The sequence below is a fragment of the Eubalaena glacialis genome, chromosome X (assembly GCF_028564815.1).
Source record: "Eubalaena glacialis isolate mEubGla1 chromosome X, mEubGla1.1.hap2.+ XY, whole genome shotgun sequence".
Classification (NCBI taxonomy): domain Eukaryota; kingdom Metazoa; phylum Chordata; class Mammalia; order Artiodactyla; family Balaenidae; genus Eubalaena; species Eubalaena glacialis.
Window position 1 is genome coordinate 93551761 of NC_083736.1, and position 132046 is coordinate 93683806.

General features: G+C 39.3%; 3 protein-coding genes and 2 pseudogenes across 4 annotated transcripts in view; 1 reads left to right on the plus strand and 4 right to left on the minus strand.

Moving 5' to 3' along the window:
* Positions 1-18502: 18502 nt before the first annotated feature.
* Positions 18503-32885, minus strand: LOC133081846 (uncharacterized; annotated as a pseudogene).
* A 13488-nt stretch (positions 32886-46373) lies between these two features.
* On the minus strand, positions 46374-59827 carry LOC133081847 (tRNA wybutosine-synthesizing protein 2 homolog; annotated as a pseudogene).
* A 506-nt stretch (positions 59828-60333) lies between these two features.
* Positions 60334-84416, plus strand: CSTF2 (cleavage stimulation factor subunit 2). 2 transcript variants are annotated; one of them, XM_061177796.1, is made up of 14 exons: positions 60334-60406; positions 61557-61635; positions 61973-62142; positions 63194-63330; positions 63826-63945; positions 64039-64176; positions 66520-66643; positions 70691-70753; positions 74322-74463; positions 75252-75427; positions 75593-75870; positions 79322-79432; positions 80514-80639; positions 82806-84416. In XM_061177796.1, the coding sequence occupies exons 1-13, from the start codon at positions 60349-60351 to the stop codon at positions 80634-80636; spliced, it is 1719 nt and encodes a 572-aa protein (XP_061033779.1). In that variant the 5' UTR covers positions 60334-60348; the 3' UTR covers positions 80637-80639; positions 82806-84416. The 2 variants fall into 2 exon arrangements, with proteins under 2 accessions (XP_061033779.1, XP_061033780.1); XM_061177797.1 differs by lacking the exons at positions 74322-74463; positions 75252-75427.
* Positions 84417-86002: 1586 nt separating this feature from the next.
* On the minus strand, positions 86003-111965 carry NOX1 (NADPH oxidase 1). The gene is given in 16 exon segments (XM_061178575.1): positions 86003-86129; positions 90608-90732; positions 90928-91074; positions 91499-91661; positions 91877-92110; positions 92835-92929; positions 103833-103900; positions 103903-103964; positions 104051-104232; positions 104336-104481; positions 104820-104907; positions 105150-105206; positions 105208-105261; positions 108429-108460; positions 108463-108523; positions 111921-111965. Coding segments are annotated over 16 exon segments (1686 nt in total).
* Positions 111966-129319: 17354 nt separating this feature from the next.
* XKRX (XK related X-linked) overlaps positions 129320-132046 on the minus strand; it is a 12259-nt gene continuing 9532 nt past the window's right edge. Inside the window, exon 3 of the mRNA XM_061177813.1 lies at positions 129320-130934. Coding sequence (XP_061033796.1) covers positions 130189-130934 — 746 coding nt within the window. The 3' untranslated portion in view covers positions 129320-130188. The remainder of the gene's footprint in view (positions 130935-132046) is intronic.

Here is a 132046-nt window from a genome sequence, read left to right on the forward strand (position 1 = left end):
TTCCCCATCACCCACCTGGGTTTAATGGAAGCTTCCCTCCAGGAGGATGTGGCCAAGAAGACAGGTCTCTCTTACCCCTCAGCTCCAAACCAAGGGTTACCATATCTCATTGGGAGAGGCAAGCCACCAGCACTTCTCATTCCCTACCACTCCAAGTTGAAGAAGCCAAATTCCTGGTGAATATGGCCGAGAAGTTGGGACACCCTTCCTTACCCAGCTTCCACTCACAGGGCAGACATTCTACATCAAGCATGGCATGCCAGAACACTGGGGCCCCAATCACCCCTGCTCTAGCTCACTCTAAAAGTAAGGGCTCCATGTCAGGAAAAGCAAGCTGAGAAGACCAGAGGGTACTACACCCACACAATGCCCAAAGAATGACTCAGAGAATTTTCCCAAGGGAAGAGACCGTCCATAATAACTGAGAGTTCCAAAGTACTCCTTAAAGAAACTGATTTAATTTGAAAAAGTATGTGGAAAGACTAAGGGTGCTCCTAGAAACAATGGCCATTTTGGTAGCAAGCAATTAAGAAGAGACTGATAACTCCATGAGAGCAAGGTAAACCGTAGGCCAATAAATTTGCCAGAAAGAAGCAGGAAAAAAGAAGGCTAAGACTAACCTTCCAGGGATCAGAGCAGACCTCAAACATGTGCCTCAAAACTATCCCTACAAAAGAGCCCAAATTTATTTGGATTGAACTATAGAGCAATTTAAGCCCCACAGCTAACATCATACTTAATGATGAGAGACTGCATGCTTTCCCTCTAAAATCAGGAACAAGACAAGGATGTTGCTCTTGCCACTTCTACTCAACATTGTACTGGAAGTTCTAGCTGGGGCAATTAGGTTAGATGAAGAAACAAACGGTATACAGTTTGAAATGAAGAACTAAAACACTCTATTTGTAGATGGCATGATCTTGTATATAAAAAACTCTAAGGAATCCACACACCAAAAAAAACGTGTAAATGAGTTCAACAAAGTTTCAGGATACAAGAGCAATATACAAAATCAATTGTATTTCTGTAAATCCAAAAATCAATTATATTTCTGCAATAAATGGTTTGAAAATGAAACTAAGAAAACAATTCTGTTTACAAAAACAACCAGAAGAATAAACTATTTGGGGATAATTTTAACAAAAGAAGTGCAAAACCTAGTCTCTAAAAACTGTAAAACATTGTGAAAAGAAATTAAAGAAGATCTAAATAAATGGAAAGATATCTGTAGTAGGCAGAATAATGGCCCCCAAGGATGTCCACATCTTAATCCTCAAAACCTGTGAATATGTTACCTTACATGAAAAAAGGGGCTTTGCAGATGTGATTAACTTAAGGATTTTGAGATGGAAAGGTTATCCTGGATATCTGGTTGGGTCCAATGTGATTGAAAGTTTTCTTTATAAGATAAAGGCAAGAGTGTAAGAGTTAGAGAGAGGGACTAAAACATGCTACATTGCTGGCTTTCAAGATGGCGTAAGGGCCATAAGCCATGAGCCATGAGCAATGGAAGTAGCTTCTAGAAGCTAGAAAATGCAAGAAAATGTATCCCCCGCCCGCTCCATCTAACATCTTGAAACCCATTTCAAATTTCTGACCTGCAGAACTGTAAGATAATTAATTTGTGTTGTTTTATGTTACTAAATTTGTGGAAATTTGTTATACCAGCAATAGGAAACCAATGCAACAACCCATGTTCATGGATCAGAAGACTTAATATTGTTAATATGGCAACACTTCCCAAACTGATCTACAAATTCAATACAATTCCTGTCAAAATCTAAGCTGCCTTCTTGGAGGAAATTGACAAGCTGACTCTACAATTCATATGGAAATTCAAAGGACTCAGAATAGCCAAAATAATCTTGGAAAAGAAGAACAAAATTGAACGACTCATATTTACTGATTTTAAAACTCATTACAAGCCTACAGAATCAAGATGGTATTGTACTAGCATAAAGACAGACATATAGACCAATGGATGTCAAGAAAATGTAATGAAAAAAGAATAGTCTTTTTAACAAATGGTGCTGGTACAATTGGATATCCACATGCAAAACAATGAAGTCAGACCCCCCTACCTCACACCATTTATACAAATTAATTCAAAATGGGTCGAATATCTAAATGTAAGAACTAAAACTTTTAAGCTCTTAGAAGTCATAGTCATACATCTTCATGGCCTTGGATCATGTCATGGTCTCTTGGATATGACACCAAAAAGCAACAAAAAACAATAGATAAATAAGAATTCATCAAAATTTAAAAATTTGTGGTTCAAAGGACAATGTCAAGAAAGTGAAATGAAAATATACAGAACAGGAGAAAATATTTGCAAATCATATCTCTGATAAAAGACTTGCATCTAGAATATATAAAGAGCTATTACAACTCAACAACAAAAAGACAAATAACTGGGCTTCCCTGGTGGCGCAGTGGTTGAGAATCTGCCTGCCAATGCAGGGGACACAGGTTCGAGCCCTGGTCTGGGAAGATCCCACATGCGGCGGAGCAACTGGGCCCATGAGCCACAACTACTGAGCCTGCACATCTGGAGCCTGTGCTCCGCAACAAGAGAGGCCGCAATAGTGAGAGGCCTGTGCACCGCGATGAAGAGTGGCCCCCACTCGCCGCAACTAGAGAAAGCCCTCGCACAGAAACGAAGACCCAACATAGCCAAAAATAATAAATAAATAAATAAATAAATAAATAAATAAAAACAAAGACAAATAACTAAGAAATAATAGGTGAAAGATCTGAATAGGCATTTCTTCAAAAAGGTATACAAGTGGTCAATAAACACAAATAAATGCTCAATATCATTAGTCATTAAGGAAATTCCAATCAAAACCACAAAGAGATACTACTTCATACCCACTGAAGTATCTACAATAAAAAAGACAGATAATAACAAGTGCCAGTGAGGATATAGAGAAATTGGAACCCTCATACATTGCTGGTGGGTATATAAAATGGTGCAGCCACTTTGGAAGACAGTTCAACAGTTTCTCAAAAAGTTAAACATAGAGTTACCAGATGACCCAGCAATTGCACTCCTAGGTATATACATAAGAGATTTGGAAACATACATTCACACAAAAACTCATACATGAATGTTCATAGCACCATTATTCATAATAACTAAAAAGTGGAAAAAACACAAACGTTTATCAACTGTTGAATGGATAAAGTGTTGTATAGTCATACAAAGGAATATTACTCAGCAAAATAAAAACAAAAAAAAGGAATGAAGAATAAATTGAGCAATGTTATTGAAAATGTGGTATAGGAAACTCCAGGGCTCCATCCCTTCCACAAAAACAATTTATAAGCTGGCAAAAACTGTCAGAATCAATTTTGTAAAATTCTGGAATCTAGTGTAAAACTTACAAGAACCAGGAGAGTACTTAATGAAGAAAGGAGCTTTTGCATTGCAGTCAGAGAGCACTGCAGCTTTTTTTTGCCTACCTACCATCTCCCCACTCATCAGTTTGGTGGCTGTGAAGGCAGCAGCCCACACTCCTGGTGCAGGTTGCTAGTGCCAGAGAGAGCAGTATGAACCTTATTCACAAAGAATTATGGTTGTGTATTTCAGTCCATCTGATGGCTTCCTCAAGGACTGGTGCAAAGGTTTGCCTTTGTTTCTCTTGACTCAGAACATTCCCAGGCCTTGTGTGGCTTATAGGGTGGCTTTCATAGAAAGCATTTAATGGCAAAAGTATTGGACACAGCAGCCTGGGGCAAGGAAGAACAGTCAGGACAAGCAATAGACACTTGAAAAAGACTAGCAAAGAATGTGGAGGAGATATAATGGTGGGCTAGGTAGATGAGGCTTTTAAAAACTGCTGTGCATACTGTGGAATTGAGAAGTCCACAAGGATGACCAAGTGTAGACACAAGCTCAGAAAAGGGCCTAAGAAGACTCTAAGATTTCACCTCAGGGTGACCTTCAGTTTCCACAGAAGCAAGACATGAAGGCTAAGAAAGAGTTGTAAATGGTCCAGCTAAGCATTGAAGGAGTGCCCAAAAACAGTACCAATTTGCGAAGACTGGGAGAGTATTTTTTTCTTTTTCTTTTTTTTTCTTTTCTAGGCTCCAGACATTTAGTGAAACCCTGTCAAAACACCAGCTTACCACCTAACAAAACAAAGACTTCACTGGCAACACAGGACAAACAATACAGTCATTAAAAAAAATAGCTTAGAAAAGAATGTCAGCAAGACAGCAGAATAGGAGGTTCCAGCCATCAACCCCCCACAGAAACATTAATTTTAACAACCAACTACAGACGAAAACACCTTTATAGGAGTCTAGGAGGCCAGTGGAGAAGTTTCAGCACCATGGTGAAGCAAAAAATCAGAACAGATGCATTGAAGAGGGTAAGAACAGTTTCACTTTATTCACATCACCCTTCCCTCAGTGTGGCACAGCTCAGTGCCAAGAGAGACCTCCTTGGCCCTCGATTTTTCCCTCAAGGGAAAGTAAGGGAAAAATGAGTGCCCAATTTCCACAGCCTGTGGCACTATGCCCAGGAGGCCCACTTTTTCTCTTCCCACCAAGAACACTGAGGGGGATCAGCACAGCTGAAGCATCTGGGGGCAGCTAGGAGCAAGAAAAAGTGAGGGCTGTCAGCAGCCAGTGCAGAGAACTCAACAACTGACAGATCCTACTAGCCAGCTCATGGACTCCACCAGGAGCCCCATCCATGAGCCCCATGGGGTGTGTCACCTGCAGAACACCCCACTAGGTGACACATGCCCCCAGCACTCTGTGCACCACCACCACCACCCCGCACCCCATAGCTGGGAGAGAGAATAATGTACTAGGTGAGAGCCTTGTGATATGGGCCCCACAGTAAAATCCAAAGGCAGAAGTTCCCAGCGTAAAGTATTCATCAGAACCTCCCGCGAGAAACCCAGGCATTTGTACCCATTCATGGGCTATCTCTGCTATATGAGTCCTAGTGGTGTGGTTAAAGGCATCTGTGAGCCAAGAGCTGTTTGTCCCTGGGCACAGAATAACCAAGGTGGCCTTGAAGGCTACTCCAAAATCACTCCTTGAGGAGCAATTAGGGCAGAAATATGGGCGGGGCATCCAACTGAAGGGAAGCCCTGGGGCAAAGATGTTGTTGTTACCTGGAGTTGGCTGAAATTGAATATATCAGCAGAGTAAGCATTTAAGGTGGGGTACAGCAACGGAAGACCGTATGACAAGTCCAGCAATTTCTGATTCCCGGTGTGTGGGTAGCCCATTGAATAAAAATGTTGGTGGTCTTTGTGAAGCATTTCTCTGATGATTAATGATATTGGGCATCTTTTCATGTGCCTGTTGGCCTTCTGTATGTCTTTTTTGGAAAAATGTCTATTCAGATCTTCTGCCCAGTTTTTAACCAGGTTGTTTGATTTTTTGATGTTGCATTGTATGAGCTGTTTATACACTTTGGATATTAACCCCTTGTTGGTCATATTATTTGCAAATATTTTCTCCCATTCAGTAGGTTGTCTTTTCATTTTGTTGATGGTTTCCTTTGCTGTGCAAAAGCTTTTAAGTTTAATTAGGTCCCAATTGTTTATTTTTGCTTTTATTTCCTTTGCTTTAAGAGACAGATCCAAAAAAATATTGCTACAATTTACGTCTCTTTGGAAAGAGTGTTCTCTTTGGAAAGAGTGTTCCACCTATGTTTTCCCATTCTTTTTTCTTCATTCTCCTCTGAGTGGATAATTTCATATAACTTGCCTTTGACTTCACAGATTCTTGTTTTTGATCAAATCTGCTTTTAATGCTCTGTATTGCATTTTTCATTTCATTCACTGTATTCTTCAGCTCCATAATTTCTGTTTGGCTATTTTCTATGATTTCTCTCTGTGTGAAACTTATCATTTACCTCCTATATTTTTTTCCTGGTTTCTTTTGTCTTTCTGTGTTTTCTTATGGGTTATTAAGCTTCCTTAAAACAACTATTTTGAATTCCTTATTGGGCAAATCACAGATCTCCATTTTGGGGGGGGGGTCAGTTACTGGAAAATTATTGTGTCCCTTTGGTGGTGTCATTATTTCCTTGATTTTTCATGTTCCTTGAAGGCTTATGTTGCTGTCTTCATATTTGAAGAAGCAGTCACATCCTCCAGTCTTTACTGACTGGCTTCAGGTGACAAATACTATCTGTCATCTGTGCTAGTGATTCTGAGACTTTCTCAGACCTTTTCTGTAAATATGCCTACTCCACACTTCTTGTTCCCTGGTGCGGGGGAGGAAGGGTAATTATTAAGATTGTATGCCTTCCCTCAATCCTACAAAGCCAGGCTGGGTGCTGACAGCTTCCCATTTGCTTTCCCTATGGCAATGCCAAATGTTCAATTTTGTGTGCTTTCTCACAGTTCCACAGAGACAGGACAGATTTCTTTGTGTGTTCATTAACCATTTGCAAAACTCATGTGTTTCCCTTGGGGGTACATGCAGGGAGCCAGCCACACTGGGTGAGGGTGTGTGTGCATGAGGAGCATGGAACATTGAGGGTGACTGTGGACCAGTTGGGGAGATCCACAAGTGAGGCATCCCCAGCAGCTTGTGGGTGGGCTTCGTGATGGAATCAGTGGAAGTGTTAGTAGGATCTGTGTCCTTTTGATGCCCTCCAAGAACCCTGGCTGCTGTTCTGCCAGCCCTTCCCTACTGTCCAAACATGCAGCACACTTCAGTATTCTGGATGGGGTAAGAAAGAAGTGGGCTTCTTAGGCAGCATTCCACACAGCTGAGGAATCTTGTCTTTCACTCACTCTTACTTTCCCCATGGGAGAAATCACAGGTGGAGAGGGTCTTGGTACTAAGCTGTTCCACCTTAGGGAAAGGGTTATGCAAGTGAAGTGAAGCTTTTCCTCTTACCCTTTTCAATGTGTCCAATTTAGATTATTTTTGCTCCAGTGGTCTGCTGGAACTTCTCGCTGGACTCCTGGACTTCCACAAAGGCACTCTCATCTGTGGAAGATTGGAAAAATTGGTGTTCAGGGTTGGGGGGGAAGATGGTATAAAATGCTCATTCTATCATTTTGCTGATGTCATTCTGAATCCCTAAGTTCTGTTATTTTGTGGGTTTGTTTTCATTTGTCTCAGATACTTTCTAAATTCTTTTGTGATTTCTTTTGATTATTTGATTGTTTAAGAGTAGTTTAATTTCCACATATTTGTGGACTTTCCTGTTTTCATTCTGCTATTGATTTCTGGTTTCATTCCATTGTGGTCAGAGAAGATACTTTGTATGATTTCAGTCTTCTTAAATTTGTTTTGTGACCTGACATGAGAATGTTCTTGTGTGCTTGAGAAGAATGTGTATTATGCTGCTGTTAGATGGAATGTTCTGCATATGTCTGTGTATGGTTAGGCCATTCAAGATGGCTGCTCTCTTGCTCTCTGTACATCTCCTGCTTGACCAGTCCCTGCTTCACTCACATGACTATCCAATCCTCTTAATTATAAGGCTTAGTTAGCCCCTGGTAACCGATGAGCCAACCTGATGTCAATTCCCCCTATAAATGGTAGCCTCCTTCTCCCCTGAGTAGTGAAGACTGCTAGCACGTTCTGCCTGCAGTCTGCTGCACACAGTGGGTTGTCACTCCAGGACCCTCTGTGTAAGATCCCCTTGTCCAATAAACTGTTGATGTCTCTGTCGCAGTCTCTGGGCTGTTTCTTCAGTCTCGAGGCTGGGCAACTACAAGACTTTGTAGGCCTTCGGGGTGCAGCCCAACAGTCTGTTAGGTCCACTTGTTCTATAGTGGTGTTCAAGTCCTCTGTTTCCTTGATCTTCTCTCTGGTTCTTCTATCCATAACTGAAATTGAAGTATTGAAGACTTCTATTATTATTGTATTACTGTCTATTTCTCTCTTCAGCTCTCAGTGTTTCCTTCATATATTGGGGAGCTCAAATGTAGGTACATATATATTTATAATCATTACATCCTCCTGATGAACTGACCCTTTTATCATTATATAATATCTTTTTTGTCTCTTTTAACAATTTTTGTCTTAAAATATTTTGTCTAAGTATGGCCACCTGCATTCTCTTTATGTTCCTGTTTGCATGGAATATCCTTTCCATCCTTTCATTTTTAGTCTATGTGTGTCCTTAGACCTAACATGAGTGTCTTGTAAACAACATCTTGTTAGATCTTGTTTTTCACTCCATTCTGCCAATCCATGTCTTTTAATTGGTGTGTTTAATTTATTTACATTTAAAGTAATTACTGATAGTGAAAAACGGACTATGGCCATTTTGTTCATTGTTTTCTGTATGTCTTATAGTTTTTATCATTCTTTCATCCCTTGCTTCCTTCTTTTGTGTTTGTTGATTTTTTTGTACTAACATGTTTTGATTCCCTTCTTACTTCCGTTTGTGTATATTTTTTTTTTCTCACACAGAGTATGATTTATTACAAAAGATTCAGATTTTAATATTATCCTTTGGGATATATACATATAATATATATTTTTAAAATAAAATTTCTATATAATGATTGTAAAATAGTTTAATTTTGCTATTTCTCATCTTTTCATTTCAAAACACTTAAATGATTTTCAAAAACTTGCCTCTCAAATAATTGATTTCTCTGTGGGGTTTTTCATAGTTTTCAAGAGTTTGAATATTTCATTAATTTTTAAAACCATTTTGAGATATGGTTTCTCTTTTCATCATCAGAGGCCATTCCATCTGCAGGATAGAAAGATATTTTAAAAGAGCAGAAGATAATTATTTGAATTCCTATTATTTTGATTCTGTGAAGTAACAACTGGCAACCTTTTTTCTTTTCTAGGAGAGAAAAGCTCTCTATAAATATTATTTCACTCTATTTCAATGGATTCATGAGATGAGCCGTTTGTGTATATTCTATAGATACATTTTGTTTGTGATTACCATTGCATTTACATAAATCATAAAATTATAACAATGTATTTTAAACTGATAACAACTTAATTCCCAATCATACATAGAAACTCTAAATCTTAAGTCTCTGTCCCCCCCCAACTTCACATTATTGATGACACAAATGATCTATTTTTATACTGCACATCCATTAACATAGATTTATAATTACTTTTTATGCTTTTGTTTTTTAAATTGCATATTAGATTTAAAAATGATTTATGCATTTACATTACTATAAGATTCTATATTTACCTTTACCTGGGAGTTTTATATTTTCATATGGGTTTGTGTTACTGTTTATCATTTTTTCACCTCAACCTGAAGGGACTGCCTTCAGCATTTTTTTTTTTTTTTTTTTGGCCGCACCACACGGCTTGAGGGATCTCAGTTCCCTGACGAGGTATTGAATCCGGGCCCCGGCAGTGAAAGCGCCAAGTCCTAATCACTGGACAGCCAGGGAATTCCCTGTCTTCAGCATTTCCTGTAGGGCAGGTGTAGTGGTGATAAACTTCCTCAGCTTTTATCTGGGAAAGTCTTAATTTCTCCTTCATTTTTGAAGGACTGTTTGCTGGATATAGTATTCTTAGACGGAAGGGGTGTTTTTTTTTTCCTAGCACATTGAATATATCATCCCACTTCCTTCTAGCATGTAAGCTCTCTGCTAAGAAATCCACTGATAATTTAATAACAGCTCACTTTTACAGGCATACATTGGAGATATTGCAGATTTGGTTCCAGGCCACCACATGAAAGTGAATATCACAAGAGAGCAATTCACACAAATTTTTTTGTTTCCCAGTGCATATAAAAGTTATGTTTACACTATACTGTAGTCTATTAAGTGTGCAATAGCATCATGTCTAAGAAAACAATGTACATACCTTAATTTTAAAATACTTTATTGCTAAAAATTTCTAACCATCATCTGAGCCTTCAGCAACTCAATCGTTTTGCTGGTGGAAGATCTTGCCTTGATGTTGATGGCTGCTGACTGATCAGGGTGGTGCTTGCTGAAGGTTGGGGTGGCTGTGGCAAATTCTTAAAATAAGACAACAATGAAGTGTGCTACATCGATGGACTGTTCCTTTCATGAACGATTTCTCTGTAACATGCAATGCTGTTAGACAGCATTTTACCCACAGTGGAATTTCTTTCAAAATCGGAGTCAATCCTCTCAAACCCTGCTGCAGCTTTATCAACTAAGTTTTATGTAATATTCTAAATCCATTGTTGTCAATTCAATGATCCTCACAGCATCTTCACCAGGAGTAGATTCCATCTCAAGAAACCGCTTTCTTTGCTCATCCATAAGAAGCAACTCCTCATCTGTTCAAGTTTTATCATGAGATTGTAGCAATTCAGTCACATCTTCAGGCTCCATTTCTTTCTTTTTTTTTTTTTGTTTTGGTTGTGCCAGGTCTTAGTTGTGGCAGGTGGGCTCCTTAGTCGTGGCATGTGAACTCTTGGTTGTGGCAGGCATGTGGGATCTAGTTCCCTGACCAGGGATCGAAAATGCACCCCCTGCATTGGAAGATGGATTCTTAACCACTGCGCCAGCAGGGAAGTCCCCAGGCTCCATTTCTAATTCTAGTTCTCTTGCTATTTCCACCACATCTGCAAGGACTTCATCCACTGAAGTCTTGAACTTCTCCAAGTTATCCATGAGGGTTGGAATCAACCTCTTCCAAACTGCTAATGTTGGTATTTTGACCTCTTCCCATGAATCATAAATGTTCATAATGGCGTCTAGAATGGCAAATCCTTTCCAGAAGGTTTTCAATTTCATTTGCCCATCAGAGGAATCACTATTTATGGCAGCTATAACCTTACAAAATGTATTTCTTAAATAATAAAATCTGAAAGCCAAAATTACTTCTTGATCCATGGGCTGTAGAATGGATGCTGTATTAGCAGGCATGAAAATATGAATCTTGTTGTACATCTCCACCTGAGCTCTTGGGTGACCAGGTGTATAGTCAAATGAGCAGTATATTTTGAAAGGAATCTTTTGTTCTGAACAGTAGGTCTCAACAATGGGCTTAAAATATTCGGTAAATCATGCTGTAAACAGATGTGCTATCATCTAAGCTTTGTTGTTTCATTTATAGAGCACAGTCAGAGTCGATTTAACATAATTCTTAAGGGCCCTAGGATTTTTAGAATGGTAATGAGCATTGGCTTCAACCGAAAGTCACCAGCTGCATTAGTCCCTAACAAGAGAGTCAGCCTGTCCTTTGAAGTTTTGAAGCCAGGCATTGGCTTCTCCTCTCTAGCTATGAAAGTCCTAAATGGCATCTTCTTCCAATAGAAGTCTGTTTAGTCTACATTTAAAATCTGTTGTTTATCGTAGCTACCTTCATTAATGATCTTAGCTCGATCTTCTGGATAACTTGCTGCAGCTTCTATACCAGCACTTGCTGCTTTGCCTTGCATTTTTAAATTATGGAGGCAGATTCTTTTCCTAAACCTCATGAACCAACCTCTGCCAGCTTCAAACTTTTATTCTGCAGTTTCCTCACCTCTCTCAGGTTCATAGAATTAAAGAGAGTTAGGGCCTTGCTCTGGATTAGATTTTGGCTTAAGGGAATTTTGTGACTGGTTTGATCTTCTGTCCAGATCACTAAAACTTTCTCTATGTCAGCAATAAGTCTGTTTTGCCTTCACTGGAGTAGCACTTTTAATTTCCTTCAAGAACTTTTCCTTTGCATTCATAACTTGGTTAACTGTTTGGCACAAGAGGTCTAGCTTTTGGCCCCTCTTGGCTTTCAACATGCTTTCCTCATTAAGCTTAACCATTTCTAACTTTTGATTTAAAGTGAGAGACATGCAACTCTTCCTTTCACTTGAACACTTATTGTAGAGTTATTAGGCTTAAGTTAAATATTGTTGTGTCTCAGGGGATAGGGAGGCCTGAGCAGAGGGAGAGAGACTGGGGAACAGCTGGGCAATGGAACAATCGTAACACACACAACATTTATCAATTAAGTTTGCCATCTTATACAGGCATGGTTTATGGTGCCTGAAAACAATTATGATAGTAACATCAAAGATCACTGATCACAGATCACCATAATAAATAAAATAATAACGAAAAAGTTTGAAATATTGCGAGAATTACCAAAATGTGACACAGGGACACAAAGTAAGCAGATGCTGTTGGGAAAATGGTGGCAATAGACTTGCTCAACGCAGGGTTGCCACAAACCTTCAATTTGTAAAAAATGCAATTATCTGTGAAGCACAATAAAACAAAGTGCAATAAAACAAGGTAGGCCTGTATGTCATGAGCTGCTCTTCTCTTTCTTTCAAGATTCTCTCTTTGTGATTTTTGACAGTTCAGTTAGGTATGTCATGGTGTAGTTCTCTTTATATTTATCCTAGCTGTTGTTTTTTTGAGCTTCTTGAATTTGTATGTCCATTTCTCTTCAGACTGGGGAAGTTTTCGGCCATTAGCTCTTCAAATAGGCTCTCTGTCCCTTTTTCTTTTTCTTCTCTTTCTGTGACTCCCATAATGCATATGTTGTTCTACTTAATGGTGTCTCTTAGACTCTGTTCACGTTCTTCTTTTTCTTCCCCCTCCTTTGCCTGGGTAATTTTGAAGTCCTTCTTTAATTTCATTGATTCTTTCTTCTGACTGGTCAAATCTACTGCTTAATATCTCTGGTGAAGTTTTCAGTTAAGTAATTGTATTGTTTAGTTCCCCAATTTTATTTGTTGTTTCTTCATAGTTTCTAACTCTTTGTTGTTATTCTATTTACTTCGTGCATTTTTTTCCTGATTTTGTTTTAGCTATCTATCCATGCTCTCGTTTAATTTGTTGAGCATCCTTATGGCAGTTTTTTAAAAAATAAATTTATTTATTTTATTTATTTATTTTTGGCTGCATTGGGTCTTCGTTGCTGCACGCAGGCTTTCTCTAGTTGTGGCAAGTGGGGTCTACTCTTTGTTGCGGTGTGTGGGCTTCTCATTGCGGTGGCTTCTCTTGTTGCAGAGCACAGGCTCTAGGCACGTGGGCTTCAGTAGTTGTAGCACGCAGGCTCAGTAGTTGTGGTTCATGGGCTCTAGAGCGCAGGCTCAGTAGTTGTGGTGCATGGGCTTAGTTGCTCCGTCGCATGTGGGATCTTCCCTGGCCAGAGCTCGAACCCACCTCCCCTGCATTGGTAGGTGGATTCTTTACAACTGTGCCACCAGGGAAGCCTGTTATGGCAGCTTTTTAAAAAAAATATTTGTCTGGAAATTCATATATCTCTGTTTCTTTAGGGTTAATTTCAGGATGTTTAATTTGTTCTTTTGATTGGACCATGTTTCCCTGTTTCTTTGTATACCTTATTATGTCCCGTTAGGACTTCGGCATTTGAAAAATCAGCCACCTCTCCCAGTCTTTGTGATCTGGTTTTGTACATGGAAGACTTTCCTCAATCACCCAGGTAGAGATTCAGGAGACCTTCTAAAACTTTTTTGGGGATACATTTTCTCTGGGCTTGTGTGTGTAATCTCCTAATTGAAATTTGACGGGTTTTACTCACAAGCACCACCTGGTGTCTATATATGGTACTGCAGCCTCTTTGGTAGTATACTAAGCCACTGTGCTGGGGCGACATCTAGCGTCTGTTTGTGGTACTGCATGTTGATCCCTTGTTCTCAGAATCTCCCAACCTGGTACCCTTTTCTTGTCAGAGCTTAGATTCAGGCAAGATAAAAACCAGTCTCTTGATAGCCCCCTCAAAAGTCAGAACATTGGATATGTTCTACTCTTCTCTTTCTCTCCCCAGGGAGATGTAGGGAGTTGGGAGTTTTCTCCGAATAATGCCTACTGTGCTGGGAGGAGGGGCTCTAGTGAGTGTGCGCCATGAATTTCTCTACCAGTTTTTGATGCAGTTAGCTTCATGCTTGCCGAGCTGCAGGAACCTTCTAACTGATTTCTTCATTTCTTACAAAGGCAATTGGTCTGTGTATTGTTGTTAAGTTGGTGTTTCTGTGGAGGAAGCAGGTTCTGGGGCTTTCTATTCTGACATCTTGCTGATGACATTCCCCATGATTCTAGTCATTCTCTTTTTTAAATAGCTTTATTGGATTATAATTTACATACCATACAATTTACCCATATAAAGTGTACAACTCAATGGTTTTTAATATACTCATAGATATGTACAGTCACCATCACTATCAATTTTAGAACATTTTCATCACCTCAAAAAGAAACCCGGTACAATTTAGCTAGTACTGCCCCCCCTTACTGCCATCTTTTCAATCCCTAAGTAAACACCAATCTACTTGGTCTTTACAGCTTTCCTTATTCTGGACATTTCATATGAATAGACTCATATAATATGTGGTTTTTTAAGACTTGCTTGTTTCACTTACCATAATGTTTTCAAGCTTCATCCATGTTGTATCAGTACATCATAACTTTTTATGGCTGAATAATATTCCATTGTGTAGTTATACTACATACACAAAAAATGAAATCTACATACAAATATTTCTCATTTAATTAAAGTACTCAACAAAACAAATTGAACCCAGGAATATATAAAAATAATTATATACTAGGAGCAGTTTCTTCCAACTACGTAAGGTTTATTCAGTATTTGAATATCAATGTAATCCATTATATTAACAGGCTAAAGAGAACAACTCACATATCAATTCATGCTGAAAAAGCACTTGAGAAAATTCAACACCCATATGCAAATTTCAATAAAGCCATTTTTTTAGTCTTAGTAAACTAAGAATAGAAGGTGACTATTATTTTGTTAAGGATTTCCCCGTCTATATTCATAAGGAATGCTTCTCTCTAGTTTTACTTTTTGTGTGTGATGTGCTTGGAAACGTTTGGCATCAAGTTAATACTGGTACCATAAAATAAAGTTGGAACTGCTCCCTCCTATTTTTTGAAGAATTTATATAGAATTGATATTAATTCTTCTTTAAATGACTGGTAGGATTCATCAGTTAAGTGATGTGATCCTGGGCTTCTCATTATGGGGATAAATTTTATTGAGATATAATTCACATACCATAAAATCCAACCTTATAAAGCGTACAACTGTGAATTAGTATGTTTACAGAGTTGTGCAACCATCACCACAATTAATTTTAGAACATATTCATCTCCCTTAAAAGAAAGTCCATGCCAATTGGTATTCTCCTGCCCATCCCATCCCCTCATCCTTATGCAATCAATATTCTACTTTGTAGCTCTATGTTTTTGCCAATTATGGACATTTCATATAAATGGAATCATAAAATATTTGGTCCTTTGTGACTGGCTTCTTTCACATAGCATAATGTTGTTAAGGTTCATCCATGTTGTGTCATGTGCTGATATACTTCACTGCTTTTAACATTTGAATAATATTCCATTATATGGATATGTCACATTTTGTTTATATATTCATCAGTTGATGGACATTAGGTTGTTACCACTTTTGGGCTACTATCAGTAATGCTGCTACGAACATTCATGTACAAGTTTTTGTGTGAACACATGTTTTCAATTCTCTTGGGTATATACCTACAAGTGGAATTCCTCTATGTTAACTCTATGCTTAACCTTTTGAGGTTTTGTTTTATACAGAGGTTACACCATTTTCCACCCCTACCAGCAATGTATGAGGATTCTAATTTCTTCATATCCTCATCAACATTTCTTTTTTATTATAGCCATACTGATGTGTGTGAAGTGGAACCTCACTGTTGTTTTGATTTGTATTTCTCTAATGACTGAGGATGTTGAGCAATTTTCAAGTGCTTATTGGCCATTTATCTATCTTCTTTGGAGAAATGTCTACTCAAATCCGTTGTCCATTTTTAAATTGGCTCATATGTCTTTTTACTTTGAGTTGTAAGAACTCTTACACTCATGTAAGAGTTCATATATTCTGGATACTAGACTCATCAAATATATGACGCAAATATTTTCTCCCTTTTGTGAATTTATTTTTCACTTTATTGATAGTGTCATTTGAAGCAACTTTTTAAAATTTTTGATGAAGTACACTTTATCTCTATTTCCTTTTGTTGCTTTTAAGTATATTTTTTTAAATGGCCTAATCTGAGTACAGGAAGATGTACACCTATGCTTTCTTGTCATAATTTTATAGTTCTAGCTCTCACATATAGGTCTCTAATACACTTTGAGTTAATTTTTACATATGGTATGAGACAGGGGTCCAGTTGTTCCAGCAAGATTTGTTGACAAAACTGTTTTTTTCCATTGAATTGTCTTAGCACACTTATTGAAAGTCAAATGACCATAGGTGTACTGATTTATTTCTGTACTCTCAATTTTATTTCATTAATCTATATACCTATCTTCATGCCAGTATCACACTGCTCTAATTACTGTAGCTTTGTAGTACGTCATGAAATAGGGAAATGTGAGTCCTTCAACTTTGTTGCTCTTTTTCCAAGATTCTTTTGGCTATTCTGTGTCCCTTGTATTTTCATATGAATTTTAAGTTTAGATTATTAATGTTGGAGAAAAAAAAGCAGCTGGAATTTGGATTGGGATTGAATTGAATTTGTAGATTATTCTGGAAAGCATTATCATTTTAACAATATTAAGCCCTCTAATCCATAAACATGGAATGTCTTTCTATTTATTTAATTTCATTCAATGATATTTTGTAATTTTCAGTATACAAGACATGCATTTCTTTGGTTAAATTTATTGTTAAGTATTTTATTCTTTTTGATGTTATTCTAAGTAAAGTTATTAATTTATTTTTGGATTGTTAATTGCTAGCGTATAGAAATATAACTGACTTTTTACACTGATCATGTTTCCTGAAATGTTTCTGAATTCATTTATTAGTTCTAATTGTGTGTGGGGGTGTATATAAGAAATACAATATATATATATTTTTACTTCTTTCCATCCAATCTGGACATTTTTATTTCTGTTTGTTTCAGCTTTAATGAGGTATAATTCACAAATAAAAATTATATATATTTAAGGCATACAATTTGATGTTTATATATATATACACACACACACATTGTGAAATTATCACCACAATCAAGCTAATTAACATATCCATCATCTAATATAATTACTTTTTTATGTATGTGGTGAGAACACCTCTTAGCAAATTTCAAGTTTACAATACAGTATTGCTAACTACAGTCTTCATGCCGTACATTAGTTCTCTAAGACTTATTTATCTTGCATAACCGAAACTTTGTACCCTTTTCCCAGCTCCCTATTTCCCCCTTACCCTAGCCCCTGGCAACCACCATACTATTCTCTGCTTCTATGACTTTGACTATTTTAGATTCCATATTGCATTAGACAGGGTTCTTCAGAGAAACAGAATCAATAACATGGATATAGACATAGATATAAATAAGAGGAGACTTATAGGAATTGGCCAACATGATTAAGGAGGCCAAGAAATCCCGAGATCTGCCACTGCAAGCTGGAGAACCAGGAAAGGTCATGGTGTAATTCAGTCTGAGTCCAAAGGCCTGACATTTGGGGGACTGATGGTGTAAGTTCCAGTCTGAGTCTATAAAGGCCCAAGAACTAGGAATGCCTGTGTACAAGGGCAGGAGAAGATGGATGTCCAAGGTCAAGTAAAAAGAGTAAATTTGCCCTTCTCCTGCCTGGTTGTTCTATTCAGGCTTTCAATGGATTGGATGATGTCCACCCACATTAGTGAGGGTGATCCTCTTTACTCAATCTACCAATTCAAATGTTAATCTCTTCTGGGAACACCCTGTTAAAAAAGAAACAATAGGCCTCAAATGGAGTCACTTGTGCTAAGCCCCACATCAGCAAACCAAGACTTAATACCTAATCTAATTGCAATTTCAGCCTCTCCCAAGAATGTGACCTGTAACAAGTCAATCTGGAATTACCTGGTCAGCACTAGTGAGGTAATCCACTCGATAGACCATTTTTGTCCCCCATAGGAAGGTGATTTTGCCTGAGACAGTCCACTCTTGGCTAGAAACTTCCTTTTCCTGTCCCCTTCTGTCTATAAAAGCCTTCCATTTTGTGCAGCTCCTCAGAGCTCCTTTCTGTTTGCTAGATGAGATGCTGCTTGATTCATGAATCTCTGAAAAAGTACAATTAGATCTTCAGATTTACTCAGTTGAATTTTATTTTTTAACAACCCTCACAGACATACCCAGAAATAATGTTTTACCAGCTTTCTGGACAGCCCTTAGCCCAATCATGTTGACACATAAAATTAACCATCATAACTCCACCGCTTGTCAGCTTGGTACCCATACATATCTCCTTAAACCATACTGGATCTCCAAATAAAGACAATAACAAGGTCATAGTTCCAACTGACATGATACAGCTATCCTACAAACAACTGAAAATGCACTAATCCCTTCCCCAGAAGAGGAGGAAGAGTACTTGAGTGATGTTTACTCTTCTCCTGATATCCTATAACTTAAATACTATGATGTAAAATTAGCAATACTCAATTACTGATGTAAAGTCAATACAGCTTATCTTATATGATAAGAGAATAAGAAAGGAAATAAAACAAAGATATTTGCTTAGTTTATGTATATATATACACATACAAACACATGTATAACAAAATGAGGAAATACTCATGACAATTATAGTCCTCATTTCTGTAACTGGTGGTGTGATTGTAGCTGGTATTTATAATTACCTTCTTCTACTACACATCCTGTGTTCCCTTTGCCTTCAGCAAGCACCTCAGCTGGTCATTGTTCTTTAGCTGGCAGAGTAACCCTAACTTTCACTCCTGAAGGGTCTGGCCCATTAGTAGTCTTGCTTAGATTGGTTTGTTGTAGTTTTCCATTGACTTTGACCACAAGGCATGGTAATACTAAGAGATGCCCTAAGGCATCTCCTGTATTCCAGACACACTCTTCCTCACTTCCACCATGTAGTAGTAGTCCAATTTCTCCTTGATAATCAGGATCAATCACCCCAGATAACACCATAACTCCTTTTTTTGCCTGTTGATTCAGAGGCATGAAGAAGAGCCCAAAGTGGCAGGGTGGCAGTCTTAACTTCCAGTTCAACGGAATCATTGTTATGTCTACTGATAGAAGCTTTCCTCCCTCTGACACTAAGACCTCTAGGCCGCAGAAAATAAAGTCATGAAAACAGGAAGCTATTGGGTCACTATGGATAATAGTGACTGGTGCACTTTCATTTCCACCTGCTTGATTCCTGGACCTGTAAATCCTGGCTACTTGAGAAACAGCACCATATAGTGGATACTAATTAAGTGCATATACAGCTTTCTGGAGAAACTTGCCCCAGCCCTGCAAGGTATTGCCACCTAGCTGGTGCTGTAACTAAATCTTCAAAAGGTCATACCACTGTTCTATTAAGCAAGCTGCTTTAGGATGGTGGGAGACATGGTAAGACCAGTGAATTCCATGAGCTTGGGCCCACTGTCACACTTCTTTTATTGTAAAGGGTTGTTCTTGATCAGAAGCAATGCTCTGTGAAATATCATGACAGGGGAATAAGACATTCTATTAAGTCCACAGATGGTAGTTTTGGAAGAAGCATTGCATGCAGGGAAGGCAAATCTATATCCAGAGTAAGTGTCTATTCCAATAAGGACAAACACTGCCCCTTCCATGATGGGAGCAGTCCAATGCAATCAACCTGCCGCCAGCTAGCTAGCTGATCATGCTAGGGAATGGTGCCATATCAGGGGCTCAGTGTTGGTTTCCACTGCTGGCAGACTGGGCACTCAGCAGTGGCTGTAGCCAGGTCAGCCCTGGTGAATGGAAGTCCATGTTGCTGAGCCCAGGTATAACCACCATCCCTGCCACCATGGCCACTTTGTTCATGAACCCATTGGGCAATGACAGGGGTTGCTAGCCAAAGAGGCTGAATGGTACCGACAGAATGGGTCATCCTATCCACTTGATTATTAAAATCTTCCTCTTCTGAGGTCACCTTTTGGTGAGCATTCACATGGGACACAAATATTTTCACGTCTTTTTCCCATTAAGAGAAGTCTATCTACATACCTCTTTCCTAAATTTCTTTGTCACCAATTTTTAAATCATGTTCCTTCCAAGTCCCAGACCATCCATCCAAACCGTTGGCCACAGCCCATGAATTGGTATATGATCACACATCTGGTCATTTTTCCTTCCAAGCAAAGTGAACAACCAGGTGCACTGCCTGAAGTTCTGCCCACCAAGAGGACTCCCCTTCACCACTGTCCTTCAGGGATGTCCCAGAGAGGCGCTGTAATGCTGCAGCTGTCCACTTCCAGATGGTGCCTGCATATCTTGTAAAACCATCTGTAAACCAGGCCCAAGTCTTTTCTTTCTCTGTCAACTGATTGTAGGAACTCCCAATGAGGCCACAAGTACAGGCTGGGAAAGAGAAGGCAGTGTAGCAGGAGTGGGGACCATAGGCATTTGGGCCACTTCTTCAGGTAATTTACCTGTGCCTTTAGGGCCTACCCAGGCCTGATCATATATATACTACTTTCATTTGATGATGGAGTGTTGCTGTGCATGCCCAACTTTATGGCTTGGTGGGTCAGATAACACCCAGTTCATGAGGGGCAGCTCAGGTATGATGGTAACTTTGTTGCCCATGGTCAAGTGTTTAGTCTCTAAGGCCCAGCTGGAAGCCAAGAACTGATTCGCAAAAGGAGAGTAGTCATCTACAGATGAGGGCAGGGCGTTGCTCCAAAATCCTAAGGGTCTATGCTGTAATTCATCCCACAGGGGCTTGCCAAAGGCTCCAAACACTAACTCGATCTGACACTGCCACTTCAAGCACCACTGGATCTGCTGGATCATGTAGCCCAAGTGGCATAACAGCTTGCACAAAAGCCCAAACCTGTTTCAGAGCCTTCTCTTGTTCTGGATCTCACTCAAAACTATCAACTTTTCAGGTCACTCAGTAAATGGGCTAGAATAACACACCCAAATGAAGAATATGTTGCCACCAAATCCAAAGAGACCAGTTAAGCATTGTGCTTCTTTCTTGGTTGTAGGAGGGGTCAAATACAACAACCTATCCTTCATCTTAGAAGAGATGGTTCGACATGCCCCATACCACTGGATCCCTAGAAATTTCCCTGAGGTAGAAGGTCTCTGAATTTTCGTTGGGTTTATTTCCCACCCTCTGACATGCAACTGTTTCACCAATAAGTCTAGATTAGTTGCTACTTCTCACTCACTAGGTCCAATCAGAATAATGTCATCAATGTAATGGATCATTGTGATACCTCGTGAAAGGGAAAGGCAATCAAGATTTCTGTGAACTAAATTAAGACACGGAACTGGAGAGTTGATATACTTCCGATGTAGGACAGTGAAGGTATATTGCTGGCCTTTCCAGCTGAAAGCAAATTGCTTCTGGTGGGCCTTATGGACAGGTATGGAGAAAAAGATCATTTGCCAGATCAACAGCTGCATACCAGGTACCAGATGATGTGTTAATTTGCTCAAGCAATGAAACCACATTTGGTACAGCACCTGCAATTGGAATTACTACCTGGTTAAGCTTGTGATAATCCACTGTCATTCTCCAAGATCCATCTGTCTTCTACATTGGTCAAATAGAGTTGAAGGGGGATGTGGTGGAAATCACCACCCCTGCATCTTACAAGTCCTTGATGGTAGCACTAATCTCTGCAATCCCTCCAGGAATGTGGTATTATTTTTTATTATTACTTTTGTAGGTAGAGGAAGTTCTAATGGCTTCCATTTGGCCTTTCCCACCATAACAGCCCACACTCAACAGATCAGGGAAACAATGTGGGGATTCTTCCAGCTGCTATATGTATCTATTCCAATTATGCATTCTGGAATGAAGGAAATAACCACAGGATGGATTTGGGGAGCTACTACACTCACTGTGAGGTACACCTGAGCTAAAACTCCATTGATTACCTGACCTTAATAAGCCCCTACTCTGACTGGAGGGCCACAGTGGTGCTTCAGGTCTCCTAGAATCAGTGCTAGTTCAGATCCAGTGGCCAGTAGTCCCTGAAATATCTGATTATTTCCTTTTTCTCAATATACAGTTACTCTGGTAAAGTGCAGGTCCCTTTGGGAGAAATATTAACAGTATAAATTTTCACTAGTGTACTGGGATCCTTCTTCAAGGGGACCCAACCCCCCCTTCATTCAAGTGGTTCTAAGTCTACAAACTGTCTTAAGTCTTGGAATTGATCAAGGGGCTGTGACTCTCTGTTTTTATGATTTGAGTTAGATTTTTGTTCACTTGATCTAGAGCTTTTCTGCTTATACAGATCAAGTGAAAATCTAGTAGGCTTCCTATTTATTTCACTTTTTAGAACACTATAATTAACTAGCCAGCACCATAAGTCTGCATGAATCAGACTATTCTGACTGCTGCTTTGTCTCTGCTGTCCATTATGGTAACCACACCCACATTTCCTTTGGTGATTGAATGCTGCCACTTGGCCCCTGCCACGCCAGGATCAAATTACTCCTACTGCATTTAGGTTTTTCCATTGAGTGGCTGCAGTTCCCACGGTAACGTCTCACTTACAGAGATGAGCAATCATGGAGATCTTCAAGGATGCTAGGACTCCACTCACCAAGTTATTTCTCAAAGTATTGGTGAAAGGTATGTCTTCTAGACCAGCGGTCCCCAACCTTTTTGGCACCAGGGACCGGTTTTGTGGAAGACAAATTTTCCACGGATGGGGTTGGAGGGGGATGGTTCAGGCGGTAATGTGAGCGATGGAGAGCCGCAGATGAAGCTCTGTTTGCCCGCCTGCCGCTCACCTCCTGCTGTGTGGCCTGGTTCCTAATGGGCTGCGGACAGATACTGGTCCAAGGCCTGGGGGTTGGGGACCCCTGTTCTAGACACTCCCAGTGTGGATGAGTAGGTCTTAAATGACAAATCCACTCTAACATTCCTATCTTTCTAAATCTCTGAACCCCTTCCTCTACATTAAACCAGAGAAGGTCAGGCATTTCCAATTCAAATACTGTGGGAAATTTTTTGTCCACGTTTCAGTCAGATAACCAACCAAACAATTAGAGGCCTTTCTAACTTCCTCAGCTACATTAAATGCAGAATCTCTGCTTAGTGAGCTGTTAGAGGAGGTAATTGAGAGGATGTGAGCACTGGTTGACCCATGACCTGGCCCAGGAAATCAGAGGCTCCTTACCCCCCTCTGCTGACCTTGGGATGTACGTTCTGTTCATGTGTTGCTGAGACTATCTGGACTGTGTATGTGACTGACCCCCATTAAGGCAGGTTGATGTGGAGAACTACTCATCTTGCGACCACCCAAGACAAGCCTCATATATAGGTTCCTTTGTTTATTAAAACCACAATCTACCAATCTGGAGTGCTCTGCCTCTTTCTTTGGTCTCTCCTTGCCCTCTGTTAAATGGGGGCTAGTTTTGAATATCACCCAGGGAACTCCCAAGAATTGCAAACCAACAATTGGCAAGCCAGCCAGAAGACGGAATAAATGGGTCTTGGGAAAGAGGCATCCATAGGGGAAATCCTGAGTTGGCCATTAACCTCTTTGTGGGCAGGGGTGGTGCATAGTTAGATGTCTGTGGACTGTTGCATGACTACAGGGATATCCCAAAAACGCTGGCTGGTTTAATGTGTTTGAGGAACCACACACAGTGCACTGCAGCAAAGAAGGGAAACAAATGGCTGCAACAGTGGGTTGGTCTCTACTGTTGGCACTTCATCTGGCCACTGATGCCCAACTAGAAGCTGAAGCTCAAGTTAGACAGCTGGAAGAAGAGCTGAGGGTAGAGAAGGATGTGTGATTGTTCACTGCTCTGCTAGCTTTGGGGCAGAGCAGGATAATAAGTTGAAGACAATAGCACGCCCGTTTTGAAAAGCTAGGAGGGCACAAGCTGCTGCAGATTAAGGTGTGAGACAAAGCCTGAGACACTAAGACATGGAATCCCTGGGAAAGTGAGGAGAACAAAGGGGAGAGTGCTGTGGTTATTGACAATGAAACAGACGTAGCGCCATACACCATCTGACCCCTAATACAAATGAAAAATTTAAATCGTAATTACCAGATTTCTGATAATAGAGAAATATACCCCAAAACTCCTAAGAGAAAAACTTGCATTCTTTCTCTGCCCATTGAAGTTGTAAATCTTATAATGTCTTTGAAATGTAAATACCCCAGGAGCTAACTAAAACACTGCCCAGGATTGCTCGAGACTGGAGGGGGAAAAAGGCGGCAGAAGAGGCTTTTTAAAACACATACTGCTATAGAAGCTCCCTTGCCCAAAATCAGTCCACAGCCTCTATATGATTATAGGTCAAGGGCAAATACAAATCTTAAAAGTCTTCTCCACAAATATTAGTAAAAAGCTTTATCCATTTGAGTGGCTAATCTTAACTTGTTCTGTCTGCGAGTCACATTTGGATTCAACTATTATTTATAAACTAGTGAGTTTTGTATTGCTGTACCTGATTCATGGCTAAAATTTTGAAATGAAAGCTATATGGTCTCTGTGTCTGTCTGTATGCTTTTGTATGTCTATTTTTACCTGTTATATATATTTCTACATCCGAATGGTATTGTCAAAATTAATTTATAAAAGAGCTTTATTTAATTGGTAAAGAAAAAAAAAGCTTTAATATCAATAGTGTACTTAGGTAAAACTAAAATTAAATTTTCTTTCATCTTTGAGAAGAACAAAGTTTCCTTGAACTATTGGTTTGTTCTTGATAAGATTATGAAAAGTTTTTCTTTACCTTTTAAGTAATCTACCTAGAAAACAAAGATTCTGTGTTTTATCAAAATAATTTTCTGTGCTTCATGTTGTCTTTATCAGTTCTTTCATTACTTAAGAAAACTGAGTCTTCTCTGTTAAAAGAGCTAAGATTTTTTATGACTATGTAACTTTCTGATTTTGCCTTCAAAGTCCTTAATTGCCACTTTGGCTAAATAGATAACTAAATATTATTTCACAGTGACCTATAATCCTATATAAGCAAGTCTTTTAAAACCTTTTTTGATATTTTTGACAAACTTCCCCAAAATCAAATTCTAAATGAAGTCTTTTTGACTTCAAACTAAATTTGGGATTTTCCAGAGGGTCCCTGGAACATCTGAAAGATTTGTCCTCTCTCCTGATAAAAGAGAGATATCAGGGACTTCCCTGGTGGCGCAGTGGTTAATAATCTGCCTGCCAATGCAGGGGACAAGGGTTCAATCACTGGTCCGGGAAGATCCCACATGCTGCAGAGCAACTAAGCCCGTGTGCCACAACTACTGAGCCCGCACTCTAGAGCCCATGAGCCACAACTACTGAGCCCACGTGCCGCAACTACTGAAGCCCACGTGCCTAGAGCCTGTGTTCTGCAACAAGAGAAGCCACCGCAATGAGAAGCCTGCACACTGCAACAAAGAGCAGCCCCTGATCGCCGCAACTAGAGGAAGCCCGCGTGCAGCAACAAAGACCCAATGCACCCAAAAAGAAAAAGAGAGAGAGAGAGAGAGAGAGAGAGAGAGAGAGAGAGAGAGAGATTAAGCTAATTAGACTTATTTGATGTGTTAAATTTGATATGTTAAATTACTCTACTGACCACAGTAGAGACCAGCCCACTGCAGAAGCCATTTGTTTTCTTTGTTTGCCACAGTGCACTATGTGTAGTTTCCACACAAGCGTGTCAAACCAGCCAGCATTTTCAGGAGGTCCCTGTACTCAAGCAGTGATCCACAAGCATCTAACATATGGTCCACCCCTGGCCACACAGAAGTCGTGACCAACTCAAGATACCTCTTTTCCCCCACAGATGCCTCTTTACCAAGACCCATTTCTCAGGTCTCCTGGCCAGCTCAGCAACTGTTGGTTCAAAAACTGGCCCCCCATACACAGAGGGTAAGGAGACACTGAAGAAAGAGATAGAGCACTCCAAATTGGTAGGTAGCAGTTCTAATAAGCAACAAAACTTATATACAAGGCTTGTCTTGGGCAGCTGCAAGATGAGTAAATCTCTGCACCAGTCCACCAGAATCTTAAAAGTTTATATAGAGGCATTAACTAGGTTCAGTCACATACACAGTCCAGATGGCCTCAACAACACATTGCTCTTTCAAGGCTGCATCCTTGAAAACGGCTCCTAGTGTTGGAACAGTGAATAGAATGTACATTCCAAGGACAGGGGAAGAGGTGAGTAGCCTCTGATTGCCCAGGTCCAGCTCATGGGTCAACCAGTGGTCACGTCCTCTCAATGACCTCCATCAACAATAATTCTAGTTATTTTAAAAATGATGTTACAGAAATAACCAAATTCCCTTGTCAATTGCATTACAATGAACTCTCATCAGATGTTTAACCATGGCCATTTTAAAGTCTTTTGTCATTTATTTTTTTACTCTGATGCTTTTGCAAAAGTATTCCTGCAAAAGTGCTTCATATTCAAGGAGATTCATGGAAAAGACTGACACATACAGGCTTCTGATAAAGAAGATTATACCACTGAACCGAATAAGAATTCACAGAACTCTAAGGAAAAAAAGGATGAATTTATAAAACTGCTAACCAAAGATCAAGATCAACAAGAATTAATTATATTGGACTAAATGAACTGATGAGGATGATTATAATTTTTACACGTTTTTGTTTGAAACATTGTTGGTTCTTTTATGCTTTGTTTTTCCGTATTTAAGATAACCTTTATCTCTTTTCTCAAGTTATTAGCAATTTGCTAACATATACCTTTGTAAACAAAGATGAAACGTTTATCTTTTTCTCCCTACCTGATCCCTCCAGGATTCAGAAACTCTTGGTGAGTAGTCTTATTTTATGGCAACATACTTATTTGCATAAGTTCAATAAGAATCTGTTTTCATTGAAACAGGACACAATTGGAAACTTGGTTATATTACCAAGGCTTTGATTGGAATGTCCTATTTTAAAATGTGCATAGAATCAGATATGACCAGACAGCTTTAATGAACAGTATATTATGGTAAGAACTTCCCTTCCCATGAAGAGTTGGGTTGAGAATATGTTCTATCAACTCACCTCTGTTATTGCTCAAACTCCTATTTTGACTAAGTTTCATGCCTGTATGCAGCAGAGGAGCACCCTGTCCATCAGCCCACTGTCTCTGGAAATGCAGGTGCTACTAGGCCTGTGGAACATGTAGATCCTTCAAATGCCTCTGCCCTTATTCCTATCGCAGCCCCTGGGTCCTGTAGAGAGGTAATAGAAGATTTTCCCACTAATGCCTGGTGTACAGATGGATCTAGTCAGGGCAACCCGCCCACACGCATTTCAGTGGCTATTCAGCCCAAACTGACACCATCTGGATGGAAACAAGAATGAACCATAGCAGCCTATGTGCTGAACTCAACAATTTGGCTGGTGATCACTCATGAGCCCTGGTTATTAGCCCTTTGTACTGACAGTTGGGCTGTTCCAAAGGGTTTAACCTTATGTCTTGGACAATGGGAAACCAAGGGATGAATAATCACAAATAAGCCCTCATGGAGTCAGGATATGTAGAAAGACATTTAAGTTCATCTGCAAGAGACTGAGGCAGTCCTCACTGTCTTCCACAGCAGACTGGGTGCATAGAAAGAGTGGCCACTGTAGCACTCAGGTGTGATGGCGTATTACCAAGGATGCCAGATTGCCCTTGGAATACAGTGACTTGGCTAATGCAGCAACAACATGTCCTGTTTCTTCTAAACAACAGCCAAGGCAACTGCCAAAGGAGTCTGGGGCCATCCACAAGAGTTCCCAATCGGTGAGGCACTGGCACATTGATTATATTAGCCTCCTCTATCTCACTGAAGGTGCTAAATACACTTTGGTTTGTGTGGACACTGCATCTGGCCTAACCCAAGCTTTCCATTGTTGCCATGCAAACTAGGCTGCCACCATTAGGAGACTAGAGAAGCTGAGTACCATGTACAGACACCTTCATAGAATAGACAGTAACCGGGGGTTCACATTTCAAATGTCATGGTATGCAAGACTGGCAAAAGTACATGACATTCAGTGGAGGTTCCATCTTCCCTATAGCCCACAAGCAGCAGTGTTGGTAGAAAGGAAAAATGGAATATTAAACAGCAGATTAAATTACTAACAGGTAAAATGACCTTGGCTGAATGGACTGAAGTATGGGCCCAGGCTTTATTACATTTGACAGATCAAACAGTAGGACCTGTTTCCCCATATGCCAGACTGGTTGATACACCCAACACCATGAAGGTATGAAAAGGTATGGAAGTCATGGAAGACAACTATTGTTTCGACTCTCATCATGGATCAACATGCTATGCTGCTGAGAACACCAAGCCCCATCACGCCTAGGGAAAGTGTTATCTACTGAAATTTGCAATGTTCCAAATCCCAATCATCCCACCAGGATGGGTGAGTTACTTTGCACCTCTGGATGAAGGAGAACTACTCAATCTCCACTGGGATCCCACCGTCCTACTGCAAGTCAGACCTACTGAAGCACAACATACCTGGAATGGAACACACACCATTGAAAGAGGGGAGAAGGTGGAAGTCCTGGTCAGCATATCCCACCCCCCGTCTATCTCCTCATGCCTGACAGTGCTGCCTCCCCTGGCAACGTGTATGGTATGCACAACCAGGTCAGATTCCTAAAGCTGCAGTCATGTTAACATCTACATATCAGACAAGTGTTATTCTTATATGAGAAGACTTCCCCATACAAGTTCCTGCTAAGTATCTGTCTTTCCAACCTTAGACTTCTGCTGTCCCTGTCCTGTGGTGTCCAGTCACTGGATGGGCACAGTTTCCACTGCCAGGGTCATTTGGCCATTGTCTTTATTCCTAACATTAGCCTAGAGGACATTATAGCACACATAGAATCCCTTACTAGATTCACCAAACAAGACTTAAATGATAGCCAGCAAAGCCTTTCTTTACTGAACACTGACAAGTATCTAATGAGAAAAACCATCCTCTAAAATAGGATGGCCTTGGACAGTGTTACTGCCTCACAAGGAGGCACCTATGCCATTACCCAAACAGAATGTTGTATGTTCATACCTGATGAGTCTACTAATGTATCATCTTTATTAAATCACATGAGGACACAAGTGAATGCCCTGAGTGATGCAATCTCACTAGGGGACTTAGTAAATCAATGTTTTGGATCATGGGGTTCTTGGTGGGGAAAAAATTGTTACTTATATTGAGAATCATTATCTTTATCTGTGTTTTCTCTTGCATGTGCTTATACTGTTGCTGAGGCGTCTACCTCCAATGTAGCCAGAGAGCTACCAATCGAGCCACGTCCATGGTATTAAAACTCTTTGCTGATTACTTAGAGACACTGCAGAAGAGGGGGATGTATAAGATTGTAAGAGCTGGTCACCAGGGATGGAGTATTAGAGGAGGTTATTGAAAGGACTTGACCTCCAGTTGACCTGCAAGCTGGACCTGGGCAATCGATGGCTGCTTACCCGTTCCCCTGTCCTTGGAATGTACATTCTGCCCACCATTCCCACACTACGAGCTGTTTCAAGGATGCAGCCTTGAGAGAGTAACGTATTGTTGAGACAATCTGGACTGTGCACGTGACTAAACTTTTAAGATGCTGGCTGGTGGGTGCAGAGATCCGCTTGTCTTGTGACTACCCAAGATAAACCTCATATGTAAGTTCCCTTGCTTATTAAAACTGCCACCTACCAATCTGGAGTGGTCTCTTTCTTGAGTCTCTCCTTGTACTCCAAGTATGGGGGCCAGTTTCAAATTTCACCCAGGGACTCCCAAGGTTGCAAACTAACATGAGCCCGTATCAGTAAATTCGGCCTGATCCAACTTAATGTTCCTTCCACCATTACCCTACATTCTTAGTATACATTCGTACAATTTCCCCAGATTTCTGCTTATATAAATTAGAAAACTCAATTAGTTCATTTGGAGTGTAGTGCACTCCCTCATGGATCACACTTTGTACCTCATCTTTAGAGGCCTGCTGGGACCTGAGTATAGTTATAGGTCTAGAAGCAGAGAAGGGTGATGGGAGTGGATCCTGAGGGGTCTCACCATGATCTTGTATGGCAACTGCCTAAAGGGAGGCAATTACCATTTCCTCAAGCAATGCTATGTTAATCCCCATAGACAGGTGGAGAGGACCATACCACTGTGGGAGGGGAAACTGGGAGTGGAGATGCTGCTGCCGGTAGGGGTAAGGAGGCCACTTTTTCTATAGTTGGGGAAGACACTTTTCCTGGGGCTGAGGATACCAACTCAGCCGGGGGTAAGGAGGTCGATTCCACTGAAGATGGGGAGGCCGCTTCCACTGGGGGTGGGGAGACCTCTTCCACTGGCAAAGAAGATTTATCAGTATTTAGGGGCTCAATGTCTCCAGCTTCATCAGCATCTTCCCACACATTTCCATCCCAATTTGCAGGATCCCATTATTTCCTAATCAATGCCTTCACTTTAACAGTAGACACTCCGCAAGGCTGAGTTAAATTTGTGTTGTAACTCAGCCAATTACAAGGTGAAGTGCTGTGTTTGATTTTCAGCAATTTTAGCTCTGCTTCTACAGGAGATAAGACTCTTCTTCAAGGCACACAGAGAAGCTCTTAGGTCATTTACATGACACTCGAGCTAGGTATTCAAATCCCTGAGCTTATCCTTTTCTTACACCACTTTGTCCAGCACCATTAGAAGCAACCAACCACATCATTTAATTCATTAATCTTCAAAAAACGTTGAAAAGTATCATTCACTGAGTCACTTAGCCTCTTGCTTCTTATAAGTGGTTGATTAGGAGTATATATTTTGTGTATCTCTATAAACAGTTCCCATCATGGACTATTAATGTTCTCTTTACTACTGGAAATAGAGTCATCAGTGTCTTTAAATCTGATCACATTAGAAAGCCAATGCCAGAAACAACAGAACCAAATTATTTAGGTCTATTACCCATTTTGAGTTAATTTTTGTGAAGGGTGTAAGTTCTGTGTCTACATTCATTATTTTGATAATTCTCTTTAGTGGTATGCGTTCCTTTCTTTTTAGCTTTTGTGTATCTATTGTAGGTTTTTAATTTGTGGTTACCATGGGGTTCACATATATTGAATACTACTACATATACTTCTTTTAAACTGGTAGTCATTTAAGTTCAAACACATTCTAAAACATCTACATTTTTTACTCCCCTCCCCCACATTTTGTTTTTGATGTCATATTTTACATCTTCATGCTTATCCCTTTACTGTTTATTGTAGTTATAGTTGCTTTTACAACTTTTTGTCTTTTAATCTACATGCTGGCTTCTTTAAATGATCTTCAATTCTTACTGTATATTTGCTTTTCCTAGTGGGATTTTCCTTTTCCTATAGATTCTTCTTTTCCATTTAGAGAAGACCCTTCAACATTTCTTTTAGGGTATGTTTAGTATTGCTGAATTCTTTTAGCTTTCGCTTGTTTGAGAAGTTCTCCTTCTATTCTAAACAATGAGCTTGCTGAGTAGAGTATCCTAGGTTGCAGGTTTTTTCCCTCAGCCCTTTGAATATATCGTGCCACTTCCTTCTGGCCTGCAAAGTTTCTGCAGAGATATTAACTGATAGCTTTATGGGGATTCCCTTGTATATGACTCTTTTTCTCTTGCTGCCTTTAAAATTCTCTCTTTTGCCATTTTAATTGTGGTATGTCTTGGTGTGGGATCTGTCTGGGTTCACCTTGTTTGGGACCCTCTGTGCTTGCTATACCTCAATATCTATTTCTGTCTTCAGGTTTGGGAAGTTTTTAGCGATAATTTCCTCAAATACATTTTCGATCCCCTTCTTCCTCTCTCTTCTCCTTCTGGGACCCCAATAATGTGTTGGTATGCTTAATGTTATCTCAAAAGATCTCTTAAACTGTTCTCATTTTTTTAACTTGTTTTTCTGTTTGACGTTCTGGTTGGATGATTTCCATTATTCTAACTTTCAGATCACTTATGTGCTCTTCTGCTTCATTTAGTCTGCTATTCATTCCTTCTAGGGTGTTTTTTGTTATTGAATTCCTCATTTCTGATTGGGTCTTTTTTATATATTCTAGTTCCTTGTTAAAATTCTGTGTTCATCTTTCTCCTAATTCAATTAACATTCTTACTACAATTGCTATAAATTCTTTATCTGGTAAATTGTTTTTCATTATTTGCTTTTTCAGGGTTTTCTCTTGCTTTTTCAGTTGAAACCAGTTCCTCTGCCTTTTCCTTTTGCTTAACTTTCTCTGCCTCTATGAGTTTAGGTGAAACAGTTACCTATTGTGGTCTTAAAGCGGTGTCCTTATGTGGGAGCATCCTTATGCAGGCTACGTGTGCCCAATGCCTTTGGTAGGAGAGCTGGATTTGACGTGGATGCAAGTCACGTCTTTCCTCAGGGTGTGCTGGCAGCTATCGCCTTGGTAGGAGGTGGGGCTGGAGATGGAGGTGCTAGTGCTGGAGCCAGGTGTGAGGTAGGGTTTCTCCTCTGCTCAGTGGCCATCACTGCCCTATCAGGGACAGGGTCTGCTCCCAAGTTGCTGGAGCAGAAGTCCTGAGGGTCAGGCCCAAGCTGGCTCTGTTCCCTTAAGTGTGTGCTTTCCCCTCTCCCAGCATTGGGACCCTTGACCCAGAGGAGGAGGAGTGCTGAAGCAAGGGGGGCCCACTAGTGCTTTCAGCTCACGTCAGCCACAAACAATGGTCCAAGCTGTCTCTGATGCACTACCTGTGCAGGTATCCATTGTTTCCCTCACTCTGCTCACATGGAGTATTGGGTCCAAGTCCCCTTTGTCCCTCACAGCCAATCACTCCCCCTAGCCTTTGCCACCTCTGCCCTATTGTGGAGCCACACCACACGGCAGGGGGTCCCATTTGGACTCTCAGCATGTATCTGGGGGTGAGCTGTGGTGGACTGGCCACTGTCAGAGTTCTGGGCTGCTTCTGATGTGCTGCTTGAGTAAGCACCAACAATGGCCACTGCCATCCCACCCAAACGTTGCCCTGGGACTGAGTCACTTCTGCATCCTTCTGAGCTTTCTCCCAGACCATGGCAGTCCTAAATCCAGTCCCGTGCCACAATGTGGAGTAAGGGGGGGCTGGAGCATTCACATGGCTCAGGCTGGGGCACTTGCTGAGGCAGTCGCAGGAAACTGGCAGCCACTTGAGGAGTCCTTACTCTGGCCTCTCCGCCCTGCCTCAGGGGCAAGCCAGCACATATGCATGCCTCAGGAGTGGAGTCCAGGCTTCCCTAGCCCTCCTGTTAGTTCCAATGGTCCCAATCAGTCAAGGGTGCTCATCTCCCCTGCGTAGGACCCCAGGACTGGGGCATCCAATCTGTGACTTGACCCACTCACTTCCCAGGGTGAATCTCCACCCATGGAGTCTCCCTTTTCCTCTGAGTCCCCTGCCAGGGACACTGGTCCTGACCTGATCACTTCTCTTCCCTTCCTACCTGATTATGTGTGGATCTTTCTTACAGCCCTGGTTGTACATGAGTCTTTCTGGCAGTTTCTAGTTTTCAGTGAGAATTGTTCCACATATAAATGTATTTTTGATGTGTTTGCGTGGGGAGGCGAGCTCCATGTTCTCCTGCTCCGCCATCTTGATCAATCCCTCAATGTATTTTTTAAAATTTTTATTTATTTATTTATTTTTGGCTGTGTTGGGTCTGTGTTGCTGCGCACAGGCTTTCTTTAGTTGTGGCGAGCGGGGGCTACTCTTCCTTGTGGTGCGCGGGCTTCACATTGCGGTGGCTTCTCTTGTTGTGGAGCACGGGCTCTAGGCACGCCGGCTTCAGTAGTTGTGGTGACCGGGCCCAGCTGCTCCACAGCATGTGGGATCTTCCCAGACCAGGGCTCGAACCTGAGTCCCCTTTGTTGACAGGCGGACTCCCAACCACTGTGCCACCAGGGAAGCCCTCTCAATGTGGTTTTGATTTGCATTTCTTTAGGGACTGTTTATATTGACCATCTTTCCATATCCTTATTGGTCATTTGCAAATCTCCTTTGGCGAATATTAAATCTTTGCCCATTTTCAAATGGACTGTCTTTTAATTATTGAGTTGCAAGAATTTTTATATTTTTGATATAAATCCCTCATCAGATATATGATTTAAATATATTTTCTATTTTGTGGGTTGTCTTTTCACCTTATTCATAGTGTCCTTTGAATCCCAAAAGTTTTTAATTTTGAGAAGTCCAATTTATGTATTCTATTCTTTTGTCATTTATGCTTTTGGTGTCATGTGTAGGAAACCATTGCCTAATCCAGTCATGAAGACTTCTTTATACTTTTCATCCCTTATATTAAGGTCTATGATCCATTCTGAGTTAACATTTGTGCATTATCTGATGTAAGGATCCCAATTCATTCTTTTGCATGTGGATATACAGTAACTCCAGCACCATTAGTTGGAAAGACTGTTCCTTCCCCACTGAATTGTCTTGGCACTATTGATGAATTTCAATAGATCATAAATGTTAGGGGTTATTTTTCTGGACTCTCACTGAATTCCATTGATGTGTATGTCTATCCTTATATAAATACTGCAGTACCATACTATCTTGATTACTGTAGCTTTACAGTAAATTTTGAAATTGGAAAGTGTGAATTCTCCAACTTTGTTCTTTTTCAATATTGTTGGTCATTCTGGGTTCTTTGTATTTCCATATGAATTTTAACATTTGCTTTCCAGTTTATGCCATAAAACAGATGGGATTTTTATAGGAATTCCATTGAGTCTATAGATGAATTTGGGGAGCATAGCCATCTTAAAAATCTTAAATATTCCAATCTATGTACATGGGATGTCATTCATTGATGTAGATATTACCTAACTTCTTTCAAGTATGTCTTGTACTTTTTAATAGACTTTATTTTTCAAAGCAGTTTTAGGTTCAAATAAAATTGAGTAGAAGATACAGAGACTTCCTATATATACCCCTTGCCCCCGCACATGAATAGCCTTCCCAAATAAAAACATCCTCCATGAGAGTGGTACATTTGTTACAACTGATGAACCTACATGGACAAATTATTATCACCCAGAGTCCATAGTTTACATTAGAGTTCAATTTTGATGTACATTCCATGGGTTTAGACAAATGTATAATGTCATGTATCTACCATTATGGAATCATACAGAGTTGTTTCAATGCACTAAAAATCCTCTGTATTCTGCCCATTCACCCCTCTTCCTCCCTAATCCCTGACAACAACTGATCTTTTTACTGTTTTCATAGCTTTGCCTTTTCCAGAATGTCACAAAGTTGGAATCATATAGTATGTAACCTTTTCAGATGGACTTCATTCACATAGTAACACACATTTAAGTTTCCTCCATGACTTTTCATGGCTTGAGAGCTCTTTTTTTTTTTAAGCACTTTTTAGGAATATTTAGTGATATTCCATTGTCTGGATGTACCACATTTTATTTATCCATTCTCCTACAGAAGGACATCTTTGTTGTTTCCAAGTTTGGGCAATTAAGAATAAACCTGGGGGCTTCCCTGGTGGCGCAGTGGTTGAGAGTCTGCCTGCCAATGCAGGGGACATGGGTTCGAGCCCTGGTGTGGGAAGATCCCACATGCCGCGGAGCAACTAGGCCCGTGAGCCACAATTACTGAGCCTGCGCATCTGGAGCCTGTGCTCCGCAACAAGAGAGGCCGCGATAGTGAAAGGCCCGCGCACCGCGATGAAGAGTGGCCCCCACTTGCCGCAACTAGAGAAAGCCCTCGCACAGAAACGAAGACCCAACACAGCCAAAAATAAATAAATAAATAAATAAAATTAAAAAAAAAAAAAGGAATAAACCTGATATACAGCCAAGACATGGAAGCGACCTAAATGTCCATCAACAGATGAATGAATAAAGAAGATATGGTGTGTATGTATGTATGTATGTATGTGTATATATATATATATATATACACACACACACACACATGATAGTATATTACTCAGCCATAAAAGAGAATAAAATAATGCCATTTGCAGCAACATGGATGGACCTAGAGATTAACATGTTAAGTGAAGTCAGACAGAGAAAGGCAAATATCATATGATACCACTTATATGTGGAATCTCAAAAAAAATTATACAAATGAACTTATTTACAAAACAGAAATAGACTTGTGGACATAGAAACAAACTTATGGTTACCAAGGGGGAAAGGAGGGGGGAGGGACAAATTAGGAGTTTGGGATTAACAGATTAACACTACTATATATAAAATAGATAAACAACAAGGACCTACTGTATGGCACAGGGAACTAAAATCAGTATCTTTTAATAACCTATAATGGAAAGGAAACTGAAAAGAATACATATGTATGTGTATATATATATATGAATCACTTTGCTGTACACCTGACTAATACTACCTTGTAAATCAACTACCCTTCAATAAAAAGTTGTTTGTTTTGAAAAAAAAAGAATAAAGCTGATATAAACACCCAAGTGCAAGTTTTTGTGTGGACATAAGCTTTCAACTCCTTTAGATAAATACCAAGGAGCATGATTGCTGGATCATATGGTAAGAGTACGTTTACTTTTGTAAGAAACTGCCAAATTGTCTTCTAAAGTGGCTGTACCACTTTGCATTCCCACCAGCAATGAATGAGAGTTTTTGTTCCTCCACATCCTTGCTAGCATTTGGTGTTGTCAGTGTCCTGGATTTTGGTCATTCTAATAGGTGTATAGTGGTATCTCATTTTTGTTTCAGTTTTCATTTCCCTTATGATATATGATGTGGAATACTTTTTCATATGCTTAATTTCTACCTATATATCTTCTTTGGCAGGGGTCTGCTAAGGCCTCTTGGCCATGTTTTAATTGTGTTATTTTCTTATTGTTGAGTTTTAAGAGTTCTTTGCATATTTTGATAACAGTCCCTTTATTAGGTATGTCTTCTACAAATATTATCTCCCAGGCAGTGGTTTGTCTTTTCATTTTCTTGAAAGCCTTTTGTAGAGCAGAAAATTTTAAGTTTAATTAAGTTCAGTTTATCAATCCATTTTTTCATAGACTGTGCCTTTGGTGTTGCATCTAAAAAACCACTGCCAAACCCGAAGTCATCTAGATTTTCTCCGATGTTATATTCTCAAAGTTTTACACTTTTTTACATTTAGGTCTCTAATCTATTTTGAGTTGTTTTTGTAAAGGGTATAAAGTCTGCATCTAGATTTTTTTTTTCGCATATGGATGCTCAGTGATTTCAACACCATTTGTTGAAAAAACTATTTTTGGTCCATTGTGCTGTCTTTGCTCTTTTGTTAAACTGCATGGTACTGGCATAGAAATAGACACATAGACCAATGGAACAGAATAGAGAGCTCATAATTAAACCCTTGCATATACAGTCAACTAATATTTGATAAAGAAGCCAGAAACATCCAGTAGGGAAAGGATAGTCCCTTCAACAAATGCTGTCAGGAAAACTGGATAACCACATGCAGAAAAATGAAATTGGACCCCTATCTTACACCACTTACAAAAATTAACTTGAAATGGATCAAAGACTTAAACATAAGACCTAAAAACATAAGCGTCCTAGAAGAAAACACAGGGAAGAAGCTCCCTGACATTGGTCTTGGCAATGCTTTTTTTGATGTGGCACCAAAAGCACAAGCAACAAAAGTGAAAATCAACAAGTGGGACTACATTAAACTAAAAAGCTTCTGCACAGCAAAAGAAACTATCAACAAAATGAAAAGGCAACTTACAGAATGGGAAAAAATATTTGCAAACCATGTATCAGATAAGGGAGTAATATCAAAAATATATAAAGAACTTATACAATACATACAACTCAATGATTAAAAAAATCCATAAATGGGCATAAGGACTAAATAGACATTTTTTCAAAAAAGAAACCCATACGGCCAACAGGCACATGAAAAGGTGCTCAACATCACTAAGCATCAGAGAAAAGTAAGTCAAAGCTACAATGAGATATCACCTCACACCTGTAAGACTAGAAGTCATCAAGAAGACAAGAGATAACAAGTGTTGGCAAGGATGTGGAGAAAAGGGAACCCTTGTGCAATGCTGGTGGGATTTGTAAGCTGGTTCAGCCACTATGGAGAAAAGTATGGAGACTCCTCAGAAAATTAAAAATAGAACTAACATATTATCCAGCAATTCCACTTCTCAGTATATATCCAAAGGAATGAAAGCAGGTTAACAAGAGATATATGAACTCCTATGTTTACTGCATCATTATTTACAATAGCCAAGATATGGAAACAAACTGACTGTCCATTAATGGATGAAAGGATAAAGAAGATGTGATATATATAGATGCAATGGAATACTACTCAGCCATGAAAAAAGGATATTCTGCTCTTTGCAACAACATGGATGGACCTTAAGGACATCATGCTAAGTGAGATAAGTCAAACAGAGAAAGACAAATAATCTATGATATCTCTTATATGTGGAATCTAAAAAACCCAAACTCATAGTAGCAGAAAATAAAATGGTCTTTACCAGACGTTGGGGGGTGGGAGAATGGGAGAGATGTCATTTAAGAGTAAATACTTTCAAATAGATAAATAATTCCTAGAGACCTATACACAGTACAGTGATTATAGACAACAAAACTGTATTAAACATTAAATTTGCTAAGGAACTAATCTTAATTGTTCCCAATATTAGAAGAAATGATAACTATGTGATGCAATAGAGGTGTTAATGGTACAATGGCAATCATACTGCAAAATAAATGTATCAAATCAATATAATGTACACCTTAAACTTACACAGTGTTATATATCAAATACAACTCAATAAAAAAAATTAACAACAGAAAGTCATCAAACCACAAAAGAAGAGATAAAGAGAGGAAGGAACAAATGAACTACAAATAGCCAGAAACCAATTAACAATGTGATAAGACCATACATATCAATAATTACTCTAAATGTAAACTAAACTCTCCAATCAGAAGACCAAGAGTGGCTGCACAAATTAAAAAAACAAACAAACCAAGACCCAACTATATAATGCCTGCAAGAGACTGACTTCAACTTTAAGGACATATATCGATTAAAGAGAAGGCCTGGAATAAGATATTCCATGCAAATGGAAATCAAAAGCAAGCAAGGATAGCTATACAGTAGTCCCCCCTTACCCATGGAGGATATGTTCCAAGATCCCCAGTGGATGTCTGAAACTGCACAGTATAGAAGCATATATATATATACTATGTTTTTTCCTATGTATACATACCTATGATAAAATTTAATTCATAAATTAGACATAAAAAGACATTAACAACAATAACTCATAATAAAATAGAACAATTCTAACAATATACTGTAATAAAAATTATATGAATGTGCTTTCTCTCTCTCTCTCTCAAAATATCTTATTGTACTGTACTCACCCTTCTTCTTGTGATGATGTGAGGTAATATAATACCTACATGATGAGATGAAGAGAGGTCTGTGGTTGTGTGTCAGGAGCAGACTATGTCAATGATTGGGGATTCCAGGTGGAACAGAGTGGAATGGTGTGAGATTTCATCATTCAATTTAAAATTTATGAAATAAAAAGGATCATAAGAGACAACTATGAACAACTATGCCAATAAATTGGACAACCCAGAAGAAATGGGTAAATTCCTAGATACAACCTACGACAACTGAATCATGAAGAAACAGAAAATCTGAATAGACTGATTACAAGGTAAGGAGATTAAATCAGTATTCAAAAACCTTCCAACAAACAAAAGTCCAGGACCAGATGGCTTCACTGGTGAATGGTACCAAACATTTAAAGTAAAATTAACACCAATCCTTCCAAACTCTTCCAAAGAAAAACAGAAAAGAAGGAAACACTTTCAAACTCATTTTACGAGGCCAGTATTATCCTCATAACAAAACCTGGCAAGGACACCACAAAAAGAAAATGACAGGCCAATATCCCTGATGAACACAGATGCAAAAATCCTCAACAAAATATTAGCAAGATGAAATCAACCCTATAAAAGAATCACAGACCATGATTAAGTGGAATTTATTCCAGGGAAACAAGGATGGTTCAACATCTGCAAATTAATCAATGTGATATATACCACATTAACAAAATGAAGGGTAAAAATCATATGAACATCTCAATAGATGCAGCAAAAGCATATAACAAAATTCAACATCCATTTATGATTTTAAAAAATCTCAACAAAGTGTACATAGAGGGAACATACCTTAACATAATAGAGACCATATATGAAAAGCCCAAGCTAACACCACATTCAATGGAGAAAAACTGAAACCTTCCTCTAAGATTAGGAACAAGACAAGGATACCCACTCTCATCACTTTTATTCAACATAGTATTGGAAGTCCTAGCCACAGCAGTTAGGTAAGAAAAAGAAATAAAAGGCATTCCAATCAAAAATGAAATAATAAAACTGTTGCTATTTGCAGATGACATATTATATATGGAAAACCCTCAAGACTGCATCAATAAATTCTTAGAACTAATGAACAAACTCAGTAAAGTTGCAGGATACAAAATCAGAAAATGTTGCATTTCTATACATTAATAATGAACTATCATAAAGAGAAAATAAGAAAACAATCCCTTTTACGACTGCATCAAAAAAAATTCTTAAGAATAAATTTAACCAAGGAGGTGAAAGACCTGTACACTGAAAATTAGAAGACATTTATGAAAGAAGAACAAATAAATGGAAAGACATTCCATGTTCATGGACTAGAAGAATTAATGTTGTTAAAACGTCCAAACCACCCAAAGCAATCTACAGATTCAGTGCAATCCCTATCAAAATTCCAATGGCACTTTCCAAAGAAATACAACAAATAATCTTAAAATTTCTTTGGAACCACAAAATACCCCAAGTAGTCAAAGCAATCTTGAGAAAGAAGAACAAAGCTGGAGGCATCACACTTCCTGATTTCAAACTATATTACAAGGTCATAGTAATCAAAATAGTATGGTATTGGCATAAAAACAGACACATAGATCAATGGAACACAGTAGAGAGCCCAGAAACAAATCCATGCATATACGGTCAATTTATGACAAAGGAGCTAAGATATACAATTGGGAAAGGGCAGTCTCTTCAATAAATGGTACTGGGAAAACTGGACAGTCACATGCAAAAGAATGAAACTTGACAACTACCTTACACCATACACAAAAATTAACTCAAAATGACTTAAAAACGTGAACGTAAACCTGAAATCATTAAAAAGAACTCCTAGAAGAAAACATAGGCAGTAATCTCCTTGATATTGATATTGGTAAGAATTTTTTGGATTTGACACCAAAAGCAAAAGCAACAAAAGCAAAAATAACAAGTGGGCCTACATCAAACCAAAAAGCTTCTGCACAGTAAAGGAAACCATCACCAAAATGAAAAGGCAACCTACCAAATGGGAGAAAATATTTATAAATCATATATCTGATAAGGGGATAATATCCAAAATGTATAAAGATCTCATACAACTCAACAGCCAAAAAAATACAATTGAAAAATGGGCAGAGTATTGAAGTCCTAGCCACAACAATCAGATGAAAAAAAGGAATCCAAATTGGAAAAGAAGTAAAACTGTCACTGTTCGCAGATGACACGATACTATATAGAAAAAAATCCTAAAGACACCACCAAAAAACTACTAGAGCTCATCAATGAATTGAGTAAAGGTGCAGGATACAAAATTAACATACAGAAATCTGTTGCATTTCTGTACACTAACAATGAAGTATCAGAAAGAGAAATTAAGGAAACAATCCCATTTACTATCACATCAAAAAGAATAAAATACCTAGGAATAAACCTACCTAAGGAAGTAAAAGACCTGTACCCAGAAAACTGTAAGACACTGATGAAAGAAATTGAAGACAACACAAACAGATGGAAAGCTACACCGTGTTCATGAATTTGAAGAATCAGTATTGTTAAAATGACCATACTACCCAAGGCAATCTACAGATTCAATGCAATCCCTATCAAAATGCCAATGGCATTTTTCACAGAACTAGAACAAATAATTCTAAAATGTGTATGGATACGCAAAAGACCTCGAATAGCCAAAACAATCTTGAGAAACAAAAACAGAGCTGGAGGTACCATGCTCTCTGGCTTCAGACTATAGTACAAAGATAAAGTAATCAAAACAGCATGGTACTGTCACAAAAACAGACATATAGATCAATGGAACAGGATAGAAAGCCCAGAAATAAACCCACACACCTATGGTCAATTAATCTACGACAAAGGAGGCAAGAATATACAATGGAGAAAAGACAGTCTCTTCAATAAGTAGTGTTGGGAAAACTGGACAGCTACATGTAAAAGAAGAAAATTAGAATATTTTCTTACACCATATACAAAAATAAACTCAAAATAGATTAAAGACCTAAATGTAAGACCAGAAACCATAAAACTCCTAAAAGAAAACACAGGCAGAACACTGTGACATAAACTGCAGCAGTATTTTTTTGGATCTATCTCTTAAGGTAAAGGAAACAAAAGCAAAAATAAATAAATGGGACCTAATTAAATTTAAAAGCTTTTGCACAGCAAAGGAAACCATCAGCAAAACAAAAAGACAACCTACTGAATTAGACAAAATATTTGCAAATGATATGACCGATAAGGGATTAATATCCAAAATGTATGAACAGCTCATACAACTCAACATCAAAAAAACAAACAACTCAATTAAAAAGTGGGCAGAACACCTGAATAGACATTTTTCCAAAGAAGACATATAGATGGCCAACAGGCACATGTAAAGATGCTCAACATTGTTAATCATCAGAGAAAGGCAAATCAAAACCATTAGATATCACCTCATGCCTGTCAGATGGCTATCATAAAAAAAAAACCACAAATAAGAAATGTTGGAGAAGATGTGGAGAAAAGGGAACCCTTTTGGTATACTGTTGGTGAGAATGTATACTGATGCAGCCACTGTGGAAAACAGTAGGGAGGTTCCTCAAAAAACTAAAAATAGAACTACCATATGATCCGGCAATTCCACTCCTGGGCATATATCCAACAAAAACAAAAACATTAATTCGAAAAGATACATGCACCCCAATATTCATAGCAGCTACATGAATTGGCTATTTACAATAGCCAAGATGTGAAAGCAACCTAAATGTCTTTCAACAGACGAATGGAAAATGAAGATGTGGTATATATATACAATGGAATACTACTTGGCTATAAAAAAGAATGAAATTTTGCCAATTACAACAAAATGGATGGACTTGGAATACATTATTCTAAGTGAAATAAATCAAAGACAAATACTGTATGATATCATTTATATGTGGAATCTAAAACATAAAACAAACTAGTGAATATAACAAAAAAAAGGAGCAGACTCACAGATATAGAGAACAAACTAGTGGTTACCAGTGGGCAGAGGGAAGTGGGAAGGGGAAATATAGGGGTAGGGGATTAAAAGTTACAAACTACTATGTATAAAATAAATAAGCTACAAGGACATATTGCACAGCACAGGGAATATAGTCAATATTTTATAATAACTATAAATGAAGTATAACCTTTAAAAGTTGTGAATCACTATGTTGTACACCTGAAACTTATATATATTGTAAATTAACAATACCTTAATGAAAAATCATGTTAAAAGAGCCAATGCTTTTGTAACTGAGCTCTAATTATTAAAGAATGAATGACTAAAATAAAAACAAGAGAACAAGTACCTCGATTAAAAAATGGGCCTTACACCTTAACAGACACCTCACTGAAGAAGATATACAGATGGCAAATAAGCATATGAAAAGAAGCTCCACACCATATGTCATCAGGGAATTGCAAATTAAATAACAAGGAGATATCACTATACACCTATTAAAATGCCCTAAATCCAGAACACTGACAACACTAAATAGTGGCAAAGATGTTGAAGAGCAGAACTCCCATTCATTGCTAGTAGAAATATAAACTCGTACAGCCACTTTGAAAGACAGCTTGGTGGTTTCTTACAAAACTAAACATATTCTTCCAATACAATCCAGCAATCACATTCCTTGGTATTTACCTACAGGAAGTGAAAACTTATGTCCACATGAAAATGTGCACACAAGTATGTACAGTAGCTTTATTCACAATTGCCAAAACTTTTGAAAGCAAACAAGATGTCCTTCAGTAGGTAAATGGATAAATAAACTGTGGTATATCTAGACAATGGAATATTACTCAGTGCTAAAAAGAAATGAGCTATCAAGCCATGAAAAGACATAGAAGAACCTTAAATGCTGATTACTCAAAGAACACAAACTGAAAAGGCTACATACTGTATCATTCCAACTATATAACATTCTGGAAAAGGCAAAACTGTAGAAACAGTAAAAAAAGATCAGTGGTATCCAGGGGTTGTGGGGCGAGTGGTGGTACTGAGTACACAGGATTTTTTAAGGCAGTGGAATATTCTGTATGATACTACAATGACTGACATAAGTCATTATACATTTGCCCAAACCCACAGAATGTACAGCATCAAGAGTGAACACTAAGATAAACTATGAACTTTGGGTAATTACGATGTGTTGATACAGATTCATCAGTTGTAATAAAAGTACCACTCTGGTGGGGTATGTTGAAAATGGGGGAGGCTATGTATGTATAGAGGCAGGAGGTACATGGGAAATCTCTGTACCTTTCTCTTGAATTTTCTATGAACCTACAAACTGCTCCACACACACAAAAAAATTAAGCCTTAAAAAAAAAACCCACAGGGCTTCCCTGGTGGCGCAGTGGTTAAGAATCTGCCTGCCGATGCAGGGGACACGGGTTCGAGCCCTGGTCTGGGAAGATCCCACATGCCGCGGAGCAACTGGGCCCGTGAGCCACAACTACTGAGCCTGCGCGTCTGGAGCCTGTGCTCTGCAACAAGAGAGGCCGCAACAGTGAGAGGCCCGCGCACCGCGATGAAGAGTGGTCCCCGCTCACCGCAACTGGAGAAAGCCCTCGTACAGAAACGAAGACCCAACACAGCCAAAAATAAAATAAATTAATTAATTAATTAAAAAAAAAACCACCACAGAATGGAAGGAAATATTTGCAAATCAGGCATCTAATAAGGTTCTAATATCTTGAATATATAAAGAGCTCTTACAATTCAACAACACATTGACAGCCCAATTAAAAAGTGGACAAAAGACTTGAATAGACATTTTCCAAAGAAGTTATACAAATGGCCAGCAAGCAAATGAAAAAATGTTCAACAGCATTATTAGAGAAATGCAAAACAAAACCACAAGGAGATACCACTTCACACCAACTAGGCTGGTCATAAGCAAAAAAACAAAGTAACAAGTGTTGATAAGGATGTGGAGGGGGACTTCCTTGGTGGCGCAGTGGTTAAGAACCCGCCTGCCAGTGCAGGGGACACAGGTTCGAGCCCTGGTCCGGGAAGATCCCACATGCCGCGGAGCAACTAAGCCCGTGCGTCACAACTACTGAGCCTGCGCTCTAGAGCCCGTGAGCCACAACTATTGAGCCCACGTGCCGCAACTACTAAAGCCCACGCACCTAGAACCCGTGCTCTGCAACAAGAGAAGCCGCCGCAATGAGAAGCCCGCGCACCGCAACGAAGAGTAGCCCCCGCTCGCCACAACTAGAGAAAGCCTGCGCGCAGCAACGAAGACCCAATGCAGCCAAAAATAAATAAATAAATAAATAATTTTAACAAAACACAACAAAACAAAACAAAACAAAAAAAGGATGTGGAGGAAATGGAAACTTTGTACATTGCTTGTGGGACTATAAAATGGTACAGCCACCCTGGAAAGCTTGGCACTGTCTCAAAAAGTTAAACACAGAATTACCATATGACCTAGCAATTCCACTCCTAGGTACATGCCCCAAAAGAACTGAAAACAGGTGTTCTAAATTTACCTAAAATGACTGATATTTGCATACTTCTGTGATTATACTAAATACCACTGAATTGTTCACTTTAAATGTGTGAATTGTATGTTATATGAATAATGTCTCAATATAGCTGTTATGTGCGTGCATGCACGTGCACACACACACACTCTCTCTCTCACATACATATGGAATGAAGTACTAATATGTGCTACTACATGAATGAACCTTAAAACATTATGCTAAGTAAAAGGAGCCAGTCACAAAGGACCACATATTATATGATTCTATTTATATGAAATATCCAGAATAGGCAAACAGAGACAAAATATACATTAGTGATTGCCCAGCGCTTGAGGGAATAGGGGATTGGGGTGCTTATAGCTAAAGGTTATAGGGTTTCTTTTGAGGTGACAAAAATATTCTAAAATTGACTGTGGTGATGGTTCTAGAACTCTGTGAGTATACTAAAAACCACTGAATTGTATACTTTAAGTGTGAATTATAGTTCAATAAAGCTGTTTTTTCTTTAAAAAAAATTAAAACATATCACTAGGAGACAAGGGGATTACAACTTGAGTTGAACTAATAAATTAAGGGAATCAACTATGGAAGCTTACTCACAGATGGAACCCTTGTGCCCCTGGATTCACCTCCTCTAGTCAATTAGAGGACAGGGGTGGCGGTTCATATCCAGAACTCTGTGATCCACATGGGCACCACAGGATTTTACTAGTTGAATATGCAAGATCTGTGTCTTCCATGGTTTACTGTGCTCTTGTTGGTAGAGAATGGCAACGTGAGTTTCTACAGATTGAGCCCACCTTTGCCACTGTGGTTCGGTGACTACCACCAGCATTTCCCTCACAGACACCCTAGTAGCTTTATATTTCCGCTTGTCATTGATAATTTGCTGAGGATACTAACAGTGCTGCTTCTCTTCTATGTCCCTGCTTCCAGGAAGCTAGATTCTTCTTCAGGAAAGGTTCCACATTTCAGTGGACATGCAAAATGCCTCCAGTGTCCTGGTGTAACATTTGGCAGGCAATGAACCAGCCTTCTTCAGAGCTAAGGACCAGCCCAAGAACTACCCTGTCAGCAATGTGCAACAGTTTCAGCTACAAGAGGTGTAAAGAAAATGAAATGAGGAACAACAGCAATACTTTCAAATAGGACATAGCCATACCACAGCAAGAGGGAAAATGACTATGAAGATTTTCTGAATTCTCTTTTCCACTTGTGTATTTTGAAAAGACGAAAAACAAAGAAACAAATGCTTCTCCACTTTATTTCGTAGGAAATAAGGAAGACTCATTTTTCATGAGTTTTCACTCCAACTTAACATTTCTCCCATCATTTTCCTCTCCAATTTCTTTTAGAGCAGGCAATCCACATCTTTAAACAGCATTAAAAATCTAAAGTCCCATAGTTTTATTTCAACCATTTTATTATCTTTCTGTACTAGTTCCAGACCTTGGCTGCTTACCCATCTCCTCCTTTACCCAATTACATGCAACTAACTATCTACATGTATCATTCAAATTCTATGAGTGAAATCATTCAATATAAGAACAGTACTTTGTATAGTGAGATGATGAAGGTGAACAACACACTTGGTCTTACTTTGGATATTTTCTGAAGTCACTGCCTGGTAGTATATGTGGAAAGTCACTCAAAAGATATATTTCCCCTGCACTCACCTTCCCGTTATCCTCAAAGTATATTTGGCACCGATCTGCTACTCCATTTATCTCTAGATTTTTTTCTCAGAGCAGGTAGAGCATGAGGATTCCAATCACAGGCATGGATGAAGGCAGCATCAGCATAAACTAGGAATGGTAATGTAAAATAGTCAATCTCTACAGGAAGATTAGACACTGGTTGAGATTATGGGTCCCAAGTGGGCAACCATAAATATAGGTTCAAAGCTCTAAGACTCAGAAATAGCAATCTCCTTGAAGGAACACCCAGCTGTGGACTGAGTTGGGAGTTAATTTCCTATAATCACAGCCAAGGGACTTAAGAAGGCAGAGACACTGACTACCTCAGATGTAAGAAGTCCCCTTATTCAAATTTGTCGATGACTATACTCTAGACCTATCTTTATCTTCTTCCTCATTATCAATAAGCAGATACTTAGTACTATATTGACCAGGGTACTTACATACATGTTCTTTAGGGAGAAGACAACATTAATACAAATATTTAGAAGATACATAGAAACACAACCAAACGTTGAATACTTTGAGTATTTATACCATACACATACCAAAGGCCAGTGCATTCTAGGTAATAACTGAACAGTAGTGTTCAAAAGACAGTAGATAGGGAGGTATTAGCACTCTTTACATTACTCTGGGCAGAGTTTAAAAGGTTATTTGAATGACAGTCTAGTGAAGGAAATGATGAGAAAACGTGTCAGGCATGGGAGTCATGGGAGAAGGTTCACGGGTATAAAAAATGTGGCAATCTAATAGGGGGTGCTGACATTCAGGAGGAGGACTTTAGACTTCATCCACGGTGAAACAGGAAGAGCCTTTAGGAGGAGAATCGCATGATCAAAAGGAAGACAATTTCTTCTTACATTTTAAAGAGCTTACCTGACAAGGGGACATTAAATTTGCCGGGAAGGTAATAAAGAATTTTTATTCTATTAACAAAAACAGATTTGGAGTTCACTGCACTTTAATAGGAATATACCATATTTGAACAACACAATTTTCTCATGGCCTTGAAGAAAAACACTGATTCAAGAGTTTCAAGAGTAGGCTGGACCTGAATAGGGGTCTGGGGAATAGGCTGCTACTTCAAGCCCATGGTCCCTAGAATCATCACCTGCATAGAGACCCCCCCACACCAGTGCTTCTCCAGTACAGGGCAATGACATCACTCACAGCTTCTCGGTGATATCTCAAATGAGAAGATGCACTGCGTCCCACCAAAATCATTCCTAGGGAAAGAAATATAACAAGAAGGAAGTTGAATAACAAAGGCATCAAATTTAAAAAGTGAGAGCTCACAGTTGTTCGTGACATTACAGTAGCTAGTTCAGACAAGAACTGAAACTAAGAATAATAGCTAAGATGTGAATGCTTACCATGTGCAAGGCACTGTGCAAAAGCTTGTGTTCTAAATCACTTAATCATCAGGACTTCCCTGGTGGTCCAGTGGTTAAGATTCTGTGCTTCCACTGCAGGGGGCGCAGGTTCGATCCCTGGTCGGGGAACTAAAATCCCACATGCTGCAGAGTGTGGTAAGTACATAAATACATAAATAAATAAATCACTTCATCATCATCCCAACAACCTCATGAGGTTATTATATCCACATTACAGATGAGGAAACTGAGGTTCACAGACACACAGCTAGAAAGTGACAGAGCTGGCATCTGAACCCAAGGTATCTCTTAGTTTGTGCTCTTAAATTGCCTCCAAATGGATAGTAAACTATCATTCAAGAGAATTGGATTATGACCCTTCCAGATTTCCCTTTTTCTTTTGCTCCTGTTAACCACCTCCTACACACACATACCCCTCCAAATGGGTTTCCACTTGTTCTATTACAGTCATCTAGATCTTTCATATTCTGGAAGACATTCTGATTTACTAAAAGGAACCAGGTCTCCTTGGAGAAATGGCTGGTTCTCCCATGGCTGTGGCAGGGAATATATAAAATGAGCAACCTGTAGTGCCAGAAAGTAAGGAAGTGCTCAAAGAACAAAACAATGGGGACATGCCAAAGGGATATAGGGTCCAACGTGAAAGAGTTTCTAATGAACAAAGCTGGAACAATTTGAGAAACAAAATAAATAATTCTTCCTTATAGAAGAATGCTAAATAATTTATGTAGATTCTCACCCTCCAGGAAGTGGAGCTTAATCTTCCCCAACCCTTCTTGAAAGTGGGCTGGACTTAGTGACTAACTTCCAAAGAATAGAGTATAGAAAGTGGGGAAAATAACTTTATGGAGGAAAAAGCTGGCAAAGGCTGGTCAGCTCATCAAAGCCTTGTTATGATATGATGAGAATGGTATTTTACCTTTGTGGTCTTCCTCCCAAACACCCATAACACCATTCTCATCATGAGGAAAAAAATTAGACAAATCCCAATTGAGGCACAGTCTACAAAATACCTGAATAGTACTCCTCAATACTGTCAAGGTCATCAAAACAAAGAAATTCTGAGAAACTGTCACAATCAACAGGAACCAAAGGAGACATGAGAACAATCTAACGTGGTGTCCTGGATTGGATCCTAGAACAGAAAAAGACATTAAGTAAAAACTAAGGAGATCCGAAAAAAGCATGGACTTCAGTTCATCAGTATGGGTTCACTGATCGTAGCAAACGTACCATACTAATGTAACATGTTGATAAAAGGGGTAACTGTGTGCGGGGCAGGGAGTGGGTGGATATGGGAACTCTCTGTACTATTTTTGCAACTTTCTGGTAAATCTAAAACTATCCTAAAATACAAAGTTTATTTTTTAAAAAATCACAAAACCTGGAAAAAGAAATAGAATCAAAGCCCAGCTTTTGTCCTCATTAATTGTGAACCTTGTATAAGTCACTATCTAAACACTGGTATCTCTGTTTATAAAACAGATAGAATACTGTTTATTTCAGTGACATCTGCAAGTTGGTAAACTAGGAAACTCCAGGCTCTCCTTCCCCCCACCCACATTAACATTTTTAAAAAATCAACTAGAAATTAGCAATAAATAACTTTACAGGAGATCTGGAAAACAGTCTATAGCAACCAAGTGAAAGCTTAATCAAGAAAAAGCCACACAGGAAACGGAAGGAAATTCCATGGTATTTTTACTTACTTGTACCCCACCTCTCCCAGAAGCACAGTCTGGGAGATGCAGTGGCCTGGCTGTCAATTCCCTCCCTCAAACTGGAAAGAGGAAGGCAGACCTTTTTTGCAATGTTCTAATCTGTCTAGGGGCTGCCTGAGGTACTGGTCTCTTAGAGTTCAGAAAGAGAAAAGCGGTATAGCTCGGATCTCAGGCTAGGAAAAGACAGGAAATGGTGGACACCGCTCGAGAAAGATGCAGAGGGACTACAGTCTCGCAGCATCTGGGGCAAGAGATTAGAGGTGGAGGAACACAACAGAACATCAATGGCCCCCAGAAGAAGCAGTGGTGAGAGTCTTTCGGAAATTAAGACACTTAAAAACAGATGCGTATTTAAGGGAATTGAAAAAGCACACACAGTGGCCTAGGCGAGATGTACGCCTAGAAAAGGTCCAAGAAGACTTTAAGCCTTCACATGAGGCTGATTCCAAGGCCCAGAGCAAGCCTTGCTAATTAGTAAATGTCTTCCCCAGCACACAGCCTACCTGCAAGGCTGTTTTTTTCAAATACCCAATTTTCAATTTAAAAAATCACAAAGCATACAAAGAAATAGGAAAATATGCCACATTCAAAGGAAGAAAATAAAGTGGCAGAAACTGTCCCTGAAAAAGCACAGGCACCAGAAGTACCAGACAAAGACTAAAACAATTATCTTAAATATGCTCAGAGAACTAAAGGAAAACACAAAGAACCAAAAGAATGAGGAAAGGAATACATTTGTTAAATGAGAATACCAACAAAGAAACAAAAATTATAAAAAGGAACAAAAAAGAAATTCTAGAGCTGAAAATATAGTAACTCAACTAAAATATTCACTAGAGGGGTTCAACAATAGACTGAAACAAGAAGAAACAATCAGTGAAGCTGAAGTTATCATTTGAAATTATCAAGTCTGAGGAGCAAAAAAGAATGAAGTGGACAGAGATTAAAAGACTAATGGGACATAATCAAGCAACATATGCATTATGAGAGTCCCAGAGGTTGAAAGAAAGAAAAGAAGAGCAGAGAGGTTATTTGAAGAAATAATGGCTGAAAACTTCTCAAATTTGAGGAAAAACATGGATTCACAAGTCCAAGAATCTCAATGAACTCTAAGTAAGATAAACTGAAAGAGGCCTACGCCAAGATACATTATAATCAAACTGTCAACAGCTATAGTGAGAATCTTGAAAGGAGCATGAAAAAGCTACTCTTACGTGCAAGGGATCTTCAATAAGATGATCAGCAAATTTCTCAGTGGAAACCTCAGAGGCCAGAAGAAGTGAGATAATAATATTTATAGGGCTGAAAGAATAAATGTCAACTGAGAATTCTGTATCTGGCAAAACTGTCCTTCAGAAATGAGGGAGAAATTAAGACACTCTCAGATAAATAATATTCAACATGAAAAGGAAGTTTTAGCCATAGAAATTAGGCAAGAATATTAAATAAAAGGCATCCAAATTGGAAAGGAAGAACTAAAATTACCTGTTTGCATATGACATGATCTCATATGGAGAACAGCCTAAATATTCCTCCCCCTGAAAAAACTCATTAGAACTAATAAATGAACTCAGCAAACTTGCAGAGTACAAAATAACAAAAGTAAACAAATGGGACCTAATTAAACTTAAAAGTTTTTGCACACAAATGAAACCATAAACAAAACAAAAAGAAAACCCTCAGAATGGGAGAAAATATTTGCAAACGAAGCAACCGACAAGGGATTAGTCTCCAAAATATACAAACAACTCATGAAGCTCAATATCAAAAAAACAAACAATCCAATCAAAAAATGGGCAGAGGATCTAAACAGACATTTCCCCAAAGAAGACATACAGATGGTTAAAAAGCACATGAAAAGATTCTCAACATCACTAATTATTAGAGAAATGCAAATCAAAACTAAAATGAGGTATTACTTCACACCGGTCAGAATGGCCATCATCAAAAAACCTACAAACAATAAATGCTGGAGAGGGTGTGGAGAAAAGGGAACCCTCCTACACTGTTGGTGGGAATGCAAACTGGTACATCCACTATGGAGAATGGTATAGGTTCCTCAAGAAACTAAAAACAGAGCTATCATTTGATCCAGCAATCCCACTCCTGGGCATATATCCAGAGAAAACCATAATTTGAAAAGTTACTTGCACCGCAATATTCATTGCAGCACTACTCACAATAGCCAGGACATGGAAGCAACCTAAATGTCCATCAAAAGAGGAATGAATAAAAAAGATATGGTATATATATACAGTGGATATTACTCAGCCATAAAAAAGAACAAAATAATGCCACTTGGAGCAACATGGATGGACCTAGAGATTCTCATACTGAGTGAAGTAACTCAGACAGAGAGACAAATATCATATGATACTGCTTATATGTGGAATCTAAAAAAAGGCTACACAATTATACTCCAATAAAAATGTTTAAAAAATTAATTAATTAAAATTAAAATTAAAAAAGCCTACAAATGAACTTATATACAAAACCAAAATAGAGTTACAGATGTAGAAAATAAACTTATGGTTACTGGGGGTTAAGGGGGGAGAAGAGATAAATTGGAAGATTGGGATTGACACATACACACTATATATATAAAAGGTAACGAATGAGCATCTACTGTACAGCACAGGGATCTCTACTCAACACTCTGTAATGGCCTATATGGGAAAAGAATCTAAAAAAGCGTGGATATATGTATTTGTATAACAGATTCACTTTGCTGTACACCTGAAACTAACACAACATTGTAAATCAATTATACCCCAATAAAAATTAAAAACAAAAACAAACAAAAACAAACCAAAAACCCCAAAATACTGGAATTCTAAATTTCATCAGAATTACTAAAACATATTTATATTTTCCCAAATATTAGAATCATATTGAAGGACCCACTTACAAATAATAACTCAGTTCATTTCTGAACTTAGGTAATGTTTCTGTAGTAATGTTTTTACACATTTTTAATTAAAATATATATATATTTAAGGTATAAAAAAAATAACATACAAAAGCCAGTTGCATTTCTATACACTAAGAATGAACAATCTGTATAGGAAATTAAGAAAACAATTCCATTTATAATAGCATCAAAAAGAGTAAGTAAAGGAACAAAACCAAAAATAAACAAGTGGACTACATCAAACCAAAAAGCTTCTGTACAGCAAAGGAAATCATCAACAAAATGAAAAGGTAACCTACCGCATGGGAGAAAACATTTGCAGATCATATATCTGATAAGGGGTTAATATCCAAAATATATAAAGAACTCATAACAATCAAAAGGGAAAAAAGCAAACAATCCGACTAAAAAATGGGCAGAGGATCTGAACGGACTTTCTTCCAAAGAAGACATACACATGGTCAACATACATGAAAAGGTGCTCAACACAACTAGTCTTCTGGGAAATGCAAATCAAAAACCACAGTGAGATATCACCTCACATCTGTCGGAATGGCTATTATCAAAAAGACAAGAGATAACAAGTGTTGGTGAGGGTGTGGAGAAAAGGGAACTGTTGTGCACTGTTGATGGAAATGTAAATTGGTACAGCCACTATGGAAAACAGTATGGAGTTTCCTCAAAAAATTAAAAATAGAATTACTACATGATCTAGCAATTCCACTTTTGGGTATTTATCTGAAGGAAACAAAAACACTAACTTTAAAAAATATATGCACCCCAATATTCATTGCAGCATTATTTACAATAGCCAAGATATGGAAGCAACCTAAGTGTCCATGGATGGATGAATGGATAAAGAAAATGTAGTATACATATACAGTGGAATATTATTCAGCCATAAAAAGTAAATCTTGCCATTTGTGACAACACGGATGGACCTTGAAGGCACTACGCTAAGTGACGTAAGTCAGAGAAATACCATATGAGCTCTCTTACATGTGGAGTCCTAAAAAAAAAAACAACAAAACTCATAGTTAGAACAGACTGGTGGTTGCCAGAGGGTGAAGGTGGTCAAAAGATACAAACTTCCAGTTATAAAATAAATATGACCTGGGATGTAATGTAAAGCATGGTGAATATAGTTAGTAATACTGCATTGTGTACCTGAAAGTTGCTAAGAGAGTAGATATTAAAAGTTCTCATCACAAGACAAGAAAGTTGTAATTATGTGTGGTGATGACTGTTAACTAGACTTACTGTGGTGATCATTTTGCAATATATACAAATATTGAATCATTATGTTGTACACCTGAAAATAATATAACGTTACATGTCAAATATATATACATATATATATATATCGAACAATAAAATACTCAGGACTAAACTTAACCAAGAAGGTGAAAGACTTTTATGCTGAAAATTACAAAAGGTTACTGAAAGAAATTAAGGAATACACAAATAGAAAGACATTCATGTTCATGAGTTGGAAGATTCAATATTGTTATGATGTCAATACCACCAAAAGCAATCTACAAATTCAAAGCAATCCCTATTAAAATCGCAATGACATTTTGGAAGAAAGTTTTTTAAAAAATCTATCCTAGAATTCACATGGAATCCCAAGGGATTTTGAAGTTACAACAATCTTGAAAAAGAACAAAGTTGGAGGTCTCACACTTCCTGATTTCAAAACTTACTACAAATCTATTGTACGATAATCAAAACAGTGTGGCACTGGCAATAAGACAGACATATAGATCAATGGAATAGAATAGGGAGTCCAGAAATAAACGCTCACATATATGGTCAATGGTCAAATGATTTTCAACAAGGGTGTCAAGACCATTCAATGGGGAAAGGGCAGTCTTTTGAACAAATGGCCCTGGGAATACTGGATATCCACATGCTAAAGGATGAAGTTGGACCTTTACCTTAAACCATATACAAAAATTAACTCAAACTGGACCAAAGATCTAAACGTAAGAGCTAAACCTATAAAACTCTCAGAAGAAAACATAGGAGAAAAGTTTCATGACACTGGTTTTGGCAAAGATTTCTTGGAAATGATACCAAATGCACAGGCAACAAATAAAAAAATAGATAAGATGAACTCCATCAAAATTTAAAACTTTTGTGTATCCAAAGGACACTACCAACAGAGTAAAAAGACAACCCACAGAATGGGAAAAATATTTGGAAATCATGTATCTGATATGGGATTAGGATCTAGAATATATTTTTTTTTCTTTTTTTTTGGCCATGCTGCATGCGGGATCTTCCCCAACCAGGGATCAAACCCGTGCCCCCTGCAGTGGAAGTGCAGAGTCTTAACCACTGGACCGCCAGGGAAGTCCCCAGAATATATTTTTAAAAACTCCTACAACTCAACAACAACAAAAAAACCAAACAACCAGATTAAAAAATGAGGAAAGGACTTAAATAGATATTTCTCCAAAGATCTACAAATGGCCAATAAGCACATGAAAAGACATTCAACCTCATTAATCCTTAGGTGTTAGATAACAGAAAATATATATATTTGGTTATGTCCCTGGTTCCTGGCACAGAGCTCCTAAAACCTTTTCCTAAGAGCACTAGGAGCATCTCTTGTTCTAATATTTGTTCTTGGACCCCATCCCTTACACAGGACTCCTAAAAGCCTCATAAATTCCTAAATGATAAGAGCACTAGCAGCATCTTTTGTTCTAATGAGGCAACTCTGGGTGAGCTCCTGGATGGGGGCTGGTCACCAGAATAACCAAGCCATGATCAGAAGCTTGGAATTTTTGGCTCTGCCCCCTCCCCCTCCTCCAGAGAGGGGAGAGAAGCTGGAAATGGAGTAATAATTGATCATGCCTATGTGATAAAGCCTTCATAAAAATCCCCAAAGTAGGGGGTTCAAAGAGCTTCCAGGTGGATGAACACATCCACATACCAGGAGAATGATGCACCCCCAACTCTTCAGAGACAGAAGCTCCTGCACTTGGGACCCTTGAAGAACTCACCCTATATATCTCTTCAAATGGCTGTTCAACTGTATCCTTTGTCATATCCTTTAGTAAACTGATAAAAGTAACTGTTCTCCCGAGTTCTATGAGCCACTCTAGCAAATTAACTGAACCCAAGGAGGGAGTCGTTGGAACCTCTGATTTATAGCCAATTGGTCAAAAACACAGGTGATAACCTGGGCTTGCGACTGGCGTAAGTGGGGGTGGAAAGCAGTCTTGTGGGACTGAGCCCTTAACCTGTGAATTTGATGCTATCTCCAGGTAGATAGTGCCAGAATTGAGTTAAACTGTACGACACCCAGCTGGTGTCGCAGAGAATTGCTTGTTGTGGGGAAAATCCCCCACCACACATTTGGTGACCAGAATTGTCAAAAGTAAAGTGTTCTATGTGAAAGTAAAGGAGACACACAGGAGAGGAGAACAGTAGGTTTTTCCAGTATAGTACAGAAATGCAAATCAAAATCACAATGTAATACCACTTCATACTTTTTAGGGTGGTTATTATCAAAAAAACAAAAAACAAACCAGAAAATAACAAATGTTGGTGAGGATGAAATGGGAACCCCTGTGCATTCCTGGTGGGAATGTAAAATGGTGCAGCCACTGTGGAAAACAGTATGATGGTTTCTCAAAAAATTAAACATAGAATTACCACACGATCTAGCAATTCCACTTCTGAGTATATATCCAAAAGAATTAAAAGCAGGGACTCAAACAGATATTTGTACACCCATGTTCATAGCAGCATTATTCACAATAGTCAAAAGGTGGAAGCAACCCAAGTGTTCATCAACGCATGAATGGATAAACAAAATGTGGTATATACACACAATGGAATATTATTCAGCCTTAAAAAGGAAGGAAATTCTGATACATGCTACAACATAAATGAACCTTGAAGACATTACGCTAAGTGAAATAAACAAATCACAAAAAGAAAAAGTGTTAACGATTCCACTTATATGAGGTATGTAGCATAGTCAAATTCATAGAGACAAAGTAGAATGGTGGTTGCCAGGGGCTGGGGGGGAGGAGAGAATGGGGAATTAGTGTTTGATGGGTATGGAGTTTCAGTTTGTGAAAATACGAAAGTTCTGGAGATGGATAGTGATGACAGTTGCACAATGTGAATATTCTTAATGCCACCGAACTATGCACTTAAAAATGGTTAAAACTGTAAATTTTGTTATGTATATTTTACCACAATAAAAAAGATAGCATACTAAAACCATCTCCCAGGTTTTGTGAGAATCAAGTGAGATCTATGTAAAAAAGCTTTGTAATCTATATGGCCCTTCACAAATATTAGCTCTTTTTAATCACCACCCCAGCCTGATGCCATTATCCACATGCTTAACCGAGCCATGCTCACCTAGCAGCATACTGTTGGGGTTTAAGTGCTATCCAGTGATATCCACCTTCATTTTGCTAGGCCCTGAATTCCACGTGCCAAGGCAATGGTCTCCCAGAGTTCTGGTTCTGAAATAGAACAAGCCCCCAAATAGACAAAAGTTTCAGACAAGCCTGGTGGTTCCTAGAGAAAAAATTCAAAAGACTTCCTCCTCTTACTCAGTTTTCCCCAATGCTTGGTTTGGAAACAGTCCTCATTCAGCAACAAGAAGTCAGCATGCCACTGCCAAGAACAAAGGAAATCCTCCAATTCAACTGACCACCCAACTCCCTGGCCTGCTACCAAGCAACATATTTAATGAGGCAGCCTTTGAGCAGGTGAACAATCCTGAACCTCCTTTGAAGGAACAGGATTCTGGGAAAGGAATACAGGAAATATATTCACTGAGCATGAATTGAGAACAGAAGTAGTTACATAAGAAATAAAAAACGAAAATGCTAAAGCTGAAAGACCAGAACAACCAGCTTTGATGGGTTAGACAATTATCTGTAGACTAGCCTCAAAGCTGAACCCTCAAACATTCTCAGAAAGTATAAATATTGGTGCAGAACCAGTGTGATAATGCAGTAGTGCAAAACCTAGGAATGATGTTTCTTTCTGGAAAGCTAGCCAATTGGTACGTATAGCCAGATACTGACCAGGATCTGTGTCAACATTCACGTGCTCTCTGAGGGCCCCAAGTTACCTTATATCTTGCAGGCACCACTGAGGATTCCTCCTAACTTGGGTAATGCTACAGTTCTCTTTGGAATCTTTTTTGTGAAATGTTGTCTATCCATAGGTTTCTGCCTTTCAAAGGGAGATTTCATTCCATGACTGTCTGAGGAAATTTAAATGTGGACCAAACATAAGCAGCACTTACTCCAGCCTTGGAAGTATGACCTTTTATGGCCAGGAGAAATAACCCAAGTCTCTGTGCCCTCACAATCTTGAATGTCTTTGCTTGCTTCACTGGTACCTTATCCAATATTCTTAGTGCCATTAACAAAACTGGGTAAGAATTCAGGACTTTACCACAAAACTTTCTGCCAATGCCCCACAAATCTTGCCTGTGGTTTCCTAAATTCTTTGATTCTCCACTACATACCCTTTCTCTTCTGCTCAAAGCCCCCAAATAACACTTAGTCCCATTTGTGTAGTAATGCATCTTTCCTAGTTTTTCCCCTACCTCTTCATACAGCACCTATTTCCTTGTGTTAACTGAGGTTCAGTCATAATACCTACAACAGCATCAGACAACACCTTCTGTCTTCATTTTGCTACAACCGGGAGGCAAAAGGAATGTGTCACTCTGGGAGCGTAGCAATTAAGGGAAAAGACCCTCATGGACAACAGCAATGAGACATGGGGTCACAGGCACATGGTCTATAACTGAAACACAAATATAAAAAACCAAAAGCTTAGGAAATACCCCTTGTACACATGTCTTCTTTTATAACCAGTAGGGGTGGTTGATGAAGTGATAGAACCAACAGTCCATTCTCCACAAATGGCTGATGGCAGAACAAGCCCTGGCTAAGCGCCTCAACCTATTCTTCGGTGGTTCATTATTATGAGACAGTGATCCACCACCACCAGGCCCTATGCTCTAAGTTCTTTTCCAAAAACGGTTTAAAAAAAAAAAAGTTACGCCATTAAAAATTCTGAGTTATACTGGTAGGCAGTAGATACAGCACTTAAACATGCAGCCTCTGGAGCCAAAGCAACCCGAGTTAAAATCATGTCTTAGCTGCTTCCTGCGTACAACTGGTCAAAGATATTTTCTGTTCCGAAGTTTTCTGATACCCTGCCTGCCAACGTCCTCCGCCGCCCCGCCCCCTCACCACCACGAAACACTTGGAGCCCCGAGGCTGCACGAGAGCAGGTAGGGGTCTCTTCTGCGTTTACCTCCCCATCTCCTCAGCTATGTAGGCGCCTTGACGTTGAGCGCCCCTCATTCTCTAAGCTGCCGCGACTGTCTTTCCTCATGTCGCCCCGAAGGTTCACAGCTTTTGCAAAAGAAAAAAACGCACGCCGCTGGGGCGGGGCCAAGCGTTTCCCTCCCGTAACAGGGCGGAACTAAAATGAAAATGCCATGGTTGTTTATCATATGACTTCCCTGTTACCATGGTAAAGCCGCCGCCGCCTCATTATTGTGGTCGACAATTACTTGCGTTAGCCTAAGAAAAAAATGAGTAATAAGAAATTCTACATACTAAAAGCCTTCAAATCAGCCGAGCTCCAGCTCAGAACGAAGTTATTCTCAGGCGTGAGCCCAGCGCGGGTGTAAGCTGTGAGCAGCGCTCTCGTGGACGTAACGCGTGCCGGCTGCTGACGGAATAACGCCGGGGGAGGGACCCTGCGTCCCTCTGGCCCAGGAGTTTCCGGCTCACGCGCCGTACGGAAGCGTGTTCGGCGCTGGGCTCACGCGCCGTACGGAAGTGTGCTCTGGCGCACCGGAAGCCGCTGGAAGAGAGCGATGGCGGGTTTGACTGTAAGAGACCCTGCGGTGGATCGTTCTCTACGTTCGGTGTTCGGTGAGAGGAATTCGGTGGAGCCAAGCATCGGGGAGGGACAGAAAAAGACAGGGATCGGCGAGGAATGCCCCCCTGCACCTCACAAATCTCCGCGGGAGCTGGTAATGGGTCGGGCTTGCAGCTCGACCTGCCTATCCCGTGGGGCGGCCAGCCTGGTGGACTCGTGGGCAAAGTGATGCTCCCCTTCCCCCGAGGTTTCGCAGCCTTTTCACCATGTGGCTGAGGAAGTTAAACCAGCGTTCAGCTTATATGCATTTCTCTTTTCATGAGCTTCAATTATTATCCAGAAGTGAGGGCTCATGGCAACTGTCCCTTACTACTTCTCACCCCCTGTCCCAGAATACAGGTTGTGTGCTGAGGGTATAGATCCTTGTGTCCACTTCCCGCCCTCTCATAAAGGCTTTCATCCTCTGCTTTTTACCCGTTACATTTTAGTTCGTCATTAGTGGTAGCGACTACCCGGCGTCTTAAGGTGGATTGTAAATAAATGAATGAATGAACGACTAAGACCTCATCGAAGAAATTTTAAAGAGGGTGGAGTCTATTCTGAGTAATCTTTTCAGCCAAAATAAGTTGTTTATTTTAAAGTATGTGTGGTGATTTTAAAGCATCTTTTGGAAGGAACATGACAAAACAGTTCAGAATAATTTTTTTTTACGGAAGTATAGTTGAGTTACAACAATTTTTAAACATCCTCCAGTACATTCATGGTCATTCTCCTTTGAGTGCGTGTATATGTAGAAATACGGACATATGAGCCGGCTTTAAAAATTATAATATTGACATTTTTAGTAGTTATTTATAAGACTTAAACACCTTCAGGTAAATACTAATGCCTAAGTATTTATTTTCACCATAGTTAAGGAAAATCTAACACATGTCAGTTAAGTCTGAGAACTGATACTTAGGAGTGCCTACACCTTTTGTGTTTAGTCTAAGTGGTTTATTTCTCTTGTAAATAAAGTCAGCAGACAGGATTGAAATCTTGTCTAAGGGAGTACCCTGGAACCAGGATTGGAGGAACGCTGTATTTGTAACAACTGTATTTGAACCAGTTGTTAAATTTTCAGTGATATATGTAGATACTTTCTCACTAAAGATCTAGGTTACAAACTCAGAATTTTGATATGTTATCTATTTTCTTCCTTAGTGGGGAACATTCCATATGAGGCTACTGAAGAGCAATTAAAGGACATCTTTTCTGAGGTTGGACCTGTTGTTAGTTTCAGGTGAGATCCCCTTTTACCACTTGGTGGAAGTTTCTTTAAAATCACCACAAATTTGGCCCTTAGTAATAATGGCAAGGCTTCTACTGGTGAGTTTTCACATGCATTCTTCTGGTTTGTTTGTAACAGCTTTATTGAGATGTAATTCACATACCATACAATTCACATTCATTTTTACTAAAAGATACATTTTTTTCACTTAAAAAGATGTGTAAAAAATATTTCAGTGAGACAGAGTGATAAGGTTGTCTTACGGTAGATCAAATTAGAACATGGCAATGTTAGTGGGAACCCTGTGTGTATGTAACATTTGTGCCTGACACTTGGTTCTGCTCTCCAGGTTGGTATATGATAGGGAGACAGGAAAGCCAAAAGGTTATGGCTTCTGTGAATACCAAGACCAGGAGACAGCACTTAGTGCCATGCGAAACCTAAATGGGCGTGAATTCAGTGGGAGAGCACTTCGAGTGGACAATGCTGCCAGCGAAAAGAACAAAGAAGAGCTGAAGAGTGAGTATAAACCCAAGCTGTGTGCAACATGAGTTAGTAAAGATGTAACAACGAAGATTTTCCACTTAATGATATGTTTTAGCATCTGCTGAAATGGTTATCAGCCACACAGCTTCTTTACCTGACCTACCTGAGGTGCCTGTATTAGGGAAGTGTGTATCTTTGAGAAATAAGGTAAAGTTGATTTAAGTCCTTCCATTGCCAAGGAGTTGATTTCCAGTTGAAGATGAGTTACAGGTTTACCACGCCATTAGTTATGTTAACTATGTCTGTCATTAGTGTTTGCCACTCCTGTAATTATGTTGCCAGATCTGCAACTGATGGGGATACCGAGGCATTCTCGTGGCTTTTTTCATGAGGTAATAGATCCAGAAATTCCATTTTGAAATTAGAATTTTTCTCTATTTGAAACTTTTGCTTCTGAAATGACTTGTGAAAGGAAATGGATATCCCTAGTCCCTAATTTACGTTAACATTGTTCACCTATACAATCCTGGTCTCAGCTTTCCTTTGAGAGTAGAAAATATACTTTGTCACTTTCCTCCACAGAAATAAAAGACTTGCAAGTCACTTATTTCTTTTCTTTTCTTTTCTTTTTTTAAAATATTTATTTATTTATTTATTTTTAGTCGTGTTGGGTCTTCGTTGCTGCGCATGGGCTTTCTCCGGTTGCACTGAGCGGGGGCTACTCTTCTTTGCAGTGCACAGGCTTCTCATTGTGGTGGCTTCTCTTGTTGTGGAGCACAGGCTCTAGGCACGTGGGCTTCAGTAGTTGTGGCACGTGGGCTCAGTAGTTGTGGCACACGGGCTTAGCTGCTCTGTGGCATGTGGGATCTTCCCAGACCAGGGATTGAACCCGTGTCTCCTGCATTGGCAGGCGGATTCTTAACCACTGCGCCACCAGGGAAGTCCTGCAAGTCACTTATTTCTAAGCTCCAGAAAATTTAAAGTTATCAACAGGTCCTTACAGCAACCCTGGAAAGTAGATACTTGAAATGATTTAGCTCTTTAATTTGCCTCCTTAATGTTTTTGTACTTTCTTCCCAATCAGGCCTTGGCACTGGTGCCCCTGTCATTGAGTCACCTTATGGAGAGACCATCAGTCCTGAGGATGCCCCTGAGTCCATTAGCAAAGCAGTTGCCAGTCTTCCACCAGAGCAGATGTTTGAGCTGATGAAACAAATGAAGGTAAGAGGAGGCATTAGGTTATGGAAAATCATAGCATATCAACTCTTCAAGGAGTCATTGATGTTAATGGAAATTAACATTGAGTTAATGGAAATGATTTCCTGAGCTCAAATAGAAAGTGTGCCTGTTGACCAACATTTCTTGCACCTTCAGTATTCCATATGTGCACAGTGTATTGTATATTTTGTACAAAGAGCTTTCCATTTTTTGTACACAAACACACCTACACAATCTGGCAGGGTTTTTGTGGCCCATAGATATCAAATGTAGATGTTAAAATGTGGCTTTTTTCCTAAATGGTGGTATTATGGTATTTGAAATGCCTCTTCCTTCTCTTGCCTGCCATGACCAAGATTTTGTGTGCTATGTAAAAACTGATAATAGCTTTAAAAGCTTCTTGAATGTTACATTTCTCAGATGGGAATAGCTCTAAATCACTGTCAATTTCTGAGTAATAAGTTTTGAACCTGATGATGAATCTGTTTATCTTCACAGCTCTGTGTCCAGAATAGTCCTCAGGAAGCACGAAACATGTTGCTTCAGAACCCTCAACTGGCTTATGCTTTGCTACAAGCCCAGGTAGTGATGAGAATTGTGGATCCAGAAATTGCCTTGGTGAGTGCTTCTGGTTCTTTTATGGAAATACTAGGGTAAACCTTGAGTGGGGTAGAAACAGACAGCTCATAGATTTGTCTTTTCACTTTTTAGAAAATTCTGCATCGCCAGACAAATATCCCAACACTGATTGCAGGCAACCCTCAGACAGTCCACAACGCCGGACCTGGCTCAGGATCCAATGTGTCGATGAACCAGCAGAATCCTCAGGCCCCTCAGGCCCAGTCTTTGGTAGGACTTTATCCCTTAACATTTTTAACTGCCTTGAAAATGTCATTTTCATTTTAGGAGGATATATTGGAAGAAGAATGGTGAGCAGCCAGAGATGATAATTTCAGTTTCCAGGCATAAAAGCAGTTAACAGGGTTGCAGAGTACATGACATCTGAATGAATACAGATTTAGTGCCAAGTTTGTAAAACAGAGATCCTTCCTTTAGGCCCTTTTTTTATAAGCTGATTTTGTGTGTATGTGCATGTGTGGCACTGTGGTTGGCACTTTGTTATTCCATATACATTATCTCATTTAATACTTAGAGCGGTTGTATGAGGTCAGCACTCTTCATATCTCCATTCTTACCGATGAAAAAAGTAAAGATTATTTTCCAAGTGTGACACAAAACCCTGAAGCCATGAAAAATTGGTATATTTGAAAACTGAAAAATTTCTGTACGGAGAAAAAGAAATAAACACCAAAGACAAATGACAAATTGGGAAAAAGTATTTGCCACACACGTGATGGACAGCAGGCTGATTACCTAAGGGCCGTTAGTCATATTCAAGAATGTTTATTGCCACATTTTAATAGTGAAAAATTGGAAACATCCTAAATGTACAGCAATGGAAGAATGGAGAAAATGTGGTATATTTATCCAATGAAATACTCTACAACAGTTAAATAAACTACATGTGTCACCGTGAATGACTTTCAAAAATGTAGTTTCATATAGCAGTTAAGATGAACTAGGATACATGGTATCAACACAGGTAACTCAAAAACATAATGCCATACAGAAGTGAAAATAAGTGAATGTGGAAATATTTCCAAAATACAAGATGTATGTGTCTGTACATATCCCAAGAACATGTTGAGTGAGTTGCAAAGAATATGTTTAGTATGTAATGGTTTACATAAAATTTCGAAACATCTGTAAGAATTCTTAAGTGGTTGTCTAAGAAGGGGATACAGGATGCAATGGGGAAGACCATACAGGAGATTTCAATTATATATGTGATTTGTTTCCTAAGCTGTATGGTTATTTTATTCTCTATACAACTTATATGTCTGAAATTTTTCATATTAAAAAACACCTCCTATAAATTAGTAAGAAAATTACCAATAACCCAGTAGAAAACTATGCAATGGACATGAACAGTTCATGAGAATGGAAATACAAATATATATTAAATGTATGAAAAGTATTCAACCTCAAAATAAGATAAATGTGAATGAGTACAATAAGCTATCGTTTTTCACCTGTTAGATTGGCAGAGGTAAACAACTTGGATGGCTCATACAAAAGTTATGGTGAGGGTCAGCAAACATCTTCTAAATAGCCAAATAGTAAATATTTTTTGGCTTTGCAGGCCGTGGAATTTGTCTTAACTACTCAGCTCTGCCATTGGAGTGTGAAATGAACCACAGACAGTACATAAACAAATGTGCATGATTGTGTTCCAGTGAAACTATTTATGAAACCAAGCAGTGAGCCAGATTTGCCCCATGGGTCATAGTTTACCATCCCCTGCTCTGATTCAATAAATACTTTTTCAGAAATAGAAAGGAAATAAGGTCCAGAGAGGTTAACTGCTCCAAAAATAACAATCTAAGTGGCAAATCCAGTATCTGAACCTGGTTCTGTCTGACATCATAGCCTGTTTTCTCTTAACCACCTCACTATACAGTTTCCTCTTTTCTATTCTAGAGTTTTGTTTGTGTTCTCTGAGAATATATGTGATTTTTAAAATATTTATATATATCTTAGTTTTTATTTTTCTATTCCAAGGGACTGCTCAGTTCTTTTGGGAATACACAAATGAAAACATAACATTCCCTTTTTCTCCAGGAGCTTTAATGTAGCATTAGAAAAATTTTACATCCCCCTCCCAACTAGAATTATTTCTGAGGACAGCGATGAGAAAAGATTGGTCAAAGAAAATTTTTCATCTTAAAAATGTAGACTACCAGCAGTTCTGTTTTTTTTTTTTTAAAGTCCTCATTTCTTTCTTCTTGCATTCAAGGCACTTTTTTTTTAAACTTTTACTGCCAGGCCCTCGTCTCTAAGTCAACAAATAGGTGCTATATATGGCCTCACCACACAGATAAGACTTGTCAATCTCTGCTTTTATAATATGGTCTGTCGTAATCGTGTTCTGTGTAACCAGGCTCATTGCATGTATTGCAGCTTCTGTTCAAAGTGTGTTATAAATCTAATGCTGCATGAGACATGCTGTCAGAAAAGGGTATTTGGTAGAATATTTGGGGGTGTCAATTTGAAGAGTTCTTTAAGGTCATAGACTTTGTGTGTTGAGTCTTCACAGAGGCATATACATACTCTGGTTTTTCTCTTGGTCAGAGTGGAATGCATGTCAATGGCGCACCTCCTCTGATGCAAGCTTCTCTGCAGGCTGGAGTTGCAGCACCAGGGCAGATACCAGCCACTGTAACAGGACCTGGGCCTGGTTCCTTAGCTCCTGGAGGTACGTTTTCATTTAGAATTTTCACCGTTTTGGTATTTTGCTAGAGTTTTGTTATAGCAAATGGCATAGTGTAGCCAAATTATTATGTGGCAACGAGATCTTGATATTAAATTAATGTATAGCTAGGCAGTATATATCCTAGGTGGAAGAAATAGTTGATTTCTTATATACACATCCTATATGTCTGATTATGAGAGCAGAGGAAAGAACAGTAAATTGGAAAAGTACAGTAAAATTCCAAGTTAACGAGGGGAAAAATAGAATGAATGGAAACTAGACCAAGCCAGCAAATAGAAAAGGAAATGACATTGTGAAGTAAGTAATAATAAACATAGAGTTAAGGTAGAAGGAATAAAATCTCATATAGTCATTATTCTGCTAAATGTGAATGGACTGAATTCTCCCACTAAAAGCCAGACTGTCAGATTAGGTTAAAAAGTACATGCGGGAAAAAAACCAGAAGCAAAATGCCTGGTCACATTTGTTATTATATGTAACAAACATAACATTGGATTTCATGAAATATAATTAGACCAAACAACAAAAGGAAAAAAGAATTCTAAAAACTAATATGTTCACTAAAATTGTGTATATAGGAATTAATATTACGCTTGTAGCTTTTCGTCATTTAACAATCATAACTTAAAAAGTTATGGGTGAAATAAGTGATTCCTCATATAAAACACCAGTATGAACATATGATGTGTATCAGTATTTAAAGTTTTTTGTACAACAAACTCACTTCTTGTTAATTTATCTAATCTGGGTTAGATTGACTACAACACAACTAATGGGCAATAATTTGGCCTTAAATTGTTCTGGTTTATAGAGAAACCAGTCTAAAGAGCTAAGTTGACAGAGAATGGGAGAAGGGATTTTCAAATAAATTTCAGCAAACTCACGATTTTCACTTATCCTATAGAGTTACCATTAAACTTAAATTATCTTTCATTGAAAGAAATAGATTCTGTGTTTTATACATTTTTTGGTGTTATAGGTACCTAGCTTACCTTAAAATATCACAAGTTGTAATGTGGTCCTACTACACATGACAAGTGTGCAACCCATGACATATGCAGCTCATTACATGAGTTGAAAAACACCCAAACTGGTCTATACCCTGTTCAGTGAGACAAGTACATGTCATGCACTTGGATGTCACAGCAATGTCAAGTTGCTATAAAAGTGTCTACTCTCCATTTCTGTAGTTAACAGTCACGAACTGTTAACATACAGTGTGGATCATTGTCATCTGTAGACCACACTTTGACAAAAAAATCTGTAGACAAAAAATAAGTAAGGATGTTGAGAAATAAAATAATGGAATCAATAAGCTTGATTTAATATAGAGAGGGAGCCTTATATCTTTTGATTGGAGAATATACTCCCCCCCATTAAAAAATGACCTTGTACTTAGCCATAAAATAAAAACAAATTTTAAAATGTAGAGATTTTACAGGCTGCATTCTCTGTTTATAAGCCAATAAAGTTAGAAATAAATAATTAAAAGGTGACTGGAAAAAACCTTTACTTGTAAAGTTAAGGAACATATTCTTGGTAATCCTTGAATTAAAGAGGAAATAAAAAGAAATTTATAAATTATCTAAATGACAACAAAAAGTAGTATACTTCATACAAAAAAGTGCAGGAAATAGTGAAAGAAGTACTTAAACGAAAATGAATACCCTTAAGTGCCTTATTAAAGAATAAAGGAACTCTGCTAGTTCTAAAGTATAAGAAAAATAATTTTTTAAAAAAACCAAGGTACCAAGAAGAGGGAATTAATAAATACAAAAGTTGAAAGTAAGTGTAAAAGGAACTTAAATAATTGAATTTTCAAGTGATTTTTTTATGCGTTTCTAGCATTTATAGTTCTGAAGTTATTGAAACTTAAAACTTCGCTACAATTTTTGAGATACCCTGTACGAAGCTCTTTGGCAGTTGATGAGAAGGGGGAACAAACTAGTAGAAAAGTAGGCAAAGGAAATGAGTAGGCACTTTATAGAAGAGCACATCATAGAAGAGCAAATCCAAATGGCAACAAAAACATTCATTTATATTCAGGGGATTTCAAATTAAATAATGAGATTTCACTTTACTTAAACCCATCATACTAGCAAAAGTTTCAGAGATGACACTTAATATTGGTGGGGAGAGTGGTAGTATACATTGCTGGTGGAAATGTGAAGTTTTTCAGCCTTTTAAGAAAGTAGTCTCACATTAAAAATTCATATACACTTTGACCCACCAATTCCACTTCTGGGAAGCTAGTCCATATAGATAAAAGTGCCATTATGTGATAGTGTAGTATGATAAATTACCTATGTTGCCTTCTGCCATTGCTTTCCTCAGATCCTAAATTTTTGTATTGTTTTGATGAGTGGTCTGAATAAATCATAGAATGTTATGGCTAGAAGAGAGCTTTGAAATCATTTAGACCTCAAATGTTAGTGTGTATTAGCATCACCTGAAGGGCTTATTAAAACACAGATTGCTGGTCTCCACACCCAGACTTTCCAATTCAGCAGGTCTGAGGTAGGGCCCGGAGCTTTGCAGTTCTGACAAGTCTCTGGTGATGCTGATGCTGCTGGTCTGCGGACCACATTCTGAGAAAACACTGTTTAGATAAACTCGTTCACTTTACAGATGAGGAAGCCTGAGGGTATGTTAATTTTATCAAATCAGTTGTTCAAAATGACAATTACTTAGTAGCATTGGTAGGGCTAGCACAGACTCAGGTTCTTAATTCATGGCTCTTTGGTGCCTGGCATGTTAAATGGGATAAGAGAATGTGACATGTATTGTACTTGGGTATTTTAGGTGAGTATTAATGAACTGCAAACAGTTCAGCTTGTCTTTTCTCCCCACTCGCAGCATATATTGTTCCTTTGAGGAAAACAGAATTATTGCTATGTGGGAAGGACCAGACAAGGACTTATGGTACATGTTTAGTCTTTGTATAGCAATCATACCCCCGCTGGTTAGAGTAGACCTGTCATCCTCAACACTATTAGACCCAGTGGCTCCTTTTTGTAACATATCTTGCAGTGACCCTTTATTATCCTGAAATGAAATGCACAGGTGACATAGCATACTTAACATGGCTTCCAAAAAAAATCAGTATAGTTACCCTAACTATAATATAAAGGAGAAGTAAAAGGAAATTAATTTATAGTAAAAGAATATTATAAATACGCAAGTATTCAAGCACAACTACACTAGAAAACAATAAATAGCAGTCAGATGCTTGCACCAATACTATAAAAGTAAAAGACAGACCCAGGTATGTTGTTTTGGCAATTCAGATACCACAAGGACTGTTGACATTGATGATGTGATTTTCTGAATGGTGAAAATGAAAACTCTTGGTAAAGTTCTTAACAAAACAAGATACAATACCCATAATTTACTCAGTAATTGCATTCTTGGAAAATTCATTGTGTGTTTGTGTGTGTGTGTGTGTGTAAAAACTGGGCAAAGAAGTGCTTTGTTTACAAATAAAACAGACAAGTTTTAAGTTCAGATGACTATAAAAAGGTTTCCATTTGTGTGAATGTTTAGCAAGACGTTTGAAAGTTTTGCAAGACGGGTAATCCTTGATTTTGCGGAACTGTCTCATACGTTGCAGGACATCTAGTATCCCTGTTGGCTTCTCATAAAATGCCAGGCGTGCCCCCACAAATCTTTGTCACAGCTGCAACAGTATACCCACCCATTTACAAAGTACACTGGAAACAGTAGTGCCTCCTGTGGGAGGAGGTACGTGGGTAAGTGCCGTTGTTCTATATTACAGAACTCCCTGCCAAGGTTTTGGTAACCAGTGAGATTACGAATTCTTCTTTAACTCACTTTTCTGTCACCAAAGGCTAAAGTACAGTGACAAACTCCATCTTCTGTATAACTGCATTGTTTAGTGGTAGTTATGATCTTCCTTTATAGGTTTCTGCTTGTGGGGCAGAAAGAGGAAATTTGTTAACTCAGCCACTGTCCAAATTTTTTCCCCACTGTCCTAATTACTGTTTTTCTTTCCTGCCCTTTATCTTCTAGGAGGAATGCAGGCCCAGGTTGGAATGCCAGGAAGTGGACCAGTGTCCATGGAGCGGGGACAAGGTAAATAAATATTAATGTCCGATTAATGTGGACTAGACTTGGAAATGTTCTATATCTGCACTATCTGATATGGCAGCCACTAACCACATGTGGCTATTCAAATATTAAATTAATTAAATTGAATTAAATTGAAATTAGGTAAAATGTAAAACTCAGTTCCTCATTCACAGTAGCCACATTCTGAGTGCTCAGTCGCCGCGTGTGGCTAGTGGATACCATACTGGATATTGCAGATATAGAACACTTCCATCATGGCAGAAAATTCTGTTGGGCAGCACTGTCTCGACTTCTATCTAGTGATTCAGAGCCCAGCTCTACAAGAATTGATGATGAAGCAAATGGATCCTTTGTTTCTATTTAATTTATGTCGCCTTTTCCTGATAGTTTAATGCCTCTACTTACATGTTCTCACTCCCTCTATGGAGATCTGAGTAAGGAATTTTAATTATGACCATGTAATATGTGACTGGGTATGTGGAAGACTAAATTTCAACCCCAGAGAAAACTGGGAGGGGGTCAAAGATCTGTGAAGCCTGCTTGGTAAGTGTATGTTATACTGTGGCAGTAACACTGGATACCACAGTGGCAGCCGCTCCAAAATGTCCACGTTATTTCTCTATGTTACTGGAGTTTGAAGAAAAGAAAATGCAGTGATTCGGTTGAAACCAACATCAGGAAGAGAGAGAGTGAGAAAACAGAAGGAACTAACAGTAAAACTGAGTGCATCCTATAGGCCATGCACTTTAATTTTCATAAACAACCTTGTGAGTTAGGTGGCAGCACCTCAGTTTTCAGGTGAAGAGCTGGAAGCTCAGAGTTCTGAGTTACTTCCTCAAGGGGACATGGTAAGTAAATACTGGTATCTGAGTAACGTGGCCTGGGCTTGGTGCATTTGTCTTCTTTTCCAGCTAATAAGTGGCAGAGCTAAGATTCCAAAGTCTCTGACTCTGAAATCTATCCTCTTTCTGTCAATCACGCTGCTTCTGTTTCCTTCCAATGTCTTCTGTTCTTATTCATTGTGTCCTTGTGATGAGAAAGAACTGCTTTGGACAAGTGTAGGGAAGCTTAAGTTACTTCTTATTAGCATATGGTCTATAAGTAAAACCCATTAAAAAAAAACTTTTTTAAATTTATTTATTTTGGCCACGCCATGTGGCTTGCAGGATCTTAGTTCCCCAACCAGGGATTGAACCTGGGCCACGGCAATGAAAGTGCTGAGTCCTAACCACTGGACTGCCAGGGAATTCCCCAAAACCCTTTTTTTTTTAAAGCAAAATACTAAGATATAGGCCTATGCACTGTACTCCTTGTCTATGGTTTGTATACTGATATTGGTTGCTCAAGTGACAGAGCTAATAATCTTGTCAGGCAATTGACAGTGGAACAAGCTCTTCGTCCAGACACCTCATCTGAGCAGACCATGCTTTTATGCTGTTGTGCCCCACCCCCCTTGGCCGCTATCAGTAGATCGTGTATGTGCCCCAAAGTATTTTTGCAGTAGTGAGAAGGAATTAGAAGTTTCAGTCATACCTCTACCTCTCCCCCAGCCATCAATAAATCAAACTTTGTTTAATACACACTTCCACAAGACATCTTCCTTCTTTTTTTTTTTTTTTTTAATTTATTTTTGGCTGTGTTGGGTCTTCTTTGCTGCGCGTGGACTTTTCTCTAGTTGCTGTTGTCTTCGTTGTGGTGCACGGGCTTCTCATTGCAGAGGCTTCTCTTGTAGTGGAGCACGGGCTCTAGGCACGTGGGCTTCAGTAGTTGTGGCTCGCGGGCTCTAGAGCGCAGGCTCAGTAGTTGTGGTGCACAGGCTTAGTTGCTCCACAGAATGTGGGATCTTCCCGGACCAGGGCTCGAACCCATGTCCCCTGCATTGGCAGGTGGATTCTTAACCACTGCGCCACCAGGGAAGCCCGACATCTTCCTTCTTGATACAGTTATCTTCACCTTTCTGGTCAAAAATTAACAAAGGGAAATGACTTGAGTTTTGAAGGTATATCAAGGATGTCTTCATGAAGAGACAAAATGAGACTTTTCTTTTATACTTTTCCTTTAGTACCCAGCAGAGGAAGCAAGAATCTTTCATTTGTACCCAGTTTGTCATTCTTTTCCTGCAATCCATGCTTCTTTTACACATTTGTAATGTTGAAAAGAGACAATGAGATGTTTAAGAAGAGACTTCTTCTTGCCTTCTGCCACCTTTGTTTAGTGTTGGCGCCCTTGTCATCTTATTAGTCTTTATTTGCTGATGTCATGGTGTTTGTTTATCAAAAACTTACAGTGGCAGAGTACTTCTTGAGGAGTAATATTCTCTTTCTTTGTCTAAAGTTCATTCACTGCATTTCCCCATTTGATAGCAGAAATTTTTGTGCTTTAAATTATGACAAAAATAATACTGTGCCACTTCTGTTAATGGGCTTTTCCAGAATAAATCTTGCCTTCCAGATTCAGTGCAATTTCTTTCATTTTTTGCTTATGAAAATATGTTTACCTTCTTTGCCTAACTGGAGTTTCAGAAGCATCCTTTTTATATTTTGTTTCTCTTTTTCATAGTATCATAAGATTTAAGGGGAATCCTAGTAGGAGAGGTGTAAATTGAAAGTGGCTGGTTATTCCTGCCCAAATAAAATCAGTGGCCCACACGTTTTACCTTAGGAAGCAATCTCATCAAAGCAGAACAGTTTCAGATCCCAAAGAAGCTCATATAGTTTAGGAAGATTTTGTAGCCCAGGGCAAGCTAATGAACTCTTGGCTCTTTAACTTATATGTGTAAATCTCCAGTGTCTGTGTGCCTCTGCGTGTGTGTGCAAGCTATTTTAAGTGTCTGTTCTTTCTCCTTTTGAACTTACTGCTCACCTAGGAACCCTACAGCACTCGCCCGTGGGACCCACCGGGCCTGCATCAATTGAGCGAGTTCAAGGTACCCATTGTATCTGCGGGTTTCCTTTTGCTTGTGGTGTTCAGGGTGGGACGTTGAGAGGTCAAGGGCTGCTTGGCAGTCATCCTCACGTTCGGAACCCAAAAGGGTAGTGTTTTGGTTTTTTGTTTTTTCATTTTTTCCTTTTGGGGCCACAAGCCTAAGATTGCCCTCTTCACACAGGGCAGAGAACATGGATGATATGGGCATCTGTCTGAGGCTGTACTCCCTCCCTACTGGTGTCAGGAGGCTTGGATGGAATAGCAGTCTGTAAGAAGACAGCAGGTTCTTGCAGAGCCATGGCAGTGTTCACATATGCCAAGACCCTACCTCTCTTCTATGACTCTGGTCCTTGAACTAAGATTGATTATAAGCAAAACCAGGAGCCTAAGTTTCTTCAGGTTGCAGTGCTAGGCCTTGGCAGGTTGCTCCCCAGTTTGTTCTTTACATAATTCCATCCATACCTCTGACATGGAACAGATACTGCCTACACCCTGCTTCTGTTCTTGAGCTGCAAGAGAAGTCTGTTGTGGTGAGGTTTCACCCACTCTAAGGGGTCTGAACTATGTTGTCAGTGGTATATAGAGTCATTTCTTCTTGCCTTACATGTCCTTCACAGCAGTACCTCCCCGTTTGTTTCCCTGTCAGTGCCGATGCAAGACCCCAGAGCAGCTATGCAGCGTGGGCCCTTGCCTGCCAACGTCCCAACTCCTCGAGGTCTGTTGGGAGACGCTCCAAATGACCCACGCGGAGGCACTTTACTTTCTGTAACTGGAGAGGTAGAGCCTAGGTAAGCTCTGACACAGAAGGAAAAGACTGGAGGAATCAGAATTTCCCCTTGCTTTGAGAACAAAGTCTTTTCATACCAGTTGTGCCTGTTTGCTTACTTCAAAAGATAAATAAATATTCATGGCCACTGTCCAAGATGAAGCACTTCCTGGGCAGAACTATGCAGTTGAGTATGTCATTTTGAACTAACCATTGCTACTCCATCCTCAGAAATTGGAAATTCTAGCACACATGTCTAAACAGGAAAAACTTATATTGCTTATTGTTAGTAGTAGTACTAATAATAGCAATAATAATAATAATTGATATTAGTGGGGATTATGCCTCTCAATCTGCTCTGAGTACTTTACTGAGATCATCTCACTAAATCCACACAACAGCCCTGTGAGATTGATACTGATATCAGTCCCATGTTACAGATGAAGAAACTGAGGCTTAGAGAAGTTAAGCAAATGTGCCCAAGATCACACAGCTAATAAATGATAGGGCCTAGATTTGAACCCATACAATAACCCATGTTCTTAAGCACCCTACTGCGTATTCATTATATATAATGGATATCCATTCATTCCTCCTTAATTTGAGTGCCCTGACCAAATACGAAATTCTAGAATACATGGATTTACATCTTGATAGCTTTTCTTTGACCTGTTTTGTGTTATTCTCTTAACATTTGTAGACTGATGTTTGCATCAGCTCTTTATCTAATTTTACTGATCTTCTGGTTGACACTTTTTTCTTATTGTTTTGTTCTGTTTTGAAATATAACATTTTTTTTTCCATCTCTAGAGGTTACCTGGGACCACCTCATCAGGGTCCGCCCATGCACCATGTCCCTGGCCATGACAGCCGTGGCCCACCCCCACATGAGATGCGGGGAGGGCCATTAGCTGAGCCCAGACCTCTAATGGCAGAGCCAAGAGGACCCATGCTAGATCAGAGGGGTCCACCATTGGATGGCAGAGGTGAGGGGAAACCACGTCACAAGGCTGACTGGTAGTTGTGGGCTCATGATGAACGTGCTGTCTTAGGCTCCAGTCTGGGATGCAGAATGCTTTATTTGATTGTTGGTTATTCTTGCAGTAAAGGTGGGTAGCTACCCAATGGTTTTCTTGCAACTGTTTTTATAGGTGGAAGAGATCCCCGAGGCATAGATGCACGAGGGATGGAGGCAAGAGGATTAGATGCTAGAGGATTGGAAGCCCGTGCGATGGAGGCCCGTGCAATGGAGGCTCGTGCGATGGAGGCCCGTGCAATGGAGGCCCGTGCAATGGAAGTCAGAGGGATGGAGGCCAGAAACATGGATACAAGGGGCCCAGTCCCAGGCCCTAGAGGCCCTATACCTAGTGGAATCCAGGGTCCCAGTCCAATTAACATGGGGACAGTTGGCCCCCAGGGATCCAGACAGGTATATGTAACACTCACTTCTCACTTCTATGTGAAATCTTGATCTATTCAGGAATTGATTATTGAGGCTGATTATTACTGCTTTCTGACTTGGGTTGTTTTCTCAGCTCTTTGGGGAAGATTAGAATCTCCCTTCCTTTAGTTTCTCTGTTCCTTAGGGTGGTGGTTTTCTGACTACCAGGATTATAGTCCAAAAGTGTAACCTTGTCCCACAATTTCAAATTCCATTCAGAGCAGAATCCCTGATTTTAGGGGATAGAGAGCACATCAGTAGAATCTAGGCATGGATAATTTGAAAAATCTCGCCCAAATGATTCAAATGTATAACCCTAAGAACCACTGCATTAGAGCATATGAAGATCTATTAGTGGTCATTTAGCTGATCTTAGGTTTGCAGAAATCTATTTTAATTTACTTTCATCACATAGCCTAAAGTGAACAGTGGAGTTGAAAGGCAATTTACTAATGCTTGTCTTAAAAGCTGTGCAACTAAATTCTTATCTCTTCTTTCTCTTTATTTGGCTTTCTCCAGCTATGTGTAATGGTGGTCTATGATTGTCTATGTGTTCTCATCTCCATCCTTTTTACCCTCCAGTTGGTTGTGGGGAGGTAGTACATGTGTATCTTCCCTCTGAGTTTGGTTTGTTTTGTTTTGTTTTTCCACTAACACCTTCGTTTCACTCTAGCCCTTCCACCTTCATTTTTCCTCAATGTGACTTCCTCCTTCCTCTATGTACTTCTTTATCTCTTCTCTCTTCCATATGCTTCTGTGCCTTACTTCCCCTTGTGTGTGTGTGTGTATGCACAAGAGAGAGAACTGTATTGTCAGAGCTGGAATGGAACATGTCAGTCACCCAGTTCTCTCATTTTATAGGTTTGGAAACTGAGACCCAAGAATTCAGGTGACTTATCCAAATTCACACAACTAAAAAGTGGCAGAGCAAGGAATAGAACCCACTATTTTTTCCGCTATGCTACTCTGTCTTGTTATCTGCACATTGTATATGTGTGTCTATCCCTCCTCTCTAATATGAAATATGAATATGTTGTTTTCTGGTATGTGTAGGAAAAAACTTTTCTATTGTTTTTCAAGTTTCACTTTAAAAAAAAGTGTTTGTGGGCTTTGATTTTTATCATACCCTCTATGGTCAGTAGCCTCATAATAAAAATGGGTATTATACTTTCAGTCAGTCATTCAACACATATTTATTGAGCACCTGCTATGTACCAGACAGAGCTATAGATACTGGGGATATAGCAGTGTGAACAAAACGAAGTCCTGCTCCCATGGAGCTTATATTCTAGTGGGGAGATAAAAAATAACTACATGATGTCCTTATATAGTTCTGTCAATAATTCTTTGGAGAAAGATGTCGAAAATAATGGTTGGAAGACCATTTATCAATAATTTCTTGCTCCTTTATCTGCTAGTACTCGAACTCATTACTCTAATATTACGTTTATTATAGTTTTCATTAGTAGATTCTATAAAGCCAATTAGATCTGAGGTAGAGAAAATAAAAATTTTATCTTCAAACTTTTTAAAAATTATTTAATATGTTTACTTATAAATAAATATATAAAATACATTCACTCATGTACAAAAGATACACAGTAAGAACCTCAGTTCCTCCTCATACCTGTCTCCCTTGTGACCCCCATCTCCTATAGAAAATCACTTTTATTATAATGTATCTTTCTAGCAAATAAGAATATATATTCTTATTTTTGCAAATATGAATATACATGTATTCTTACTTTTTCCTCCTTTCACTGTTCTGCACCTTGTTTTTTAACCTAACAATATGTCCTTAACTCATAATTTTAAATCAAATTTTGAAATTAACTTCAGTCCACCTTGTTGGAAACTTGTTGGTAAAAGACTTATTACTACTAGGGTGATTATATAACTTACTATCCAAACAGGGACACATTTGAGAGTGCTGTTAGTAATTACTGTGGGGCAGAAGCTTAAACTGGGACTGTCTTAGCAAACCTGGATATGTGGTCAGCTGTATTATTACTTGAGAGCCTAGAACAGGCTCTTCTGGAAACTTTAAATGGCCATTATTAAATGGTTAGATCACATTACAGTACCTCAAATTAATATTGACTGAAGCTTCAAAAAGGTTATTCTCATCGATTTTTCAGGTCTGTAACAGCTCATTAAGGTTCAGACTGGTCTCCGGATTCAGTATTGATAAAGAACAGAAAGTGATAATATTCTAGCAACCTGTACAAAGCTGTACTAATGCTTCATGTCTCTGGTGTCTTTGGGAAATTAGTTAATACATCCAAATGAATGTTCCAGATAATAGAATTATTCAACCAAGTTTTTAAACTATTTTAATGAAAAATCATTTATAAAGTGTACTATACTTCCTTCTCTTCTTAAACAGGATACAAAAAATTATTTTGATCATTTTTGATTACTCAGGGTCATCATTAAATGTACCCATTATTGTATAGGCTATAATAGAAAGCATAGCATCTCCTGTTTTGGTTTCTGGTATCCTTCACTGTCAGTTTGTCACCTGGCTCTTCACATTGCTGTCATGATATCTGCTCCTAATGGTTTATCCACATTTCTTTCATGCTTTGCTGCTTCTCATCTGCTGGGGAAGCAGGTAACATGTTTGTTAACAATTTGTATTTAATAAGAGTACCACCTAAGCTCTGGGTGAATGCCTGAGTGTGAACATAAATCCAGCATAGGGACCTTTTAACAGTTATTCTAGGTGCTCTGAGGCCTTTTCCTTGGGTTCTGGTTGTCTTCCAAAACATTGAACCCGTCGAAGATCTTAAGTACCAGTAAGCATGATATAACTGCACTTTGTTAACTCAGGTCAGTCGTGTTTCTTGGTCTGTATTTAACAGAAAGCAACTGCTGCATATTCTCTGAGGAAAGTTATAAAAAGCAAATGTTGGGCTAATAGTAGTCCTTTCCCTGGAGGCCTTCCCATCTCCTTTCTGCCTCTGCCCTTATGATCATCTCTGCCTTACTTGTGGGATAGGGCCTGTGTCTGATTGAACTAGAGGTAGGCGGTATCCCTGTGAATGTAGCTTCCCCAGTGGACCAGCATACATTATTCTAGAATCTGTCGGCTTTCGTTTCTGTTTCCACTGTGTGCTAGTTTCTAGAATGCTCTCAGTTTCCGCTGTGCTTATGTGGCTGAATTTTGCTTGATTTGATGGTATCCACTTGTGCCGTGTCATACTTGTTGATGATGCTGGAGCTATTGTAAGAAATTTGTCAACTTGCTAGTTGATCTCTGGCTAAACCCTGCCTTCTGCTGATGCTAACAGTAGGAAATGATCTTCAGAGTCATTAATTTGCTTTTTTAACTCATATCCACAATCAGATATTTTTTCACATTGCTGTTATTACTGGCTTCTGGTTACCTAAATGAGAAGTACCGAAAATCTCTCTTCATCTCTCTCTGTGCACATAGGTCCCAGTCATGCAGGGAGCGGGCATGCAAGGAGCGAGCATTCAGGGTGGAGGCCAGCCTGGTGGCTTTAGTCCTGGCCAGAACCAAGTCACTCCGCAGGACCATGAGAAGGTAAGTAATGCTGTCCAGCTGCCTCCATATGCACGAGTCTTTTGGAGTCCTCTTTTCACAGTCACCATGTGGAGGTCCTGGGTCTTCAGAGTCCCTTTGGAAGTGATGTTTTTACTCTTAGAACTCTTTATGATCTTGTCACCTGAAAATCTGTGGGCTTGGTCCTAAAATTCTTAAATGGATATATGTGAATGGCAGCTTATCGTACATTTCGACTCATCTGCCAGTAGATTTTTTGTGTGCAGGCCTGATTGACCTGGAAATCCAAATCCCTTTCTTCCTCCCTTTTTTACCTTATCCCTAAAAACAATAGCAGATTCCCCATGAGCATATCTTTCTGTTTCTATATTTGACCATCGTAGGGAGCTCATATCTGATGGAAAGGCTAAAACTTGTGAAAAGGAGAAACTTTTTTTAAAATTTATTTTATTTTTGGCTGCATTGGGACTTCGTTGCTGTGCGCGGGCTTTCTCTAGTTGCGCGAGCGAGGGCTACTCTTCGTTGTGGTGCATGGGCTTCTCATAGCGGTGGCTTCTCTTGTTGTGGAACACGGGCTCTAAGCACGTGGGCTTCAGTAGTTGTGGCACGCAGGCTCAGTAGTTGTGGCTCGCGGGCTCTAGAGCACAGGCTCAGTAGTTGTGGCACACGGGCTTAGTTGCTCTGCAGCATATGGGATCTTCCCGGACCGGGGCTCGAACCCATGGCCCCTGCATTGGCAGGCGGATTCTTAACCACTGCACCACCAGGGAAGTCCCAGGAGAAACTTTTAAAGCAGGATTAAAAACTGTAGACTTCCCAGGGCTCACAGGTGTCACCTTAGTCTGTAAGAATTTGGGGTTCATGAGGGTGTCTGTTTTGAGTCTTCTGATCTTAGGCATTGTACTTGTGTTTTTCATTGTGCCTTTTCTCACCAGCTGGTTTTGGTTTTTTCTTTGGTTTGGTTTGATTTTTTTTTTTTTTTTGGCCTTCTGTTTTTTGTGTGTGAACTGTCCTTCCTCTATCCTTCCTTTTTGGACAGAAGCTGGTGGTGTTTTTTTAGCTGCCATCATTAAAACTCACTACCTTTTTTTCCTCTGCACAGGCTGCTTTGATCATGCAGGTTCTTCAATTAACTGCAGACCAGATCGCCATGCTGCCTCCTGAGCAGAGGCAGAGTATCCTGATCTTAAAGGAACAAATACAGAAATCTACTGGAGCACCTTAAAAGGTGAGCAGACTTACCCTGCCTGAGTCAGACAAGCTCCTCGTGCATTTGGGATATATACTTTCAGGCTTAACCAACAGGACTCTTCAAGGCCTGCACTCCTCTTGGCTAGACCCTTCACCCTTCAGTAGCTCAGTCCCTATCATGACAGGGGAAGGCAATAGGCATTTGTTCAGTTATTGAATGGATTGTAATCTAATTTAACCTTTCTTTCCTAATGACAAAAGTGACATATGATCAATTTAACCAAATTAATCAAATACAGAAATGTAGAAAGTTCAGGGTAAAAGCTCTGCCCTCTCAATCTCATTCCCTAGACATAATCCCTAAATATAGTTTGATCGTATATTCCTCCAGAATCAGTCGTTATTTTATTCCAAAATAAAATAACATAAATAAAATAAATAAAATATTTCCCCATCAAAATGAAGAAAATACAAACCATTTCAATAAAACGTATAAGCATTCAGTTTCCAGTATTTATTTTACATTGAATACTTTGAGGTTAAACTATTACAGCACATAATTTAAGGTAGTGAATGTCCACCATCGCCATCAGTCCCTGTACATTTCAGAGGTTGCTGTACACTGCTGCCCTTATTTTTCTTGCTCATCAGTCAGGTAAAAAGGAACATAGTCATGTGACCTAACTTGATTACATGTATTGGCGTCTCTTTTTAAAAAATTTTTCCCCAACATCTTGTATTTCATAAACAATTCTGCTTTCTAAGAACAGTTTAAAATGTACATTGTCCCAATATCAGTTGGAATATCACATTTTGAATTTCTGCTTTTTATTCCATCTTTATTATAATTCCCATCCATGTATTATCATATGGCAGTGAACTCATTTACACTAACTAGCAGTCTTTACTAAATATATTGTATTTTAATCCATATTTGTAATGTTGTTAAAACATCCAAACTGGAAATATGCATTATATCTGTATCTAGACTTTAAATGACTGAACTTTAATGGGAAGCTGTCATAGATGGATGGAGTAGACTTTCAGTATGACCAGCACTTTTAGTCCAGATACCCAAGGCATTCTATTTTCTTCAGTAAAAGTATAGACTATTGTAGACCTATAAAAGTATAGACCTGTTATATTCAGAGGAATAGATATATAAAAAAAAAACAACTATTCCTCTCTTTTACTTTTTCTAATGTATTTATGCCAGAGAAGGCATTCCCTGCAATGTGAGGAAATTATGTTTTGGGATAGTAGAGGTAAAAATGTTTCTGAAAGTTCTTTCATTGTGTATTCTTGCTTATAAGATATCTCATTTTAAAGCCTTGCACATAAACCACAGGGCAAGGTTTTTTGTTTTATCTTTTATTTTGAGATAATTAAAAATTCACAGGAAGTTGGGAAAGTACTACAAAGAGCCTCGTGTACCCTTCCCCTAGCTTCCCGCAATAACATCTTGGGAAGCTGTTGTACACATACCTTTTTGGTTTATAGTGCAAAAGGAAGAAATTGACTTTGGTACCTTACCGTTAACTAGACTACAGACCTTATTCACCTTTTACCATTTTTACTAAACCTGCATTAATATGTGTGTGTGTGTGTATGTGTGTGTGTGTACGCACACGTAGTTCTGTGCAGTTCTGTGTATGTAGTTCTATGCAGGGAAGGTTTTAATGTGTATTTGCTGGTCTTTGTGCATACTGTAGCCGAGATGTTGGCTCTCCCTCCGTCCTATACCTTGCTCATTGTGATCCAGCTCTGCTGTCACTGACAGGCTTATGTACCATTACCATCAGGTCAGTGGTTCTCAACCAGAGGCAGTTTTGCCCCCTACACGACATTTGGAAATGTCTGGAGACATTTTTGGTTATCACAGCTTTAGGGGGTATGGTGTGCTACTGGCTTTCAGTGGGTGGAGACCCGAGGTACTGCTAAACATCCTGTAATGCACAGGACATCCCCCAATAACAAAGAGTTCTCTGGCCCTAAATGTCAGTAGTGTTGAGGTTGAGAAACTCCGCTGTAAGGGATGATTACTTTGGGGAAGCAAGAGGCAGACACCTTAGGGATCTGTCCCTGGTGATTTGCTCATATGTGTAGCCTCCCTCCCCCACCTTTAATTTTTTTTTTTCCTGATGCTTGGGGAAGAGAACTTTGTCTCCACTTCTGATGGCTTTCTCCCAACTTTTCCTTACAGGTTTTCAAAACTACCTGGCGACAAATCTGGAAATTAATTCCATAACTTTGTTGAAATGTTGCAAAAAGATGGATACTTCATCCTAACCCTTGAATGACTCAAATTGGTGCCAGGTGGAGGACTCCCATCACCTTCTCTCAGAACAAAATCAGTTCATTCTGTTGTCTTAGTTTGTATGTTTTCTGTGACTTGAAATAAACTTTGAACACAATTTTAGTATACTGCAAATTGATATACATGACCTTTTTGCTTTTAAAAGGGTGAAACCTTACATGTGTTTTCTACCCTTACTGCAGTATTGTACTTTAATATTATGTTGCCATAGCTCTGTTTTTCTTTTTAAGTTAACCATTTATTCTTCTTGATGATATTTGAGAATTTCTCAGAAACAGTGTTTTCTGGAACTTAGTTTTTGCTTAGTTTGCTTCCAACAGGAATAATATTTGCCCTTTGAGAGCTTGCTAGAACTTCTGAGTCTACTGGGAGACAATAGCATGTGCTTAGAGCTGTAAAATGGTCAGAAGGCCAACAATGCAAAGAGCCTACCTAGGAGAGCAGTGTATTTAGTTTAGAAAAATCCAAATATCAAAATGTATTTTTTGGTCAGTACCAAGTCTATTCACACGCATAGTTCAGAGTTAAGACAAAGATGATGTATGATCACTGGTTTGAGTGTGTCAACAACACAAGAGACTGTTGACATTTTCTTGTCTGTTTTAAAACTCTTCAGTCTGGGTAGTCAACCTTAAAAGTTAAGAAAGCCACTAATTTTTCACATGTTCAAGGTGAAATAAACACTGAACAGAAATCAAACAAACAAAATACATTTCATCCTGCCTTCTAAATAATTACTAACCTACAGCCCTACCCAGTAACCAAATTTATTCTAGGAAACTAAAACATAGACACTCTAAAACTTTTACATTTTTCTCATTTATTTTAAGGGGACCAAATGTAGAGCATAAGCTGTCAGATTGCCCATTAGGCCTGCCCCTGCCTGCTTCCTTTCAAATAGGTGTGAACATAATCAGTGCCACTGGCTCTAACCTATTGCTCTTCCAGCCTAGTATTCTCTCTCTCATAGTGGCATTAAGGAGAAACATGATTTCTCTCCATCAGGCCAACCTCAAGAGGTTAAGAGGTGCCTTAATAATTAGTAAAGTTCTACTGGAACTACTCCTGAGCCTATTTATGTTCTCAGAGTCCTAGCCTCTGGGTTAGGATTATGGTCAAGTGAATTAAAAGCCTGCCATAGGCTTAGAGAATGTAATAGCATATTGCTTACCTGTGAAGCAAAAGAATGCAAAGATAATCAACTTTATGAGAGACATTAAAATTGAGGGATTTTCTACTCTGATATATAAACATTTACTGCAACAAAAATTTGCTGAATAAGATACTTGATATTACAACCTAGGAAGAAAAACTTGCTCAAAACAACTGAGGAGCTTTCTGGGTATCTTGCTCATCCCCAGTTCAGGCTTAGATGTTGATTATGTGTAGGATTTATTATCATTACCTTTTCTGCCTACTTCCATGAACATTCTAGGCCTTGATATGTTGTTGATTTTAGCAGCAGTCATATCTTGAAGTGTCAATATATTTAGACATTAAGACCAAGAGTACAGCCTTTCTCCTTAGGAACTCATTATAAGTTTCAAGAACACTAAGATTCCAAATCAGACTCACTGAAGATCAAATTATAATTTGGTCAGCAGTTGTCTAGTAGGAACCATATCATCAAGGTTCCATTGTGCATGTTCCTAAAGCCTTATTAAATTTAAATTAGCTGAAATCTGGGAAATTGGTAACAGCAGGGGTATCCCAATCTATTCCCATGGAAACATCCATTAGTATTTTTTCCTGATGTCCAGTTAATAAATGAAACACAATTAGCTACCATGAGTTCATGACCTACCTTTATTTTGTTCAAACTAGTGACTGAAAAAATTGGTTTTACTAATCTTTCAAGTCATGTAGGTTTCTGGATAATTAGAAACAGTCATTTATTCATTTTTGCTCACTTAATGGTAGAGAAATAGGTGCTATAATGTTGATTCAGTAAAAACATTCTTGTAAATCCAGTGATTTGAATTGTCTTTGGGCACAACAAAATGTGGATTATTTTTCCTCTTGTAAGGGCCCCGATCTTCTTTCCTTCTACTGTTTCACTGTGACTACTGACATCCCAGAGCCAGGTGGATGGAAGAAATAAAAAGCATTTCGATAGGAGAAAGAAAAGGCATTTTGCTGATGTCATTAGGTGAATGATTCCTTAATGAATAGGTACGTACGAGCCAAAAAATGTGTTGTCAAAATTTTAAATTATCTTTTTTGAAGACTAGACATTAATAAACCCCCTTGATAAAAATGGCAATAAAGAGTCCTTGTTGACTAAATAATCATCCTAAGATGGAGTTCAAGTTTTCACAATTATTTCCAACAGAACAATGCAAGCTAATGACAACATAACTGACTTTCAATTATAATACAATTTCAATTACGATTAGCATACTTTCAAGATTTTCTTTCCCAAATGCAGAGCCTAGGTAAAGTAACAGAAGATTTATTCATTAAGCAAAGAAGAAAATCCTTCATTTTTTGACAAGCAAAAATAAGTAAAGCATAAATTGCTGTTCACACTGGATAAGACCATGTTTAGCAGTAAGAATGTACATAGTGTTATATAAGGATTGGGTTCTTGGTAATTCTATGTTCGTTGTTTTACTATTTATGCTTATTATTATGTTTTGTCGTTAATTCTTTAATAAATTTTTATTTAAAAAAATCACCCTACTTAGAAATCTTCTTTGCGGGTGGGAGGGAGAGGAGAATGTGACCCAGAGTCCAGGAGACAGTAACACTTGTAATCAACAAAATCACCTGGGGTTAAATTGTGTAACTGTCAACCACGTCTCCTATCAAGCCTTGCTTCAATCATGGCATTCCAGAAGGATTTACAGTTGTTTTCCCGAGAAAGGATCCATGGGCTTTGCAGTTATTGTGACTTCTGAAGTTCTTAGGTCCATGAAGCTCAGTGATGACGAAGTTGAGTCCAATCAAAAAAGAATACTAGGGAGTCAAGGCTTGAAAGAAACATGTTATTGTCCTTAAGTGGTTGCCCAAACCTGACCAGACCAAGTAAATTGTTGAAGATACAGAGGCTAAATGCAGATTACCATCCTTATTCTTATAATTCAGAAATTTTCATTGTTGAAGTAGAATTGAACCTTCCTAGGATCCAGGCTGGAGTACTGATGACAGCATTTGCGCAGGCTCTTTGCCAAAGTCTGAGGACCACATAGGAAGACTCCCACCGCCGACCTGCAAGAATAGAATGGTAGCCAGAGTTAGAATGCAGCAAAGGCTGCTGACAATGTTTGTGGGAATGGTTTCTGCCTCTGCTAGGCCTCTACTACTCCCAACAACCTTACATAAAAATTCAGTTATTGACTTTTTCATGTTCTTCATGTTCGTCTTCTCACCTTTTCCCCTTGCAAGCCCCAAATATGCTCCCAACCCTTAACCCTCTCAGCACTCAGCCTTGCCTATTCTATTGAGCACAAACACTCAGGAGATGGAGTGCAGTGCACTGACGAAGTACTAGACTCTGGAGCCAGGCTGTCTAGGTTCCAATCCCTGTTCTGACATTTGTCCCAGCTGTGTGACTTTAGGCAAGTTTCTTAACCTCTCTGTGTTTCAATATCCCCCCCTGTAAAATGGGATAAAAATAGTATCCACCTCACAGGGTTGTTTGAAGGTTTAAACAAAAATAACATATGTAAAGCAATTAGAAAAATGCCTGGCACATAGCAAGTGCATATGTTAGCTGCCATTAAATCCATCCAGTGTTTTCTCACATTGAAGAGGTGGTGGTTCTTATTGCCAAGGATAATCTTTCTAACTAGGCTCTGGGTCTCACCCTGTCCTTCCTTCCCTCATACCTTCCTCTCCCTTCTTTTTTACTTGAGACATAATTCACATGACTTAACATTCACCCTTTTAGAGTGTGCAGGTTGTGCTTTTTAGTATAACCGCAAAGTTGTGCAACCATCACCACGATCTAATCTGAGAACATTTCCATCTTCCCAAAAAGAAAGCCCATACACATTAGCAGTCACTCCCCATTTCCTCCCAACCGCCCCCACTCCCTGCCCTAGACAATCAAGTATACTTTGTCTCTAGATTTGCCTATTCTGAACATTTCATATAAATGGAATCATACAATATGTGGCCTTTTGTGTCTGGTTTCTTGCACTTAGCATACTGTTTTCAAGGTTCCTCCATGTTGTAGCATGTAATATACTTCATTCCTTTTTACAGCTGAATAATATTCCTTTGTGTGAATATACCACGTTTTGTTTATCCATTCATCTGTTGATGGACACTTGGGTTGTTACCACTTTTTGGCTATTTTACATACATTCACATACAAGTTTTTGTGTGGACATATGTTATCATTTCTCTTGGGTATGTACTTAGGAGTGAAATTGCTGGGTCATGTGGTGACTCTATGTTTAACATTTTGAGGAAATGCCAGAGTTTTCGTAAAGTGCTGCACTGTTTCACATTCCCATAAGCAACGTGGGAGGAACTTGCCTACAATTTCCCCATTTCCTCGCCAACTCTTGTTATTGCCCTTTTATTATGGCCATCCTAGCCCTCGCTCCCCTTTTGTATGTTTATTTTATTCCTACCTACTGGTTCCTGATCTGTCCATAAATATGCTTAGATCATCCTTAAACTAAATAAGCATTTCCTGGACCCTGCCACTCCTCCAACCCTGTTGACAATGCTCCTCTAATATTTCCTCCCTTGGCTTCTGTGATACTGCTTCTACACATTCTCCTACTTCTTCCCTGGCTCATCTTTCTCCCTTCCCACATAATGTATGCATTCCCTAATACAACTTCAACTATGATCAACCCGACACAATAGTTAACATAATCTCTTTTGTTTACATGCTGTTTTACAGTTTACAGAACATTTTTTATATATTGTCTTGCTTATTATTCACGACAATCCTGCAAGTGAGTAGAGCAGGCGCTTACTAATATAAACCCCCATTTTACATATGAGGAATCTGAAGATCAGAGGGCTTTGTAGCTCAAGGTCCCAGAACTAGAAAGTGTCAGAACTAGCAGTAGGACCCAGGATCGTCTGAATCCGAGTCACTAAGTGTTCTCTCCACTGCCTTCCTGAAGCCTTTCCTGATCACCCCATATGGGCATAGACTTTTCCTCCGTGTCCATGTACCTGCTTCATGGAGTGCATCATTCTGCTTGAGTTGATTATATGCATCTCTTGTTAAAATGTGTGCTCCTTGAAGGCAAGAACCATATCCTATTTTTCTTTCAACCTCCAAATCTTTTAGAAGTGTGTGCTGTACCCTATAGAAGGTAACCAATAATGTTTGTGGAATTGAACTGATCTTCACCTGCCAACTTGTTCCAGGGATTTATCTAATACGATCAGCTTAATCTTCCCATTGGAATGGCTGATTTTATGGCTGATTTTCATGCTCTAGCATGTCTCAGAACCCCTCAGAAAACTGAGGTCAGGTCATCAGTTAACTAGCTAATACACTCCAAACCCTTGTTACTTTAAGTAGAGGTCATTAAGGCCCAAAACAATGCATTTTTAAAAATTTAATTGTAGTTGACTTTTACAATATTGTGTTAGTTTCAGGTGTACAGCTTCAGATTCTTTTCCATTATAGGTTATTACTTCCCTGTGGTATATGGTAAATCCTTGTTATCTGTTTTATATATAGTGGTGTGTATCTGTTAATTCAATACTCCCAATTTATCCCTCCCCCTCCCCTTTCCCCTTTGGTAACCATAAGTTTGTTTTCTATGTCTGTGACTCCGTTTCTGTTTTGTAAATAAGTTCATTTGTACCATTTTTTTAGATTCCACATATAAGTGATATTATATAATATTTGTATGTGTCTGACTTACTTCACTTAGTACGATAATCTCTAGGTCAATCCATGTTGCTGCAAATGGCATTATCTGAGTAGTATTCCTTTTTTTTTTTTGAAAGAAATTTATTATTTTTTAATTATTTTATTATTTATTTTTTGGCTGTGTCAGGTCTTGGTTGCGGCATGCGGGCTCTTCGTTGCTGCTTGCGGGATCCTCCACTGTGGCGCGTGGGGGCTCCTCATTGCGGTGCTCGGGCTTCTCTCTAGTTGTGGCCCGCGTGCTCAGTAGTTGCAGCACGCGGGCTTAGTTGCCCCGCGGCATGTGGGATCCCAGTTCCCCAACCAGGGATTGAACCCGCGTCCCCTGCATTGGAAGGTGGATTCCTAACCACTGGATCACCAGGGAGGTCCCTGAGTAGTATTCCATTGTGTGTGTGTGTGTGTGTGTGTGTGTGTGTATCACATCCTCTTTATCTATTCATCTGTCAATGGACATTTAGGTTGCTTCCATGTAAATAATGCTGCTATGAACATTGGGGTGCATGTATTTTTTCGAATTAGAGTTTTCTCTGGATATATGCCCAGGAGTGGGATTGCTGGATCATATGGTAACTCTATTTTTAGTTTTTTAAAGAAACCTCCATACTGTTTTCCATAGTGGCTGCACCAATTGACATTCCCACCAACACTGTAGGAGGGTTCCCTTTTCTCCACACCCTCTCCAGCATGTACTACTTGTAGACTTTTTGATGATGGCCATTCTGACTGGTGTGAGGTGAAACTTCATTGTAGTTTTGATATGCATTTCTCTAACAATTAGCGATGCTGAGCATCTTTTCATGTGCCTGGTGGCCATCTGTATGTCTTCTCTGGAGAAATGTCTGTTTAGGTCTTCTGCCCATTTTTTGATAGGGTTGTTTTGGGGGTTTTTTTTGATATTGAGTGGTATGAGCTGTCTGTATATTTTGAAAAGTAAGCCCTCGTCAGCTGCATTGCTTGCAAATATTTTCTCCCAGTCTGTAGGTTGTCTTTTCATTTTGTTTATGGTTTCCTTTACTGTGCAAAAGCTTTTAAGTTTGATTAGGTCCCATTTGTTTATTTTTGCTTTTATTTCTTTTGCCTTGGGAGACTGATCTAAGAAAATATTACTACAGTTTATGTCTGAGAATGTTTTGCCTAGGTTCTCTTCTAGTTTTATGGTGTCATGTCTTATATTTAAGTCTTTAAGCCATTTTGAGTTTATTTTTGTGTATAGTGTGAGGGAGTGTTCTAACTTTATTGATTTACATGAGGCTGTCCAGCTTTCCCAACACCACTTGCTGAAAAGACTGTCTTATCTCCATTGTATATTCTTGCCTGCTTTGTTGAAGATTAATTGGCCGTAAGTGTGTGGGTTTATTTCTGGGCTCTCTATTCTGTTCCATTGATCTATATATCTGCTTTTGTGCCAGTACCAAGCTGTTTTGATTACCGCAGCTTTGTAGTATTATCTAAAGTCTGGGAGGGTTATGCCTCCAGCTTTGTTCTTTTTCCTCAGAATTGCTTTGGCCCAAAACAGTGCATTTGAATTGTTCCCGTTCTCTATTTTGTTTGGTAATACAACCAGAACTGAGTTTCTTTGCCTCACTGTTTGAATGAATGTGGGGACAACAAATGTCTTCTCATCAATTACAAGATCAAGACCCTTATTTCGCTGAAACGCCACAGGAAATTTCCTCACTTTTAAGCAAGAATCTAAGATTGGTGCAAATAGTTTTGGCCCCAGAGATCTTTCCCAAGAGTGTTCAACATGCTGTAATACTTTTCCTAAACCTAAATTTACAAAATCGATCAATTCTGCAAAATCAATTCTGTAACTAGAGGAGAATACACTTACTTGGGGTGGGTGGTAGCTATTGTAGAAAACTCATTGTCCCACATAGGTCTCCCAAAAGAGGTTTTCTGTTTCAGACCTGTCAGGATATCAGTGGCCTTGTCAAAGCTTAATGCCGCATGACCAGCCTGGAGTCAGAGAAATAGGAAGTTAGAAAAAGCAGGTCCTGATAGCTGCCTCTTCCTTCAGCCACTTTTAAACTTGGGTGTGAAGGTGAGAACAGGTAGGAAATCATAAGAAATGATTATTTCTAATCAGCATGCATTATGTTTCGTCTGACATTCATCTTGCATCTTGGGAATTAGTCTGTTGTTTGAACTCACAAAGTTGCAGTCCCATCCGGTGAGGAAGAGACGGTAGTTTAGGAAACCCACTTTGCCTAATTCCTCCATCTCCTGTTCCAGGGAAACCAATAGGTCATTGAACCAAGCAAACGCACCTGTCTCCCTGTAGATCCAGTAGAAATAGATCTGGAATCAGCAAAATAGAATATAGCCTTATTAAGTGCCCTTTACAATGTGCACTATGGTGACATGATTATGTACGTATACACTATATTTGTTGATCCATTCTAAGAGTTACCTGAAAAAATCACCTCTACAGTACAGCAGACCTCAGGTGGCATTAATGTCCAGAGTCCTAACAACTCCCCTTATGGAAAGAGAACTCCAATGTCAGCTTTAGTTCAAGGTGATTTTAAACTCCAGTTGAAAATGAAGACCCAGTTCTTATGGTAAGTCTGTAGAAGTGCATGCCTTGGCAGGGAGAAGTGATCACTCACTCTCATAACTCCAGGGAGGAGTTACTCTCTTACCAGTTGTAAAGAGCTTAGCCCATGAAAGCAATGGACCTATCAGGCCCAGACCAGATGAAAAGTGGTATTCGGGAGCATACCGTTTGTGTTTTGAGGTTGTGATCTGCATTCTGGAATTTGTACCAGATGGATTTCAAGATGGAAGCAAAGGGGGTGACCCCAATTCCTGCTCTGACCAACACAGCCACTTCATACTGGAAGACATCCTCACTGACAGTGCCAAAGGGACCATCCACCTTGATCCTGGCAGAAGGCAAAAAACAAAGGGCAAGTGAAGTCTCACCTCCACCCACAACCTCAAAAATCCTCCCAGAGGCAGAGCTGTTCCACAGCTGATTGCTACCTGTTTATTTTAATCATACTCCATTGTACCAGACTTAAGTTTCAATGCGGAATTGCTTTCTCTTCTCTGCTTGTCTGCGTTCTGGTCTGGGTCTCTGCTGCTCTTAAGGACCTACCTGGGAACTGGTGAATTCTGTTGTTCAAAAGCCCTTATGAGATTTTCTGTCCAGTCCCCCACTGTTCAGATATGAATGGAAAAGAAGTCTTCCTCTGGAGCAGAGGTCAGGGTAAAGGGATGCCACTCCAGGTAAGAGATTGAGGGGCAATTAACAAAAATATACTGTCCCACTTCCATGCTGAAGCCATGCTTGTGCATCTGCAATTCCAAAACTTTGGATGGGTGCATGACTCATCCTATGAATAAAGCACAGAGGCCAAAGGAGGCAAATTCAAATGGCGACAGGGGCAGGCAGATAAAGTAAATAAGTAAAGCCGGAGAGCTGGTGATGGCCGTAAATTGCGAACACAAGTCTTTTCTAAAGGGGGCAGCAGTTACCAAGTCCAGACAATGGTCGCACTACGGAGCCAAGACTCAGCATTATCAGGTTGCCTGATTCTTCAAGAGAAGCCAGAAATGCCACTTTTAAAAATTGAAGCATGGTTGATTTACAATATTGTGTTAGTTTCAGGTGTACAGCATAGTGATTCAGTTATTATTTTCAGATTATATTCCATTATAGGTTATTGCAAGATATTGAATATAATTCCCTGTGCTGTAACTGGGTAGGCTGGAAAAGCAACAAGAAATGCCATTTTTTAAATGTGAAAGCCTCCATCCAGATTTCTAAATGTTAGCAACCAATTTGACTTTCTAAACAATCAGGGTGTGTGCCAAACAAAATATGTCTGTGGGCTAGATATGGCGCAGACTGCCTGTTTGCAGCTTCTGACATAGACCCATGCTGATGATTTCTGCCAAACCTCTCTTTCCAGCTCTTTCCAGCTCTGGAGGAACTCAAATATATTGCCCTCAAATTCTTTTTTATTCCCGTCAAGGTGACAACGTGGCAATTTATTTCTATAATCAGGAAGAACACAACTCTTAGCAGAGCAAGAAGAAAGTGCATATTCTTTACCTTGGTAATCACAACCTTCTGCTGGGAGCGATAACATCGGAGGATCCTTTCAAAGATGTAAATAATGACTGGTGTAAGGATCCACTTCCAAGACTGCACACAGAGACAATAAAAAGTGAGGTTAGGGCTTCCCTGGTGGCGCAGTGGTTGAGAGTCTGCCTGCCAATGCAGGGGACACGGGTTCGAGCCCTGGTCTGGGAAGATCCCACATGCCGCGGAGCAACTAGGCCCGTGAGCCACAACTACTGAGCCTGCGCGTCTGGAGCCTGTGCTCCGCAATGGGAGAGGCCGCGATAGTGAGAGGCCCGCGCACCGCGATGAAGAGTGGCCCCCGCTTGCCGCAACTAGAGAAAGCCCTCGCACAGAAACGAAGACCCAACACAGCCATAAATAAATAAATAAATAAATAAAACCCAAAAGTTTAAAAAAAAAACAAAAACAAACCCCCCTAATTTAAAAAAAAAAAAAGTGAGGTTACACATTAATCTCTTCTCTAGGATTTGTTTGTGTAGCAGTTCATTCCTTCATTCAATAAATATTTACTGAGTTCTCTGATGTGTATCATTATTAAGCCGCTAATTTCACCAAAGCTTGAAGATGGAAATGGAAAGGAGTAATCCACAGTGGTTTTGTTTGCTAATCTGTTACTCATAAAGCAGATCATTTCCTGAAATTTTACAGGTCTCACCAGGAAGCAAGAGAAAAGCACAGAAATAAAATACATGGTAATTATATATATTCTTAAATTATATTTAAAGTTTAATTTTAAGAATCTAAGACTATCTTCCAGGACAACTTGTCCAATCTGAAAAACCAACAGAGAAGGTAGATGTGAAATAGCAGCAGATGATTAAAAACAAAACAAACAAAAAAGGGAAAGTGTGTGGCTGACACTATTGGTAACAGTAATATATAAAACTTGGTATTTATCCATCACCTCTTTTTTCAGGTGCTCAAAACATCTAACATAGTAAAACACTTTTTATCTTGTCTACTTTTTTTTTTAAAGCAGTCTCTCTATCCCTGAGATCTTCTCAAAGGCAGCAGTTTGCTTCCATATGCACAGGAGCTACTAAAAATGTATTTCCTAGCAGTGCTAAGGCATGTTCTTTTTTGCCCAACTGCTCAGTCACAATACATTGGAACTGTGTGGAATTAGGTTTCTTATGCTGTTTCAGGCAAGATACTTTCTTGGGTATCTCTAGGGAGGAAAGGGGCAGAGACAGGGCCAGTAAACCGGAGAGTGGGTATAATACAATTGGATGCTACTTCTTATTTGGAAAAAATCCCCAGCTGAATTCAGAAGACATGAAAGAAATATATTTAAGAAGTGGCTAGGACTTCCCTGCTGGTCCAGTGGTTTGGACTCCGTGCTTCCAGTGCAGGGGGCACGGGTTTGATCCCTGGTCGGGGAAGTTCCGCATACTGTGGGGTGTGGCCAAAAATAAATTTTTTTAAAAAAGTGGCTAATCACCAATGTGGGAAAAAAATGTTAGCTTTGAAAGTAATCAGAGAAAATGAATATTAAAACAAAATAGCATTTTAGCGTCTCAAATTGGAAAGCAGTTTCAAACAATAATGCCCACCATTAAGTGGGATGCAGGGAAATAGACACATTCACATGTGCACCTGGGGGAAGTACAAATAAGTAGCATCTTCCCAGAGAGCAATTCGGCAAAACATCTCAACAGCCTTGAAAGCATTCCTTCTCTTTGACACAGGAATTTTACTTCTAGGAAATGGAGCATAAAAGAATAATTAAGGTGTGCACAAAGTATATGAGTATAGTCATGACCCCTTATTTACTAAGAAAAAAATGACAAAAATGGCATATCGGAATCCTCTGTGGCACAGTGGCTAAGAATCCACCTGCCAATGCAGGGGACACGGGTTCGAGCCCTGGTCTGGGACGATCCCACATGCCGTGGAGCAACTAAGCCCGTGCGCCACAACTACTGAGCCTGCGCTCTAGAGCCCGCGAGCCACAACTACTGACCCCGTGTGCCACAATTACTGAAGCCCACGCGCCTAGAGCCCATGCTCTGCAGCAAGAGAAGCCACAGCAGTGAGAAGCCTGCGCACCACAACGAAAAGTAGCTGCTGCTCGCCGCCACTAGAGAAAGCCCGCGTGCAGCAACAAAGACCCAACGCAGCCATAAATAAATAAATAAATTTATTTTTTAAAAAAAGTGGCATATCATACAGATTTTTTTTGGCTAATACCAAACTGTCTTTTCTTAATTTTTATTTATTTTTTTGTATTGAGATATAACTGACATATATTAGTTTCATGTGCACAACATAATGATTCAATATTTGTATATATTGCAAAATGATCACCACAATAATTCTAGTTAACCTTTCTCACCATGCATGGTTACAAAAAAATTTTTTTCTTGTGATGAGAAATTTTAAGATCTACTTTCTTGGCACCTTTCAAATATGCAGTAGAATATTATTAATTATAGTCACCACGCTGTACATTAAATCCTCAGGACATTTTATAACTGGAAGTTTGTACCTTTTCACTACCTTCACCCATTTCGCCTACACCCCAACCCCTGCTTCTGGTAACCACCAATCTGTTCTCTGTATCTATGAGCTTTTTTTTTTTAGAGTCCATATATAAGTGAGATCATACAGTATTTGTCTTTTTCTGTCTGACTTATTTCACTTAGCATAATACCCTCAAGGTCATTAAAAATGATCATGTAGAAAAAAATGACAAAAATGGTATAACATATGGCATTTTTAAAACAAATTCTTCAGGGACTTCCCTGGTGGTTCAGTGGTTAGGACTCCACACTCCCAATGCAGGGGGCATGGATTCAATCCCTGGTCGGGATTGAAGATCCCTCATGCTGTGTGGTGCAGCAAAAAAAAAAAAAAAAGTTTCAGTAGAACGCTTGACAATATAGGAAAGGATCCATGATATAGACTAAAGGAAAAAAGTTATTACTTCTAGGTGATAAAATTCTGTGAAATTTTAATTTTCTTCTAAATATTTTTCTGTGTTTTCCAAACTTTCTACAATAAGCATGTATTATTTTTATAATTTTTAAATGGGGAGAATGTGGAGAGAGTATTTTTGTGTATGTTTATGGAAGAAAAAAACCAATACATTCAAACAGATGGCAAAACCGGTATTCTCTCCCTTGTGGTATTACATGACTATTCAAAGCAACCCCTGAGTTCTAAGTATACCTCCAAATAGGCCAACTATACCTTTATCTCAGGTAATAGATGGGAAAGGGATAGAAGCTGATGTGCAAGGTAAGACAGGGGATTAATTGCCTTAGCTAGTAAGGGACTAGTCAAGCGTTATAGCTTCTTGTCTTTAAGGACCTCTTACTGGTCAAATAATATAAAAGGTGTCTGGTCATAGCCTACAAGTTCCACTGACTTTAGAAATGAAATGTGCTATTAACATATATCAGGTATGTCCTTTTAAAATTATTTTTATAATAGGTAATACACGTACATGTCACAAAATTCAAAAGTACAAAAGGGTATACAATAAAAAGTAAATCTCCCTTCCACTGCTCCCCTCAGCTCCCCAAGGCAGTCAATATTATTATTTTGTGAATCCTTTTGGAGAATATGCATTTAAATGATAATATTACATTAAGTACAAATGGTAGCAGAGCATACATACTGCCCTGACATTTTTTCATTTAACATCTTAGAGACTGGTCCATATTCACATCTAGAAAGCTACCTTTTTATTTTCAGTGGTTACAGAGTATGCCATTGTAGGAAAGTCCCGTAATTTAACTAGTCCCCTATTGATGGGCACTTATTTCCAATCTTTTGTTCTATCAAGCAATGCTACAATGAATAACCTAATACATGTAATTTAACACATTTGCAAGCATATTTTAGATGCTCACCAGCAATGCTTGAGAGCATTACCAACACAGCACATGAGCAAACTCTTTGATCTTTGCTAATCTGTTAGGTTTATTACTGTGATCACTCTGTTCATATCTTCTACATCTTTTTTTTAAATCAGGTTGTTAGACTTTTTCTTATTGAGCTCTATATTTGTATATTAGGAAATTAATTCATGGTCTGTGAACTGTAAATACTTTTCCTACTCAGTAATTTGTTACCTGTCTTTATGATGGATTTTTTTTGCCATAAAAAAAATATATATGTATGGATGGATGGAGAGAGAGAGGGAGAGAATAAATAAATTTGAATAAAAATATGTATTTTCTTTCCTTTTCTGGCTTCGAGCTTTCTAAAAATATTATTTAGAGTATTTATACTAACACTCCAGTATTAGAAAAAAATTCCCATGTGGTCTTAGGGTGCTTTTATGATTTCTTTCTTTTTTTTCAACATTTAAATCCTTGATCCATGCATCCTTGACCATATTTTACTGTAAAGTGTGGAATAAAGAGACAGCTTTTTTTCCCTAGATGTCTATCCTATTATTGTAAGAAAAGTATTGAATAATGTATTTTTTTTCCCAACTGATTTGCGATGTCAACTTTAGGGGATTTTCTTTCTTTCTTTCTTTCTTTTTTTAAAAATTAATTAATTTTTGGCTGTGTTGGGTCTTCATTGCTGTGCGTGGGCTTTCTCTAGTTGCAGCAAGCAGGGGCTACGCTTACTTGTGGTGCGCGGGCTTCCCATTGTGGTGGCTTCTCTTGTTGCAGAACACAGGCTCTAGGCACGTGGGCATCAGTAGTTGTGGCACGCGGGCTCAGTAGTTGTGGTGCATGGGCTTAGTTGCTCTGCGGCATGTGGGATCTTCCCGGACCAGGGCTTGAACCCGTGTCCCCTGCATTGGCAGGTGGATTCTTAACCACTGCACCACCAAGGAAGTCACAGGGGGTTTTCAAAAAACATTTTTCTCTTTCTACATGAGGACAGAGCTATTGCTCTTAATTCTGCATATGATTTAAAGACTTTAATCATCCTCAGAGCACTTTAAGACACCACAAATCAACCTTTCCCTTCCATTCCTTCCTCAATCTAACATATTTTATGAACAAGCAAAGGTAAAGCGTAATATCCATGGCAATTACCTTGAGGCACACCTTAAGTTCCCTGGAATCCAGTTTATTGATCATCCACTATCTAACAATAATTTCCAGGCATGTTCTTACAATACCAAAGAAAGCCAACTTCAAGAATGGTTTAAAAAATAAATTGAGGGGGCTTCCCGTGTGGCCTCTGCCAATGACATATGGCAAAATAGGGCACTAAGCTCCCCGAGCCTCAGGTTCCCCATCCAGGAGTTGAGGAGAGGACCTTCCTTCAGAGGGTTCTTGTTGGTATTTTATAAAATCACAAGGCAACGGGCTGTGGCCAAGATGGTGGAGTAGGAAAACCCTGAGCTTGCCTCCTCCCACACACACACAAACATTACAAATATTTACAGAGCAACTATCTATGAGAATGACCTGAAGACCAGCAGAAAAGATTTTCCACAACTAAAAATATAAAGAAATAACCAAAACGGGATGGCTAGGAGGGGTGGAGTTGTGTTATAGTCAAGACCCATACCCCCAGGTGGGTGACCCACAAACGGGAGGATGATTACAATTGCAGAGGTTGTCCTCAAGGACGGAGGGGTCTGAGGCCCACACTGGGCTCACCAGACTGGGGTTTTGCACGAGCCCCTGAAATTTTGGCTTTGAAGGCCACTGGGGCTTACTTTGGGAGGCCCAGAGGGCTGTGAGAAATAGAGTCTCCACTCTTAAAGGGTGTATACAAAATCTCACATGCTCTAGGACCCAGGGCAGAAACAGCTGTTTGAAAGGAGCCTGGGTCAGACCACCTGCTGATCTTGGAGAGCCTCCTGGAGAGGCAGGAGGTCATTGGAGCCCAACCTCTGGGATATAGATACTGGTGGCAACCATTTGGGGGAGCTCGTTCTACCACTAGAACACTGGTGTTGGCAAGTGCCATTTTGGAGTCCTCCCTCTAGCCTATTAGTGCTGGGAGCTTACCCACCCACCAGTGGGCCGGCATTGGAGCTCCCCCAGCTGCAAAGACAGTCACACTGGGACATGGTCCCACCCAACAGCAATCTGGCACCAGCCCTAGGACCCCCAGACTATGAAGGCAGCCACACAGGGAACCAGCCACCCAGCAGGTTGGCAGCCACTACAAGAGGCAGGGCCTGGCGGCCAATGTGGCCAGAGGCCAGTCATGCTTACCAGTATGCCCACAATAGTCAGCCTCATCACAACAGAAGAGCCCATGCAGCTCACATAGGTGGCACCCATACAGCATATAGCTCTGGTGATCAGAGGGGAGTGTGCTACTGGGCCCCATAGGATGTCTCCTACATAAGGCCACTTCTCCAAGATTGGGAAATGTAACTGACCTATCTAATACACAGAAATAAACAGACAATTAGGCAAATTGGGGAGGCAGAGGAATATCTTCCAGACAAATGAACAAGACAAAACCCCAGAAGATCTAGGCAAAGTGGAGATAAGTAATCTACCTGATAAAGAGTTCAAGGTAATGATCACAAAGATGCTCAACACACTCAGGAAAATAAAAAATGAACACTGAGAAGTTTTAACAAAGAGTTAGAAAATATAAAGTAGAACCAAATAGAGCTGAAATAAAATAACTGAAATAAAAAATACACCAGAAGGAATCAACAGTAGATTAGATGATACAGAGGAACAGATCAGCACACTGGAAGACAGAGTAATGGAAATCACTGAAGCTAAACAGAAAAAAGAATTTTAAAAAATGAGGAGAAAAAAATGATATAGGTCTATATTGACCTGAAAAGATGCTCAAGATATATGGTTTTCTTGAAAATCAGGAATCAAACAAGTACTACAGAATTGTTCCATTATTAAAAACAACAAAAAACTAGATACATATGTCTGAATATGTATGTATATTAAAAAGCCTATAAGAATAAAAAAAGGAGGAGAGCTTAAGAGACTTCTGGGACCACGTCAAGCATGCTAACATTTGCAATATAGGGGTCTCAGAGAAGTAGAGAGAGAGGAAGGGGCAGAGAACTTATCTGAAGAAATAATAGCTGAAAACTTCCCTAACCTGGGGAAGGAAGCAGACATCCAGGTCCAGGAGGCACAGAGAGTCCCAAACAAGATGAACTCAAAGACGTCCACACCAAGACACATTATAATTAACATGGCAAAATTAAAGATAAAGAGAGAATCTTAAAAGCAGCAAGAGAAAAGGAACTAGTTATGTACAAGGGAACTTCCATAAGACTAGCAGCTAACTTTTCAGCAAAAACTTTGCAGGCCAGAAGGAAGTGGCACTATATATTCAAAGTGATGAAAAGAAAAAACCTACAACCAAGAATACTCTACCTGACAAGGCTATCATTCAGATTTGAAGAAGAGATAAAGAGTTTTACAGTCATGCAAAAGCTAAAAGAGCTTAGCACCAGTAAAGATCAGAGTGGAAACAAATGAAATAGAGACTGAAGAAAAATCAATGAAACTGAGAGCTGGTTCTTTGAACAGATAAACAAAACTGATAAACCTTTAACCACACTCATCAAGAAAAAAAGAGTGGGCCTAAGTAAATGAAATCAGAAATGAAAGAAGAAAATTTACAACTGACACCATAGAAATATAAAAGATCATAAGAGATTACTATAAAAAAAATTATTATATGCTAATAAAATGGACAATCTAGAAGAAATGGATAAATTCCTAGAAACATACAATCTCCCAGGACTGAATCAGGAAGAAATAGAAAATATGAACAGACTGATTACCAGTAATGAAATTGAATCAGTAGTAAAAAAAAAACCCTCCAAACAAACAAAAGTCTAGGACCAGATGGCTTCATAGGTGAATTCTACTAAACACCTGAAGAAGAGTTAGCACCTATCCTTCTCAAATTATGCCAAAAAATCACAGAAGAAGGAACAATTCTGAATGCATTCTGTAAGGCCAGCATCACCCTAATACCAAAACCAGGCACCACAAAAAAAGAAAGTTACAGGCCAATATCACTGATAAACATAGATGCAAAAATCTTCAACAAAATACTAGCAAACAGAATCCAACAACACATTAAAAGGATCATACACCATGGTCAAGTGGGACTCATCCCAGGGATGCAAGAATGGTTCAATATCCGCAAATCAATCAATGTGATACACCACATTAACAAATTGAAGAATAAAAATTATATGATTATCTCAATAGATGCAAAAAAGCTTTTGATAAAATTCAATATCCATTTATGATAAAAACTCTTAACAAAATGTGTATAGAGGGAACATGCCTCAACAAAATAAATGCCATATATGACAAATCTACAGCCAGCATCATACTCACTGGTGAAAGCCTTAAAGTATTTTCTCTAAGATCGGGAACAAGATGAGGATGCCCACTCTCGCCACTTTCATTCAGCATAGTATTGGAATTGTTAGCCACAGCAGACAAGAGAAATAAATAAAAGGTATCCAAATTGGAAAGAAAGAAGTAAAGCTGTCACTGTTTGTAGATGACATAATAATATATATAGAAAACTCTAAAGACACTACCAAAAAACTATTAGAACTAATAAATTAATTGAGTAAAGTTTCAGGGTATGAAATTAATATACAGAAATCTGTTGTGTTTCCATACACTAAAAATGAACTATCAGAGACAGAAATGAAGAAACAATCCCATTTACAATGGCATCAAAAAGAATAAAACACCTAGGAATAAATCTAAACAAAGAGGTATAAAAACCTATACTCAGAAAACTATAAGACATTGATGAAAGAAATTCAAGAGGACACGATACACGGGAAGATATACCGTGCTCATGGATTGGAAGAATTATTATTGCTAAAAAGACCATACTACCCAAGGCAATTTACAAATTCAATGCAATCCCTACCAAAATACTAATGGCATTTTTTGCAGAACTAGAACAAATAATTCTAAAATATGTATGAAAACACAAAAGACCCTGGATAACCAAAATAGTCTTGAGAAAGAAGAACAAAGCTAGAGCTCCCAGGTTTCAAACTACACTATAAAGCTACAGTAATCAAAAAAGTATGATACTGGCATGAAAACAGACACATAGGTCAATGGAGCAGAATAGAGAGCCCAGAAATAAACCCACACTTAGATGGTCAATTAATCTATGACAGAGGAGGCAAGATCATACAATGGGGAAAAGATAGCCTCTCCAATAAATGGTGTTGGGAAAACTGGACAGCTACAGGGAAAAGAATCAAATTGGACTACTCTCTTACACTATAAATAAAAATAAACTCGAAATGAATTAAAGACTTCAATGTAAGACCTGAAACCGTAAAATTCCTAGAAGAAAACAGGCAGTATGTTCTTTGACATCAGTCTTAGCAATATTTTTTTGATATGTCTCCTCAGGCAAGGGAAACAAAAGCAAAAATAAACTAATAGGACTATATCAAATAAGAAGATTTTGCACAGTGAAGGGAACTATCAACAAAATGAAAAGACAGCCTACTGAATGGGAGAAGATATTTGCAAATGATATATCCAATAAAGGGTTAATATCCAAAATATACAAAGAACTCATATAACTCAACATCAAACAAACAACCCGATTAAAAAATGGGCAGAGGACCTGAATAGACATTTTTCAAAAAAAGACATATAGATGGCCAACAGACACATGAAACGATGCACAATATCACTAAATCATCAGAGAAATGCAAATCAAAACCAAAATGAGATATCACCTTACACTTTTCAGAATGGCTATTATAAAAAAGACAACAAATAAGTGTTGGTGAGAATGTGGAGAAAAGGGAATCCTTGTTCACTGTTGGAGGGAGTGTAAATTGGTGCAGCCATTATGTAAAACAGTATGGCAGTTCATCAAAAAATTAAAAATAGAACTATCATAGGAGCTAGCAATTCCACTTCTGGGTACAGCTGACCCTTGAACAACACGAGTTTGAACTGCACATGTCCATTTATATGCAGACTTTTTTCAATAAATACATACTATAGTACTACAAGATCTGTGGTTCATTGAGTCTGCTGATGCCAAAACGTGGATACAAAGGCCAGCTGTAAAGTTATACACAGATTTTTGTCTTCCCAGGATTGTCACTCCTAACCCCTGAGTTGTTCAAGGGTCAACTGTATTTTTCCAAAGTAAACAAAAACACTAATTTGAAAAGATACATGCATCCCTATGTCCATTGCATCATTATTTACAATAACCAAGATATGGAAGCAACCAAGTGTCCACTGATAGATGAATGGATAAAGAAAATGTGATATATATATATATATATATATATATATATATATAAAATGGAATATTATATATATGTACATACATAATAGAATATTACTCAGCCATAAAATAGAATGAAATCTTGCCATTTGCAACAACATGGACAGATCCTGAGGGTATTATGCAAAGTGCAATAAGTCAGAGAAAGACAAATAGCATACACGTGGAATCTAAAAAACAAAACAAATGAACAAACATAACAAAACAGAAAGAGACTCGTAGATACAGAGAAGAGACTGGTGGTGCCAGAGGGGAGATGGAGGGGGGCAATGAGTGAAATAGGTGAGAGAGATTAAAAGGTACAAACTTTCGGTTATACGTCAAAGGGATGTAATGTACAGCATGGGGAATATAGTCAGTAATATTTTAATTACTTTGTATGGTGACAGATGGTAACATATTATGGTGATCATTTTGTAATGTATAAAAATACCAAATCACTCTGTTGTACACTTGAAACTAATATAATATTGTAAGTCAATTATACTTCAATTTAAAAAAAAAGAAAAAAAGTTGAACTCAGAAACAGAAAGTATTAAGGGGCTGGAAGGTGGGGGAAATGGGGAGATGCTGGTCAAAGGGTACAAGCCTTCAGTCAGAAGATGAATAACGTATAGCATATGTCCTCCATAGGAGCCAGCACCAGGCTGAGCTAATAATGGTTATAATAAGAAGAGTAATAATAACAATAACAATAACAGCTCCTAACAGGAATCTACTATCCTTGTCCTGGTCTTACCTCAGCGGGGAGCCCTTCAAATTGGGGAGGCTTGCAGTGGGAGTCAGTATCGTTCCACTTCTCAAAAGCTCTGCACACTTGTGAGGATGATTCTCATCCATGTTCTTTTCTGTTTGATACCGGACAAGTCTACTGAGACAGACAAAAAGACAATATGTGGCAAAGAATTACGCAAGGTCAGGAACTGGGGCATGAAAATGGGAGTTTGAGGACCTTACCCAAGGCCATGAATCCCTAAGCCAATGAAGTACATGATAAAAATATGGTGTGTATACCAGAAGACCTCAGAATAACTCCTCCGGATAAATTCCATAGCTAAAGTCACCATGAGAACCAGAGCTATTGTGATGATCACTCCAGTGACACCAGCAGTGTAGGTGAATGTCACATACTCCATTGTCTATGAAAGGAGAAATTTCAGCCTGACACAATGTCCACCAGGGACACCATGCCTTTCCTGCTCATGACCAGATTCCAGGTGCTTTGCCCTTGAGTCAACTCACCGTGTTTGAGGACTGGATGGAATTTAGCCAAGAATCTTTCTCCTGATGAGATAGGTTGGAGAGAATGGAAGCAAGGGATCCATCTGTGGCCTGTTGGCTTCTGCTATATCGTTCAAAGTTAAACAGGTGTGTGGTGATGTGAATAGCTAAATGAAAAGATGGAAAGGAATGTGAGAGTTGTCTCAGAAACATCATGGCAGGCATGCCCCACTAGAAGAGGAGGATCCTATATACAGTGCCAAGCAGAATGGTGAGTCCACAGAAGGTGCCCAATAATGATTACAGAGAGAATCAAGATCTTTTTTATACTCACTCTGTCCCCAAAGGAATAGAATGTAAATTCCATGAAAGCAGGTTTAGAATAGTGCCTGGCAAATAGTGCCAGGTGTTCAATAAATATATTTTGAATGTTTATATGCGTGGATGAATGAAACTAGATTCTGAATGTCCGGGAGCCTGCAGTTTCATCGTTTGCCCCAGTTACCTGTGTGTAGGCAGATTATATATGCTACCAGCTTGTGGAAGGTGAGGTTGTGATCCAGTTGCTTTCCCAAGGTGCGCCTACAAAACGACAAATGTAAAATGATCAAGATCGGGTGTATCCAGGCAGCTTTATGAAATTCGCTAACCCATAACCAATATGTCTTACACAGAGTATGCGAATACACACCCACTCTTGCTCACCTCCTTGGTTACCAAAGGAGACCCCTGGCTTCCATTCCTAGGGGCTTGGTGTTGAGCTGTCCTACTGAGACGTGAAGAGTCTCTTGTCTTTAATGTGAAAGTTGACCTACAAGTGGCTGGGACTCAGTGAGCAGGTGCCTCTCAGGAAGGACAGCAAATTTCGACACACGGGAAGCAGGATCTTGCTGCATGCTGTTAAAATGCAAGCTGCGAGCAGAGGCTCGGGCCCAGGCCAATGCCGACTAGAACAGAGGAGAGAAGAAACCATTAGCTGCTTCATCTCCTCATCTTGCAGGTGAGCATGGGCCCAGTCCCCTTGCCTGAGACCTGGACAATCAGTCCAAAATCTCTGTTTACAAATGACAGAAAATTTGCTGAACTTAACATTGAATTGAGAAATCCTCATGACAGTGGTTTGGAAATGTTTGACTATATATTTATCAATATGAAAGAGAACAAGATTTAATGTTAACAAATCAATTCTACGAATGTAATACTTTACGAGGATTTTTGCTTAATACACTCAATTATGATTTTAGTTTGTCACTTGTAAAACAATCTTGAAGATCATATATATTTTATTTGCACTTTAAATAAAGCTTAGATATTTTGAGTTATAATTACAGACGGTAACTATTTTTCCTCTTTTCTATATTTTCTAATGTTGCAATTATAAGCATGTAATAATCATGTAATAAAAACAATAAAAAATTAACCATTTATATTTAAGATCTCTTTAATAATTGAATAAAACTGGCAAAATGAATGAACCCCTCAGAGCAAAAATTTTAAACTTAGGTAGAGATTTGAGAAGGGAGAACTTCTAAGAACAAAATTTCAAACTGATTTCCTTGGGTGGCCAGGCAGCATACATCAAGATCAATCTGATCCAACAGTAGAAGCTGCTAGAAAAGGAGACAAGGAATCAGTGCTTCAAAGAAGTATTGAGCCCAGAAATAGGCTTGATTAGGTATAGGCTAGACAGAATATGTTCAACTCTGTGGTAACTACTTCTGACTTCTCTCCTCAGCTGTACAACTGGTCTCTGAGTCAGCTCCTTGGGATTGCAGACAATGGAGTGTGACAGTTTCACAGCAGCAGTGAAAGTGGTGGCAGCAGCCAGGCAATTTTTGTTCACTTCAGCTGACTGGTCAGCCTTACATGTGTGCCTGTCAATGACTTGCTAAAAGAATATGAGATAGAGTTAACAATTTCTCGGCCTTTTCTTTATCTTTTCGGCACAAAAACTATTTTTCCATACAACCTAAACCCGGGACAACGTGACATTGGTTTAATAAGCCAGGTCAAGATCTGCCTACCATCCATAATGGCTTACAACGTCAGGCAGTGCAATGAACATGAGCTACCCTACTGTTTTCCATTTCTGACTCTTCCACATGACCTGTGTTTTCTCCCTCTGCTGAGTCACACTCCAACTGTTTTTGGTAGAGACGGCCTGTTCTATTTCTGAGTAAATTTTCTCTGCTCATCTCAAAGATCCTGCATTTCCACATTGGTTCCCACTGCTTGCTTATTTGAGTCACAGAAGTTCCTTAAAGCTAAAATTGACAAGTGAATTGAAGAACATAGGACTACAATTTCACAGTTCCATATTCTGTGGAGGCTATCTGTATGGGATGAATTCTTTTTTTTTTTTAATTAATTAATTAATTAATTAATTAATTTTTAAATTTTTGGCTGTGTTGGGTCTTCGTTTCTGTGCGAGGGCTTTCTCTAGTTGCGGCAAGCAGGGGCCACTCTTCATCGTGGTGCGTGGGCCTCTCACTATCGCGGCCTCTCTTGTTGCGGAGCACAGGCTCCAGACGCGCAGGCTCAGTAGTTGTGGCTCACGGGCCTAGTTGCTCTGCGGCATGTGGGATCTTCCCAGACCAGGGCTCAAACCCGTGTCCCCTGCATTGGCAGGCAGATTCTCAACCACTGCGCCACCAGGGAAGCCCTTTTTTTTTTTTTTAACACATCTTTATTGGAGTATAATTGCTTTACAGTATTGTGTTAGTTTCTGCTTTATAACAAAGTGAATCAGCTATACGTATACATATATCCCCATATCCCCTCCCCCTTGCTTCTCCCTCCCACCCTCCCTATCCCACCCCTCTAGGTGGTAACAAAGCACTGAGCTGATCTCCCTGTGCTATGTGGCTGCTTCCCACTAGCTATCTATTTTACATTTGGTAGTGTATATATGTCCATGCCACTCTCTCACTTCATTCCAGCTTACCCTTCCCCCTCCCCATGTCCTCAAGTCAATTCTCTACATCTGCGTCTTTATTCCTGTCCTGCCCCTAGGTTCTTCAGAACCTTTTTTTTTTCAGATTCCATATATATGTGTTAGCATACAGTATTTGTTTTTCTCTTTCTGACTTACTTCACTCTGTATGACAGACTCTAGGTCCATCCACCTCACTACAAATAACTCAATTTCATTTCCTTTTGTGGCTAATATTCCATTGTATATATGTGCCACATCTTCTTTATCCATTCATCTGTCAGTGGACACTTGGGTTGCTTACATGTCCTGGCTATTGTAAATAGAGCTGCAGTGAACATTGTGGTACATGAGTCTTTTTGAATTATGGTTTTCTCAGGGTATATGCCCAGTAGTGGGATTGCTGGGTCGTATGGTAGTTCTATTTTTAGTTTTTAAGGAACCGCCATACACCAACGTGCCATACCCACCCCCACCCTTCCTCTTCTGTCCTTGATCTGCTGCTTCCCCAGCCTTCTCCATCCTATTACTCTGACCTGACCCCACCTTTCTACAGGCTTTGAATCTGGCAACACCACCCACTTCACAAAACCCCCCACCCCAAGTATCCCTCTTGTTTGATAGGTATTTTTCTGTGAGATCAGTCCACAGCGGTGGTTTTCAACTTGTTCGTTTATTTGTTTTCAACCAAACTCTTTCTTAAAATCGTAAGCAGGAATCCATAAGACAGATAAAGGCTGCTTTGGTTGAAGTAGAGACACTGCCCAGTTAGCCTTCCCCTCACACCCTGTAGGGATACCTGAATTTCTGTGGAAACCAGTTTGAAAATTGCTCAATATTTCTTTACTGTGTATTTTCATTATTGGATCTGAGGAGTGTGCCCTGGATAGGGCTGTCAGATTTAATGAACAAAAATACAGATGCCCAGCTAAATTTGAACTTCAGATTTTAAAAAAATGAATAATTTTATAATATGCCCCTGTCTCATGCAATATGTGGAATAACTTATACCCCCCCAAAAAAATATTTGTTATTTTTCTGGAATTCAAATTTACCTGGCATCCTGTATTTTTTTTCTGGCAACCCTAACTCTAGGCGAAATGATGGCATTGGGTCTCAAAGAAGCCAGCGTCAGAGATAAGAAAAAACAGAGATTCCCCACATCACAACTGTGATACTCACCCCCAGGATTTGTCTTGTGTAGTAGTACTTGTTGCCTTCTCAAATGACAGGAAGTCATGCACAAACAGGAAAACATTCAGCGCCAACCAAGCAGCCTAGAGGAAGAAAAATTAAGGACGGGATAAAGTGAAATTTGGGTACGGGAAAGAGTAGATAAGGGGTAGAAAATAGTGTTACCATTTGGCTATTTTGTGTTTATCTGTTTTCATTTTGGGGGCGGTGGGTGTGCCGCGCAGCATGTGGGATCTTAGTTCCCCGACCAGGGATAGAACCCATGTCCCCAGCAGTGGAAGTGCAGGGTCCTAACCACTGGACCGCCAGGGAATTCCCATATCTGTTTTCATTTTAAATGAGTCAACTTACTCTCAGAGTCAGTTAGGACTTCAAGACATGCATTAGATGTTAATGACCAGGGTCAGCAAATCAAGGCTCATAGACGAAATCTATCTCACCACCTGTTTTGTACAGCCTACAAGCTAAGAATGGTTTTTATATTTTGTTGTTTTCACATTTTTAAATGGTTAGAAAAAATCAAAAGAAGAATATATTTCATGACATGTGAAAATTATATGAAATTCAAATTTCAGTATCTATAAATACAGTGGTATTGGAACTTAGCCACACCTACTTATTTCTGTATTGTTTATAACTGCTTTTGTGATTCAATGGAAGTGTTGAGTAGTTGTGACAGAGAACATATGGACTGCAAAGCCTAAAATATGTACTACCTAGCTCTTTACAGAAAACATTTGCCAACTTATGGATTGGAGCGTTCAAACTATTGCACCTAAAAGATGGCAATACGTGAATAAATGGATTTCTAAAGAAATAGAAAATAAATTTAACATCTGTGACAATACCCATCTGAAGGGACTAAACCATTCCAGATGGGCCTGCCTTTTTAACACACTTTCCTGACATACACTTTCCTGTTTTTAGATTGTGATTCTTTTTTCAAACTAACCTATCATTGCTTTGGACTCATTTGAGCTCTTAAGACTTCTTTTGTCTGTCCCAAGATCTGTCTCTACATTGGCAAAGGGGGAAATTTGGAACCTACCGCCCATTGCCTTGGAGAACAACCAGGTGGGCTTTAGCCCAAGCTTGAAGGTGCTAGTCTGTAATTGATCAGGACTCTAGGGCACTGGGATGCCTCTGATATATATCCATGGCCCCAGGATGGTCCAGAACCATCTCAGCCCCACAGGTAGAGGGCCTTTAGCCTAGAACATGGCCCATTCAGATTCCCTAGATCTGGACCACTCACACACCTCTGGCATCATAACATAGTGATTCGAAGTGTGATATTGGAGTCAAACTCCTTGGGCTCAAATTCTAGCTCCACCACTTTCTAGCTCTGTAACCTTAGATCTGTGATTTAACTTTTCTGAACCTCCATTTCTTCACCTATAAAATGAGGACAATAACTACATCTACCCCACAGCAATGTGCTGAGGCTTACATGAAATAATGTATGTGAAGTGATTAATACAATGCTTGGTGCGTAGTAGAAGCTCAATAAATTCTGCCTGTGTCATCACCAGACTGGCTTTACCAATCAATTTCTTCCTGTATTCTTTGCCCACACACCCTTTCCAGAGTTGTGTGTCTTCCAGAGATCATTTGACCTTAATGGAAAAAGAGAGGTGAAAGCCACAGATACTTCAAGAGTTCAGAAGACAAAGGAGAGAAGCTTATTTAGAGGGAGCAGAAATATTTCAGAATCTGAGAGGGACACAGAGGCAAAGACCTCTGTGTCAGCCCATCATCAACTGTAGGTAAGATAAATGATGAAATACAGTGACATCTGAGAGTAAGGAATTCCATTCCCCACCTTGACTATAATTTCCTCCACTATGAATGGAAAAGAAAGAGTAGAAGACCTGGCAGGAAGAGTAAAAATATTTTGGGGGTAATTTATTTTTCATTAAAAAAAATAGTTCAAAGGAGTGTATGTCAGAGATAACAAGAAGTCTGAGCCTGCCAGTGGGATTGGTGCAAGGTGGAAAATCAAAGCTAGTTACATCATCATCACCACCAGGGGTGATGAACTCTCCAAGCAAAACCTAAGAGAGGGATAAAAAATGCAGAAGGGGTGCTTCCCTGGTGGCGCAGTGGTTGAGAATCTGCCTGCCAATGCAGGGGACACAGGTTCGAGCCCTGGTCTGGGAAGATCCCACATGCCGCAGAGCAACTAGGCCCGTGAGCCACAACTACTGAGCCTGCGCGTCTGGAGCCTGTGCTCCGCAACAAGAGAGGCCGCGATAGTGAGAGGCCTGTGCACCGCGATGAAGAGTGGCCCCCGCTTGCCGCAACTATAGAAAGCCCTCGCACAGAAACGAAGACCCAACACAGCCATAAAATAAATAAATAAATAAAACACTAGTGCTTAGGAAATCTATAACAAAAAATGCAGAGGATTTTAGAGCTAGAAACACACTTATATCTAATCTAGTTTTCATTAATCCCCCCACACACACACATACACACACAGGTGACCTGAAGGCTAGAGAGGATAAATAATTTGATCAAGGTCACTCAATTAATAGCAGAACTGAAACTAGAGTTCAGTTAGAGAATGCATTAGAAGGGGATTGTGCATATGTGGTGTGGTAAAGGCATTCTGGCTTGAACCCTGGGGAGCTAGATTTGAGTGATGGCTCTGCAATCAATTCACTGTGTGACGTCTAGGTCTTATTTTCCCTTATAAAATCAAAGAGTTGGTTTGGTTTTGCACTACACAAAGCTGTAGCCACTAAGCACATGCGGCTACTAAGCACATGAAATATGCCTAGTTTTAATTGAGATGTGCTGTAAGTATAAAATACACATCGGATTTCAAAGACAGTAAAAATAAAAGAATATAAATTATCTCATTAATATTTTCATATTGATTACAGGTTGAAAGGATAACTTTTTGATATATTGCGTTAAACAAGATATATTACTGGACATTAATTTCACCTATTTCTTACCTTTTTCAATTGTCTAGGTATTAGACAATTTTAAAATTACATATGTGACATTACATTATATTTCTAGTGGACAGCACTGGACCATAATCTCTAAGATCACTTCTTTCTCAAACATTCAATTTTATTATTTCTTGATGTGAGCAATATAAGAAGAATGGAGAGAAATGAATGCTCCATGGCACTAGTTAGAAGTGACATGGAAGAGAAAAAGAGAAGACAAAAAATGAAAACAGATTGAAATTCCAAATACTTGTGGTTTATATTTTTGTCTCTTTACCAATCAATTTCTGGAGTTGGACTTTTTTTCCTTTTCTAAAATGCTGAAATATATCATACACAGAAAAGTATATAAAACATATATATGTAATCCTAGAGTTGGACCTTTCAGCTGATAACTGGCCTTGATGAGCTCAATATTGGCATGGAATCTTTCCCTTTCAAGTAACTTCACAAATATTAACAAACATAACGTCTCCTTACTCTAAGAGTAATTATTAGAAAGTGAAACATCACTTACCAGAAACAAAACTGAGAACCAATGGTTAACCACCCAGTTTCCCATTGTCAAGTGGTGGTTTGGAGCCTCTGTAGGCAGCAGGGAAGATTCAGCAACTTGGATTCTGGAGAGATTCTTCAGGGTTGGCACCTCTGTCCAGCTCAGGGACTGTGAATCTTTACGATGTGAAAGATGCACACCTACCCACAAAGCTTTCAGGAATGAATAAATGCACTCTGCCTTCCTCCTCTGGTCAGAACTATGTTATCAGCTTTGGTAGACCAGCCCTACCTATAAGTACCACAGGTGTTTTCCCTGGTGAGGTTTTATCCCTTCAGGAAATGACAATCTTCTTGAGTGAGAATGTTCTCTCCCATCAACTTATCAACATGATTTAATGTGAGGCATTGTCTTCCTTGATAAGACATTCGCTAAGGTTTCTCATAAGGAAGATCTTAGGCTGAGGCTATAAACAGATGATCTCAGGAAAAGCAGGGCAGAACGCACGCAGGTTAAGGAAGCTGCTTTAAGGTGGGCTTTCAGAAGAGCTGCTGCAGCTGCCTGCTGCAATTTGGACCTCAGCCTGGCTAGCTCAGAAACTTTGTTTACCAGTTCTCCTGGAAGATGATCTGGCTCTGGGGAGCGCTTGACTGGTTGGAAGGACAAGTGAAAAGAATGGCCACATAGAATAAAAGAAAATTTAGCAGGTACAAATGAACACCTCGGTTCAAAAAAAACAGAGGCAAAGTATCCCAAACGAGAGAGGTGATTGTCTTCTAGTATGATGGATTAGCTAGAGTTGTGTGTTCAGTTCTGGGCACTGATATTTTTCCTTTTCTAAAATGGTGAAATATACACAGAAGAATGTATAAAACATATATATGTAATTTTAAAAATAATTTTAAGGAATGAATATCTATGTACTCAGTACCCAGGTTTAAAAAATTGAATATTTACTTCCAGTATCTTAAAGTCCTCTGTGTGTCCCTCTGTGATCACGATTTCCCTTCTTCCCCAGTCTCTCCCCCATCAGATGTAACTACTATCCTGAAATTTGGAGTAATCGTTGCCCTGTTTTTCTCTACAGTTTTACTAACTAAATGCATTCCTAAACAACATATTGTTTAGTTTTTCCTGTTTTTGAACCTCTAAATAAATGGAATCTAACTGTTTGTATGTATATATGCTCCTGTGATTTGCTTCTTTCACTCAACATTGTGTCTCTGAGATTCATACATGTTGGCACATGTAGTTCCCACAGCTTGCGGGATCTCAGTTCCCAGAGCAGGGATTGAACCCGGGCCATGGCATTGAAAGCCTGGAATCCTAACCACTAGGCCACCAGGGAACTCCCAATTGAGCATCTTTTAATTCAACTGTTGGCCATTTGAGTGAGTTTTCTTCTTTGAGAAGTGCCTAGTCTAGTTTCTGGCCTTCATTCCTTCCTTCCTTTCTTTTTCCTTTCTTTCTGGTGTGATTTCCCAAGTCTTTATTGTGTGGTTACAGAGGATGTGGAGATTGGTTTCAGGAGTTTTGACATGGTGGGAAAGACGTCGTATTCCCTGAGCTCTTCAGTGTGTCTGTAGGTTTCACAGTGCTTGGCTCTGCATCCTTGTTTGGCCACCTTACACCAAAAGACTAAGTTTTGGAAATCAAAAGTTCAACCTGGCTTCAGCCCCTCTTGGAAAGGTGATAGTATGAACTTGTTTCTTTCTTTTTTTCTTCTCTTTCTTTTTCTTGATATTTCATCTTTTGTCCTGTCTCATTATGGTTCCTTCTCTGTATCTTTAATTGTAGAAGATCTTTTCTGCTAGTCTTTTGTTTTTCTAATCAATAGTTTCTCTGTAAATAATTGTAATTTTGGTGTGCCCGTGGGAGGAGGCAACATATGTATATGTATAACTGATTCACTTTGTTATAAAGCAGAAACTAACACAGCATTGTAAAGCAATTATACTCCAATAAAGACATTTAAAAAAATGAGCATGAGAATAGGCTCCCTATAAAGTATTTTGTGCTGTGGGTTGAAAGCTTAAATAAGTAGTTTTAGCTAACTAGTTTCAATTCTACCTAAATGAGGAAATTATAGAAAAATTATTGGGTGAAATATTGGTCAAATAGTATCAGGATCCTTTTACCTTCTGTAAGCACCAAATAATGTACTGTCATCAACAGGGAAACCTTCACTCAGATCTCTGTTGCTTGTCTTGCTATGGAATTGCAACTCTTTGTACATAAATATGAAATGGATGGTAATATGACAGATTCATGGTTCCACTTCTAAAATAAGAAAATGTTGCCTTTAATGAGACCAAAGCAGATGAGAGGTAGAGGAGAAAGTATAAGTAAGTCAGGCAGGCAGTCTCCTATGTTGTATAATTTTTTGAGAAATTCAAAATGACATTCCTCTTCCCCACCCCACTAAAAAATAGCCTTTTCATTAGTCTGTCATAGGGTAGGAAATTCTTACCATTGGAATTAAAAAGCTGTGCTCCCAGAGGCTATGATTAAATTCCATTGTTATCTTGTATTGATGGAGGGGTGGGGGGTGGGGGATGAGGCCTCTGATCTAAGGAGAGAGAGGGAAGTAACGAATCCACCCACTATCACCTGTAACTCATATTTTCACAGAAGGCAGGATCCAGAGAGAAGGGGACCTGTGACAGATTCCTGGGGCATCTGGCAATAAGGAGAAGTTAGAATGGGGTACTGCAGCAGAGGACTTTGGAAAACAGGGGTGCATTGGGTGCTTGGAGGTGGACTGAAGCCAAAGTGAATGCCTGAAGACCCCCTTGATCCACCTATAATGTCCTCTCCATACCTACTGAATCAGAATTTTCATTTTAACAGGATCACCAGGTGATTCACGTGCACATTAAATTTGAGAAGTGTTGCTCTTACAGAGTCTGCAACTCACAAGGGCTCAAACAATTAAGCAGGTTGGGAAAAAGATTAAATGGAAAAAAAGTTGGGAATTGATCTCACAAAATGGTTTAATTAGATTCCTTTATTTAACAAAGATTTGCCCTTTAAGAAATGGTTTAGAAACTAAACTTCCTTCCCCCCTTTCTTGAATCTTCCCGGATCGCAAACCACACACAATCCCCCTTTTTTTTATTACAGGAAAAGCCTCAGTTTAGGTGAAATAAACATCAAGATTCTGGGTTGGAGCCCTTCTTTTGATTGTTAAGGAAATGAAAACAAACAATAATCAAAAAACCCCTAGAGACTTTGTTTAGATACCACTTTATCTTAGCACCTGTCAGAGGTCATACAGCTGAGAGCTGGGAGGTAGGTGGCAGGTCAGATCTCAAAGTGGACTGCTCTTAAAAAAAAATAAGGAACAAAATATAGTCATTGCTCCAACTTAAGGCTCTTACATTTAGAAATCTCAATTGGAACTCAGCTTAGTTCCTTGGCCTTTTCTGAGCAAGCTGATTCAATGAAAAGGGATCCCCTATTTTTCCTAATAAGTAGTCCAGCTAGGCCCGTTAATGTGTGCCTATTAGAAGGGAAAAAAACTAGCCAGGCTGGAGACAGAGCAGGTGGCAGACAATCTTTGAGGAAAGATTGAAAATGTGCCTCTGCCTTGGAACTGACCTCTCTTCACTCTGATTTTTTGCTACCCTCAGGTGGCTTCCTGGTAGTATAAAGAGAGGAAAAACAGGTAACTTTGGGGGAGATGAGGAATATTATTTTACTGTTTTATAATTGGATTATAAATTAGTTCATTTCCAAGGGGGAAAATGAATACCTTGAGGAGTTTGGGGTAAGTTCCATTTTCTCAGGGAAAACTTGATTCTACTGGGCTTTCCAGAGACTAAATCAGAGAATCAACAAAGTGAGCATTTGCTCATTCAATGTTCACTCAACAAACATTTATTAAGTACTTACTCTCTAACAGGCACTGTGTTAGGAGCTGATGATACAGCAGTAAATAAGATATACAAGCTCCCTGTCCTTATGGAACTTATATTTTGGTGGGAGAGACAGATTAAAAACAAATAAAAAGAAATATACTTCAGGTAATGAGGAGTGCTATGAAGAAAATTGAAACAGGGAAGGGAATAGACAATGATGTGTGTGGTGGAGGGGCTATTTTAGATAGGATGATCAGGGAAGACTTCTTTGAGGAGTTGACATATGACACTTGTGTGCTGAGAAGGGAACAGTCATGCTTCTTTGGCGTTCTAGAGGGAGAACTAGTACATATAAAGGACCTGAGGTGGAAATGAGCTTGGTGTGCTAGGGGAACAGCAAGAAGGGCAGTGTTATGGGTTGAATTGTGTCTCCTCTAAAATTCATATGCAGGGGAATTCCCTGGCGGTCCAGTGGTTAGGACTCAGAGCTTTCACTGCCGAGGGCCCAGGTTCAATCCCTGGTCAGGGAACTAAGATCCCACAAGCCCTGTGGCATGGCCAAAAAACAAAATTGTATGCAGAACCCCCAGTACCCTAGAAAGCAACCTTATTTGGATGTAATTCATTAAGATGAAGTCATACTGGAGTAGGGTGGGCTTTTAATATGACTAGTGTCATTATAAAGGGAGGAAATTTGAACACAGACATGCACACAGGGAGAACACCATGTGAAGATGAAAGCAGAGATCAGGGTGATAGTTCTATAAGCCAAGGAATACCCAAGATTGCCGGCGAACCTTCAGAAGCTAGGGGACAGGCATGGAACAGATTCTTCTTCACAGCTCTGAGAAGGAAAAATCCCTGCCAACATCTTGAACTGGGACTTCCAGCCTCCAGAAGTGTGAGACAACAAACTTCTTTCTGTTGAAGCCACTCAGTGTGAGGTACTTTGTTATGGCAGCCCTAACAAATGAATACAGCCAGTGTTGCTGGAGGCAAGTGAGAGAATGGGGTAAGGAATGAGTTCAGAGAGGTAGGTAAAAGTCAGATTATCTAGGGTCTTGCAGGCCTTTGCAAATGTGATGCAAATAGACCTAAACCCATTGTTTTTGGTAGACTTAGGGAGCCTCTAAAGATTAGAGGTAAGTGAGGGCTATAGGTCGCCTCTCCCACAACCTCCTTACTAGGTAGAACATTACAGAGAAGGTAACTGTCAGACTAAATTCTATGACACATGCAGTTATTAGCAATCAGGGGTCAAAACAGTCACATAGCCTCTTCTTGTAAATTGGGTGAAGTATCAATACATACTCTCTGTCTGACCTTTAGGAACTCCAGCAAGTTGCTTGCATGAAAGATATACCTGAAACAGATGGCCTAATAATATGGTAACGGGATCAACCTATCTTCTGGGTGGAGCAGGAAAATCTTCCATTAAGTGATATATATTAGTTATCTATTGCGGTGCTACAAATTACCCCCAAATTTAGTGCCTTAACAACAAACATTGATTATATCACATTTTTTCTGTGTGTCAGGAATCCAGGATCAGCTTTGTTGGCTGCTTCTGGCTGAGAGTCTCTCGTGAGGTTGCAGTCAAGATGTTGGCTAGGGCTGCAGTCATCTAAAGGCTTGAATGGGCCCGGGGATCTTCTTCCAAGGTGGTTCACTCATATGCCTAGCAAGTTAGTGTTAGTTGTTGGCAGATCTCAGTTCCTCAACACATGGCCCTCCATTTCTCATAACGTGCAAGCTCAGAGCAATGATCCAAGACAGAGCAAGACAGAAGCTGCAATGTCTTTTCTGACCCAGCCTTGGGAGTCACATTTGGTCATTTCCATAATATTCTACTGGTTACATTATAGTGGTTACATTCTTCCTTATTCAGTGTGGGAAGGGAGTAACTACGCAAGGAAAGAATCACTGGGGACCATCTGGCAGGCTGGCTATCATGTAGTGGGATAGAGGACCACACAGAGTCTGAGGCCTAGAATGCCACTCCAAAGAGTACTGAGCTGTTGGGTTTGCTTGCCAGATTTTTATATTCTGATCATGCAAGGATGGAAGCACCTGGACAATATTTCTAGCCACTTCACATATTTTGAAAGCAATCCATTTCACCAATGAAATATATTTCTTACATCTTTTATGCTGATAAGTGGAGTCTGTGGTGCAAGGTTTCCTAACCTTGGGTCCTGGGGATAGAATCCAGGGGGTTCTGGGACCTTGATGGGAAAAAATTATGCCTTTATTTTTTTTTCTTACTGAATGTAGTCAACAAACCACAGTCTTATTAGTAGTACCTGTGACTTTGTCACCAGCACATATCAAAGATATTTTCATATCACATTATAGCTATTGCCAATATCTTAAAAGATCATTAAATTTATTACTATTTCAAAATTATGGTGATTATTAGACCTGCTGCTAGATCTTGTTATTTGCTGGGCTAATAAAGAAATATATATATTAATATGTCAAAATTGTATCTTTAATATTTTTTTCTATTTCTTTTTTTATTATTATTAATTTTCATTGGAGTATGGTTGCTTTACAATGTTGTGTTAGCCTCCACTGCACAACAAAATGAATCAGCCATACACGTACGGATATCCCCTCCCCTTTGGACTTCCCTCCCATTTAGGTTACCACAGGGCAGGGCATTAGGTAGAGTTCCCTGTGCTATACAGTATGTTCCCATCAGTTGTCTATTTTATACATAGTATCAGTAATGTATATGTGTCAATCCCAGTCTCCCAATTCCTCCCACCCCACCCCACCCTGTATCTTTAATATTTTGATAATTGCATTTCAACACAATTGGTTTTAATTGTAATCTTATGTGTTTTATCTTGTTGTGCATTAAAAACATGACTCTGAATCGGGTTCACCAGTTGGCCAAAGGGGCCCATGGCACAAAGAAAGTGTAAGAACTCCTGCTTTAGCACAGGTTCAGATAGAAAAATGTGAACATGGTGGGGGGCGAGGGGCGTGTAACTATCTTTGGGGTAAGGACACCTGAGTAGGATCTTTCAAATGCTAACTAACCACTCCTGAGTCTATATTCCTGATTAGGATAATTCAAATGTTAACTAACCACCCCCAGAGTGTGGATTAAAACTAATTTACAGTGAGTTGAATAAATTGTTTATCAATATGAATAATCATTGCCTGTTCTTTCTCCACTTCAAAATATATACTAAACCCACCCCTTCTTCCTACCTCCACTGCCCCCACCCTAGACCAATATTTCAAAAGATTATTTTTTAGACCAATACACCATTTCATTAAATCATTGATTCTATGAATCCAAGATGTCCATAGGTTGTAAGACCCATCATTCTCTTAACGCACCAAGAAAGAAAAATTGCTCTTAATTAAACTATGCTGTACCATTAATGGTAAAATTCATCCCAATTTCAGAGGTGATGAAAAGTGAGAAAAATATGCATCTTAGAATAAACAAGGTATATTACACAGCTGATACTGAAGTGTTTTGAAGTAAATTATAGGCAATATAAAACATTGCACACATACAATATAACATGGCGAGGAGTTTGGATTTTATTTTAAATGTGATAGAAAGCTGTTTTGAGCAGGGAAGAGATGTGATCTGGTTTTCATTTTTTATACGTATACTCCGGTAGTTGTGCAAAGAACAGATCAGGGAAGAGGTGGATGTGACCAGAGAGGCTTGGTCTAGGGTTGGAGCAGTGGAGGTAGGAAGAAAGGGTGGATTTAGTAAATACTTTGAAGAGGAAGAAGACCAGTAATGTTCGTTCATATTGATAAACAATGTATACAACTCATTAAGCAAAAAGAAAACATTGCTACAAATCTAAATAATTCTTAACTCTTGTTTTGACATTCATTAAGTCAGTACTACTGAATCTCTTTGACTTTCAGAAGCTCTGCCAATCTTTCATTAGCTGCAGCTAAGTCCCATCTCCAGGTGCCAGTATTTCACTTCATTGTAAAGGAGAAAGCAGCATGAATGACTAGCACAAGGGTGGGAATGACTGACAACAGCCCCTTGTGTGAGCCTTCCCCAGGGACATTGGTATTTTCATATGGGTGCTTTAAAATACAAAGTAAGTATGTGTATTAGTTTGTTCATGCTGCCTTAACAAAATAGCACAGAGCAGGTGGCTTAAACAACAGAAATTTATTTTCTCACAGTCCTGGAGGCTGGAAGTCCAAGATCAAGGTCACCATCAGGTTGGTTTCTGGTGAGAGCTCTCTTCCTGGCTTGTAGATAGCTATCTTCTCGCTGTGTCCTCACATGGCATTTCCTCTGTGTACATGGAGAGAGGGAAAGAGGGAGAGACGAAGAGAAGGAGAATGGGAGGGAGACAGGGAGACCGGGACACCAGCCTTATCAGATTAAGGCCCCTTCCTTATGACCTCAACCTTTATCACCTACTTATATGCCTTATCTCCAATACAGTCTCATTAGGGGTTAGGGCTTCAACATATGAATTTTGGGGACACACAATTTAGTCCATAAGATTACCATTCTTCAAAATATATTAGGGACATAATTTGAAGTACGGAAAAAAATTATGAATAAAGATGTTCATTGCAGCATTATCTATAGTGGTCAACAAAAAGGAAATAATCTAAATGCTCAATAACAGAGAATAGTCAAATCAATTATAGCATATCTACACAGTGGAACACTACACAACTATTTAAAAGAATGTAACAGGAAAATGTGTATGATTTGAAGTTAATGGAGAGAAAAACCAAGATATCAGAATAATCACAACAATGTATAATTTGGCATGTAAAAGGCCTGAAAGGAAATATAGCAAAATATTAAATGTGGCAATTGATAAGTAATGAGTTTCTTTATGATTTTTTTTGATTTTCTGAATTTTCTACATTTTTATAATGTGCATCATTGCTTTTATATTTTAATTTTTAAAATTTTTATCAAAGTTATGCATTATCATAGTTTACAGAGTTTAAAAGTTCTACAAGTTTTGTTATGAAAAACAGTGCCCTTTGCCCTTCCGCATAATTTCCCTCTCCCCAGAGGCAAGAGTTTTCAACTCTTTTAGCTGATTCTTTTGGTATTTACCTTGGTTCTCTAAATAACATTACTTTATTGCTACTTCTTGAATTTTAAGTTTTTGACATTGTCTATTGGCATTACCTACACTCACCCTGCCCTCCCAATTCACACAAAGACACTTTTTATCCCTACATTCTTCCAATATAGGCATATCATAATTTTGGTTAGACCACTATTCAATGTTTACAGTATGGTGACCAAGGAAACTATTCACAGCCATGAAGTCACAAATACTTTTCCTTACTTGCACAACTTTTTGTGTTTCCTGGAGCTCATAATTATTTTGTTTTTTCTTTAAATAATTTTCTATGTACTTAGCAAGAATTCAACTTTAAACTCTTGATCAGTTACCTCCAGCTCCTCTCCATGTGTTTTGGTGTATCAGGTATCTTGAAGATATCTCTCCTGAAGTCTTCTGACCTGTATGAGCTAGTTGACCTCTATTCCTTCTTTGTGTGCAGCTGTCATCCTGGAACCTACCTTCACCCTCTTCTGGAGCTTCCCTTTTGCCTCTTTCTTATGCTGGATCATCTCCCCACAAACCCAAGTCCTTCTGCTTTCTTGGTTTAAAGAGGTTTCAAACAAGGAACTATACTGAATATCCTGTGATAAACCATAATGGAAAAGAATATAAAAAATGTATACATGTGTATAACTGAGTCACTTTACTGTACAGCAGAGATTGGCACAACATTGTAAATCAACTCTACTTCAATAAAAAAAATTTTTTAAAGATAGAGGTTTAAAGAGATTTCTTTCTTGGTTTCAAGAGGTGTATGAGGGGTAAGTTTTTGAGACCTTGCTTATCTGAAATTGTATTGTTCTATCCTCACACTTGATTGACAGCTTGGCTGGGTACAGAACTCTAGGTTAAAAATAATTATCCTTCAGAATTTTGAAGGCATTTTTGCTCATCTCCTAGTTTCCAATGCTGATATTGAAAAATCCAAAGCCATTGTGATTCCTGATCCATTATATGTGACCTGTTTTTATCTCTGGGAGCTTGTAAAGTCTTCTTTTTAACCCAACGTTGAGAAATTTTATGAAGCTGTGTTTTGGTGTGGGTCCATTTTCATCAGTCAAGGATATTTCAACCTGGAAACTCATGACCTTCAGTTTGGGGGAAATTTCTTGACTATATTAAACATTTTATTCCCTTCATTTTCTCTTCTCTCTAATTAGAATGCCTCCTCTTCCAATATTGGACCTGCTGGACAGGTCCTCTAATTTTCAAATACTCTTTCTCCTATTTCAATCTTTGTCTTTTTGCTCTCCTTTCTGGGAGATTCCTTCAACTTTATCTTCAACTCTCCTATTGAATTTTTCCTACTGTCATATTTTTATTTCCAAAGAGCTCTTTGTTATTCTGATTTTTCCTTTTAAAAAAGTGCAACCCATTCTTACTAATGGTTTCTCTTAACTCTAGGGATACTAACAATAGTTCTTTTTTTTTTTTAATCTTTTCTTCTCCCTATGTAGCAGACACCTGGTGTACATTGTTTCACATTCTTTCAGCCCACAGTTTAGCCCAGCCATTGCTGTGGCAACCAGTCTTTTGCAGGAGTAATCTGACAGTGCCTCACTTTAGCTGCACCAAGAATTGCTTCACACCCTAGAGCTCTTCTGACCTACAAAGTTATGCTTGGGGAAATCAGCTCTGCACTGCAGCCTACATAACCCAGAAGTGCACGGTAGTTGACATCCTTGACCAGTGAAGGATGGGAGCCAGTGGATTAATGCTCTCCCTTTTCATAACTCAGGAGGATAATTCTGAGATAGGTCCAACATAGCTCCTCAGAAGGTACTAGCAAGACAGAACCCCAGTTGCCAACAGCAGTGACTACTTGATAATGCATCCTTTCCTTCCTTCCCTTTTTTACTATCCCAGGTCTCTCATTCTTGTTTCCTGGGATTACTTCCCAAAATAAATCACCTGCAGGCAAGCCTTTACCTCAAGCTCTGCTTTGGGGTAGAGGAAACAGACTGAAAAACTTTACATTATCCACTTTTGCTATGTTTATGTGGGCTACTATCTTTCATATTAGAGACTTTGTTCAGATGTGTACTGACCTTTGGCCATCTGATTATAATTAACAATGGGAAGCTAAAAAGCGAATTGGAAGTTCAAAGCCTGTAGTTGGTGTTTGTCAATTGTGACACTCACTGTAGGATAATGTAGTTAGGCCATTTCATTGGGGAACACTTGGCATCAATATATTTAGGTCTTTATTCTTGGGCTCTTCTGATCCTCCAGAGAAGAGTCTTCCAGTCTCCTATCTGGAGGATACATAACTGGCCACCAGCTTTCTGGAAACTGAGTGGGGAAGAGGGCTAAAGTATCAGCGTTCAGTATGTAAACATTCACTTACTCTCTCTGTTTCTGGTTGGATACCTTTGTCCTCAATTGTATCTAGTAACCCTCCTGTCCAGACATTCTCTGTTTTACATTTTCCAGAAAATAAATCTTCAATCCTTTGTCAGGAAAAAGGACAGTTGCTATATTCATGGAATGAAGGAAGGATTCCGGGGATTTGCTTTCAACCAATCCCCCTGTTTTTAGCCCCATCTTCATTCCCACTTTTGAAGGTTCTGTCAATTCCTGATCCCTTTTGGGGGGCAGTGCAAATTGTTTTTTTCTTGCTATTGTTATAAGGTTCAGCTCTGTCAGATCTGCTGAGTAAATTACCCACTTCACCATTGCTTTCCAGCTTTCAAAATACTATCTATGCTATCTTCTTTCCTATTCCCTTCAGTCTTGTGGGTTATGCCTTTTTAAAAAATCCCTTCATTGTCATTTTTTTACATATTAAACACACATATTCTGGATACTAATCCTTTTGTTATTATTTTGCAAGTCTTGGAGGTTTTCTTTCACCGTCATTTAAATGGGGCTTGGTGAAGGAGCAAAACCAAATTCAGATGTTCAATCTGCCATATTTAAGTGGAACCATGTTTTGCTTTTATAATTTACAGTACATATTTTCACATACAAGTGCAAATTTCCATAAGAGTAAAAGTCTAGTGGAAAACATCTTTTTGGCCCCGGAGTCTTCCCAGAACCCTTCGGATCACAACCTTTAGACTACCACTGAAACATCAAGTCAGCTCTGGGGAAAAGCTTTAATGAGCTGCAGTACCCAGCATGTACCATGGATAGAAATAACTGATAGGCTACTGTGAAAATTTGCCATTATATCAGAAAGTGCTTTCGGTTCCTCTCTCAGCTTGCTAATTCAGGGTCCCTGCAGCAGCTGAATAGACGATGTTTGCATGACATGATTTCAGGAAAAGGTCTCTCTCAAGTTTGTATCCTCCCTTCATTCTGCCATTGCCACCCTCCCTGGTGCCTGAACTCCTTTTAGCCAAAGACAGAGCCTTTCTTTTCACAGTCAGAGGACAAACTCTCCAGGAGAGGAATGTGATGACATATGGTCACAAGAGGCTATTGATAGGTGCAGAGACCACCAGGGCTCTGAGTATTTGAGGTCAGAGAGAGGGCACCTTGAAGAAGGGCTGGGAACACAAGAATAAGGGGAGGTCTAGAAAAGAAAACCTTGGAACATTGGTAATGAACATTTTCTACCTCACAGTGTTGCCAGAGCTGGTGGGGGGTGGAGCCTCAGCCTGTTATAGTTTAGAAAACACTTTCTTCACACTTCTGAAAAGTCAATATTTCAGTTCTTAAGCCTGCTGACCTGCCATAAGATGGCAAGAGCTCCAAGGAGACACTTGGAGAAGCAGTGAATGGAAGTGAAGACAAGTGCCTCAGATGAAAGAAATATCAACAACAATAACAACAATGTGTTTGTCTTTTGGATGCCTCCAATGGGTTTATTTCAAAGTTGACAGTAGTGAACAGAAAACAAGTACTTCGGGGAAGTATAAAGATGCACATCTAATGTCCCATTCTGCCTTGTGCGTACTGGTCTATGCCCTTCAGTCACAGGCTCATAGGCAAGATCACATGATTGGTATAGACGGCGGACAATGAGGACTATTTGCAATCAGGCTGTCAGGGCTGTTTAACATGTTTCGGAACCTACTTCAGCCTCAGGCGGCTTGTGACCTGGCGCAAAACAAGCCAAGGCTTGCCACGTTACTTTGTTCCTCATTACTGTCAGGCAACCCATTTGTTTTTAGCACAGGGTATGTAATAGAGAAAATAATAGGATGCAAGCTCTCTTATGTATCTGTGGGATGAGTGGTGAGGAAGGTGAAGCCTCTCCTGTGCCATGAAGGCCAGAATTAACAATTTGATCCACACTGGCCCTGTGGAGAGATATAAAGAGGCCTGAACTCTCACACATTGGTGATGGGAATGGAAAATGGTATAGCCCCTATGGAGAGGAATTTGTCTCAATCTAGTAAAATTAGATGTGCATACATAAAGCAATCTCACTTTCCAGAAACTATTCCAAACGCATATTGGAAAAAAATTCAAAAATAGCATATGTCCAATGTATTCATTGCGACATTATTTGTAATATCAAAAGACTGAAAGAAACCCAGTACATCCACGAAATGGAATAATATAGTTACAAAAAGGGATGAAGATAATCTTCATGTATTGACATAGAATGATCTCCAGAACATACTAAGTGGTAAAAAGCAAGGTAGAGAATAGTTTCTATAATATGCCATCTTTTGTGTACAAAAAGGGTAGAAATACCTATACATATTTGCTTATATTTTTCAACAAGAAACATCAATAGTATAAACCAAACTGGGAGAAGGAGGGAAGAGTGCAGTGACAGGAATAGAAGCTAAACTTCTCTGAATGTACCTTGTTATCTAGTTCTGATGTTGGAAGCACAATTAAAAATAAAATTAAGTAAAAAGGAAAATAAAAATCAATCCTTAAAAACTGAAAACAAACTGAAACAAATGAACCTCACTGTCTATCAAGTTGGTGGCATAATCACACAAAGAAGAGAATAACGTCAAGTGGCTTTAAAAGACAGTATTTTGGCTGTACATCCCTAGCTATATATGGTCTAAGAACAAAATGAACCACAAAGGTGGGAATTCTCCAGCTCCCACTGCAGGAGGCATGGGTTCGATCTCTGGTGGGGAGCTAAGATCCCACAAGCCACATGGTGTGGCAAAAAAAAAGAAAACGATATCTTAAACTGCTTTCAGTAGTCTTACTGTTAATCATAATATTGGCATTGTTATTTTAAATTATTATTGGCTTATTTAGAATAAAGTAAATAAGTATGATGTTAATGTAGTTATAAACCAAGATTACCAGGGTAAGAGAAAAAAGATATAAGTACAAAATAAAGAAATTAGGTAAAACCCTGTACTATTAAATTTGAATTGGAAATATCATTACGAACTCATATTTTTTGTTTTTTTAAACATCTTTATTGGGGTATAATTGCTTTACAATGGTGTGTTAGTTTCTGCTGTATAACAAAGTGAATCAGCTATATATATACATATGTCCCCATATCTCCTCCCTCTTGCGTCTCCCTCCCACCCTCCTCTGGATCATTGTCCACCCGATCCTGCCTGTATGTAAGTTACCCCCAATAAACTTCATAATTGTACTTTATGGAGTTGCCTGCTTCACTTTTTGGTCTTAAAGTTCCTTCTCAGTTCAGAGGCTATTACTCAATATCCCCGCCTCCCAACAGTAATAAAGCCCAATAGCAAAAGTTTCAGAGAAGGAGGATCTCCATTCTTGGATAAATGATTTGGAGGGTCCAGAGTCAACTGATTTTGTACTAAAAGATTTCTCAGAGACAGAGTCTCATGGATTTAGATGGAATGTTCTGGGGAGTACCCAACCCTACAGCCGCCCACCTCGCCTATCCCAGGAAGTAGCAATCAATTCTGTAATGCTAAGGACTATGACCTTGTGAGGTGCAGGGATGAGGGGGCTAGCTGAAAGAGCACTCAAGGTTGACCTAGCCTCTCAGGACTGACAGCTCCCAGAGGGGCATTATTCTGTACCATCCCCATCCTCTGGCCTGCTCTGGGAGTCAGCTTCTCAGCAGGAGTAAGAGCGGTGTTGGCAAGAGAAAGTATAAGAGAATGAGCTTCAGCACTACCCTGCTCTGACTGGTTATTTCTGGAGGAAGTACTCATACAAACCTGACTGGGAATTGCTCCCTCCAGTTTTTATTCCCACAACCAGGGTCTAGAAGGTATGTGTCTAAGAATATACAGGAGACAAAATCCTGAAACTAGAAAGGAAATGATTCCCTTCACCCCCCACTTCCTAACTCTCCCAGTCCCCAGCCTATAAGTGCATGTGAACACATGCTCGGTTTTTATCCTAAGCTTTTTAGGACTTGACCCTTCTCTAGAGTGAACTGAGTGGTGCCCCTTGATAAGGAGTGTTTGTGAGAAAGCATGCTTGATATGAACCCAGCCATAGCCCATAAAATATTCTTGAAACCACTAACATATTAAAATAATTTCACAAAGGACCTAAGAGAACTTAGAGGTTTACGTCATGATCAAGAGTATAAGGTCTGGAGCCTGAGTGCCCAAGACTGAATCTGGCTCTGACACTCTCTGTGACCTTAGGCAGGTCACTTCACTTTTCTATGCCTTAGAATCCTCATCTGTAAAATGTGGAATAACAGTACCTACCCTCATAAGAGTTGTTTTGAGGATTGAATGAAATAATGCATATAAAGGACCATGCCAGACATATCGTAAGTGCTCATAAATATTAGCTAGTCTTTAATTATCCGACAGTGCCTCATGGTTCTATGCCCATAGTCTTTAAGGCATTTGTGGAGCAAATGAAATTGACGACCATTAGTTTATTTAATACGTTTCCTTAATATGTTCATTTGCCCATACTTAGCCTACTGACTTTCCAATGACACGAGGATAGTTGTTGTTACAATGGCCTAGCATTTACACCCAAACTTTGTGATTCTGCACTCCTTTTCCAAGACCCATTTGCTGGCCCCATCTCTGCCTCCTCTCCCACTCCGTTAGACTTGCCCCTACAAAAGTACCCTGTGTTACTTTAAGATTTGAGGATAAAAAGAGAGTTGTCAATTAAAGAAGTGTTTGCAGATGGAAGGGAGCACTTTCCTCTGCTCTACCCCCCGTATTCCACAATTTCTTCATCTCCTGTGTATTTAAGAGATTGCTGTGGAACAGAAAGGCCACCACCTATAGGAGGTTCTGAAGGTTCATTTGTATAATGTATCACTAGTGCCTCTTCTCTGTAGGTAAGGGCAACAGGTTTTTCAGGTGGAACTTGCTCCACACTCCTTACCCTAAACTCGCTGCATTCCTGGGATATTAAGTCACTGAGGCTGGAGAGGATACGTGGGGGAAAATATGCCTGGTCCGGCATGAGGCACATTTTTCTGCCCTGTGTATCTCCACTCCAGCTCTAATTGGCTTGCCTTGCTCACTGTGTGTCTCTGTGTTCTCATAGCATCTGACCCTTAAGTAGCCGAGTCACATGGCTTTTATGGACCAAATTATAGTTCCACAGCACTCTTGCTCTTATGGAAGGCATATTAACCATTAGGAAGAAATTCTTGCTTGAATTCCAAAGAGGCAGTGTGTTCTTCTGGAGGTTTGGTAGATTATTTCTTTCAAATTCACCTTGAATAACAGTCAGAGGACAGCAGTGTGTGCTTTTTATGACAACAACCTACATCTCCATCATGAAAGATGAGGATGAGGAATACGGGAGTTAGGTTGAAAAAGGAAATCTCCACTGCTCCAAAGCAAGTCACTTCACTCTCCCCCAAATTAAGTATCCAATCCTTTTAGCCCCAAACAGTGGTTGAAGATGGGAAAACCACACTAGACATATCAGCAAATAGGACAATTCTGGCTCATAGCCCTGCTACTTAGAAGAGGGAGCTCTTCCAACATAATGTCCTGACACTGTATAAGAGGAGGGGAAATGGCTAAAGATAAATCCTTAACATGATCCCAAGAGTAAAACTGGATGAGAATGGAAAGCCTTAGGTTAGATTGTTCACAGTTCTTCGCAGCATTGTGGGGCACAACTGTACACGCTACTAGGAGTTCTTCTCACTTTCCTGGTCTGTGAGGGGCAAGTATTAGTTAGGTAAATGCTGGGATACTCGATCCCAATAGGCAGCGGCCATAGTAAATTCAATTCCTTGGTGACTTTAGAGGCATCCAGCTGACTTTCTCATCAAAATACCCAACTCATATAAGATATAAACATTAAGATACATAAGGAAGGGAGAACTGCATTCATCCACTGGGGGTGTGGGAGCGAGCAGATGGTTGATAAGCATATGCTCCTTATTAGAAAATAAAATCCTGTGGGCAGAAAGCAGTACCAATGATGATTTAACGTGATCTCGTTTCCCTCCTCTGCCTTCACTCTACCTTGGAGTGTTAGCCACTCTCCCAACCCCAAACAACATAAAGGCGATGTCCTAGCTATTATTACCTCTCTCTCCCCCCTAAAAAACAAATCAACAAAATACTCAGGATAGTAGGAAACACAAAGCAATCTTCATTTCTTCCACACATTAGAAACATTTTCAATTACAGTTCAGCTTCTCTGAGATCTACGTCAATGTTGGTCAAAGAGCACAGAAAAGCCAGGTTGGAGGGAATCCCTGATAAGTAGGCAAGAAGTGAGAGCTTTGATTCAACCACTCCACTCAGCACAGTGGAGGCCCATGCAGGTCCCTGAGATAGCCATTCTGCTTTATGCCTTGAAGGAAACCCACTCTGTACTCCCTCCTCAGAGTGTGCCTTTGAAGGGCCACTGAAAAGAAAGATCCTTGATGAATGATCACTAGTAAAGCCCTAATGGAGAGCTAACTCATTTAAGGAGCAGCTCTTTTAATAGTGGGGGTTTTCCTCTTAATCAGTGTTTCTCACTGGAATGAAAAGACCCCAGCCACGTTCACAGTTACAGGTTTCACATAAGTCAGACTGTTTCCTGGGAGGTACCCATAGCTGATAAGCAGGCACATCCTCTGATCAATCAGGATATATTCTGGTGGGATTCTGGGCCATTCAGTTCAGCCCACAGAAACCTCAGTAACGCTCAAGCCAATGAGCAGAGCTACAGAGAGCCTTAGGTGCATGGAGGTAAGTTATCTCATAGGGCAGCCAGACAGCTGACCTGGGTGGGAGGAATGTGAATGATATCTCTGACCCTCCCAGGTACACAGTGGTTACCTTGGTGTCCAAACATAGTAGTCAATCTTAAAGAAATAAAATCTATTTGGGGGCTGCTCTTTCTTCTGATAGGCTTACAGAAGAAAACTCAAAACAATGTCCTGGTGGGTACTCACCCATGAGCCTCATCATCTCCTTCAATTTCACGGTTGCTCTTGGCAACCCCAACCCATCCCAAAATACCCGAAAGACAGAATCAGACAATGCTTTGCCCTGCTTCAGCATCAACGGATGGCTCTGAGTTCTCAACCCTGCCCCGAGGGTGCTGGTAGCAGCAGACACAGTGGAGATAGTCCATTACATTGTGGGTGAAGAGTGAGCGCAACGGGTGCAAGTACTGGAAGAAAAGGAGCATGACGCCAATGGAAATCAGATAAGCAATAATGAGCTGCAAGGCAATCAAGGAATGACAGTAATTCAGTAACAATTTCACTCCAAAGAACTTAAAAACCAAGACCATGATCACATTCTCTAACAATCTCACACTATAGTGCAGGCCCATGTGTCCCCAGTTCTGACCTTTCTCAACAAGGTCGTTGTCTGCTAACTTCAACTGCAAAGCTGACCAGCAAGAGAAGTTGATGCCAGCATAGAGGACGGTAACGGAAATCAACACCACTAAGGTGCCAAGCCGGCTGAAATTTTTCTCAATGTTATTGGGCATATGGGCACCACTCCTCCAGAACTTAACCCAAGGCTCAAAGAGGATGATCAGGAAGTTCAGCAATAAGAAGGGCACAGCCTTCAATTTCAAGGTGGCTGAAAAGAGCACGAGAATCATGAGGCGGGAGGTGATCTCCAATGTCCGCCAAATGGTGATGCACAGGACTTCTAGTGGCCCAAGGCGAATCTTGTATTCATCGTACTTGATCTGGATAGCCAACATATTGCAGAGGGTAGCCCCATAGGTGACAGATATCAGGGAAAAGACTATTAGCACAGCTGTAAGAAAAAAAAAGAAACAGAAGAAAATAGATAATCAGTCAATGTTGGTGAAGTTTGTACTCTGACCCAGAGGTCCAGAGAGATGATAGGTGAGACTCAAGGGCCCAAGTTAAGAGCAAACCTACGAATGAACAGAGCTATGTAAACAAACAGCATACACAGAAAGAAAATGGAAATAAACTAAATTTTTTTGCATGACAGGGATTGGGGCAGTTTTTAATTTTTTCTACATTTCTCTAGTTTCTAAATTTCCCATGAAATAAGAAATGAACATACACTGGTAATATTTTAATAATCATATAAACATACAAAATAAACTAAAAAAACAGTGGGCCTCAGAACCATCATTGAGAGGTCACTAGCATTGAGAGGTCACTAACACAATAAGAGTACATATAAAGGGATGGGCAGCATCTACCTGATGAAACAAGCTTCTGAGAAAACAGTGCTGGAGGCAGAGAGAACTTGATCTGAAAAAAATCCAGTCTTAGGAGACTCAGAGAGAATGCCTTTGGTTATAGAAGTCCCTGCTTTGATGAACATCTTCTTCAAGGAACTAATCTTGCTTGTGTATGCTTCTAGAACATAAAATATATACTGGAAATTCCATGAGGGCAGAAGGGACCATGTCTATTTTGTTCACTGCTGTATCACCAGAGCCTAGCACACTGCCTGGAGCATAGTAGGTGCTCAACAAATGTTTGTGGAATTAATGAAGAATTCTGAGTTTAGAGAGGCACCATAACATACCTACGATTAGAAGTGCTTGGTTCAGCAGTGTGAGAGCTTGTGCGACTCACTGAATATCCATGTGCCTCGGTCCCCTAGGTCACTGAGATACTCTAGAGTTGCTTGTATTACTCATCAGCAATACCAATTTCCCAATGCTTTGGTATACTTTAGGAATCCCCAAACTTCTGGCAGAGTGGTTTAAAAATTTAAAAATCCCATTTCCTAGCCCATAACATCCATACCACTGTGCGTTAGAGTAGGCGCCCTGAAGGATCAGGATGCCCTCTAATCCTGCTATCCTAAGTCTCAACTATAGGTCACACAGTGGCTCTTTCCTTTTCTTCCTTTCTTTATATCAGAGGATACCAATCACTAAG

What these genes read in the sequence shown, in the direction of transcription:
- CSTF2 (XM_061177796.1), top strand. Translation starts at nt 60,349, where the DNA reads ATGGCGGGTTTGACTGTAAGAGACCCTGCGGTGGATCGTTCTCTACGT. An exon ending in TTCTCTACGTTCGGTGTTCG is followed by an intron (nt 60,407 to 61,556) that starts GTGAGAGGAATT and finishes TTTCTTCCTTAG; the next exon opens with TGGGGAACATTCCATATGAG. An exon ending in GGACCTGTTGTTAGTTTCAG is followed by an intron (nt 61,636 to 61,972) that starts GTGAGATCCCCT and finishes TCTGCTCTCCAG; the next exon opens with GTTGGTATATGATAGGGAGA.